Source organism: Lytechinus variegatus, chromosome 3 (genome assembly GCF_018143015.1).
Source record: "Lytechinus variegatus isolate NC3 chromosome 3, Lvar_3.0, whole genome shotgun sequence".
NCBI classification, from domain to species: Eukaryota; Metazoa; Echinodermata; class Echinoidea; order Temnopleuroida; family Toxopneustidae; genus Lytechinus; species Lytechinus variegatus.
In genome coordinates this window covers 25,435,577-25,558,783 of record NC_054742.1, presented here as the reverse complement: position 1 = coordinate 25,558,783, position 123,207 = coordinate 25,435,577, and the positions used below count along the sequence as shown (strand labels likewise).

The 123,207-nt window shown below is 35.2% G+C and overlaps 4 protein-coding genes and 1 long non-coding RNA gene across 7 annotated transcripts; 3 read left to right on the top strand and 2 right to left on the bottom strand.

Moving 5' to 3' along the window:
- Nucleotides 1-23,009: 23,009 nt before the first annotated feature.
- LOC121410605 (ras association domain-containing protein 5-like) lies at nucleotides 23,010-54,606 on the top strand. 3 transcript variants are annotated; one of them, XM_041602804.1, is made up of 9 exons: nucleotides 23,010-23,436; nucleotides 28,176-28,241; nucleotides 30,141-30,176; nucleotides 31,293-31,414; nucleotides 38,478-38,588; nucleotides 40,266-40,448; nucleotides 43,122-43,245; nucleotides 47,514-47,629; nucleotides 48,142-54,606. In XM_041602804.1, exons 1-9 carry the CDS (start codon nucleotides 23,229-23,231, stop codon nucleotides 48,331-48,333), a joined length of 1,158 nt encoding a protein of 385 aa, XP_041458738.1. In that variant the 5' UTR covers nucleotides 23,010-23,228; the 3' UTR covers nucleotides 48,334-54,606. The 3 variants fall into 3 exon arrangements, with proteins under 3 accessions (XP_041458738.1, XP_041458739.1, XP_041458740.1); XM_041602805.1 differs by lacking the exon at nucleotides 30,141-30,176; XM_041602806.1 differs by lacking the exons at nucleotides 28,176-28,241; nucleotides 30,141-30,176 and having other exon boundaries at nucleotides 23,011-23,436.
- Nucleotides 54,607-58,696: 4,090 nt separating this feature from the next.
- On the top strand, nucleotides 58,697-77,425 carry LOC121410604 (serine--tRNA ligase, cytoplasmic-like). The gene is made up of 11 exons (XM_041602803.1): nucleotides 58,697-58,931; nucleotides 62,993-63,063; nucleotides 63,934-64,026; nucleotides 64,606-64,764; nucleotides 66,161-66,301; nucleotides 68,450-68,605; nucleotides 70,423-70,644; nucleotides 71,442-71,571; nucleotides 72,089-72,246; nucleotides 72,833-72,962; nucleotides 73,310-77,425. Exons 1-11 carry the CDS (start codon nucleotides 58,796-58,798, stop codon nucleotides 73,489-73,491), a joined length of 1,578 nt encoding a protein of 525 aa, XP_041458737.1. The 5' UTR covers nucleotides 58,697-58,795; the 3' UTR covers nucleotides 73,492-77,425.
- Nucleotides 77,426-79,028: 1,603 nt separating this feature from the next.
- LOC121410602 (tubulin alpha chain, testis-specific) lies at nucleotides 79,029-90,541 on the top strand. The gene is made up of 4 exons (XM_041602800.1): nucleotides 79,029-79,354; nucleotides 82,744-82,966; nucleotides 87,733-87,881; nucleotides 89,523-90,541. Exons 1-4 carry the CDS (start codon nucleotides 79,352-79,354, stop codon nucleotides 90,501-90,503), a joined length of 1,356 nt encoding a protein of 451 aa, XP_041458734.1. The 5' UTR covers nucleotides 79,029-79,351; the 3' UTR covers nucleotides 90,504-90,541.
- A 3,400-nt stretch (nucleotides 90,542-93,941) lies between these two features.
- On the bottom strand, nucleotides 93,942-100,827 carry LOC121410603 (cystine/glutamate transporter-like). The gene is made up of 6 exons (XM_041602801.1): nucleotides 100,710-100,827; nucleotides 99,765-99,868; nucleotides 97,238-97,334; nucleotides 96,179-96,328; nucleotides 94,771-94,948; nucleotides 93,942-94,487 (listed from the first exon to the last, which is right to left on the bottom strand). The coding sequence occupies exons 1-6, from the start codon at nucleotides 100,803-100,805 to the stop codon at nucleotides 94,420-94,422; spliced, it is 693 nt and encodes a 230-aa protein (XP_041458735.1). The 5' UTR covers nucleotides 100,806-100,827; the 3' UTR covers nucleotides 93,942-94,419.
- A 4,023-nt stretch (nucleotides 100,828-104,850) lies between these two features.
- Nucleotides 104,851-108,714, bottom strand: LOC121410601. Its single transcript, XR_005969358.1, has 4 exons — nucleotides 108,312-108,714; nucleotides 106,961-107,116; nucleotides 106,093-106,162; nucleotides 104,851-105,495 (listed from the first exon to the last, which is right to left on the bottom strand). It is a non-coding gene; the product is annotated as an uncharacterized LOC121410601 (long non-coding RNA).
- Between the last annotated feature and the right edge of the window lie 14,493 nt (nucleotides 108,715-123,207).

The window sequence follows — 123,207 nt, the reverse complement described above, 5'->3', positions numbered from 1 at the left end:
CTATGAAAAGTCAATAACATTTTCCTCCGATTACATCTCCAAATCATTAAACTGAGAATCCATAGTATAATTATAAGAATTTCCCGCCGATTTTGTGATTATTTTGGTGGAAAAACTGTTTATCATGTGAGGTGTTTGCACCAATGATTTGCTTCGATCCTCCATGCCTGGCTAGTAGCCTGCCACACACAGGCAGGAGGCCAGTTCGTTTGCAATGTATTAGCAAGAAATCATCGCAGAACTTGCAAAAGTTTACAATTACTAGTCGATTTAATTGTTGTCCCTGCTTCGTCAGCTGTTGGTTATTTAATGAAAATTCGTCACTTTTAAATGTATTAACTACATTTTGTTCAATATTCTGAAATACGGGACAATCCCGGGAAATACGGGACGTCTGGTCACCCTGATTTCACTGTTTTCATCAATCATGTCTTCACGTTCCAAAGGCACAAATTGGACTGACGACGAACTCAGGGCTCTGCTTGTGCTTTGGGCTCAGCCTGAAGCACAAGCATCCCTTACCGGGATTCACAGAAATATAAGACGATCTACGAGTCCCTTTCAGCGGCGCTTGCAAGGGAGGGATTTCAACGGAGATGTGGCACCGCCTGTCGAGACAAAATTAACAGAATTCGTGCCCAGTACTACGGCTACCGAACACCATTTTTGATGAACCGACAAGATTGAATACAAGTAAACAAAAACAATACGAGGTACAATACGGAATTCTGGAAGTAAAAGATTTATTTTTCGGAAGCCGAGTTGCACTTGCACAAACGATCGCGCGTTAGCTCCGGTGGCAGGAAAAATCTAGCAGCCGACGTGAAGTTAGAAACACGCGCGAAAATGTTGACCTATACTTCCTGGGTCAAACTGCGCACTGTGATGCGCACTGGATCGGCCCGAATTCAGGGAGAAACAGCGTTAGAAAGATGGTCGTATAAACGCTGATTCTGTCGGATCGTGATTCATGTTGCTGTTTTGAATCATGATTCGAATCGTGATTCCAATCATGATGCTGGGTTGAGGTCGCATAAACGCAGCCTTAGTTACAAAATACAGTACTCGAGATTATGCAAGGTAAATTCTGAAATAGACTAGGGGAGAGCAAACAGAATATTGATTTTGTATCCTTTCAAAAATGTTCATTTCACCAGCCTTCATTTTCCTTTGAAAATTTAAAGTTCATGCTAGTTTGAAAATCTAAAGGCTGACTCAACCCCCAACAAGTGGATTAGAATAAAAGAAAAAAAAAAAAAAGATGCATGCACAGATGAAAATTCCATCAACATCAGGGTCCGAGTTGCGATTGATCCCAATCAATTGCAAGTATGGAAAGCCAGCAAAGTCAGCATGCAAAATGCATGTTTATTCTAAAAAAAATTTTAGATATAAATTCATTGATTTCGGGACAATTTGGTGTGTTCTCTTTTGTTTCTAAAGGACATTTTGCAAATTTCCTGTAGAAAAAATTATGACACTATTAAATTGATTTCCATAGAGTTATGATCGATTGGATCAATTGCAACTCTTTGTAAGACGGGGCCCAGATGTACACAAGGATATATAGCCATTGGCTATTGGTAACATGAACATCCATTATTTTTATTGTTTAAAACGTGGTACATTTTTTTATCATTAAATATATTCTTTCAAGATTTATAGAAAATGCACAAAATTATGCAATGACAAATTTAAAGTACATCATGTAGCCCTACATATACATATAAGAATGATCCAACTTGTAACAAGTCTTTTTACTCAGGACTTTCTTCAAGCTTTTGAAGTTCCATCGTTCAAGTGCATGTATTTCTGTTCCAATACTGTGTGAATAGACCTGTCTCTTCAATTTCCTAAAAAAGGAAACTAATAGTTGGTAATCAAAAGTAGACCTCCCTCTATAATGAATTTAACAGAAAGCATGGTCCATGTAGATCTATCCTTACGTGGCTGGCCGCATAGGAAAGAAACTCATCAATTGACAAACTCTTGATCCTTCATGGCCAGATCTGCATGTACATTTTCATCTACATACAGTATACATATAATATATGTCTATCATGCATACATGTATATAGGCCTATCTCCACCAGATTTACAGTTTTCAAATTTGTCTCCTTTTCTGATCTGGCAAATTATCCAGATCAGAACAATCTTATGATCATTTTGTAATAAAGATGCTGTTTAAAGGTCACGTCCACCCCAGGAAAATGCTGACTGGAATAAATAGAGAAAAATCATACTACATGTAGCATAGTACTGAAAATTTCATCAAAATCGGATGTAAAGTAAGAAAGTTATGACATTTTAAAGTTTTGCTTATTTTTCACAAAACAGTGATATGCACAACTAGGTGATTCAGTCGATGATGTCCATCGCTCACAATATCTTTTGTTTTTTATTGTTTGAATTATATAATATTTCGTTTTTTTATAGATTTGACAATAAGGACCAACTTGACCGAAACATAGAAATTATAAATGCACATGCTCAGGGAGGAATTAATCATTGTATCATTTGACAATAAAGAGAAAATCAGAATATTTCATATAATAAAATACAAAGAAAATAATGAGTGGGTGAAGTCATAGTCCCTCATTTGCATACCAGCCAGGATGTGAATATAACTGTTTTATTAAGCGAAACTTCAAAATGTCATAACTTATTTTCCATCCGATGTTGATGAAATTTTCAGTGTTATGCTTGTTGGATTTTTCAACTTTTTGTTGGGGTGGACTTGTCCCTTTGAGCTATTTATTTCTTATAGTTTTCATTCCAAAATTACAAATCATCATAAAAATCAGTTGATTTAGGACTTTTTATTAGTATTTTGGTGAATTATTCAGCTACATGTACAATTCATAAGAAGATGCAATTTGGTTTTGGCTGGAGATAATTTCATAGTGCCATACATGTACATGTGTATAGATTGTACACATACATAGTATGTACACTACCATCCACTCATCTTTCAAATTTTAGAAGGCAGAAATACTGTGACCATGTATTATTCTTCTGCATTATGCACATACACTTTAAAGCCTGTGTATAGCTTTTGTAAAGGGTCAATAATGTGATTGATAATCAAATATCATCTAATATGACAGTCTTACTGAAGCGTAGAGACCGTTAGATATTTTTCCAACTGCACTTCTCTGAGAAAATTTCAAATATTCAAATCTTGGATATATAGTGCCCTCTCTCGGCGATGCTTGTTTTACATTTAAAAAATGGGCATTCAAGCGCTTATTTTATAAATTTAGTGATTACATATCCAAAAGTTACAGACAAAGAACATATCTTGAAAGTTTCAGCCCATTCCATGATTTGGAATAGGATTTAATTGAAAGACAAAAACACACAGATATTTTAATTTGATCGGGTGACCCGATCAAGTTAAATTTCCATGTAAAATCGCAAAATTTATCCTGTAAAACACATTTTCATTTCATATCCTCCACATCATAACTGTTATAGGGCATATCCATTCATATTAGCTAGCAATGAATTGGAATAGTGATAGGTGCATTTTGGTGGATTTACCAAAACTATACACAAGCTTTAAGTATACCTGTTTGTTGTGTATCAGTGAGCTACATGAACTTGCCAAGTCATAGCATCCCCCCCTTCTTTAGTGCTGTGTTGAAGCTGTAAATTGTAGCTCTTCTGAAAACGGTTAGAAAGTGGTGGATGAAAATTGAAATACCCTGTAGCTACAAAACAGTATTTACATGTACATACATATTCATGTACATGTGCAGTGAATTTTGTTAGTTCCTCATACTGTAGCTTGGTTCACAGTGAAGGAAATTGGCAGCAGATTTATAAAATATTGCAGATACTGTAATATGGCATATTTCCAGCTCTTTACCTTTGGTTCCGCCTCATTAAATCACCATGCTGAATCCTGCTGATAACTTTAACTTGACATTGAAAGATGATAGGCATAAGTTCAAAATTATGATAAAATGAAAAAGACAACTAGATACTAAAGTACTCTATTTTTCTTTCTTCAACTACCGTAAATCTATAGATTAATAATTTTCAGCATCTACAGTAGGTTTATGTATTGCAATGGCATTATGATAAATGACTGTAATAATAGATGGTCTAGTCTTGGGCTCGCATCATCTAGGATGCAAACACTTCCAGGAGCAAGATGGATGGTGCGTAGGAGAAGACGTAAGTTGCTTCTATATAACATCATGAGTCATCAGAGATGAATAATGGATTTGGGAGGCCCTCTCTTGAAAGATGGGAGGAGAGGATGTACATGTACATGTAGTTATCCTCCTGAGCAGTGATCAGTAGACTGTAATTAATGTTGTCTGACTCTAAACCATTTCTTGAACTGTACTTGAACTTGTGACTTGAATTATTACTGAAAGAAAAGTATGTTTACATGTATGAAATAACAATTTATGAGAAAAACAAACCCTCCCAACCCCCTTTCAGTCCATGCACCCTTTTGTATACTAACTGTAGGCTATTATCATCCTCACTTCCTGTACTTTTGATATCAATGGGACCTCTTCCAAACAAAGACCATTACAGTACCTACACCAGCAAGGTAGGAATGAATACACTGCCCTCTGACCCATTGAACCCTAATGACTTTTATCCCCAGTCAATGGTGTAGTTCAGGCCTAATCCCTCTGATCTCATTTACAACAGCCAGTTATCCATAGGACATTGTCCTCAGTTTAAAGGGGTTAGTCAATCTATTGCGCTACCCAAAGAAGTTGCCTCATGTGTTGAGGGACTATATGACAGATTCAATGTGGTTTTCTGTAGGCCTGCCAGTAGTAAATGTACAGTAGATGAGACAATGGGCCTATTGAACCATGATCAATGGTTTCCTCAGGCATGAGGGATTAACAAAGTGGTAATGTTCTTTAACACTATTGGAATCAATTCATGCAGGTGTAAATGTAAGCATGTGAAAAATGAATAAACATGTAGACCTGCATGTACTGATAATATGCTAGTATTTAGGCCTAGGTACAGGCAAATGCATTTTTTAAGGTTGATATACCTATGAATTGTAGGCCTACATTGAATTCATTTATTGATCAGAGAATGAACACTTTAGATATTAAATGTAAATCAATATGTTATCCCAAGGAGTTCCTTGGTTATCCAAAGTACATGTATAGGCCTATGTGACAGAAAATATGTAAGAACATGCAAAATATGATTTTTACACAGGCCTATTCATAGTTCAGTGTCATAATTTGAATCCTGGAATATGCACATGCAGGGAAGGTATATAGATTATAATTTCTATCAGGGATTTAAACCCTCCTTGATATAAATCAGCATTTATGCCACAATATAAAAAAAAACAAAAAAACAAAAACATGTAGGCCTCTATAATACTGCAATCTGACTTGATTCATATACTCTCACAAATAAGCCTTACATTCAGTCTCAGATTGAAGCAGAGAAATAATATTTCAAATGGCTCCCACTGTTTACCATGCTGGTGGGTTTAACGTAATGACATGTGAACATTATGCCTGTGCTGGTTGAGTGCCTTTGCATCAACAGAGATGCATTTTCTCTTCCTTCACCCAGTGTTGACCCATTGATCAGGTTGCCCTTTCTCACCAGACAGGCTTTGGTTGATAGCAGTGTGAGATTAGTTTGTAAAAAATGCTCTCTACTCTAGTCTTCATTATTTTCTCAAATTTACAGAATATCTTGGCAAAATATTGAAATTAGTTGTATGTCATAAAAAAAATTATTCCCAATTTCATCTCTTTGATTGGGACCAGGTGCACCAATGAAAATTGAATGGGATGAATTAAATTTCTTTATATTCTACTGGTAAATTTTGCTTTGATGTCATAAATCTCACGAGGTTGCATTTATTTCATATGAATTAAATTTTCATGAATGAAATAACAATCTACATGGAAAGACAACATTTTCTCGCCTGTTATTATCCACCCCTCCTGTTTGGTACAGAATGCCATATTTGTTTACCAGTACGCCACTGACCATAAGCGTCATATTTATAGGGACTGAAATTGTCGGGACCATTTCTTTACAACAATAACCAATATGATTAAAAATAAAAAGCTGTGTCATTGTTTTTGGTGTAAGAATGCCCTTTAACATTTTCGCGCACCCCATCGGTGCAGCAGAAAGTTCAGAAACGCTCTTTCACAATGCCCTTACACACGCAACTAAGGGCATTTTTGCGCGCATGCTGTGATGAAAGTGTGGTGTTGGGGTGTTATTGCACAGACACAACAACATGTATATTACCCTTTTTACACAAGATTTTCTTAGCCCCGGACTATCGCTAACCCCGTACTATTTTTTTCCCTTTTCACACATGCCAAATTGTTATTGCTAACCCCGGATAAGGAATGCTTGCTTTTCACACATGAAACTCGCTAACCCCGGACTAGTGGTTTTTGTCGATCATTCGTAGTACAAGTACTTCACTCGTACACTTTTGACACCCGCTAAAATTTCCTTAACCCCGTACTATAGGTGGGGCTAAATTGGCCCCACCTATAGTACGGGGTTAAGCTTAGCCCACTTTCGTTTTACACTAGCGATCTTAACCCCGTACTATCGCTCTTAGCACCGCAATTGCTGGGATAACCCTGCTTTTTTGCAGGGCCAAATAATCCCGTACTAAAGGTGGGGTTAGCCCACTTTGCAAAAATGCTGTGTAAAAAGAAAGTGGGCTAAGCTTAACCCCGTACTATAGGTGGGGCTAAATGGCAATTTAGCCCCACCTATAGTACGGGGTTAAGGAAATTTTAGCCTGTGTAAAAAGGGTATGAGAGAATCTAATCCTATATTTCTTTAGTAGGGTAGGCCTATACCTTTTAATTGTGAAGAATTTTTAAGTGTGAAATATGTTAAGTGAAAAAATATTTGAGGTTACAAGCAGCAAGCCCTGTTTGAAATTAAAATTACAGTCATGCACACTATATTGCTCAGTGCTGAGTGTAGGGCCTACACTAACTTCAAAGTTAGCATCTGATTAAAATTCAATTCTAATCAGGCACATTTTGAATGACGCAAAAGATCAACAGTGTGGTTGCCATGGTTATTTTCAGTGGATAGATCTCCTATTACCTCTGGTTGTTTGTGCATGTGTCATTCTATGCAGAGGTTTGATTCGCTATATTTTTCAGATTTACTTTCAATGTTTTTTGCTAAAGAGTATTGCACATTTAATTTGGGAAGACAAATATAGAGGATACAGTATTAAAATTTGCATGCACTGTTCATGTATTTTCTGCCCAGAAAGATTTTTTTTTAATTTGTGAAGGAAGGTTTTAAAAAGCATTTTGCCGATAATGCCATCTTTGCCTTGCTTTTTAGAAATTCTGAACCGTACATGTATCTTTTACATTTGTGATAGGATCTACTGTTGATTTTTCTCCAAAATTAACATTATCACTCTTCTGTCTTTTGTATTATAAGAGTCTCCCTGCCACCATTTTTGTATACAGGCACCACCCCTTTTGCATGCTCTTATATAAGTTGACCGATCAAAATTTACATCCAAATTATAGCAACATAGAAACAAGTCACACTTTTGAACTAAATTTCAAGTATTATACATGTATTTTATTAATTAATAAGTCAATATAGTATACCACATCCTCTTTGAACACTATCATACAGACCTAAACTGCTCAATATAGTTCATGGATCTCTACCCATTATATAATTTTAGGGTCATGTGTGCCAACTGCCTACATATTTAATGCCCTTTAATGATTTTCCTCAAGATTGTCTCGATTGTCTAATTGCAAAATGGTTCCAGGCACTCCTGCTTTTCAATAAGGATTGAATGGCAATCATACTTTTTAAACCAAAATTCATGATTTGATATAAAAGTATGTGTGAAGACTATCAGCAATGAACACTTGTCCATGGCAGGAGTTTATTTATCTGTATAGAGTTCAGTTTTTATGGAATTTTATGTAATTTGTAAATAATGATGTGGAGGCCTGCATGTACTCTACAGTGTTTATATTATGTAGAACATACAATGTCTGCACTACCTTTATGCTTTATACGAAAACCTAATGACAATGTACTGTAAAAAAACTTGTGTAGTCCTTGTTTGATTGTTTATCAATTTGTAGACCTTGACAAGTATGTCAAAGTAATTTTTGAACAAAAAGTTGTCTTGTCAGAAAAGTGCAATTACACAAAATTATTCATACCTGAACACTTTGCTATGGAACTAACCTAAATTCACAGACAGGCCTTGACTGCGATCATATTACAAGAAAATACTGTATGTAAATATACTGTACCAACCTCAAGGGTGGTATTTTGTATTGATATAAAACTTTTAATGTACAACTAGTGACCTGTATTTAGGTGTCCAATCAGATTACAATTATTTTTAGTCCTTTAGCTTTAGTTAAAATATGTTAAAAATCACATTTTTGCTGAGTAAAATTCAAATACATATAATGCAAAATTTAATGTGTCAATTTGATTAGAATCCTAGAATGGGGGGGGGGGGGGGAGGGGGAGAATTTAGGACATATATATACAGTATAGGCTATATGTGTTATGTATCATCTTGCGTTTAAGTTCTAAGATTACATGTACCAACATAGACTTTATCATCAAAATGTTCACTGGTAATGATATGCCAGAGAGGGGGGGGCGGGAGAAATAGCAAAGCTGTATTCCTCTTCCAGATTGTTTGTTTCTGTCGTGAAGAATAAAACAATAACATTGATGCCCAGGCATCATGTACATATTGTAGGCCTACATTGTGATGAAGATTGTTTAATGATATGCAAATGGTGAAACTAGTGATGTATCTACATGTACATTTTGTACTGGTACTATCAAATGACCACAGTGATGTATGATATCAGTAATTGACATCTCAGGGCATTGTCTCATAAATGTTCAGTTTAATTATGTTACTTCATAAAAGTTGAATCTCTTGGGACTATATAAGTTTGTTTGACTTACAAGAACTTCTACTTGCATGTAGAAGTGAAAAGTTACTGCATATTCTTGCATTGAAATTCCAATTTTCAACTTACATGTATATGTACATGTATGAAAGTTGACAAGAATGTAAACAACAGACAGCTCCAGTCCAGAAGCCTTATATGCAGATATTTACTGTTGGTAAAGTGATTGGACAAGTGACCATTTCTGAGGCAATTTTGATGTCAATGTACATTTTTTTAATGCAACTCTTTAATATAAGATAGCATCTTCAAGTATTTTATAGTTATCTTCTATCAACTTAATGATATTTTGTCTCATCCAATGATTCTATTTGCTTTGCATTTCAAAGCAGAAAATATTATAAAATGGAAAGAAATGGGGCTACATTTCTCTCTAATAATAATAATAATAACAATAAAATAGGCATTTACATGTATATAGCACCATCTATCTAAAAATACTCTATTCTGAGGTGCGTTATTATTATCATTACCCCGGCTTTAGCTCGAGCTGCCTTTCAGGGCTCATGCATTCAAGGAATTAATCCTGCCGGGTACCCATTCACCTCACCTGGGTTGAGTGCAGCACAATGTGGATAAATTTCTTGCTGAAGGAAATTACGCCATGGCTGGGATTCGAACCCGCGACTCTCTGTTTCAAAGTCAGAAGACTAATCCACTAGGCCACAACTCCCCACAAAAATGATGTGTAAATTTGAATCATATTTAATGGCTAAATTTAGGTAAACAAGTTTAAGCTCTCCTGGGTATATGCTACTGTTCAATTTTTAATGCACTCATGTATTGGCTTCAATCACATGATTTGATCATTCACCAATCGGACTGCAGCTCTCTTAATAATATTCTTCATATTATGAATAAACTGTGTATAACAATGGAACTATATAAGTCCTGATGGATCCAAAAATGCAATTGGTTGCTGCTTGTTTTTTTTTAACTCCTCCTTTTTCAACTTAAGCAGTATAGCCTCAAGACTTATTAGATTATCAATCATTTTGGATGTTTTTGTGTTCAATAATTGGAAAGAAGTAAGAAACTGATTTTGAAGTTATGGAAGTGTCTATACATGTACTTGTATGTTAATAGTATTCTTCATCAGTGTAAAGTTATTAGTATGGATTTCACAGGTCAGCAACCTGGGAATGTGCATAATAAAATTAAGAAATATGCCAGAATCTTTTGTGAATATTGAATGAATTCTATTCATAAAACTTTCATGTACATGTACCAATGTGTATACTTGATTGATTTTTCTTTATTTTATTCATAAAAGTCTATTGCCATGAAAGAAGCTCACATTCATAAAACATGCTGGTAGTTCAGGACACATTATACCACAAAGCTGTATCCTGTAAAGCCTATAAGAAAGGTCTTGATGGCTAATTTTGAAATATTATCAGGGCGAGCAATAGGCAGAAGGTGAAGTCAACATGTGCTTTATTTAAACATGTATGTAAAAGAAATGTTACTCTATTGAATATTTCCCAGTTTAATACTATGTACAATTACATGTATGGAGAGTAAATACTCAAGATTTTATTGTGGCATGTTATGAAATATTATTTGAGAATCCAGAGAGCATAATCAGAACGATACTGAGTTGTCTACATGTACACTGTACACCAGGGGAGGATCTGGGATTTTTATGAGGAAAAACTTTGACGAGCAAAAATAAAAAAGGTTTTCAACTAAAAATTAAGATTTCATTTGGTTTTAATGTCCATTTGATTGAAATTAGGCCCTATTATATCCCAGGAACTTGGAGGAAGGGATTGACTTCCTTTCGGTAATCCCATTACGCTTTGTTTGCTTTTTGAAAATCACATGGCTTGGAATTGGATTCAGGTTGTAGACATCGTTTGAGATTATGTTCATATATGTTCACTATGGTGCCTCTTGTCATAAGTGAACATACATGTATATAGTTGAACATATGTAGTTTAGGGGGGCATTTCAAAACAGGCTTACAACTTCATGTATTGTAAATTTGCTGTGCTTGTTAAGTTCTATTAAAACCTTGATTGTGATTGGCTGCTGAGCCCTGGTAGTTGCCATAATGTCAAAGTTTCGATAGTTGCAAATCTTTCTAAAGTGGGTTTTATATAATTGTAAACCAATCGTAATTGCCTATACTTGTTCTTTCATACATTTAGTAGGCCTACATACTAGAGATCTTAAACAAGCTGTCACAAACTCTGTACACATGTAACATGAGACAACATTTCATAATTCTGAATTTCCTGGTATAAATATGGTCTTTGGACCTTTATGCTCATTTGGATTTATTCTTGAATATGAAATTAACTTCATATTTGTTTAGTGGAGTGGTATGAATTTGTTTAATCATTGGTTTGCAAACATGAACAAGTTGTTTTCACTTGGGTAACTGATTGAGTATCATTTCTCAATACAAAACGTTAGGTTTATATTCTTAAAATTAAATGGAATAATATGATATTCAATCATAAATCATTTTGGCCGATCATCATTCAGTGCTTACAAACAGTGAATAATAAAGTAAACATAAACAACTTTCCAATATAATTTCATACCTACAATACATGTGTTGCAATTAAAGTCCCCAGCACTGAATTCAATGTGTGTGTGTGTTTTTTTTAATCACAAATATCTTGAAAATGTCCACACGATTCCCCCCCCCTTCCTGCATGATTTTTATACAACACACATCAAATTTCCATTATTTTTTAAAAACAAGAACTTTGTGATACTAATATCTTTTAAATGACTGAAAATAGAATGCTTGTTTCATACATCTCAATACCACTTTTTCAAGATGAGCAAGATTTTGGCTGGCCAAAGTCCAGCACAAGTGTTACATCAATTGCTAAGATTTGATGGGAAAAATTATAAAATGTGATATCAGTACCTACTGATATGAATTATCAATTTTTATTCAGCTATTTAATAGCCATGCTCTTAAACAAGAATAATATCGTGGACATTTTTTGCCCATTGATTTAATCTATTGTGATCTATCTGTTTCAACAAGTTTAAATTTCAGAAGTTTATCAATTCATGACTGAAACTCTCTGACCGCACCTCAGTCATTGATTTCATGAGAAGAAATCTATGATGGGGCCAACTTGACCCTTGGTAACCCACTGAGTTCATAGAAAACTGTTGTTTGCTTTGTCACAGGACACTGTTTGCAAATGGCCGATGATGTCATTCAAGGGTCAGAAAAGTAGGAATTGTCAGTTATGCATTCTGTTGCTATGATTCATAATTCCATGAAAAAAAAATTTTAGACACAAAAATCCCTTTTCAGGATTAAAACTACATGTAAAAGTGATTGAATCATTCTTGGCCTACATAGCATGATTTGATTGCAAAAGGATATAACTTCTAAGAAATTCAATTCATGTGATTGAAAATGGAACCCCACAGATTGTTTTTGTATTATTGCATAGACAATTTTTATTTGATTGTGAAATTGTGAAAATTCATAGCAGATCTATTTGTACATGTATCTGTGTGTATGTAAGCCTTAAAAGCACTAATTATTATACATATTCCCACATGTAGGCCTACATGTAGGGGTTTGGAATCCCCCCAAAAAGTCAAAGTTTAGTGAAAGAATAAAAGACAAAAAATACCCCAAATAATTGATACCCAATACTTGTTTATATTTATTTCCATTGATTGTAAATAATTTGATACCAAAGTGATAAGTGTACCTTGATACTCTTAACCAGTAACCTATATTGCACTTTTCTATTTACAGATTCTTCTGTTATATGAATGAATAAAAACAATACAAATGTTTAAAAAATATTTTGATTTATCTGAACTTGAAAAGATGGATGTTACAATAAAATGCAAAAACATTGGTCTTGTATTTTGGAGCTTAAAAAGGATTTTTGCATGTATAACTGGATATTTTCCTGATCGGAATGGTGTAAACCCACTTTTAAAAATAATTTTCATCTCCCCCTCCACCGCCGCTCTGCCCAGTGTTGAAGGCATGGTGTTTGTGGACTGTTAGTCCTCCTTTCATCTGTCTGTAATGGTAGTAGGCCTACTAATAATGAGAGCAGGGTCTTGCTACAGCTTGAAACATTGTAGCTGTAACCTGAAATCAAATAGATTGATAAAGTTATGAGAGGGATCGGGATAGAATGGTTTGAACATGTGATAGCATTTACGAACATACTGAATTATCACAGGCGATCATGGAGATAAAACAAGATGCTGTACTCTAATGTTTTCCACAAGTTAGGGTTATCATTTCAAATGTAGTAATGGGCTCTTGCAGAAACACAAACATTAAATGGCATGTCCGGAATTTCACATGGAAGAAATGTTTCTTTATAAAGCCTGAAGCCTTGGAACTAGATGTAGGTCTAGCCTTTAGACAAGGCCTTGTGTCTGAAATGGCGAATACATGTACATCAGAAACTGAGCTCAAATCTGAGTGAATGAGCAATCTACTGATCCTGATGTGGAGTTCTTATGTTAACCATTGTTCCCGACTTGAATCCTGTATCTTTTGCATCAATGAACCCTGCATGACCCTGTACCACAGAAGGAAATGTACCCAGTCAGAATAAAGCACCGATGGTACAAGTTGGCGTATCGGCATGCTCATGAATAATTCGTTGCAAGCAGTGAAAGCTAGGTTTCCAAATGGCCTCGGTCCCGACTGAAGTCGCTTGATTTCGTGTTCACACGGGCTTTGCCAGCTCTGTTCTTTGACCGCAAGTCTCATTTAAGCCACTAGTTGACAAAGAGTATATTTCAATCATATATGTGTAGGCCTACAGTGTACATGTAGAACTACAATGTACAATGGAAGGAAGCTCACTATCAGCACAGAATCGCTAATCAAACATTTTCAAAATTTCAGATGATTTCCGTCGTAATTATTTTTATTGTAGATTTGATCTAGCTTACTTGCACCGTAGACCGTACAGTTCCACAAGTTAAACATGATGGAGAGTGCACTTCTTGCATTTAAATTTCATACTGATATGATCTAGATAATGGTCAGACATAGTAATTGGAGAGACACATGCTGATTTTAATTTGCTTTCTTTCAACCCAATGAATGACTTCTTGACTGGTACACATGCAAGGTTAAAGGTCTTTATGGATGTTATTTTGGTCACCATGGTAACAGACCTGTGGCTTACATTCCAGGCATCATTCAAATGAATAACAATTGTGATCTATGACAGCTTACCTGGGAAAGTCAGCAAAGGATTTATTCTGATACATTTCCAGTATTGAATATGAAAGGGACACAAAATTAATCCGAATGTACAGTAGGTCAATACTCAATAGTGTCCATGTTCCTTTAATGAAGTAATGCCATTTTTTTAGTATTGTAATTTTTAAAAAATATTGTATGTACATGTATGATTAGTTGGTAATTGTATAAATTGACTATACATTTTTTTCAGATAAGTTTGGAAGTCCATTATTTTCCCAAACACAAGGGTGTTGGCTGGTTTGAGCATGGGGAGGTGGAGCTAAAGATGTATGGGGTGCATATCTTGAGGTGAAACTAGAGTTTGAAAAATCAGCTGTTGAAATCAGAAGTACAAATCTAGAGTACAAATTTTGTTTTGCTTGCCAGTGTCAGAACTAAGCAGTACAGATTTTCCTATTGAGTAAAGTAGTTTCCTTGGATTTCACTTTCCAGTTAGACATAATGCCAATTTAAAAAAAAAAACATGACAATTGTGACAAGCTTGTTCAAGTGCGTATAGAGTCTTGACATACTGCATGAAAGTATTTACAGCACTTATAGTGAAATCGCAAGATAGTGTTAAATTACAAATCAATTTAAATGACCTTTAGACATGGAGAGATAGATTTTATATCATAACAATATTCTTCACAGAGCTGTCTTGTTGTTTTCCTGCCTTATGTTATGTAAAGCTGTATTTATACATCTTTGTAGCTTAGTTCAGAAACATGTTTTATGTTTGCAGTTTGTAACGTCTATTTTTCAATTGATTTCTGAATTATGGCTTTTGATTGGCACAGGTTGATCATGTAAATGTAGATCCACCATGCTTGTGTTCCACCAAAAGCTTTCTACAGAGAGAGGTTTGATGTCCTCATACATGTGGTTTAGAAATATTGGTGTGTTGAGGTGATTTCAGCAACTATTATTGGCAAAAAAAAAACATTTCTGATATGTGCTTCTCAGTGCTTATGTTTGCATTTTCAATAATGATGTGAGCACAACAGTGTTTTTTTTTTTAAATTGAATAATGATTGGGGAAATGAAACACTGCTTAATTGCGACCCTAACCAGTGTCAAGAGAATGTCATGATTCTTCCTATACTTCACTTCTCTTTCACTTTTGATTTTTTAATAATTGTTTTACTGTACCGGTACTGTACATGCACTGTGCAGCCATAGTACCAAATCTTGATGTAGACTTTAATTTGATATTTAAATGCTTTCAAATTATTGCTGCTTGTTGTATTTGTATAGATTCTTACAAGCATTGGGAAGGTTAGTGTATTGGCCTACATGGGAATGAAAACAATTTTTTAGGGTATCATTTTACATCACTTGAAAAATACATGTACTATGCCTAGCTCTACGACCCCCCTGCCAATTTAAGTAAAGATCCAAACAAGGCCCCTGTGCTGTAGTGCTTGAATACAAAGTATAGAAGCTACTTATAGTTCATTGGTAAAACAATTTTTTTTTCATTTTCGGACTCTTATGCTGTAGATAATGTATGTCTTATTCAAATGATATGAATGCCATACCATTTGAGGTGACATGGCATTATTCCCCAAAGTCAATCTCTGCAACCTACATGTATAGTGCTATGTGCATGAGCCCTACCCAAAAGTTCTCTTCAGTTCAATATCTTTGGTTTTCATTACATTTCAAAGATATCATGATTTCTGTAAAGTAGGCTTCCTTTTGGTTTATCACGGAAGTACAATTGCAAATTTCATGCTTCACTGGCAGTCATTGATGCCAGTATTCTTTCTTATGACTCACATTGAATGTCAAATTGTCAAATATTTTGCTGAGCTCATTGTTCATGTAAAAACAGCATGGAACCAGTATACAAAGAATAGCCTAGTTCTTTGGAAGCAGAGGAAGCGCAAAGTTGTTATGATGATATGATTATGATCAATTTCTATTTAGTTTAGATGTTGAAATGGTGAATTTAACCCATTCAAATCACATTTTTAATGCAATATGTGTTTTACAATATCTTCTTTCATTTTGTCTGACAAGTAACTTAAACTTTGAAAATGAGTACATGTAGTCATTCTATCAACCAGATGAACCAATACAGATTTGAATCCTGATTTCAACTTGCTAGCTCATTCTGGACTTTGAAATGTCTTATAAGGTCTACAGACCCAATATTTGCTGACTTCTGTGAGTTCGCATGGTGACTAATGTTCGTTGATGTCAACAAGAATATGTGAAGGAATGCTTGTAAAAGTCATGCTTGGGTTGGCTAGATTTCTTTGTATAGATGTGTGTCTGATTTTGAAAATACACTTGAAAGCTCAAAATTGTGATTTTACGCGTAAGCAGTGTGTCTCATACAAATACATAAAATGAACTGTAGATTATGAGCCAACTGCTTCCTCATTTCTTGGTCCACATTCTCAGTAAAAGAAATATGTTGGTCAAAACAAAATTGCACAAAAAAAATCAATGGGATTAAAAAAAAAACACATCAGTTTGTAGCCTATGCCCTATAGAGTGCACTATAATTTTGTTTCAAATTGCTCTTGAGTACTAGTAGTTGATTTTTTTAGATGTCAATATTTCACGCTGCTTTTGATGGCATTTATGTAATAAAAACAATCAACCGCAGCATTATGATACCCCATATATTTATGGGGAATATTTCAAATGTGAAATCATGCCAGGAATACTTTTCAAAGCTATGACACTTGTATGTACATTTTTTTTTCATGGAATTCTAATTAATTAAACCAGTAATATTTATTTTGAGGTAATCATTAGACTGTCTACTCGGGTTACTCTCACCATGGACCTATTCCATGCTCTCACATACAGTAGATTGGAATCATTTATCCACAGTAGATTTCTACAGGCCTATTTACAGCCTTGCCTGTTAAATTATAATGAATTGAAATTATCCCTTGGCTTCATGTGTAACAATGTATTTCCCAGGTCAGTGATGACTGCCCTGACGATGGTGATGATTATATGCCTAGGTTCTATGTTAGATGCCTTTCATACCAAGGGATTTATTCTCGCTTTTCTTACAGAGTGTGATGCAGTTAGATCAGGGAGTAAGTTTAAACATGGACCCTATGGTTTAAAGCTTTGGATTGCTGTATTTTTAAAAGCCTTCTTTAAAATTAGAGCTCATTTAGTTACAAGCAGTTGAGCCTTAAGTGCATAATTTGATTTTTTCCCATACAGATGTCTACAGCATTTCTTTGGTTATATTCCCCTATGCCCCTTGCTACATTGTAGGTTTTCAAGCAAAGTAATATAGACTTTTAACGTCTTTTAATTTTGGAAATAAAATATACTTCAGCATGTACTTGATTTTTTCAAATGGTGATAACCAGGCCACAATACTGCGCATATGTTGTAAACCATATGTTAGAATTATATTGGTGTATGAGCAAGATGAGGTAGGTGATGTACTCCTGAGAAAGGTCTTGCTATAATTTGACATCACTATCAAGAAAAAAATCATGATAATCCGATGATGAAATTGTCTAATCATGCCATCATCAGACAAGGTACTACTACATGGAGCAGATGTTGTTATTGCATTGCTATTCCTGAATTGCTTCAGGGTATGTGGTAGAAAGAGATTTTGATATTAGAGAATAGGTTCATCTTCACCAGAACAAAGTGGATGCTCTAGTCCATTGTTTGCTGATCTGATGAATAAGTGGATCAGAGAATATTACTATTAGATTTATTTTTGCACAAAAGTCATCCCAAAACTTCTTGAATTTATTTCAAGAATAGCCTGTTAAACTGCAAATAATCTTGATTTTTTTGCCAAGCAGCTTCTTCAGAGTTCAGATCAGTGCCTGATTGGGCTTGAGCTTTGTCTGACTTTGTTCTATTGCAGATGCAATGCTAATACCCTAGTCACACTACAGTGCATATCAAAAAAAGTTTACACTTAGAAGAAATCCTGTAAAATTATATATTTGTAATATCCTGAAGATTTTTCCACATTCTACCATTGGTACAGGTCCATTTATGCAAATGACGATATTACTGTCGAAAAATATTTCCGCTCTGAGTGAGCACCACATACTTTTGAAAAGTTAGTGGAAAATGATTTGCGCAGAACTTTGAAATACACTGTAGTTATGCGAATAAAAGTAGACCTTAATCATGAAGAACACATGACATTTAGGTAGTAAATTAATTTCAAGATATCTTCTACCTTTTTAAACTTGTTTCCTTGCCCAAAACACTTCGAAGAGTGCATTGCGCCCCACTCCACTCCCCCACACACCTAAGCCATCATGACGATATTTGATTTACACTGAGCTGTGATTTACATCCTCTCAAAACTTTTACTTTAATTGGATAGATGAGACCCAAACCCAAGTTAATATGTGAAAAAATTACCCACATGTTGTATATTTTTTAATTCCCAGGGCTTTTTCAAAGTGTAAACTTTTTTTTATACGCACTGTAGAGGTGGAATGAGCCGGAATGCAATTGGAATGAAAATTCTTGGCACTTTCCTTGATATTCGAAGTGCATTCTAAAAATTCTGACTGCATTCCAAATATTTGGATCCATTCTTGTGTCCGGCCCGAATGTTTTGCTCATGCTCAAAACTTTTGAGGTGCATTTGAACTGGAAAAATATCAAACGGCATTCAAATTGCAGTCCAACAGCACTCTGACTGCATTCTAAATATTCTGACAACATTTCAACAACATTCAAAACATTCCAATCGCATTCATGGGAGAATCGAATCGCATAAAAGCATGGCTAGCTGTTGCTGCAACGTCAGTCAGCACTGAGGAGTCACTGAGGAGGAATGAGGCCATCGAATGGCATTTTTACAAATTTAGATCAATTCGAAATTCCCTCCCGAATCAAATGTGGCTCAAAGTTCGAAAAATTTTCATTCTGGCTAGTTCTGCTTGTTTCCTGCTGATTCGGAATAAGTGTGACGGGGGCTTAACCAAGCTCCTTGGCTTAACTGATGCTAGTTTCAGCTGATCTATTCAGAAGGGGGCTAGAGCTAGTTTGCAGCCACAGACCATTGGTTTACACAAGTGTCAAATTTGAGTCTGTGTTTGCAGACTAGGCTATATTGACCACTTCATTCTGTTGAAGACGCACATCTTTGTGGCATTCATCCTCACCATTGTATCAAATATTAATTTTGGTCAAATTATTGATTTTCAGTTTTTTTCAGTGAATGAAAGTTCAAGTCCTACTCTAGACAGAATTAAATTACTACATGTAGGTAGCAATTTATTTTTAATTTTTGAGATGCACCCCTGTATGTTGGGATTTTTAAGGTGATGCCACACAAATTTTTGATAAAACGTGTAAATTCCTTTGGTAATGTAGTCTACATGTTGCAAAGCAAACAACAGCTGCTTGTATTTGATATGTATGCAAATATGCAGTCAGCAAGCCATGGATTTTTTAGCAGTGAAAATCTTGTATGGCTAGGCCAAAATGTGGAAATTATAAAGTCAATTTTCTCTGAAAATGGAATGGGTTTGCACTACCCTATCTGTGATATGACGGTTTAGATGGCCGCCAACGACATAATGGATCTACCGTCACCATAAGTGGTTGCACAAATAACCAGCTTTGAAGTGGATTTCATGGGTACTTGAACATTTTATGAAGGATAGGAATGTAAACAAATATATTACAATCCAATTTTATGCTAAAAAACTTCAGTGGATTTGTACAGGGGTTGTTATAGGTTTTATGTTTATAAATATTATATCTATAGTGCAATCCCCACTGTAAGAATCATCCTAAAATTGGGATAATGTACCAAAAAAAAATCATTGGTGTTTTTTGCAGTTTTGTTATTCTGAAGTCTAAACAACAACTGACATATCACATATGTATGAAGGCCATGCCCCTTTTGGACTATTTGACAAGTGTTTCACATATGAAATGAGTAGAACTTAGTGCTTCGAATCTGTGTCAGAATTGCTTAATTTTCGCTGATGTAAATGTACCCTATATGCCTACTTTCTGAATTTTTTTTAATTGATCATGATTAATTACCTTCAAGTACAACATATTGAAGATAATGGTAAAGAAATTTTGTTAGCTCTACCAAAAAGTTTTAGATACTATAAAGTTCAGACATCCCTTAGCCACCATAAATAGATTTGTAAAGCAAATTTATACTAAAGGAAGTGAAAGGAAAACAAAGAGATGTGAAGTTGAGGGAGTGATTATTATTATCATATACCTCTTGTTTTCTATTTGAGTCAGGAAATAAAGGAGAATGAGATAGATACAATATTTGTACTTCTCAGGATTTATGTCTGGTCTCATGCTGTGTGTCTTTTGGATATGACTCTTGAATGATAGTCTATCCTTCATACAATTGTATAAATTGTAAACCTTCAATCTCACCATCCTTTGGAGAAGAGTAATAGCTCCCTCTGTGGTTAAATACTTTATAGTCATTTGCTATTTTGAGAGTTGTTTTGCCCAGGGCATGCATACTTCTAACCAGCTCTGGTTCCCATGGCCTTGCTTAGATAATGATGCAATGATCTAAATTTGTCCCAGTGTATACCTGGATGAAATATCCAAAGAGAATAAAAGAATTATTTAGCCTTAGCATGGGCGGAGGAACCCCAGAAATTTGTTCAAATATTATCTTTAGAAAAGGGAACCAAGATAAAATCCTAAAATAGTACCATAACATGTTGACATGCATGCATGGTAAGTTTTAATTTATATTATTTTGTCTAAATAAAAATTAACTAAAAGGAAAGAGATCATATGATGGTAATTCAAGGTCTCACCCCAAAGCTAAAGGGAGGTGAAAATGAGAACTATTTATAAATTGAATAATACATGTATCTTCTAAAGCTTGATCAGGATATGAAGTAATGTTATTATGGATTTTTTTGTCATACAGACAGGTACTGGGCACCAATATGATCTTGCACATTCGTATAATTAAATTCAACAAGCGTAATAATTAGTTTCCTTCCCTAACTTCAAATTAGAGAAGCTTATAAAAGACAATAGTTATTGGATAATATCTATATTATAATAGTAAGTATCAATGGTGCAATATGGAAATATTGAATTAAAGAAACTAATATGGAAACAATTTTCATTATTACCCCCCCCAAAAAAAAAAAAAAAAAAATATATAGCATGCAAAGAGTTGACAAGGCATCAACCAATAATAGTTGCTCTAAAAGATGAGAGCTGCACATCATTAAATTCATATTGCCTATGTGATATTATTATTATTATTATTATTATTTATATACTGCGCTTTTCCCAGAATGGCCCAAAGCGCTTACAAGAAGAAAAGGAGATTATTACAACTATACAAATGAAAACGTACAATCCTAAAAATCTGGATTGGAAAAAAGGAAGGTTTTAAGTCCCTTTTTAAATGAAGGAACAGATGGTGATTGTCTAAGAGTAAAAGGTAAGCGATTCCAATATTTTGAAGCGGTTATGGTAAAAGTCCTATCTCCAGCCAGTTTCTTAGTGATTTTATATGTGAGACGGAATGGGTCACTGGAGGCTCGTACATTCCTGCGAGGGATGTATAGGGTCAAACAATCACGCAGATATAAAGGTGCCTGCTTATTGAGAGACTTAAAAACTAACAAAAGTAACTTAAAAACTATACGATGTCGTATGGGAAGCCAGTGTAACGATTCAAGGAGTGGTTTAGAGAAGTGAAATCTTGTTACTTGATAAATTATTCGAGCTGCCCAATTTTTAAGCCTTTGAATGCGATCTACTTGAGTAACAGGAATGTTAGAGAGAAGACCATTGCAGTAATCTAAACAGGACAGAACTAGAGAACGAATTGCATTGTTACAGGCAGATATGATTGTTAAATTTTGATTTCAAGAGATGCTTTAGGGTTACTACTGATGTACACTTGGATTAATCAAATTATATAATGAAAATGAGGAGGCCTATTGCAAAATCTTGTCAAACTGTCAAAATATAGAAGAATTAAGAAACCAAATAATTTCTTGAGAATTCACATTTTTCCATTGATTTTTTTGAGAGAGATTTTTTTTTATTTAAGAAATTTTTATTTCCTTTTTCTCTCCACATCTCAGTTAAATTGATTTGACAGCAATAAGGATCTTGATACCTGTAGTTTACTCTTATGGAATAGACTTTTTAGTGTTTTAATGATGAGACAAAATCAATGATTTATCATTTGTATCTGATGCCTGCAGTAATGTTAGTAAATGAAGATAATCTGTTCCATGACAGAGATGAAATCCACCTTTGCTTCCTCATCAGTCAAAATGAACAGGATATACCTGTTTGTTTACCAACATCAATGTATTGATCAGTCTTCTATTGTTTGAACCATATGGGTTTATACAAAGTCTATAGACACAGGTGACAAGGGAATACATAGGATGATGCAATAACTTCCATGTTGGCAATATCGAGTGATGACTCACACATCAAGAATCCTTGCTCCTTTCTTTTGTTTGCAGCTCCAATAGAGCAGCGCTGCCTGAAACGAGCATAATAAATTTATGATAATGCAATTTTAATGATATGAATTGGTCCTTACTCTCGCACTGAATTCTGGGAACAGTAGTGATGAATCATACCCCATTGTTGAATATACATGAGAGGTATATGAATAAACATACACTTGTGGAAGGAATTAACCAATGGAGATTGAGAATGCTGCAACACACCCCCAAAGCTCATCTGCATGTTGAGAATCTAGCAGCTGTGATTGGATGTTTGATGTAACACCTACTGGGCATGCTCAGTTGAACAGTAATTTTATGCTGTTGGCAATGGAAGATGGGAAGTCAACGGGAGGAGTGGACTCTGTGATGTTTTGAATGGTATTGGATATCAGTCAGATCGGAAGTGTGCGGAATGAGAGTAGGCCAGATAGTTCCATGCTGCTGTCCATGTGTTAGAATAGTAAACCAAAATCACAAGGACTTGTTCTGATTGCTATCATTATATACCACATCCCTAGAAGGTTTAATTCATTTATTTCAAAGATTTTCATTAGAATTTCATCCAAATATCTACCAAACATGATTCTGAAGCGCGTTGGATATGCCTTTGGTCTGGGCACGTTGATCTCGATGTCGAGTTGGCTTTTGAAGGCCAAAGAGGGTTTCTGGTCATCATTTGTAGACTGGCTTGGTACAGTCTATTCCTGGCCTTTGGATGGGATCTCAGGATCCAAGAACCAGTTAGAGCTCCCATTTAGATATCAGGATCCAGAAAAAGGGACCCTTGGTAAGTCTTGCAACTTTATTGAGAGAAGTTAGATGTGTTTTCTTTTGTTGCTTCTGGATTCATGGTATGGCAAAATGGTCAAACATGTGCGGAAAAGTGAGATCATTTTGCAACAAAGTATATTTGTGAATGGAGATGAATGTAAAAGAGGCATATGTTATAGGAATGAGTTGTTGCCTGGCTCCTATGCCCGATGCTAATCTACATGTATCGTCAAAAGTATAATAGCTTGAGCTCTTTGGTATTTTCTTTGAATATCATGAAAAAAAGATCCAACTCGATTAGGTTTGATGTGAAATAATTGCCTGATTTTTGTTAAATGTCTGGTCATATAAATTGTCTTCTGCACTTTTTATATGTTAATTCAGTGTTACTAAGATGTATCTTGCACGTGATTTTGATATTTTTATGTTTCTCTACATGTCCTTGAAATGAAGGGGAAAATGGGTCTTTCTTTTATTATTATTTTTTTTTACAATTTACTTCCATAGTATATGAACAATCATGCAGACATGAATGCATAATGCTGTAACAAAATCAATATTTATATAGGCTTTTATATAGCATACTTTACGTAGGGCCAAAGGCAAAGTACAATTTGATATGAAGTGAGCCTATATCAATACGAAAGGTGAAAGGCTAAAGAGTTAAGAATCAAAAGGCTGATTTGTTAAATGGTAATTATTAAACATTTCCAAAAGATATATGGGATTAATGTTCTTTGCATTGACAAACAAATTTTGTTATACAGTATTGATGTTTCTCTCTGAAATTTTCTAGAGAATTTTAATGTACAGTATATATTCAATGCATATTTCTCATTAAAATCAACAAACAACTGATTGAATTCCCTGTAAAGCAAGTGTTCATCAGGAACAAGGAAGTTATGAACAAAATAATATCTATAGGTGAACATGTATAATTTCATTAGTAAAGTTGCTCTGATTAATGACACTGGGCAGCATACATTGAACAATGAAACCAAACTGTACTGCCTTGGAAGGGAAAAGTACAATTCTTTTACTTGCTAGAGCTGCATAAAGCAATTTACATTTATTCCATGCTCGACAAATCAGCCGTTATTACAACACTTTTCAACCTGCTGTCCAAATAAACAAGTTTGATTTTTCTCTGTTGATTCAAATAAACATTTTCTTAGGTGGACTTGACCTGTAATTATGGTAATATGTTCTTGTACAGTGCCTGAAGGGCTAATATCTGCTCCACAACACTATGAACATAATTTATATAGCACCTCTTGAAAATATTTTCTAAAAAAGGATCCATCCATATAAAAACATATAAATTTCATAAACATCCATTGACGCAGATGATTAAATTACAATTTTTGAGATTTCTGTAGCCTCCTGTGTCTTCTTTCTTTCCACGAAGAAACAAGTTTTAGGCCCATTATACACCTCATAATACTTGTAAACAATGCAGATTGGGGAAAAAATAGTAAACCAACCATGACTGTTTGTACGGTGTGAAGGACTGACCTTTAAAAATAAAGCCAATTCAAACATTCTTGTACTTTTTGTCATTATTCAGGGAACTAGAATGAGTCAAAGGGGTTACCTCTTGTTAACTGTATGTATATGATGCTTTGGAACTTGAATTTGGTATTTAGGTATTTTCTTTGTCAGTGATAATTGTTTTAAGAACAATATCTCAAAATATGTAAGTGAATAAATTTGTAATCCTCCTTTTATATATTAGACTTTTAATGGTTATAGAAAATCCAAGGAAGTCTCATCTATTTAGATCACAAATCTTTTTGAAAATTAATTTGACTATTATATGTAACTCAATCATTTTGCAAAATGAATCAAATTAATCGTGCTTCAAAAAAGTACAGTACAGTACTTTTTTTTCTTCTCAAACCTTGAACTTGTGACAGCTATTCACTTAAGTTTTCAATAATGTCAAGCTTTAATAATTCCTTTCTCATTCTGGAAAAAAATTCTCATCAAATATTTCTGTCAGTCATACTAGATGCACACAGCAATGCTCTATTGCTCAGTCGTGATCAAAGACTCAATTTATCAAATTAGCAGAAGGGTTCTAGGTCTGTTGGAGCATGGACCTACTATGGTTGAAGTATATGAGCAAGTGCCCTTCTTGCCTTCTACTGATACCATCAAAGGATCCACTCATGCCATCCTGAGGAATAATTAATGCACATGTTTTTATTTTCAGTGTAAAAATAGTCGGTAAATAAATCTGTAGTATGACACTTCGGCTAGACAGCTAGTTGAGGAAAATTTCTGCGCCGTTTTTTTGTTTATGCCACTAGAGCATTTGTTATTCAAAGTTGAGCTCAAAGCCCATATTGCCCTGTAAAAAATATGATGGAATATGTCTAAGTTTTGTTTACCTTTCTGCAAATTATACAGAGTCACAATTGGAGGGATGAAAGTAAAGAAAATGAAGGTGCATATACATGTATATTGAATCACAGTGTAACAAATTTAAATCCCGATTTTAAATTGTCTTTAGGTCTATGTAGTGGAGGAGAGATTACATATTCAGAGCTGCCAAGTAGTACGGATTTTCCGTATTTAGTACTGAAAAATTAGAAGAATACTGATGGTTTGATGCAAAATACTGATTTCTCAAGTTTCAGTTTTATGTGTTGTCCTATGGTATTTCTTCGAAAATACTGATTTCCTCACCAAAATACTGATTTTCAGCTTTAAAAATACTGAAATGTTCTTGTTCAGGTTGGCAGCTCTGCATGTTCTTGCACAAGTAAATCTACCATGCAAGGAATCATAATATTGAACCTGAAAAAATTATTCAATTTGTCATTATATCATCTGTTGATATCACCAAAGATAGTGTTTAGAACAATCTTGTATACAGATCAAGAGGACAATACACATAAAATATTCACAGGTTTATTTGCAGTGAAATTTGATGACTTTTCACAGTTATATTTAAACTCCTCTTTACTTTCTCTTCTTATTCACCCCACCTGACCCCAATGAAACCAGGAGCATCTGTCTATCATCCAGCTGATCCGATCAATAATTAATTAGCCTAGTCCATCCAACCAATTTTCATTTACTTCCGTCCCACCGCTGTCCTGCAACCCCCACTTTGGCGATGCAAGGAGCCAGAGACAAAGATACTGGCAGTCATTGAAAAAATGCAGCCACCGACAGTGCCTTGACTTATAATATAATGCAACTTTTTCTGGTACTTCTTCCAGCCCAGGCAGGTCTAATGAAATGAAACTTGTGGCTTATACTAATTAGTCATGTATCTGTGGTTTGAACCAGAGGTTAGCTTATCAGGATAAAAGAGGCAGTATCACTGGATAAAGTCAATGAGTTTGTAATGCTTTAATGCACTCAGTTGATACCCAATTATTTCAGTCATTAACCACATTGATTGTTCTCTCAATACGTTTTCACTTGTTTGGAACAGCCACCGCTGTCTATGTTATTTAAAAAATTATTGGACCAGCAAGATCTGTAGACAAATTGAAACTTACGGAATCCACATTATGTAGCTTGTGGATGAGTAGGGTCTATTTTCATTTGAATTGTGGTTTATATATTATATATGAATCATTATAGGCTAATGAAATATAAAAGGGAAATATGTGATTGCTTGTTCAACCATTCAGGATTGAGTATTAATAGTAAAAACGTGGCTGACAAACATTTAACATTTTAAAGATTATCAGTGGGAAAATATCAACTGGTATACAAGAAACATTCTTTAGTTTTGGAAGACAGTGATTGGGTGTAGATCTAGAAGTGTTGATTTTAGTGATAATTGTGTGGCTTGGACTAATTCTAAACAAAAATCAATTCTCAACAAAACTAAATTAATCACTCCCACTGACATAGCAACACATTTAGAAAGCCCAAAGTGGCCCATCCATTATTAATGTAATTCAGTGAATTGGATTGTCATTGGAAGCTTGAGCTTATCTTCGAAATATTTGATATCAGATGACATTCAATCAAGAACATAAAATTAAAATTCAATGTCTATTTTTAGAAGCTGACTGAGTATTGCCAAGTATTGCAATGAAAAGAAACAACTTTTCATTGATTTTATGAAATAAGTGTGGCAATGGATGGAAAAGAAACATCTATTATTTATCTTGACTTCAAGAATCAAACTACTGCTAACATGTGATACAGATGAAGGATGAAACAATGTGACCTCTATAGTCACATGATGGTCATTGTCTCACCATGCTCACAAACAAGTTCTCTGTTAGAAGTGCAAACAGACATGATTCCTGCAAAGCATTTTCAAAAGCATATGTTAACAATTTTTCAGACTGTATGTGTTGGTATTTCAATTATGACTGCGAATATTAAAGCCTATCTGTCCTGAATATTATAAATTCCTGTACTGAATCGTGAATTTGTTAAAATGTTTTTATAGGTATATTGGCCTGGTTACAATGTCTAGTAAAAATCAGTAGAGCAATAAGGAGGTTTTAACTAAAGGGTCCATATTTGAGCAAACTGGGGTTAGTTACAATGAACCCACTTAGATGTTTTAAACATACTATCCATAATGGAGAATCACAAACAGATGTTTGTTGACCAATGCTCTATTAAGTATGATTTGAAATCAAGAGGCATTAGCTAAGAAGTAGATTAGTGATTAAAGGTTCTTATAGCAGTCATAATTGCAACATGATGAGAAGCAACAGAATGTGTTAGCAGTGAAAGATATGAATAACAGATCCTTTACCCCCCACCAACCAGGTTCAACATGTATAATGACTGAAGCGACCAAAGATGCGTGGTTGTACTGGAACCCGGTCTGGAGAGGTATTCTATACAAATTGATGATACTCGTTATTTTCATGTTGCGTTGCACGGAAACTTCATCATCGTTTATGCTTGGAATCCTAGCCTAACCTGCTTTTATCAACTCCACTCTGACAAGAAAATATGACGTTGAAATGTACATTTATGTAATTTGCCTTTGCTGTGATGGTACACCTAAAAGCGAATAAAAATCCTCATGACTTGTGATAGTTTTGGCTATTGATTTTTTTCATTTTTATTCTTTCATGTTAAGCTTTTGATGTAAGTTCAACAACAAATCTTCACACGGTCACACCAGGATGATTCTGACTTAAAAAACAAATGTCTGAAAATTATGTTTTTCAATATTTTTGTGAAACCTTGTTCAGAGAGAAAGAGAGTGTCAAAGCTCAGCAGTATGTCCCCTATAGTTCAAATAAAAACATACCCCCACATTTGTTGGTTTAAAAAGGTAAGCAAGGTGTCCGATATTGCTTGGACATCACTTGGACAAACTGATGTAAACAAAATCATTTCATTGAAATATCATTTATCAAAATTATTATGCCAGACGAGTTGCTTTGTGTGTTTATGTCTTGGTCAACAGCTTGGTCAACAGACTAAAAAAGTCCTCTGCTCTTATATAATTTTTTACCATTAAAAGGCCTTATCATGTCCCATCAACTTTGCTGAGCTTTCTCTCTTCATATTGAGCAAGCCTTATTTGTTTTACCACTAATTATTTTAGACATGCTCTTGTGTCTAAAACAAAGAAATATAAATGTATGAAGGTTTGTTGTTAATAGAACTTTTATACCTCATTTTTTTTTCCCGATCTTATTGCAGTTTTCAGAGTGTAAATTATGTTTGTTCCATTTCTCATAAAGATAATGTGTTTATATTTGTATCATAAACACCAACTTCATTTTAGAGAAAGTCTCTGCCACATATCTCTTTCTCACTCACCATTATTTTCCTATTTCAAAGTTAAAGAAAAACAGTACTAGAAAGTAGTTGTTGATATTGACATATAATTGAAATCGTCCATTGTATAGTTGATTTAATTAGCAGTGTTCTGATTTCCATTATTCTATCAAAACAACTTTATTGTGAACACCATTTTGTGTTTGCCTGATGCATGAGGAGCATGTTAAAATATTGACTCTCTTGTAATGCACATGACTGCACATGAATGTTATACAGTCTCATATGCATGGTTCATTAGTACTCATCATTAGATAGTATCTGAATGTTACAAATGGTTTGTTTGTCTCTGATGAAATTAATTTATTTGAAAATGTATTCAAGTAATGAGTCTGGAGTTGAATAATCATTTTATTTTTATATGCGCTATTGAGCATTTTCTGTGTTTGCAATACCACCCAAAGTCAATATTTTCATTTTGATAGTTGTTGATAATGATTAAAGTAAAAAAAATACATTCAGTTATTTATTTATTTTTAGACAACTCTCTTTTTGCGGGGGGAAAAGGATGGACAATCAACTTACAAATTTGTGTTACCTCCAGTCTATTGTTAGCTCTCTATCTGTCTCCCTCTCTTACCCACCCCCTCCCCTTAACCATCAGCTGTAACAAGTGAAGTAAACTTCCAGTATTTTATTTAGAACTGACATATATGAAGATAAGTGTCATTATTATTTTCTTCCTCATAACCTTGTTGGGAATGAATAAAGTTTACCATTATGACCCATAAGAATTAATTTCATATTCAACAAAATTATTTGATACTGCATTATTGAAGGCTGTTTGTTTGGGATGTGGAGATCTGTGTTTTTTGTAAGGATATTCCCCTGTGTAGTGTTCTATGAATACAAATTTGTATTTAATCAAGATTTGAATGTTGCTAGATGTAAATCTTTCTTGTTTCTTCCATTTTTCCTCAACCAATAAATGTCCAGGAAATTCCAATAATACCTCACCTACAACTTTTCCAGGTATATACAAAATGTGTTATCAAGTCACGTGTCTATTTCATATATTTTGCAGCTATGTGTATAGATAATGTGAAGTGGTGAATATGGTTGGTTGTTAGATTGCCTGTCTTTTGGAGGCAATTAGATTTTTGTTATTTGATAGATATGAACATGACCAAAGTAGGTGACATGTTTTTTTTAAATAGCAGGAAAGGGCCTGATTGCAATTTTTTTTATTTTCCCCCTCCAAACATTTGTATATTGTATTTTCTCCATAATGTATTACTGCCCTTTTCATTTAGTGATCATATTTTGTTATACTCCTGTCATGTGTTAGAAAAGCTGATTCTTTTTTCTGTAGTGTTGTACATGTACAGTTTCTCTTTAAGTTTTGTAAGGAAGGTGAATACCAAATAGAAAATATGCCACATTTAATCATCACACTCATTCGTTTGTTATAATGGATCCGTAGAACAAAAAAAAATCATACAGATGTTTGGTATTACTTTACATTTTATTTGAAAGACAGTTTCTTAATGTTTTAGATTCATTTGAATAAAGATTGTCATCAAGGAGGGTGATAAAAGTGTTGTTTTTTGGCATTACTGTACATATGAAGTCTCACGATCTGATTTGAAATATTTGGTAGGCTAGTAAACTTGGTCGTAGTGATTGATTTATCATAATGACCAATTGAAATTGACTGCGACTAAATCTGATATTACAAAGAAAGTGTTTTTGAACAGCTATATAATACATGTAGAAAAGAATGGAAATGATAAGTTTGTCGTAGTGCAAATGAATTGATATTTTCTGTACCATGAATGAACAATTAAGTTATATAAATACAGAATGCTGTATCATTTGCTTGTGTTTGTAAATATTTAAAGCATGCTCTGTCATTAATAATTGTACCCTATATTTATTCAACTTTGTATTATTGTGATTGATTTCTTTCTTTCATATTTCATCCTCTTTACAAAGACATGAAAAGCGATTTACATGTATATGTAATTTGTGCAGTGTCTTGTCAGTGTATTGTCATTTTGTTATTGATTTCTGTCTCCATCTTTGAACTTCTATCACACAAACTGAATTGTTAATAATTTTACTTGTGTTTTCTTTGTTTTGCCACAGATTGTAAATACACATGCCACTACAAGTGCTTAAATGATGTAGGTTTGGACTGTACAGAGTCACCAGAGCTTCGGAAAGACACACCAGATCACTCACCACAACACACTTTAGTCTCAGTAGAGGTAAGAAGATTGTGAAGCTTTGATGGTTTGTAAGAGCAGTTATGATTAAAGGTACAAAAATTAATAAGTTGCCTTACGAGAAACAAAGGCAAACCATATTCACAATAGATATTTAATTTTGAGAGTGCTGAATAAAGTTTGTTTGAATGCTTCCAAAAAGAGACTCAAGTAACTCATTGTGAAGAAGAACAGTGCATAAAATACAGGGATTTCTTTAAACAGGATCATATCAATTTTTGTCTACAATAGAATTCATTCATTCATTCATGAAGCAATTATGAAAAATGAGAATGAGGGAGAGGCTGTAAGATATCCAAACTTCAGGATCCATTTAGTGACTTGTAAATGTTATCGAATCATACAGCACCTTAAGTGTTTAGGTAAAATTCCTGCAATTACCTCTTATCTCTCAATGAACAATGACGTCTATTTCCTGCACAGTAATAGGGGAAACCAGTGTGCACTGTAACTGTACTTACAAAATAACCCAATTTAAAAGTTTCCTGTAATTGAAAAAGACAGTGTTATCAGTGTTCATTTCATTCTGGATTGCAATATGAACTTCCTTTTCAAATTTTCAATAAAAATGAAGTTGCCCATTCTTTGAGATGGAAGGGGGTTACAGTTCAATAATCATCGTAATTGTCCCAGGTTATCAAATGGGGATCATGCAAGATGAACACATCTTTATAATCCAGTCAATCTCTTTTGCATTCATTGTTGTTTGTAAATCTGGTTATAAACTTTCCCCGTGCATTTTCCCTGTGAGTAATTTCACAAACTGCTTTCCCTGAAAGGCATGATTTTTGAAACCTTGAAATTTGTAAAGTCATTGTACATGTAGGTCTACATATTATTTGTGTCTCAACTTCCAAATTGTAGCTTTAATTCATGTGTCATCCAAATAGGGTTGCTGGCACATTTCATCCAAAATTATGTTAGAAATTTTAAATCTATCTAATTCTGGTGTCTCAGACTGGATAGTGAATATTTCATTATAGTTGGTTGCTATAGGAACTAACATATGATGTCATAGAATATGCGTCACAGTGAAGGAGACAGTCTAAAGTTTTATGTTGAGGATACTGAATGATGTTCAAGGAAATGAAGGATTGTCAGGGTGTTGCCTTGTCAGTCCCACATTATTAACAATCTTTTGCATTATTGGTTGCAGTTTAGATGATTTTAGTTTATTGTCATGACAATCATCTTTGGAAATTGGATTAGGCATATCCTGATATACTTGCTCTCTCAATTGAGTTATTTTCCAGATAGACTTGATTTAATAACTTAGAGAACATAGTGCTAACGAGAATCACTTGAACCTCCCTCCCCTTCCCTGTCCTCCTGAGACTGCAGACAAGGTGAAGGTTAAAGAGTCAGTCCCAATCTCAATAATTATTTACTTATAAATACTTTGCAATTGCAAAGCCAGTGAATACAAATGCAAGCTATCATTTTGAGTTTGTAGGAGAGCACCAGATGAAGCCCTTTAAGTCTATAGTTTAGCTCTGTCATGCTGTTTGTAAATGAAACCATGAGATGTGAGGGACAGGACATACGCCTGTGTACAGTGAAGGTGTGACATTTCATCCTATTTTCTATCACCACACCCTTTCATCCAGGTCAACATCAGCACATCTCAGATGGAGCAAACAAACAATATCATTTGCGTAGAGGATGGGCTCATTTGTATATGATGGTTTCAGTCAGAAAATTGAATTACCCATGTCTCAAGTCTAGCTAAAAGTTCATAAATCAAAGTGGGAGATGTATATGTAAATTCAAATTGGCTCTAAAACAAGGAACATTGACAATTCTTTCAGTTTGTCTCATTAAATCAATAATAAGGAAGGGGTGGGATGGCTCATAGCTGTCTGTACTAAAGCCCTTACGTGACTTTGTAAAGTCCATACAGCATTTTTCAGGATTAGACTTGACATTTGCCATCATGGGAACCTTAACAGATGCCCTTGCTACTTATTCGTCAACACTACTGTGCACACATTCATAGTGCATGTATGTAGTACCTTTGGATCCGATCCAAAAAGGTATTATGCATGAATTAGATGATTAGGTGAATTTTATTTCCTTATCCACTTCAAGTTGAATTAGGGTATGAAATAGTTTGATTGGTTAATGTTTTCATTGAATTACAATCACCCCTGATATCCAAGCGAGAATGGCAAGTTCAGTTGGTTTTCCCATGGTTGATAGTGTTTTTCCGCCTTTATATTACTAGTTAGAGGAAAGTGTACTTACTCGGTAGATGGCAAAAGAAAAAAAGATAAATCTAAGCTAGCGCCCCTGCCCCCTCCCCAACCTCTGAAAACTGGGGAGCGTTTCATGAACGGACTTGTCAGACGTTTTATCCGACAAGTCCTGTTTTATCCGACAGTTACCATAGTAACAGTGTCTCTCAGCGAATCAAAATCAAGGAAAGATGTCAGATCTCACAACGTATCGGACAAAAATGTTGATGAAACGCTCCCCAGATCTGCAAATTCTGATTCATAGAAGAATATGAAGAAGCAGGAAGTTAGACAAACAAGAAACAAAAATATGAAATGATTACATTAGTGTAATGCCATTTTCTAGAGTCTGCCATAACAATAGTTTTCCCTAGGAGACATATTGAGTCACAAGACTATTTCAGAACTTCACCAGGGTGATGTGTCTGGGGTCCATGTGCATGAGCCCTCCTGATCAGAATTTAAATTCTTTGGTAGAGGTACTAGAAAAAACCTTTTAGGCCCATACAAGCACCAGCAGCCTGTTGCATAAAACTTTTTACCTGAGAAAACTCTGGTAAAAACTGAAAACTAAGGTTAGTCTAATTTCTGCCATTGACTTTAACACAGGGCAAAAACTCCAGATTTAGTTAAAATATTTTGTGATTGTTTCCAGAACCAACTCCTTCAATTTTGTAACAAAAAATTGTGTAAAATATTTATGTAGGACTCTATAATGGAAATTATTTTTCAATTCCCAATGACCCTTCCTTTCCTTCTAATGTTGTCCTGTGTTTCATTTGTTGACATTAGTGAATAAGTGAAACAACAACTACTGAATTACTGTATAAATCAGAGGTACTCATTTAGCAGCTCAAGAGCCACTTGTGGCGCATGCAAGCCAATACGGGGGAAAAAGTAGAATTGTGATGTTTAATTTGCAGTTCATTAATTATGTTCAATGTGGATTTTTGTACATTTTTGTCTCACCTGCATAGCAGAGTGAGACTACATGTATAGGCGCTGCTTTTCTGACGGCGACGGCGGCAGCGTCAACATCAAATCTTAACCTGAGGTTAAGTTTTTGAAATGACATCATAACTTAAAAAGTATATGAACCTAGTTCATGAAACTTGGCCATAAGGTTAATCAAGTATTACTGGACATCCTATTAGAGTTTCATGTCACATGACCAAGGTCAAAGGTTATTTAGGGTCAATGAACTTTGGCGAATTTGGGGGTATCTGTTGAATTACAATCAAAACTTTAAAAGTTTTTGGATCTCATTCATGAAACTTAAACATAATAGTAATCAAGTATCACTAAACATCCTGTGCAAGTTTCAGGTCACATGATCAAGGTCAAAGGTAATTTAGGGTCAATGAACTTTGGCCACATTGGGGGTATTTGTTGAATTACCATCCTATCTCTGTAAGTGTATTGGTCTAATTCATGAAACGTGGAAATAAGAGTAACCAAGTATCACTGAACATCTTCTGCGAGTTATAGTAGTTTTCAAAGTCAGCACTGCTGCTATGTTGAATCGCGTGATGCAGGTGAGATGGCCAGAGGCATTCCACTTGTTATATATTAAGCAGATTATTTCAGTTTTATACCAAGCCCTGGACCCGTTCCTGTGAGGTTCTGTTTGCTTCACTCACTGTACATGTTGAATAGTGGTACAGGACATATTTTTTATGATGAATGTGGCTCTTCAACAAACCTAATTGAGAACTCCTGGGCCTGATATTTATCAACAATGTTGTGAAGGTGTTCTATTTTTAACTAAACAATACAAATTTTGCTTCCACAAAAATTATACTTTTTCCCCATACACGAGTGAATGAAATTGGGGAAATAAACTTCCCCTTTTCCATCTTGAAGCAAAAGCAGATACAATCCTCACAAATTGCTATCTTAATGGTGTTTTTCATACATGTGATAGCCCACATGACATGATGTAATTTGAAAGCTTTTGGTAATCTCAGTTTGAAACTGAAAATGATTGGTTTTGCAGGGAATTGTGTGACAAAACATAATCTCAGGAAATAAATGATGTCATCTAATTGACATTGTCTAGTCTGATTTTGAGTTGCTCATTTATAATTTTTTTTAAATTACAAATTGTGCATGTGAGCACACGATCTAAAACAATCTAAAACACATGGGTGTAATGCCGAAAATTCGTTTACAAATTATAATTTCCTCCTATTAAGCCTCTTGATTTTAACAGCAGACTGCATTTGCATATTAATGAGTCAGAAAGAAGAGGATCAAGGGTATTTGAATTCCAGTTCATTGTGACTAAGCTGTGAACCAGAATAGCCTGGTGGTTTTATTCGCTGCCCAGCAAGCAGTAGATGACAGTTTCGAATCCCACTGGTTCAAATTTTTTTCTGACTTGTGATTTTCATTACAGATCAAGCGTGTGATCTTAAACACATAAGAGTAAAGTGAAAATTTGTTAACAAGTCATAATTTCCTCCTATTAAAGGGGAAGTTCACCCTGAAGAAAACTTTGTTGTAAAAATAGCAGAAAAAATAGTAAAAAATATTGGTGAAGGTTTGAGGAAAATTCGTTAAAGAGTAAGAAAGTTATTAGAGTTCAAAATTTTGGATTTGTGACGTCACAAACGAGCAGCTGCCCCGTGTGTTATGTAATATAAAATGTATGAATTTCAAATTTTGTATGGTTCCTGATGACTTAATTTTGTTTTCTTTTCATGATCGGGTGTGAAATGATTTGTCTATTGATATTCAATAGTTACAGTGAAAACCATTTTCAATTTTCTGAGAAAATGACATTTCATTGATTTTTTACCATTCGCTATGTAGGAATGCTGCTCGCATATGACGTCACAAATCAAATAATTGAAATTCTAATAACTTTTTAATTATTTGATGAATTTTTCTCAAACCTTCGGCAATATTTTTTATTATTTTTTCTGCTATTTTTACAATAAACTTTTTGTCAGGGTGAACTTCCCCTTTAAAGCCTCTTTATTTACCGGTACTGAAAAATTGTATTCCTGAAGTTGAGGATAAATTCATTTTATGTAACACTGAATAGATTACAGAATTAGCTTTTTTGTGGATCAGCATCAGAGCTTGGACCTATTAGAAATAGGTCCATGATCATAGTAAAAGAAAGGGGAAATAATGGACAGAAATGGATGTGATAATTTAATAACTGTGGTTACTAGTTCTGCCTTGCTTTGACAGATGTTAGATGACATAAGCTCTTGGAGTGATAGATTTGTTCATTTCTAAGTCGGGAAGTTTTACTTGTGTCTCCTTGCAAGTTTTCTTTCACAGAGTTATCCCGATTTAGAAGAAGATTCCTCCCTTCCTGTTGAGGTCCAGTATCCAAGAAAATACTGTCCTTTGTAAAAACTTGGTCAAGTTGGAGAAAGGAAACAATTTAGGGAATGTCTTTTAATTTGCCTCTCTTCATAACCTTTGATGTTACAACTCTTTGGAATGAAAGATTGAACCTCAAATACAGTGAGTCAATGCCTATCTTAGGGGCCCCATGTTAAGTTTGAAAGAATACCGACTTCTATCAGTATTGACTCAGGTTTTGTCACTCCTGGACAGTTTTTTTCTCATGATCCCTTATTCCTTGAGACACAGTGGTAGGTATAGGTTCCTTAATCTTGATACACTGTTAAATCGTGGGCCGGCCTAGACGACACTGTAAACAGCCGCTCAAAACACGATTTCTTGGTTCGACAGTAATTTTCAGTCAGATAAATTGATAACACACTGTCACGTTAACACTATTTACTCTCAGTGATTGATAACATCATAGAACAAACTGTTTGCATCTGAGTAGAAAAGGAATTTTTATGACTTGACTTAGTGAAGCAGAGTAATCAAGGCAATGATAAATGCAGGATCATATTGTTGTCTGCTTAAGTTCAGTTCTAACCCATGTACCACACCTTTGCACTATCAACTGGAACTGGGTCTGTCATGTTGAAGTTCAACTTATGACTTCGGAAATCTCAATAAACCGGACAATTCAGCAGCTTTACTTTCGGGGGCGCCTCACGAAGATTGAAAGGATACAGGATCTTACTAGGGGATATATTGAGTAACATTGTAGGAGTGTCTTGTGAAGGAAATTTGTAAATTTCCACAGTTTCATGAAGTTGATGAACAATACTCTTAAAATAATCCCAGCTTGTACCCTGAGTGACATTATACTTTGGGGTTTCCATCAATACATTTTGTTTTTAGCATCTTATATTGTGGTTTCTTCTGTGTCTTGGATCTTGGTGAATGTCAAGACTATTACCATTCTGGATAGTTTACTGGATGATACTGGATCTACATGTATGAAACAGCCATGAGGACTCTTCCTTTGTTATTTGGTGTATGTACATGTGTCAAGATATCTTAGAGGATATTTTTTTAATTGAGAGTACAGGTTGTTAGAATGTTATACCTCAGAGGCCAGAGTTATAGTGTAGGCCTAGATGGTGAACATGTTCCTTGGCTGAATATACCTTTACTTGTACCTTTTCACCAGGAGTACCAAAATGATTATGTTTGATTCCTTTGATATTGGTATCCATTTTGCTCCAAATACTGATGATATACAGTGTAATTAAATCATCTTCATGCAGATTAGATTATTTTTGTGACACTTTGTTAATGTTTGTTTCTTATTTAAAGCATGGCCTATAATGGGATAATGTATTCTTCATTCTATTAGTCTGATATCATATTTGATTGATAACAATTACGGCTTTTCATAATTAATATTAATGTCAAATCATTAGATATTGGTATTATTATTTGCTCATTACTTTGTATTTATTCTACAGGACATAGAGAATGAGCTAGAGAGCTTTGTGTTCCTGACAAGGGAAGAATTAGAACCAAAGATTGACAAGTTCAACACGCTCAGATCTCAAAAGAGTGAATCGCTCACACTGGTATGTATTATCCTAGTCAAGCATTTTGCCTGTATTCATATTTGTTGTATAAATTGTTTTATCTAATTTGGCTATTTCTTACTTACTGAAAAGAGGAAGTCTCTAGAATCAAATTAGAAGACAAAAAAAGTTTTCAATTAATATTCATTTAAAAACTAACTTTGAATACATTGTTCACAGATTCAAATTCATTTAGATTTAAAGAAGCAATTGTCACTAGGCGGTTTCAGACCGCCTCGAAGTTCGCCAGTTCCAGGTATTCTCTGATCGGGAAATTTACCCCGATCAGAAAATACCAGGTATTTTGGTAATGTGAAAGCAAACTACGCGTAATTTCCCCGAAAGAAAATACCCGCTAAATAGTAGGTACTTGGCGAAATTACGAGAACTTTCGTGGGGATTTTTCCAAGGTCGCAGGTATTTTGGCGATGTGAAAGCAAATTACGGGAATTTTTATCCCTGCGTGTCGTTGGGCGCGGCTGCGTGGGTGGTTGCTGGGCTAGTGATTTCGAATCTCCCGCCTTGCCTGCTTATCAGACCACACTGCGCATGCTCGTAACTTCAACTACTTATCCCGAAGGATGTGTTTCGGGGCGGTGTGAATGCAGGAATAATTAACGGGTATTTTTTAGCCTTAAAAAGTTCTCGTAATTTAACGGGGATTCTTGTGATCGAGGCGGTTTGAAACCACCTATTCTGACAAATAAGATAATTACTAAATGAAGAAGTAATTACTTGATAAAGTCAAGAATTGTTAGTCGCAATACTGTTATTTCAGTCTGGTTGAAGTACTTATGCCTGACTGAATATATGCTATTTGCACAAAGCCTTGAGCCATGCGATAAGGAATTTTGCAAGAGGAGAAAATATAATGTGTTCCCTTTTATCAGAATTGTTTTTTTTTTGTAACAAAGAATCTTATCAGTGCTGAGTTTAAAATCTATGATAATGATACACCTTGAACCTCATGATTAGGCCTCCAAGTCCAAGGTAGATGATTAGACAGGGAAACCACATGGGTTTCATATTTGAACTCCATTCATTGTACGAGATCATTTTCATCCATCATCACTACAGACAATTAAGTGGTGTAGATGCATATCACAGCTGGTATATAGATTGCAGTTATCAGAGGAGTTAAAAATATAGTCTCTTTGCATGGCGACAACTGATGATACCTGACATTGCCAATTTGTGGTGCAGAGGATTGTGTATACAGTGCACTGAAGGAGTATGATGAATTCGATATGAAGAAACTAAAATGTTGAAATAAAATATATTTGTAAATGAGTAATAAAGATTACCACTTAAGCAGTAAGATTATAATTCACTGTAATATAAATTTTGTAGAAATATAATGTTGACCATTTTTTTGATGTCATGACATTCTTAGAAAAGCAAAAATAGTATGTGGAATAACAGTGGAAAGTCAACCAAGTACTGTTAAGTATGAAAGTGACATGAATAAGAATATCCAAATTTTAGAATATTTCACTAATTTATATATTTTGTGCATAAGCATATCATGTAGCTCTGTGTCTGAAAGGATAGTGTGAATTTAAAAGATATGTTAGGGGTACAATTATAATATTTTGTAGTATTGAACTAGCTGTAATAACCGCTGCATTTCCGAACACTTAATTCATGGCCCTTTAATTTTTTTCCATGAAAATATAGAATGAGGAAGGGACTCTGTTCAGTGGCCGAGTGACCGTCCACATCAACCTGTCCCGACCAGTTAGTGTGCGGACAGGATGCCCTCTGCCAGATATCTGTGTAAGTACATTGAAGCAGTATGAGCATAGCATCGATACCAACAAGAGACGAACCACCTTCTTCATGCCAAAGGCTACCTCGCAGGTGAGATGATGTTCCATCTATCCTTGGGTTAATATTCAGGAGTTAATTGAAATTGTTGACCTGCAGTATCCCAGTATTTAACCCTAAAAATGTTGGAGGGATTAGCTCAATCAGTTCACAATATATATAATTTTGTGGGAATTTGTGTTTTTTCCACATTTATGCATCACCCGAAGCCTTAACCCTTAAATGCTCAAAGAAACAAACTGTATTCTTCTTTAAGAGATTAGTTTATGTGTAAGATGGAATTGGATTTAAGTATTGGGGCAAGACTTTAATCTTTGATTTGCTGAAAGAAAGAAATCATCTTCTTTCTGCAAATGGTTCTTTCTTAAGAAATATATTATAATGTTTGGATGTAATCTAACAAGAAAAGGAATGCAATTCTGATCCTAACTTTTACCCTACTTCTTAACCCAATCATAGCACTTGACTATTAATCTCACACAGTAAGAAGTTAGTAAAAGGTTGGATTGCTATTACAGAATAGTTGTCCATTTGGTTAATATTGAAAAGGAAGTTTGACCCAATCTGTCTTTTCTTCTTACCATCAGTAGATACCATGATGCTATAAAGGGACAGGCTTAGATATCTCCTGGGGTTTTTCTGTTTAAGTCAATCTCAAATGAGAAAATTGGATTGGAAATACAAATATATTAGGAAAAGGAAATGTGACACATACAGCTTTGATTTGTCAGTATTCTGAAAGGGAACCTGTAAGTTTTTGTGCAGTCGCAAGACCTGTCCTATTTTATTTCATAATTATTCTTTTTTGCTCACCGCTAATTTATATTTGGGTTTTTCATATTGGATGTAGAATTTTTACAAAGGTCTCAGAATGAATTAAGTTCCTGAGCTGTGCTGTTAGCGGAAAATGTGTGATTATCAAAGTCTTTTATCATTTACTGATGCTTTCAAATCAATCTTGACCAAGAAAATATGAACTTAGTAAATAAAAAAAAGGGATAGAGTATTTTCCACAGAGTAATCAAGTTTTTGATTTATTTTTGCAAGGTTTATTACATCCTTCTGCCTTTGAATTTAGATTATGATTTCCATAAATCTCCTTTAAAAAGGGTTTCCTAAATCTAGCTTTGGGGAGATCTTTATTCGCATTAATTTGAACTCGTTGAAATTCCAATGTCGTTTTAATGATCCTCCACAAATCCTATTGGATAGTGGATGCTCTTTATTGAGACTGGCATGAAGCCATTCTAAATGGAAGCATGCCAGAGATATCTAGTATGATCAAATGTCCCTAGAGGCTCAACAGAAAAAGCAGATAGATGCAAACACAGACAATATTAGAAACCATGAATTCAAGTTTGTAGACCCCTCCCCTTACCAACCAAGTCTGCATATTGCTTTGGTTACCTCACTATTCCGTGTTATGGTCTACCGCCTGTCTCTGTATAATCATATTTCATCAAGGGGATGTTTGGAGACGGGTAGTTTGTTAAACCAGACTAGTATGGTGAAGGCATATGCCACATGGATCCATACAGAAGGATCCCTGCCCCCCCCCCCCCCTGTTAGAAAAAAAGAAGAAAAATCTGCTCTGTTTAATTCATAATGGTGCTATATGATTAAACAAAGTGTGCTGAATAGTCAATATCTATAAAATATAAGTAATCTTGTCTACAGGATTTCCTGAAAATATATCCCAGCCATGTCCTACTTATGAAATAAAGGCATGTGTAGATATACATTACATGATTCCTGTAAACTAAGCATAACCCTAATAGTTCCACATACGTTACAATAAGCTTGTATAGTTCTATGACTATGAGCTTCAAGCTTTTCTCTTGCACATTTCTTCAAAATGAAGGATATTAGGGGGTATAGTTTGATAATTGCAAGTGATTTTAGAGGAAATCACTGGGCTACAGGAGAGGGTTTCATGAATGAAGCATTACTATTTACTTGTCTGTGATTTTCATTGACAAACTTGCTCTTGTCCAATCAGATGCAAGGATATGAGTAGCTTGTAACAGTTGGCTGTGAAAATCACTTCATGAAACACTCCCTTGACCTGCCAGGATGGTTTGAATGGACCAAACTGATTGGGATAAGGTATCAGGGGAACAGCTGACAAACCTTGTAGGTCAATCATGAATGTGTGACCAATTTGAGCAGACTAGAGTGATGAGCACCCTCCTACAAGCTTGAGAATCTATTCCAGAAATAGATAAATTGGACATTTTAACATTATCTTTGTACATTGATGCCAAACTTGGAGATATTACCTTCATCCTTTTTTCTTAATCAATATAGTTGGGCCTTATCACTGATGTCTACTTACAGCTGTTAAAAGATATTGAAATCTTTACATCCAATTGACTAAAAGAAAATTTGATTTTGAATTTGCTAGCAAGGTGCTTCATGGAACACTCATGGTCCCTGGTAGGAGAGAATTTCTCTCTCAGTTTATTTCTTTGTAATTACAGGGTGTTGCAGTCTCCTTTCATTTGTCTACATTTATGTTTCATCTAACTGTAATTGTTCAGAAGAAATTTTAGATATTTAGATTTAGATCCAGCCTTATGGTTGTTTAAATATTTTTTATTTATTATTTTACAAAATTCTCAACATTAATTTATTGTTAATTTTAAGGTATTTCATTTGTATTTTTCATTTCAACTACCCTCTCTCTTTGTGTCTCTTTCTTTGTAGGAGTTAAACATCACCTGTTATACGACAGCCCAGGATGTGATCAGGAATGTCCTAGCTGGGTTGCAGCTTATTGACAACCCAAGGAAGTTTGCCCTCTTTGAGAAGACAGAATACAATGGGGAAGGTGGGTGTGGCTTATCTTACCTGCCAATTATCTGGTTTAGGGAGGGGCCTGTTTAGACCCGAGTTAATGCTTGATGTATACATGAAAGATGATGTGAGAAAATAATTACATGAATGATCAGATATCCTGTTGCATTCAGTACTTGTCCCTTTATTTTAAGTTAATCACGCCATTTATTAATGTTAGTTAATGTTTAGCCAGGAAGTTTTATATGAATAAAGCATAAACCGGTAGGATGTGACATCCTGTTTATGGAAAATTAGTTTCATATCATATTGACCTTAATACCAAATGTGCCAATTTGTTGGATGACATTATGATAAAGGTCTTGGTGATAAGCTTTCATTTCCAGTCTGTTTTAATTCCCTTTTAAACTTATTGCAGATATTAATATCTCATGCACGGGCTGCTTGTATTCTCAAAATACATTATATATTTTTAACAAAGTATGTGAAATAACTTTAAAAAAGAAGCAGCATACACACACAAATGCACAGTTATTACTTAACAATTAGAAAGAGCACATTTATTATTTGTTTATTGTATTATTCTGTCTGATCTGAAATGAAAACAAACAAACCACAAATAACATACATATTTATGATAATTCATGTTATTATTATACACACCCCTTAATCCTTGTTAGATTATTTTAGAGGGGAATCAAATTATATTTATTTAATTGTTATGAAGATGCCAAACATTCTAGAGGTTTGGCTTGTAGATTTCAAAGAAACAGATTCAAACACAGGAGTCTCAAAATGGTATTGAAAATATTGCATTTTATCAATTTCTCCATCAAAGCTGGTAGGGTATTCTAAACAACATTGTCAAGCCTTCAAAGGTGTTTGACAAATGAAGTTAAGAAATAAAAAGACGATTGCAATGGCATGGAATATCAGTCAGAACAGAAGCTTAATAACATGGAATGAAGATGAGAGAAGCACTGAAGATACATGTAGGTTAAAACAAGATGAAAGAAATGGATTCATTGAACAGACAAGGACACAGTCATTAAATTTATAATTAAGAGGCAAACAGCTTCTCACTCCATTGTGGTTAATGAGTTTAATGCCTGTGGATATTGCTGAGGTCAATAGGCATTCTTCATTCCTTTTACATGAAATATTGGAACTCATCCAAGCAGGAGAATATTGGAAACAAGCATTGAAGGTGCCAGTGTTTACTTAGTAAATATGAACCTACATGGATTTGAATAAAAATGACATGTAATTTCTTTTCATTTATTTCTCCTATTTACAATTAATTAAATAATTGGAATACACGAAACATTTTATATGGAAAGGAATTTCATTATATAAAAAAAGATTAGGAAATGTCTGTGTCAAATCATTGCATTATTCAATTCAATTCATATCTATTTTTCACTCGTAATAAGCAATCAACATACATATAAACATATGCAATATTCATAAATACAAAATAAAATTTGTAGTGAACACAAGTGAGGGCAGTGACAAGAAGTGACAAACCTTATAAAAGCCAACCTAATATACTTAAAATGGTAAAAATTGAAATAACATATATAGAATTTAGAAATTACACTAAAAAACATAGTGCAGTAAACCGAATCTTCTCAACCAACATTCATTAATTTACTCTTATAATGATCAGCTTCTCTTATTGACTATTTTGGGGGAAGTGGTACATCATGAATGTATATCAGACATGTGTTTGGATAATAAGGCAATGAAGCTTCCGGTATCAAAGATACACTTGCTAGCATGCATTGACCACATGTGAAAGGCATAATGCAAATATATTCACTGTAAGAAGCTGCCTCGGATTGGATTATGAAATTGAAACAGACATATCGATACCAGAAGTAGGATCATTAGAAAATACATGTACAACTGAATGTGACATAAATAGAAATTAATACAATACTCTCAAACATATATTGGACGTGGGTGGATATAAATGACATATTGGTAATAGAATAGAGAAGAAATAGAAATAAAAAGAAGAGCTTATATACGTCACTTTCAAATAGAAGACATTGCAACATTATTCATGTCTTGCAACATGCAAAATAGAAAGTGTAGATAGGTAAGAGACAAACTGTATATAAATGAGGAAGAAATGAAATATACATTAAAGGGATCAATATTAGCTTTTGGTACTTCTATTTTTAGGTGCAGACTGAGAAATTTTACATTCTTATTTTTAATGGAAACTGTTTGGTATATTAGGAAGGATAGAACTATATTTGGTTTTACAGAAATGATTTGGAATGATAAATTTAGTAAATATACACATTTTTAGTACTGATCAATGCGACAATGCTCTGTCATTCAAAAGAAAATTCCAGTTATGTTCTAATGATGTAAATCTGTAAGAACATGCTGTTAGGTTTAGGGAAAGGTTAGCCAAAGTATTAAACTTGAATATGATAGTCTTGAAGGAAACACTGGAAGCACTGTAAACAGAATCATGTTTATCCAGGCATGTCTTTATAGATCAGTCATGCTATAACCTCTCATCACATAATGGGTTTAAAGCATCTATCTATAAATATAAGTAGACAATACAGCATGTTTACATTTTATAAACAAGAACAATACAGCTAAGGCACAATCATTAAGCAAATCGGTTTTAAGGAAGGTTGGGATGAATTTTTGCTTCATTATGAATTATATATCCTGTGAAACTGATGCTTATAGATATTTTTTGAAAAATTTACCTTGTTATTTTCTGTAGCAGTTTCATAACTTCCTTTTTGATAGGAATGATTAGAATGTATGGCATTGTCAGGTGTGATTGTCCTCTGACAAAAACAATATCTAAGACTTGCCTTTTCTCAATTTTATGATCTGATAATTAATGGCTTTGGAACCATGTTGTTTATGATACCGGAAACACCTGCCACCCTATTATAAAGTTTGATTGCCCTTTAATAGTCATCATCATTGCTGGAGTGTGATGGTCAAATCTATTAGACATCAGAATAAAGAAAAATATATAAGGACAATTAGGATACTGGTAGCCCTAATGGGAGATATCCTGTAAGAGGTTGAATTTCAGTATGATCATTTATCCAACAGTGACCCATATATCTTATATATTCCATAATTTTGATACCAAAAGCAAACATTAAAATTTCTGAAGTTGCAGTAGACATCTAGGACATCTCCTACCACTACCCCCTAAAAATTGTTAATAGATTATGTCTGTATCACTTACAGTTTGAAGTATTGACTTTTCACTTTTTTTATTACCCAAAATTGATAACAATTGTTCCTGACTTAATTTCTCTGAAGACAAGGTGGTTAGGTTTGTGCTTTAGTTTGGCTTAAAATGCAGATTTTCTGTGAGAAAAATTGCCATTGAAGCAGCTTTTAGGAATCATGACTCTTACCAAGATTTTGAAAAATATTGAGATGATGTAGAAATGAATGGATGACTTCCTTTCCAGACTGTATGTTAGCTCCCTTGGAAGACTTTTATCCAGGTTTAGAATATGATTCATTTCATCTCTTTCCTTTCCGCCATTAGAGACTAAAATCTCAAAGGGTTTTTTCTAATTCGTTTTAGAAAGCTCCCAAACAAGTTGAGCAATTGTCATACCCAGCTGGAAGATTCCTTTTCAATAATACACTATCAAAATTTGAAACAGATATCAAACAATACAAAAATATTTTAGAAGTTTCCAAAGTAATAAGTAAACAAGTGCATGCTTGAATACATTTATGTTTCATTTTCTTTCTACCATGACTTTAATACTCTTTATCCCACTGCCCTTTATCAATTGCATTTCCTACATCTGTAAAGGTCATTATATTTGTTTACATCAAATATTTGGGTGTATCCGGAATACAAAGATCCTGTCCTGGTATTTCCTCTATCAATACTCATTTCAGTGTCAGAAAGGCAGTATCCTTTCAATTGCTTTAATTTTGTATAAGTGAGAAAAGATGTTATTACTTTAAGATTCATAGTAACAAAGTGTTCTTGCTAAATAAACCTCAGTATCACTGACATTGGACTATGTTTTATTAAACTTGTTATCAATGAAAATGCTGGAATTCTATTACAGACTTGCCCTAAACCAAAATATATCCCCCAAATCAGTAACTTCCCACAGTGGCTTATAGCTTGTAACAAATCTTACAAGTTTAAAAAACATTACCCACATTCCCCTGCATCTTCCAGATACAACTGTTATCAATCAAAGAGAATCTGAAAGATGAAATGAAATTTCTTCATTGTTAATTTGACTTTTGACATTTATTTTGATTCCAATGCAGTGTTCATGAGGAAGATGGTAGATGAAGACAAACCCTTGTATATGTGCTTATCATGGGTATCATCCACTGGAAACAAGAGATTTGAGCTAAGGGAGAATGAGACTGGAGTCATTGAGGTAAAGTCATTACAACACAACACTAGCAATGTGAATACATGTGATTTAACTAACTGTATCTTGTAATGCAAAGCTTAGTGAAAGATTTTATGGTTTAATTCATGTTGGATCATCATTTATATTTATGTTACAAGACCTTATTATTTGAATGTAACTGTGCATGGAGGTCTTCCAAAAGAAATTGACAAAATCACCATCATTGACAATCGGCTTTGCAGACAAGTTTCACAGTGCATTTCTTATTTTCATGCAAACTAATAAATTTAAGACCTTGATAGGCAGGCATTTTGCAATATCTAGATATCTTGTAAGCACAAATTGGTATAAGTGAATCTTGAATAACCAGTGACATATGCAAAGCCTGGCTGTAATGTATCAATCAATAGAAGATTAGCTTTTAATTAACATTGTAAGACTTCTTGTAATAACTAAAAACTGTATAATTATTTCGAAATGTGATGAATTGTTCAATTGAGGTTTGTATTTTTTTCCATGTTTCTTCATTTCTCCAGTGGGAGGCATTCACTGTCCCAGAGCTCCAGAACTTCCTTAGGATCCTTGATAAGGAAGAGGAGGAGTACATCCAGGCCGTCCGACGCAAGTACATCAAGTACCAGAATCTCCTTCAGGAGGCCATGGACTCCACCACCACCACCAAGCAGGAGCAGGTTGCTCCAGTCCATCAGGAGCCCATCAGTGCTTGAAGGACCCCATGCATGGAGCTGAAGGGGGGTCCATGTGAAGACCCTCTTGTGACCCCTCATCATTCTGTAGAATCTTATCACTTTGGATATTAGTTTGTAGAAGTATAATATAGATCAATCTTAAGTGGGGGCAATGGGGAGATACTTTGTATTGGGCATATACTGGTGTTGGAAAAAATATTGAGGAATTAGGGGATTGGAACATTGATATACATGTAACTTCCTGTATAAAACCTTTCCTTATTCCTTAAAAAATCTTGAAGAATAGATGTTTCGAGGCCAAGAAAGAAAACTATGAATGGTGAAGTGGCACTTGTGGGGGTTTATGATAGACCTTACAATTGAATCGGGTAGGGAAAATGTAATTCATCAGAAATTGAAAAAAAAATGTAGCATTAGCATCAGATTTGTGAAAGAATTCCTTACGTGATGCAGGAGAGGGGAAACATTAAATCATAGATTATAGCAGCTCTAGGTTAAGTGATATGGTTTAGAATCCTTATCGTACTATACATAGAAACAAACTGCTAGATGAAGGTCTTTTCTAGCTCCTACTTGTGCTGCTGGGTTCATTTGGTAAAACATAAAATGGCTTTGTAGTCTTTCCTTATTGTACCACTGGATGTTCCTGTTTTATCTTGTACTCATGGAATGTGAAATGATGGCAGTGAGATAGGGGTCATCTCAGAATTTTCCAGAGCATTTATGATAAGGGATCATCTTCAATTCTGTAAGAGCTTTTCATTGAATAGACTGAGCAGAATTCGGGTAGCTCTCTCTTCATCAAACATTTATTGAATTGAATGAAGAAAAGTGCATAGGGAAAGAAAATGAAATCAAAATTGGATTGATATTCTATGAGATTTTTATATTCAGGAATTTGCTGATATTCCTTTGTCAGAATAAAAGGATTAACTGGAATACCATATAAATGAAGTAAATTTTAATTGACAATTCAAGGAAAAGTTCTCAAAGAAGATAGATATCCCTTGCTTTGTGCATGCACCCCGAATGCTCACTTATGTGACCTTGTACATAAAATGTGTTTATTGCAAGATGTTCATACTCTACCACAAAACATCACCGAGACCAAAGTAGAATATGGTTATGTGTACATAATGATCATCTTGTGCAGGACACAGATAATAGGCCATCAAAAAATAAATCAGTTTGCCCAAAGTTATCATAGACATTCCTCTTCAAGAAACATCCATGGTAGCCTTTTTCTCTATATATTGAAAAGGAATGTGGAAAGAATGTGGCAAAGTCAATAAAAAGGAAGGAATTGTAAGCCTATCATGGGAATAATATTAGTAGATTACATTTGCTGTGTTAGATTGCATTCTATTGTATCAGTATTTTGTTTATTACTGCTAAGATTTGTCAAGTAGACTGGATGTTGCTGATAAAGATATGAAGGTTAAGTTAGAGTGACCATGATGGTTTCATCCAAATCAAAATACAGATGTATAACAGACTTACTTTTATAATGTCAGAATCATTTACTTATTTACATTATGTGCTGAAGAGTTTCAATTGTGAATGATGAAAACATAAAACAAATTCTTAAAAATGAAAAAAAAATACAACATAAACAGTCAGGAGGCATTTAGAATATTTGAAACCATATCTTTAAAGCTATTGTTTTGTGAAAGAAATCACTTTATCACAAGAATACAACACTCTCACATGACCTTCATTCTTAAAGCATCTATCAAATTTGTTCATCTTTTTTGCATGCCTTGTCTTTGAATGTTTGTGTGAAGAAATCAAAATCTGTTTGATTATCTGTGTGTGCAAGGCTCGTTAGGGCTCCAATGACATAGTATATAATTGCAATCGTTTATTGAATCTCTTGATTACTATGTGTGTTTAGGACATTTTGTAAGGTTTTATTTTTTTATATTTTGTCAGGAAAGTGCATTATTTCTGTAAGAATTTAAGGATTTTGTTTTATTTTTTAAGGTGTTAGGATCTACGGTTTATTGACTAGAGACCAACTAGGATTTTGATAGAATGCCAAGCTTCAACAGCAAACTCTTGATAGGAGTTTCATTGCAGTCTGTCATTATTTTACTTCACCATATAATATCAAATTGGATGAAGATATCATGCTGTTGGTGCTAAGAAGGATTAAAAACTCAGATGGATAGGACCAAGGCGTTATATATATTCAGGGATATAAAATGTGTTCAAATATAAGAAATTTATAGGGATATGTGCTTCAAGGTCTTTTCTACTAATATATCTTTCTGAGTGCTGCAGAACTTTAAGACCTAGCTATTAATGTCTGTAAGATTATGTATTTAATTTGCTCTCTCTATGCCTGTTCAGCTGTAGTGTAATTTCTCGACTTCCATAAAGCAGTGGGATCAGCTCTATGTGCTGCAGTTAAGTCCTACTCTTTGTCCTTGAAATTGGGTTTTGATTCATTTTATTTATGGGAGAATGATAATTTATTACTTAATCATCTTGCCAGATGCAAATCTTTCTTATTTCCTTTATGAATTATGTTTTAGTGACTTAAGTTATTAAGGATTTATGCTAGGGTATTGATGTATCAAAACAGCATTGTAAATGGTTTTAAGGTTTCTCTCGTTTTTTAGTAATAGTTTGTTTTCAATATATTTGATCTGAAGCACTTTTGTGTAATTCTACGCAGATATCAAGAAAAAATGTGGGAACAAGACATGTTATGGATTTAGCTGGCTATGTGACAGTTCATGCAAAACAGCTTGATGCAAAAACTTCATGTTTTTAATCAAAAATGGAAGATGAGGAATGGCTATTTGTACAAACATAGAATTGAATGCCTTACCTATTTACATTGCTTTTTGATATCATCAGTTGTGTTGTTTTTATGGTGCTTAATGATACTTACAGATAAAAGAAAATAACTTATGACCTTGATTTTGAAAAGACATCTCAAATGAATATTTAGACTTGATTTTTTTTAATTGACTGATTGATAGGTGACTATTTTCTCCACTTTGTTATTTATGTATGATTGGCTGTATAAGAATATAGTTCAGTTCCAAATAATGTGAGTACATTCCTTACGTTGCGCGAACCCATTTATCTATTTTCATGGGGAAAAGAAATGCCAAAACTTTCAAACATTACCAGTATTGTTTATTCTGTAATAGCCCTTGAGGCATTTAGGATCTTATGCATGCAGTTATGACCAGGTTAATAAAATTCATCCACCATGGAATGTTTCACTTTAGATATTGCAAGGAAAATAAAAGACAGAATTCACCCCCAAATATTATACATCCATGTCACACAACTCTGATAGATGAAATGATAAAGAAAACAAAAAGAAACGTACCGTACATTTGTGTATCATGAATGCTTTTGTATTAAAGATAAAGGGAAAATTGTTATGCTGCCTGAAATATGACAATGTAATGTAGTAAAAAAAAATGTATAATCTTACTTTTTTTAATGATATAATTTTCTTACAAAACTCAAATGTGTACAGCTCGAAAAAGAGTTTGATTGATATTGTGATATTATCTGGTCATATCTGCATGCTAAGATTATAATTGATCTTTATTAATTGGCTACTTTATAACCCCCATATGCTATCCACTATTCTTCTGTCCATGTATATATATAAAGGTTTGTATTCAAGTGACTTGAAATGTATAATTTTGCTTTATTTTCAAACCATGAAACCTTGTATAATCCTTTTATAAGATAATATGCTAAGACCCCCTGCATGTCCTTCTATGAGCATGCTATTGGTAGGTCCACTGTCTTACTGGTTCGGGTGTGAGAAATATTGTATATCATCTTTTAAATCAGTATTAAGGAAATTTGTTATTCCAAAGGACTTGTGAATATAATGGGTAGGGTGGTATGTAAAATAGGCTGTATATTTTGTAAGTACTAGAGTTTATATTATATCTATGCATGAATTTGCTTTGGTGACCATTATGGGATGTTTGATGCCTTATTTTGACAATTTGAGACTGAACACAAGTCAGTAAATAATCTACATGGATTTGACTTGGAGCAAATGAAGATTAAAAAAACCCTATTATTTGCATAAGGCAGATACCTCTTTGTTTAAAATTGGTTTATATCTGTACTCAATCATCGATCCAGTGCTTTTGAGATGTAGAAAATGTGTTTTTTGTCAGTCATTTCTTTCATTCATTTTGCTGCTTTATCTTATATGACAGTCCAGCATGTCCAATGACTTGAAATAATTCAGATATTTCTCAGAAGTAGACAATACAAACCTTAAAAAAAAATGTGTTGATAGTAGCCATTGCAACCATCAGTATTTTTTTTTTCATGTATTATTTCTTGTGAAGAATGTCTTAATTTTCTGTACAGTTGGTCAAGTCATTTTACTGAATTTAATTCTCTCTCAAGAATGCCTCAACGTTGGTGCTGTCCTTGAGTATTATACAATCTCTTTAGTACCAGAATGGTATGGATTCACATCTTTATTATTAAGACTGACATCATTTTCTAGATTGTATGATGGTATCAAATATTCCATTGTGACACTATAGTGAATCTTGCAAACCGAGGTGTGAAAGTGACTATTAATCAAGAGTTTTCTGTACTCATCACACATAATATGGATTTTCACTTTAAGCGTATCACAAATGAAGTGCGTGTGAAGAGTTTGAATTCAAATTAAGTCAATGAATTGAATAGAGTATCAGGAAAATGTCAATTAGTTTGTTATTAATGTTCATTGAGAACAGGATTGCAGTCTTGGAGATTCTGCTGCATTAGTATTAGACATTTGGTTATTAACACAGCAATTTCTGCTGATAGAGTCATAAATTTCAAGTATTCTTTGGTTAACTTGATTGAAAAAAGTACCCATTACTTCACTTTTAAATTTCATTTTGAGAGATGTGGCTATTAGTGCTGTGGTGATGCAAATTAATTCAACAACACTCTTTTTGTGCTAACATTTGCTGGAGATGCTTATTGTTAAAATCTTATGATGCTATGTTGTGTTGAGGTACAGATTGATTCTTGTATTTTGTTAATCCTTGTTTGGACCTGGACTAACTCATTAACTTCTATGCATTCTGTATAGGTACATTATTGTTTTAAGGACATTTTCTTGTATGTGATAACTGTAAGTTAAGTATTAATGTGTAAATAAGGTATAAATAAGAAACCAGATCTTTACAGGTATTGTACAGGTGTAAGATACAAGTTGTAATATAGGCAAAAACATGTTTATATATCTGTAACTTTAAGGTGAGAATTGATGGTTCAATTCCTACCAATTTATCTTTTTGTGAGCAAGATTATTTTGAGTACTTCCAAAGAATTTAGCACAGATGAAGGTATGTTCCCAATGTGCTCCATATCTTTCAAGAAGTGCATGGTATATAGTATGAAAATTTAGTTGTTAAGTGTACATTGTCTTGAATTCAAATGATCTGTATGTTCTCATACAAGATGCTGTATTTTTTTATTAGAAAAGTCTTTACAAAGAGAGGAAAGTGAAAGGTATTGGAACTGAATTGATGCAGATTTTTGTTCAGTGTTCATAAATTTGTTTTAAAAAGGGACTTTGATAGCCTATACAGTTGGCTGTTTGGTTTTATGTTTGATAGAATATAGGGCCCAGGTGCTCTCTTTATCGGACTATCATTGACATGTTTTAGTCTTTAAAAGAATGAACCCAGACACATAAAGAAGAGTTTCTCATACGTATGGATTCATTCTCAGAATCTCAGTGCTGGCAGGATTCACAAGTTTTTAATGTAATCTTTCTTGTGATCTACGTCTTAGTATTAATTGCAATTCGACGGTCTTTAGGCTTAGGAAAATTTTTTTTTTTAAATCTGAAGACCTTATTTAGAAAATTATCTTTGGCTTTCACAAAATACAAATGTTAACATCTTGTTGCTACCGATGACATTGTCTAGTCGGTGAGAAGATTTTCCACAGAAAATGATTGCATGAATGTTCTTTGTAAATCTAAATTAATCTGCCAAGAACTGATTGGAAGTGAGGAATATCACCGAGAAAATGGGATCTGTTCTCTCCTCTATTGGAAATACGATCAATGTTACAATTGATTGAAGATAATTGTAATATTAATACATCTCTTTATGTGACAGGCTACTTGCTATTTGTTTGCTTTCATTGGACATTGCATTTTTGGGGTGAAATTATGGGTTGATTTTTTTTTAAAGACTTTGATATTGTATTACTTGCAATGAAGCTATTCTTGTTGTGTATTAACTGAGGCAGTCTTCTGTAACACACCCAACAAGACTGTAATTTGAAGAGGAAAAAAAAATCTTGCAATGCTTGAGAAGATGAGAATATACATATTTGTTTAGAGGCAGAAAGGCATTAATTCATAATATTAGATAGCCAAGACAGATAGCCAAGCGCGATTGGTCCATAGCGCGTCACGTGATATGATCGAAATCAATGTATTTTCCCAGCCGGTCCACCTTCGATGAATATATTGACCAGCCGGTCCGTGAATATATTTTTTACGTGTAAGGCGCCCTCTTGTAGATTAGATGTTACCATGTATTATCAGCCTGCCTTCGGTCCTGGACCTGAACCGGGTTCGAACTTAGATTCAGATCAAATGATTTGAATAGAAAAGGGTCATTCACTGCGTAAGACTAACGTTACTTAGATATCTATAAATCAAGATCTCACGTTAGATCTATACCAGTTTAATCAATCACTGTGAATATCATAAACATGCTGCACGCATCGTTGGGCCTAACTTTATCTTCATCATTAGAGGCTATCTAATATAACAGATATTGACTGATGGGATGTGTGAAAAAAATTCTTTGGACCACCTTAAGGATTAATATTTTCCCTCGTGATCATATTTTCCCTCAGTGCTGCGCGCTTCGGGAAAATATAACCCCTCGGGAAAATACAAATCGGGCGGTCCAAAGAATGTTTATATTACACACCCCATTAGTCAATATCTGTATAATGATGCTTAAGCACATGACTAATGCCTTCCCTACTCTGAACATCATGCATTTGAATTGGAAAGATACCTTTTTAATGAACAACCGAAATGTATTGTTATGTATGACTTATATTACTTGTAATGAAAAGGGAGGGGCACAAAAGATTAAGTTTGAATGTAGGGATGATAATAGTAGGGCTTAATTTATAGATTTAAAGGTCTCATGAATATGAAATCTAATTCATCGTTAAGAATTAGGATGATTTATGAAGGTTTGCAATTGTTACTGTATGTTGTCCTGTATAAAAAAAATGCAGGCACTCGATGTCATTATTTTTCCTTGATATTGGGAACAAAGAGCCTTTGTTATGTGTGCTTGACCATGTTGATATGGATGGTAATGATGATGATGATGGTGGTGATGATGATATTACTGAAAATGTAAAATTAAAAAGCATGTCAACAACAGCATGTTTTATGTCTCATAATGAGCAATGAAGGCATTGACTGTTGATTAAAATAAAAATATATATCTGTGTAATAACTCAATGCAGTCTCGTTTGTAATATTTATCTTGTGTTATCAAGACCCAACTTTATACACTTTTAACTTTGCAGTCAATGGCAAGTGCTATATGGCAGCCAATGAATATCAAGCATTACAGCGAAGTTATCATATTTAAGTCATTTTTTTTGCAATAAGCCATTTTGTAGTTCCATTCTGTGCATGATCAGAAGATTCTGCACATGATAAGGTCATTGGCACCAAAGTGTCATGGTGGTTTGATATTTAATGAGATAAGCACCAACTTTGATGTCTTGATTATTCATTTATTCTTTTGAATTTTGCTTTTAATTAGATCCACAAAAAACAATGTCCACGAGCGACTGGTATTTCACAGTTGGCCAAGTACATTGTTATAAGAAGAATGAGAGAAAGTTGAGTAAGAGAAAGAGTGAAATTGTATGGAATATTAGAATGGAGTTTTTGTCTCACCTGCATAGCAGAGTGAGACTATAGGCGCCGCTTTTCTGACGGCGACGGCGTCAACATCAAATCTTAACCTGAGGTTAAATTTTTGAAATGACATCATAACTTAGAAAGTATATGGACCTAGTTCATGAAACTTGGACATAAGGTTAATCAAGTATCACTGAACATCCTGCATGAGTTTTATGTCACATGACCAAGGTCAAAGTTCATTTAGGGTCAATGAACTTTGGCCGAATTGGGGGTATCTGTTGAATTACCATCATAACTTTGAAAGTTTATGGATCTTATTCATGAAACTTGGACATTAGAGTAATCAAGTATCACTGAACATCCTGTGTGCATTTCAGGTCACATGACCAAGATCAAAGGTCAATGAACATTGGCCGAATTGGGTGTATCTGTTGAATTACCATCATAACTTTGAAAGTTTATGGATCTGATTCATGAAACTTTGACATAAGAGTAATCAAGTATCACTGAACATCCTGTGCGAGTTTCAGGTCACATGATCTAGGTCAAAGGTCATGTAAGGTCAATGAACTTTTGTTGGGTTTTTTGTTGAATAACCATCATATCTCTGTAAGTTTATTGGTCTAGTTCATAAAAAGTGGACATAATAGTAACCATGTATCACTGAACATCTTGTGCGAGTTAGAGTAGTTTTCAAAGTCAGCACTGCTGCTATATTGAACTGCGTGATGCAGGTGAGACGGCCAGAGGCATTCCACTTGTTTTTATATATATAACGCCAAATTCAAATCAAAAGAAGGCATCTCTAGTACCCTTATCAACTTGAATTGAATTGCTGTGATAAAAAAAATTGTTTTCAAAAGAAATTACGTGCTTGAAGATTTGAAATAAGAATAAAAAATTTGAAAGAATTACTCTTATCTTTATTACCGGTACTCTTATTTTGGAAGAAAACAAATTGTGTAATTTCGCACATAAGCGCTTCAGTTTGTTTAAGAAACTTCAGTGATATTAAAATTTTTAAATCAATTGTAAGGATTGAATTTTGCCTTATTTAATATAATTGTTTATTTCACACTTTGCTTTCCTACTTCTCTTCACTACCATTTCCATGCCTCTGTCACACACCTGTTTCTCTCATTCCTTAGTTTCTTCATCACATCATTCCATTGCCATTCCAACTCTATACAGCTTCACATGTTTCTATTGTCATTTTCTCATTTACATTCAGAACATTCTTCTTCATTAATATCATCCTATCTCATCCTCATTGGTTCACCTTTCACCCTTGGTTCTTCCACTTTTCTGGGTTCTTCCATTCTCTGTTTCTCTTGGTTGAATTTATCATGTGACATTATTTTTGAATATATTTGAATGTATTATTTGTGAAGGCAATGCCTAGTAAGGTCTGCACTGCAGACCAATAAATCGGAACACCACTGGACTTCATTTTGGTCAACATCTTTATTTCTGAGTTAAGTTCAATATGAGTTTGCTTTCTTTATTTTGTGAGGTAGACATGTTAGAAAACTCGGCCACATTACGCAATGGCACAAAACAAGACAGGAGATGGATGTGCACCGATAAAGAATAAAGTTTCATATTGTTCATACTTATGCATATAGCACGGCACAAATTTAATGCCTCCCCCTTTGAGCAGATATACTTTGCCAAAAATTACTTGCTGAAAAGCGAAAAAAAAATCATTTTGGGAGTCAGGAAGTGACAGTAATGTTTACCCGCTCTGAACAGGAGAGCCCACATTTTGCATCAATGCTATTAAAAAATAAAAAACTTTTCATACTCTTTACACCCTTGCATGTATAATTTGTAATTACCGACAAGAATATACAATGCCCACAGCAGCCGTGAAGGGGAAAAACGGAGTAGAAAAAAGGTGTTGGAAACAAAAGGGAAAGGCCATTTTGATATTTGCGGAAGCAAAATTTTGTATGAAGAGATCAACGTTTCGTTTAGGTTTTTTTTTCTTTTGACAAGAAAAGGGGGAAAAAATAAAGCTATACCTTTTTTCCCTTTTCTCCTTTCGCTTTTTCTTTTTCTCCTTTTCCTCTTGTTTCTAAAAAATTCTAAACATGAATTAAGCCGCCTATAAATTTCAAGAAAAGATAGACGTATCAGTGAATTGCATTATCAGTTTTTTTTTCTCTGAAAGCAGTAATTTCAGTTCATATATTCCGATTCATAACGGGGATTCGAACATGATGCAATCTTCTGCAAATCAAGAAGTGTGACAAGTGATAGTCTTTAAAAAAGGCTACAAAGACTATTGAAAGGGGGTTCAAATATTAACAAACGCTAAAATGAAAAAAACAAACAAATTTGTTGATTCGCAATAAGTTTTGAATTCAATTTATTTGGGAAAATGTACGTCTAATTACGAAAAAAAATGATGTTTTACTAAATGTTTGCAAATAAACATCGTAAATTTTTGTCATCAAGACTAAATTACAGTAAGTGTAAAACGTGTACACTGTATGTGCTGGATTTGGCCCTGCCCTGCCCATCTTCTGTGATCAAAATTAAGTCTAAAATCTCAAAATGGTCTTGGATCTGGAACTTTTCCGTGCAGACAAAGGTGGGAATCCTGAGAAGATCAAGGAAAGCCAGGCAAAACGATTTAAAGATGCGACACTGGTCGATAAAGTTGTGGAAGCTGACACAGAATGGCGAAAATGTGAGTAACTGCCACCGACAACTTCTGATGCCGTTTCCATTACCGGCACGTACAATTTCTTATGTGTGTATGTAAACTGGTAATAACACGTGTCCTTGATATGTGTATTAGAATATCACATGAGCCAAATCTCCAGCTTTAGTACGTTGGTTGTGTACAGGTGTTGTATGATGAGGACCAAAAGCTACTCGCTTTGTTTTCAAACATCAAAAACTAGTAATGAGTCATGACAATTTTAATATTTGAACAGATTGACTAGTTACTCTGGATCTAGACCAAAAGCTTCAGTCTCTGTATTTTGGTTGTTCCGCTGAACTGCGTTGGCTCACTCACCAATACATAGACTGAAAAGCTTGGAGGCCCGTACGTACAGACAACGTATTTTAGCAGTAACGTTAGATCGAACAGCGGGAACCCGATTTTCCGATCGTTTTTTTGTACATAAAATGTCATATTATGAAAAAGAAATCACATCCATATTTACGAAAAAATGTTTAAAATTCAGAAATATCGTACCTTAGACCTCAGTTACCGCTAATTCTTTTGAAATGATGATCGAAACATCGTCATCTTCGATCCTTTCGTTGGTCAAGGTAAGTTGCCATCTTGGATGACGTCATCATCATTACAGACGTATTTACCAGTCGCTACCTATCGCGATTTGTGCCGCTGCTTTGCGCTGCGCTTGGACATATTGATGTGCGTGCGTTCGGAACTTGTCGCTCGCATTGATTGGCCAAGATATCGAAAATTTAATCGGAAAGCCTTGATAAAAGCACAACTCGTTGACGGTTGCCATATTTTCCTCTCCGGCAGAAAGTCAAAAAATAAGGAATAACCCGGGGAATAACTCATCGGTAACGTATATTTTCAAAATATTATAAAATGTTTATAATATCAATAGAAAGATTAGAGTCTAACGAAAATAGTGGACCTTCGTCCAAGATAATATAATGTCATTTAGAATCTAAAAGAAGTAACAAATCTGGACAAAACCCGTCCGCCGAATTGTCGGACCAGATTACACATGAAGGCTCGTACTGACACATTGCCGTCGGTAAATGGGGATTGTAGTAAAATGTCAGAAATTGTTGAATAAATCCCCAGAAACGACGGTTATTCCTGTCTACTCTGGATCTAGACACTTGTTCACTGCAACCAGCTGCCTGTGTGGGGCCGGGAATCTACAGGTAAACTCACTAGCCAGGCGGCTTCTAGAGAGTAAAAATCATTTACTAACGTAAGGTTACTCTCATAATTCGAAGCCAGGTCTTCCCTCTCATTGACCCACACGACGGAAACCAAAACCTGAAACTTTCACCCCCGAGAATTCTACTTTCCTTCTAAAAGATCTAGCCCTTTAATTCCTAAATCATGTACATGAGATAGAACTTCATTTCCGACATTTCTACGCTCTCGTTGTTATTTTTCAACAAGAATTCATAAAAAATGGACAGTTGTTATTTGTGCCAAGATAGATCTGACTAGTGCAATGTATGCTGTGCGCTTGCAGTTCTCTGGGCAGAAACTTAGGTTCCTTCTGAGTAAAGCAAGGACAGAGTTTGCATTCCTCACAGCTTTGTTAATCTGGGGTGACCACTTCAGATTGTCGGCTAGTGTTACTCCAAGATATGAATGTTGAGATACATGTTTAAGTATACAGTCATTTATGGTGTAAAAGTATGAGGTTTTGGCATTTATACTCATAACTCATTTTATATACTCTACTATGCATGATATGTGTCACTCACACATATGGCAAGGTTAGTAATACTATACTAACCTAGCGCTACAAATGTGTTAACGCTACGGATTTTAGAGTTGTCGGTTAACATCGCTTCATAACTCGAATAATGTTAGCCGAAACTCATTCCGCTACTCACCAGGGTTTTTTCTGGTGAAAAGCGTTATTCAATTTTACAGATATTTTTTTATGTAAAAAGCATATATAAAAAAAGAGCAAAATTGCTAACCTCGGCCTGGAAAATTGCTTCCATGTCTCTTCCATGGAAATAAATGGAAGGGCGTTGGTGGCGCTAATACAATTCAATGGTTGTAAAAGTATGAGGTTTTGGCATTTATACTCATAACTCATACTCTACTATGCATGATATGTGTCACTCACACATATTGCAAGGTTAGTAATATTACTATACTACCCTCGCGCTACAAACATGTTTACGCTACGGATTTTAGAGTTGTCGGTTAACATTGCTTTAAAACGCGAGTAATGTTAGCCGAAACTGATTCCGCTACTCACCAGGGCTTTTTCTGGTGAAAAGCATTATTCAATTTTACAGATATTTTTTTATGTAAAAAGCATATAAAAAAAGAGCAAAATCGCTAACCTTGGCCTGGAAAATTGCTTCCATGGAAATAAATGGAAGGGCGTTGGTGGTGCTAATACAATTCACAACCATAATTCAGCTTGTCGATATTTTTTAAACTAGATTCTTGATTCATTGTATGTGCAATTGCAATGATTGTTTGATGAAATAGAGACACCAATAAATGCAATAACTTAAAAAACATACTTTATATATTTTTTTTGCTGACGATAATACTATTTGGAAATTATTCAAAGCGATGACAAAATAAACAAAAAATATAGAAAATTCTATGTACCTTGAACGAAGCCCCGCAATTGCTACAGTTCGTTTGTCAATTAACGCTCACCAAAGTCTTAACAGTAAAAAAATTGGACACTTTGCCAACTTCACATAACGCTTTGCATCAATATACGTGTGAAATTGTTTTCGTGCCTAGTCTTTCCCTTGTAGTGTTTTTGATATGAAGATAAATCGCACTGAGTTTTTCAATCAGGCTCTTGTCTGACTAGATTTTTTTTTGTTGGATTTTGAAGGGGGCCCTAAAGTTTAGCCTATAAAGCTACTCACTCAGTTTCTCATGCAAAGAAATTGTATTTTGTGTGCCTCAGGCTCAATTTCTAAAATATGTTCATATTGTAGGAAGTAAATATAACTCAAAAAACTGAAAAAAGAGTTTAGACTCTTTAGGGAAGGAACTGTTCTTCACACAGCAGCCACAGTTCCTGTAGAAAGTGTGCATTTTGCCATTGAAATAGCATTTGCAACGAGTTGTGCGTAGCTGTAGGACCTGCATAGCTTTAGGACCCCCTACCAGACCAGATTCATCATTGAAATTAAGCTCAGAATCCATCCTATCTAATGCAACCTGTCTGTCTAATGCAAGTTAGGTAGACAGGCTTGATGCTGATTTTTTTTTCATTAAAAACAATCTTTGATTCATGAATTTTTGTGATGGGTCATGTCCAGCAATAAACTCTACAAATACAATATGCATACTTTATGTATTTTGTTATTTTGTATGAATTTTACAATAATTATGTTTTATTCAGGAATCCTTTAATTTGATTCTTGGTGTATTTTGTCTTGTTTTGTAGGGATGCAAAAATAAATTATGAATTTGAATATTTGAAAATGCAAAACTAGCAGTAAAATTGCACCACCAGTCTTCAACCACCTTATTTCTGTTGAGCCTGTGCAACATATAACACACTGTAAAATGTAATCTTTTATGAATAATAATTGTAACAAGAAAAAAAGATATATTGTGAGGCCTCAAATTGATGGTAAGTCAAAAGTGAAGAGCAGTGGGAGTACAAACTTTTTTAAAATTAGAATGGGAAAAAAAACAAGCATGTAACCTCTAGATCAAGAGAAATGAAACGAATAGTCCAAACATTGCTAACTTATTTCAGCACATAGTTTAGGGGTTACTAAACTGTGATAACAAGGTTTTATCATCATCTTGTACATTGGATGAGTGGCATGCACTTACAGTTCTTTCAGCACAATAAACAATTCTTTCAGCCTACAGCACATAATTCAAAATTGTATTTTCATATAAAAGTACAAGTAGGATCTATTTTCCTGGCCACTCAACTATATTGGTGTACACAGCTTTAAAAAAAAGGCAGTTATTGTAGAATCTTTTTTGAAGGAATATGAAAGGGACAGGGTGGAAATGGTGCAATAATTTTACTCTTTCTATCCTCCATTTTCTTTGTTATACCACAGTACGCTATCAAGCAGACAATCTGAACAAGTTGAAAAACCTGTGCAGCAAAATGATTGGAGAAAAAATGAAGGTAAGGAGGAGAGAAATAATGTTTCATCAAAATAAGTTTCCTCATTCCCATCTTATATTTAGCAGTTGTATTTTTACTAATATCTCTTTCTAGAATTATCACCAATTAGCCAGAGTCAGTAGGATGATTCAAAGTTATGAAGTTTTAAAGATAGTTGAAAAAAAAATAGATAAGGGTAGTGCACACTGGTTTACTTCCAATTGTCTAATGCCAATTCGTCCAATTGCCAACTCTTCTACTATCAGTTCGTCCACTCACCACATGGATTACTTTCATTTAGTCTAATGCCATTCCGTCTAATTACCAGTTGGTCCAATGGCCATTTAGTCCATATACCATTTGGTCTAATTGGACTAAGTGTTAAATTGTGCAAAATGGATGAAAATGAAATGGATATTAGACCATCTGGTTATGAGACGAAATGATCATAAATGAAATGATGATTGGACCAAATGGTTGTTAGACGATATGTTGATGGACGGAATGGCATTAGACTAAATGAATGTAGACCATTTGGTGAGTGGAAATGTACACTTAAATCTTCTTTCTTGTTTGCTTTCATGTTTTATTCTTTATTCTTTTTTCTCTCATTACTTAAAAAGTCATTGTTGCAGGATGCTCTCATTGTTGTTAGCTGCATGACATAAATGGAAAATATCTACAAGTTTTCTTTGGAGAAAGGAAAATAAGAAAATAATCCTTGAATAATCTGAAGTAGATATTGATGCTGCTTAAAAAAAGATTACGCTTATTGTATTGGCTGTCACTTTTTTTAAAGAACAAGTGTAGCTTCTGAACAATATATGTCAAGAATATTTAGTGTGATATTTGAAAATATTTAACATCATCAATATGTGTAAACTTTTACAGAAAAAGGAGCCAGTGGGAGATGAGAGTCAACCAGTACCTGAGGCAATTTCTGCCCAACTAGATGACCTCACTCGGGAGATATTAGAATCACATGTTAGTATTCAAAGTAGATTTTAAGCTAGGGATCTGAGAAAATGATATGAAAGCTCATTGAATTTGATTCAGGTACATATCTTACCATGTGAATTGTATTTTTCACTTGACATTTTTTCAATTATGCACTTTTGACATATGACTGGCATTGTGTCTGCCATATTATCATGTTAATGAATTTTATTTGAACAATATGAATTGGAAGCATTATCCCTTCAAGAAAAATCATTAAAGGTTTGATATGTATTTCAGATTTCAAAAGCAATGTTACAATATAATCTCATGAAAATTAACAAAAGTCCTTCAAAGTCTCTGTGCAGAATGTAGACTTGGCAGAATATCATTTTTATATTGAATTTATCAGTTGGTTAAAATGTTCATGTACATATACAAATTTATCAGAGTACATTTTTTGAGAAGTAAACTTTAAATCTGTTACTGTAGCACATTTGAAGAAAGCTAAGATGATGATGATGATGTTGTCATATCTTACATGTATGTCAACTTACAGAGAAATGTGATGCTTAGAGGAAGTCTGTGTCAATAATCTGTATGTTAATTTATTTTTCTTTGAATCAGTCACTTTCTGTAGCACAGCTGAAGAAGGTTAGACAGCTTGTTGATGATGGTATTGTCAAGAATGACAATGAGAGGAGCGAATGTGAAGCTAAGAGGAAAGCCAGTCTGTGGGACATCGGCAATATGCTTCATGAATCTGTGCGTGTCAGCAATGATGAGGTATTCATCGTTTTCTCTCACTTATTGATGCCTCTGCATGTTTCAGATATGTTTTTTTTAACAGTCACACCACACCAGTGCTCTGTTTCATAATTCTTGTTATTAACAAAAGCATAATTTCTGTGGCATATTTACACTCAACCTTTGAATTGATAAAAAGTCTCATAAGAGTCTTAAAACTAGGTTGTAATCTGTCATTATTTAAAGAATTGTAAAACAAATCTGTTTGAACATTAAAGATATTACCTGATATACTTTGAAATGTTGTTCATAGTTCATGCTTACTTAGTAAATGATAAAAAAATTCCAGTGGGGTGAGAAAATGATAAGGGCAAAAGCCAGCCAAATGAATCAAATGGGGAAAGTGAATTAACATAATATATCAGCAATGAATTAATAGTGAGACTTATTTTTAATTGCCCATCATAACCATTGTACTTTTTTATGTCAATAGTAATACATGCAATTATTGCATGGATATTAGGGCTGTTATCAATAACGTCTTTATCACTAATCCTGTCGATAATCGCTTGTTTATTACTACTTAGCGATATCGATGACCTTCCTCACATTGTTGATAATACCGCTATTATGCAGGGACACTGATTTTCTGCGATTTCATAGAATTCACGGAAACAGCCCTTTGAAAGTGGCTTTTTAAACAGAAAATCACGGAAAACATATTTTTCCTCAAACTGCGCAGAACAGCAACAGAAATTACTCCAAAATCTCAACAAAATATGATTACAAAATACCAGCCACAAAACACAATCTTACCCCTCTTTGCTATTAATATAGCGAAGTGGGGGTGAGATTGTGACAATCCAACATCGTCACTGCATTCGACTCCATTCAATCGAATCGAAAACATCACAAGCGCAAGCTCAATTTGAGCAAAGTACCAACTAACGAAGAAGGCAGCTAGCACACAGCCTAGCTGTGTGTTGCTGCCCTCTACATTCGAAGATGTACAGCACGATATCAAAATGGCAGATAGGCAAAAGACATTGACTGCTTAGAACGATTTCCAAAAAGCCCCAAATATTATTGATAAAACTTCATCCAACCCTAAAATAATGCTAATCGTGTGAAAGGTGAAGATGTATTTATGCTAAATATGTTTGTTAAAAGATGTTATGTAGTCCTTTACATCAGATGATTGCAGATTTTAAAGCGTTCTTGGTACAGTGCCAGATACAAATTTTGACCAACGCGAGTATGTGACATCGCAATAATTTTCTCAACGATAACAGCCCTAATGGATACAAGATATATGTTGCACTATATACACACACATCATTACAAATATCATTTGTCTAGTATTCATCAGATACTGTATACGTAGATAAATGTTTATTAGAATGATAAGGAATTTCCATGTTATTGTTTGTTTCAGGATGAGAATACTATTGAGAGGACGTTTGGCGACTGTTCACTTCGCAAGCAATACTCCCATGTTGATCTTATTCACATGATTGATGGCATAGAAGCAGAGAGGGGGACAGTGGTTGCTGGTAACAGGGGGTACTTCCTCAAGGTAAAAACAATATCTTTTCTGTAAATTATCGATGATAATGATAGTGTGCTGTGTTTGTATAGTGCTTACCGTAAGTAACGGTGTATTAACCGCACCTTTTTCTCGGCGGGATAGAAGCAAAAGTCGGGGGTGCGGTTTATACACGGTGACGGGTCTGAGCCGGCCCGCCGTAACCCTTCCCGTACATGTACGATGTCTGCCAGTTCACAACACATCGAGTGGCCGGGCGTAGCCGCCCAGGCAATGTCGTTTAGAGGGGTATGAGCCGCGGGTAATGGGAAGCGATTATTACGATCTTAATTAAATGTTGTCCATAACAAACGCACCCACCTTCATGACACTAATTTTGACTTTATTCTCGATTCAAAGTAGTGAAGTTCCCTGGCTAATTTAAAAGAGACACCAAGCATACTCGGTAATATTTTGTCACCAATGAGCGAGAGTTGAGTGAGCTTAGAGATTGCGTTGTAATGTGGTTGTAGTGCGACTTAAGCTGGCGCTATTCAAAGTCCCGTTTCGCGCCAGCTTTTTTTTCCTTCCTGTTTGCTTTTCATAAGATACCATATAAACCACGCACGAGGGAGACGGCATGAAGCCGTAAAAAACAACTGGAAAAAATGTCAATTTCTTTGTTTCTTGAACCTTCCTGTATTCCCATATCCAAAATTCATGCTAAGACATTAAATTTCTGAAAATGGTAGTGAGGTTGTGATGCAAGAAATGTGAATGTTTCTTCCTCCTACGCTGGGAAAGACACATCATAATTTGATGTACTGGCATGACTGGTACTGTATCGTAGTTTGCAATGTAATAGCAGTGCTGTGTGTGTGCGTGTACACTGTGACTGTGAGGTGAGTGAGTGTGTAAGTTGCCAATATTGTCGGGATTGTTCTTTCTTTCTAACATTTGTAGATGAATTGATAAAGAACAGCAGATTTCCGCATACCGGTAATCTCTTTGGATACTTTGAAATCTTAAAATCTTAGATTTTGTTTCTTCGTACCTCAAATATGCATGTAAATGTAAGATTTTTTTTTTTTTTTTTAGTCCAAAGTTGGGGGTGCGGTTAATACACGGGTGCGGTTAATACACCGTTACTTACGGTAATACAAAGCGGTGGCAATATAATGAATTGTTACACTCTGTTTTATTCAGTTACATTGTGTTTATGACCCCTTGAAATTTCTTGGACAGAGTTTTTGATAATTATTCTAAAAAGGCTCGTTTGGACATCTGGTGACAATGCTCAGTGCACATTGTTTTATTTCCAAAATCACTTGGCATTGCAGAAGTCTTTGTGGGCAAATGGAATAACTACAGATAATATGTTTCAGCAACCAGCCAAAATGCCCATCTTAAGGAAATGATTTAGCTCTGTGCCCAGAATTAATATCCAATGTCTAATTACATGTAGTCAATCATCTGAATTTCAGCCATATCTGGCATCGGAACAAGTGTGTTTTGACCGCCATCATGACGTCATCATTCAAAGTCTCAGTCTTACCGTCTTTGGGGAAGACAAAGTCTGATTGAGAGTAAAAACAAAGTTTTGTAGATTGAAGCCAAAATACAGCTATTCCTTATTGCTAGATATGGTCAAAACTCAGGTGATCAATCAAATGAATATTGGGGAGTAAATCTGGGCAAAGGCAGAGGTAAAAATAGCTTGATATATACATATTATTGGTAAAAAAATTTGATATTTGTGATGGTAACAAAAGTCTTGCTACCAAGTTTTTATTGCATTACATGCATGATGTTATCTTAACTCAAGTGGGCGATGCCACTTTCAAGAGAGACAAAGATTGGTTCTTTTTTATATTTCAGCCATCCCTGGATCAATTTTGCTGAAATAAACTGCAAATGTATCTTAAGTGATTTAAGATCGTATTTTGAACTTGATTTCATTCCAGCTGACAAAGTAGTTAAAGTACCATCTCTCGTAGTGCAAGACTTCCTCTTTAAATGAAGTTCACATGATCAGAACCAAATATTCCCTCTCCAAGTTGTCTTGTAGACCCTCATGCCTTTCAAAATTTAAAGTCCATACCTGTTATGCACTATTGAAAGTTATTGGTCCAGCAATTTATATTCTGTTCACCCATCAGGTTTTCTTTTTATTCTGTTGTGTTCACCATTATGTTGCAGGGAGCAGCTGTGTTCTTGTCATTAGCTGTTCAACAACACGCACTTCGTATCCTAACTTCCAGAGGATATACTCCCCTCTATACACCATACTTCATGCGCAAAGAAGTCATGCAAGAGGTTGCCCAACTTAGCCAATTTGATGATGAATTGTATAAGGTACTTATACCTCAGCTAAATCTGTCAGGCTTATTGAAAAATTGTATTTCACCTAAGTATTGCATTTTCTGAAACTATTTTTAAAAAACAACATCCGTTAAAGGGGAAGTTCAAGCTGGAGAAAAGATTGTTGTAAAAATAACAGAGCAAAATAATGAATAATATTGGTGAAGGTTTGAGGGAAATCCATGAAAGATTAAGAAAGTTATTAGAATAAAAAATTGTGTATATATGACGTCATAAACGAGCAGCTGCCCCATATGTTATGTAATATAAAATGCATAAGTTCCCATTTTTTGTCTCACCTGCATTGCAGAGTGAGACTATAGGCGCCGCTTTTGCGACTGCGGCGGCATCAACATCAAATCTTAACCTAAGGTTAAGTTTTGAAATGACATCATAACTTAAAAAGTATATGGACCTAGTTCATGAAACTTGGCCATAAGGTTAATCAAGTATTACTGAACATCCTATTAGAGTTTCATGTCACGTGACCAAGGTCAAAGGTCATTTTGGGTCAATGAACTTAGAACATGTTGGGGGAATCAACATCAAAATCTTAACTTGAGGTTAAGTTTTTTAAATGTCATCATAACTTAGAGAATATATGGACCTAGTTCATTAAACTTGGACATAAGGTTAATCAAGTATCACCAAACATCCTGCATGAGTTTCACATCACATGATGAAGGTCAAAGGTCATTTAGGGTCAATGAACTTTGGTCAATTTGTTGAATTTCAAACAAAACTTTAAAAGTTTTTGGATCTGATTCATGAAACTTGCACATAATAGTAATCAAATATCACTGAACATCCTGTGCAAGTTTCAGGTCACACAATCAAGGTCAAAGGTCATTTAGGGTCAATGAACTTTGGCCGAATTGGTTGTATTTGTTGAATTACCATCATAACTTTAAAAGTATGTTGGTCTAGTTCATAAAACTTGGACTGAAAATCCTGTGTGCATTTTAGGTCATATGATTAAGGTCAAAGGTCAATGAACTTTGGCAATAACAGGGGTATCTGTTGAATTACCATCATAACTTTGCAAGTTTATTGATCTGACTTTTGAAACTTGGACTTAAGAGTAACCAAGTATCACTGAACATCTTGTGGGAGTTATAGTAGTTTTCAAAGTCAGCACTGCTGCTATGTTGAATCATGTGATGCAGGTGAGACGGCCAGATGCATTCCACTTGTTATGGTTAGTGATGACTTATTTTTGTTTGTGTTTAAGAAATGGGTGTGAAATAATTTGTCTATTGATTTACTGAAGGTACAGTGAAAACCATTTTCAATTTTCCGAGAAAATTACATTTCATTCATTTTTTTTACCACAGGAGATGTAGGAAAGCTGCTCGCATATGACGTCACAAATCAATAATCAAAATTCTAATTACTGTTTATTCTTTGATGTATTTGTCTCAAACCTTTGTCAATATTTTTTATTATTATTGTCTGCTATTTTACAATAAACTTTTTGTCAGGGTGAACTTCCTTGTTAATGAGGAGATATGGCCAAGTTGAGAAATGTTAAATGGTATGTAACACCTGAAATATCATTGAATTAACATAGTAATGGATGATTACAAAAAATCTGTCACTTACCCACCCCCTCCCCATAAAAAATGAGAATTAAATGAAAACATATGTAATGAAGCATACAGCCACAAATGATGAAGTATCACTCATTAATGTTGTTAAATACAACCTACCATAACACTTCTAGGAAATTTATTTTTAGGTGTATTCAATAAAACTTTGTTCAATTAGCATCTTTTTCATTAGAATTCATTTATTTTATTCCTGAATTACAGGTGTTGGGAAAGGGCAGTGAGAAGGCAGAGGAGAACACAATTGAAGAGAAATATTTAATAGCCACTTCAGAGCAGCCTATTGCAGCATTCCATAGAAATGAATGGATGTCACCGTCAGACCTTCCTAAGAAGTATGCAGGGTTTTCAACTTGTTTCAGGCAGGAGGTCGGGTCACATGGCCGAGACACAAGAGGCATCTTTAGAGTTCATCAGTTTGAAAAGGTTTGTGATCATTTGTTGTTTATCCTTATGTTTATTATGTTAGTGTTGGCAATCTCAAGCTCGCAAATAGGCGGCAAACATGATGAAGCATCTCATTAAAATTAACTTTTACAGCTAAGATCAGTACAAATCATTTGAGCCTTATATATTTTGATGAACAATAATGCCTACTCTCTTGAATTCTTGAATAAATTAAAGCATTGGTATTCTGAACGATGAGAATTTAATGCATTTCTCTCCAATTTCACGTTCGTCATTCAGAATTTCTCATGTAAATTTGAGATGATTTAGCAGCACAGAGCAGAGGCGTGACGTCATGAGCTATTGATAACACAATTGGTATCATTCTTCTGAACCCAGCTCAGTGTTGGAGCTCAGTTCGGCGGCCTTTTTACGCTATCAACACCAAAAGCGAACTTGAAATTACCCAATCTACAAGACATGTTATTTCCAGCTATAGCATAACATCAGCTAGTTAACATAAAAATTCTAAAGTCAGAATTGCGTGTTTGGTTGTTTGCGTACTGTAATAGTAACTTGGATAGAATTATTTATCTAAAATGCAGTAAGGTTTTTGAAATTTATTCAACTACTTCAAACAAAAGAGAAGAAATTAAAACAAACCTCTTCCACTATTACCTACTTGTTTACATCTTTTTCATTATTATGCATAAAGTTATGTTTTGTACCTTTATTTTTGAAGAAAAGTTAAAATAGATATCATATAATGTAATGATCAATTTCAGGTACATTTCCATTCATTCATTTGTTCATATCATCTTGATTTCTTGATACAGATTGAACAGTTCTGCTTTGCCTCACCGAAAGATAACATCTCTTGGGAGCTGTTTGATGAGATGATGCGTAATGCAGAAGACTTCTGTCAATCTCTTGGTATTCCATACAGGATAGTAGGAATAGTTTCAGGTTAGTCTTAACTAGTTGGTGTAATTATAATAAACTTATTTACACCAAAAAATAACACAAAATTAGATGTGTTTTTATATTTAGAGCTACTCCTCAAATAGTTGCTTGAGGAGTAACCTCAAGCAACTATTTTGAATTCAGCTCAAAACAAAGGATTTGTCTGATATGATGTATTCAAAATATACATTTTTTTGTAAAAACAGTATTGTTGAATTCCTCGTTGATAACATTAAATACTGTTCAACTCTAATTTTACTTAATTTGTTGTCCAATCCTTCTGATCTTGTGGTAAATGTCACATAAATCAGTTACATTCTGATATTCTCTGTAACTTTATTTTCTTATTTTTGACGGTTAAATATGTTATTTGTTGTAGTTTAAAAAAATTGCCATTCAATTTTTATAGTGTGAATATTTAAAAATGCTGAATAACCAATTTTCATTTTTTGTGTCATATAATGTATTATCAAAGTTACAAATCAAATAGATGTGAATTTGAACATTATTTAATTGACAGGAGCCCTGAACAATGCGGCAGCGAAGAAACTTGATTTAGAGGCATGGTTTGCAGGATCAGGTGCATTCAGAGAGCTTGTATCATGTTCAAACTGTACTGATTACCAAGCTAGGAGGTTACTTGTACGATATGGACAGACAAAGAAAATGAACACCAGTGTGAGTTGGACAATTACATTCCTGTTTTCAACACATATAATACTCTGTGCAGTCTTGAGGAGTGTTAAAGTAGAAAAATTCTTTGATCCAATATGATACCTCTCTTTTAATTGCACGTTGTGGTTTTTAAGCAGACCTCTAGATGTTTAAACAAAATTAATATAAATTTCCCCTTTTCCTTATGTTGCAAAACTTGAGAGTATACTGTCCTTTGCACCTATGGGACCTTTTTCAGGAAAATTATTTTGACAAGCTAGAAAAAAAGATGGCATGGACCAATCAAATGACTCACTTTCCGTAGCTTATAACAGCTGCTTTTGAATTGTCATTGAAAGAAAGAAACAGGTCTTTGAGCCTTCAGGCAAATTGAAATAAAGTGCTGTTATGACTGCCAGTAACAGTGTGGAAAAGGGAACTTCTTTCTCATTTGTCATTCAAGCTAACCTCAAAACAAGAGGAATTTATTGATGTTAAACTACCTACATCTTTGAATATTATTTGGTTTTCCCAGGTTGAGTGATCTGTTGGTTTTTGCTAGATGATTGAATTAAGTATTTAATCTGTCTTCAATTTGTATTATTCACAGGCAGAGTATGTACACATGTTGAATGCTACTATGTGTGCTAGTACACGAGTGGTGTGTGCTATCTTAGAGAACAACCAAACTGAGTCTGGTATCGTGGTTCCAGAAGCTATCCGAGAATTCATGCCTCCAGGTTAGTGGTCAGAAGATACTTGTTTGATCCTATAAGACCTTGCTATTTTAATGTTTTGAAAAGAATGAAGGGTGGTTGGAGGAGAGGGAAGGGGGGGAGCAAATGATGTCACACACTCATTTTTCATTTTGTATTTTATAAATTAGAATTTCATATCATTGAGACATTGGTGAAACCCTATTCTATAAGGAAGTTAGTTGGCACTGTTTCAGAAATTCCACTATCTCTGAACATACTTAAATAGCTTAGAAATATTTCTTTTGCTATTTTCTTCCTAAAATATGTATAGTAATAATAATAATATAAATATTACTAAAAAAATTCACATGAACTATGTTTTTCTTCAGAGTTCAAAGAATTCATCAAGTTTACCAAACCATCACCAATCGATGAGCAACAAACTAAGAAAGAGAAGAAACAGAAAGAAGGAGGAAAGAAGAAGGGTAAATCACAGGAGAGTGGAGATGCAGCAGCAAAAACACAAGATGGTATTGCAAAAGGAATTGAAAAAATGGCCGTAGATAAATGATGTCTGCAGATGGATTGCTAATGGATCCAAACATTGTTAATCTATTCTCTTTGTGATGCAATGGGAATGTCAAGCTTAGGATGAATATGTTATCAGAACATATTTCTTGCAAACTCATCATTTTCTGCCTAAAATAGCCTTATATGAACTTTTCTTCTTTGTTGTAAAATTGTTTATTTTATGATTTTTTTTCAATGTATTATCATGTAAAGAATGTGTTGCATTAGATTGCTTTTTTTCTTTGCTATTTTCTCCTCTTTTATACACTCCAATGTTTCACTTCCCAGTTCCATCTTTCTTATGGGCTCTCTCATTTTCCCTCTATTCTCATTCATTACTGTAGATCAAATCTTGATTGGTAGACTTTCTCTTTATTTTATTTATGTTCAGTAATTCATAAACAAACCATTGCAGCAAAGACAAAGCCGTTGAATGTTTAAGTATGCTGACAGTTCACACATTCAAGTGGGCTGTAATGAATTTGGAGAACAAGAATTAGATGAAACACTTAAAGGGAAACTATTTTTCAGGTACTTCCTTGTCATTTTTAAAGGTATAAATATCAATTAGCAACATATTAAAAACCTGATTGAAGCTTGTAGAGTTACGAGAATGTACCCTATTGACCGGATACATAGACTATCATAGCCATTTTCTTGCAACATTCACATCAGAAAAATAAAACTGTCAAGACTTCTCCTCACTAGTTAAAACAGTTGAATTCAAATATCAGCTAGACAAATGTCCACACTGGAATGTGTGTCTCATGTATACTGTTAACTTATACTGTCCTAAGACATGCTGCACTCAAACACAACAGACTTTTTTTGTATATGACGGTACAGCTGTTAGAGTTCAGCTTGTTGATGAATAAATACTTATCAAATTAAAAAGGAATGTACTAATTTTATGCCTTTTTTGGGGGTGAGAGCTTAGTACTTGATAATACTCTTGATACACTTCTTGGTTTGGGTTACATTAGATTTTAGGCATGCATAAGGTTTAGACATAGCTAGCATTATAGTCTTTTCAATAAGATTTGTTGTGGAGGCTGCTTACATACAAAAGGAAAACAACTAGGTATGTTTATCCCTTCTTTTCTTGAATTTATCTGGAATTCATGGCCTGAAGTAGAGCTCTACTGCTCTGCAGTGGTCATCAGAAAGATTTCAGACCTTTATCACTGCAATTGACCTTCCATGTCTTATTTCTTTGTATTCATGTTATCTTTATTTCCTTCTTGATGACATCTATAAATTTGCAATCACTTTTAAAGAAAGTCAAATCATTCATTGAATCCATCTCTTTCTCCCATATCTCTCTTACTATATTCTACAGTGTTTTTTTTCTGAATAGGTTTTATAACTACATATTTCTTGACTTTTTCTTTTGTTTTCGTTCTTGGAAAGGGCGCTTATTATTTTTTTCAGCAAAATTGCTAGTCAATTCTTATGATTGTAGTTAGAATCTCTCCATGTTGCCATAGAAGGAAATACATCATAATATTGAGGAAACTTTGATGATGTTATATCTATTGTTAATGGCTTTGAGTCAAAGATATTTTTTGTAATTATAGCTGTCCTGTTTGACATGGCAAGAAGTTTATATATAATTGTAAGTAAGGAAATCATAGACAGGATGTATTGAAAGATGTATGGAAATTCATGGGCTTCTTTTGATGCTGAAGACAATTTTATAGCTTACAGTTACCATGCATGGTAATGATTCCCTGGAATCACTATATTTTTTGGGGGGGGCGGAGGGATAGTTGTCTTTAATTTTTTTCTCCTTGTGACTTGACTTAACAACATTGTAAATCAGATATAACTATCAAAATAACATCATCTTTAACTACCAATACCCTGTTTATAGTGCAGAGTCGGGCGGTACTTGGCCTCCCTATTTGGTGCGTTTACATTGCAAGCTTGTCTCAAGATACATTGGAACCTTTCAATATTTTGTTATAGTGGCACTCTACATGTAAACAAAAAAATTATTTGGTGGAGTGTCGGGGTCAAATTGCAGTGCCAGGTGGAGTTGCATTTGGGTCTGCACCCTTTTTGAGGGAAAAATGGCCAGCTGAGCACTAGCAAAAACAATGTCCAGAGCTTGGCCAAATATGCAGCTGCTTTTGAATCTGCATTTGGCCTTTTGAACATTAACAGCTGCCTATTTTCACTGTACATTTTAGCCATACTGTGCAATTAAGTAAATGTTCTCTAGAAATTATGTAATATAGTCCAGTTGCATGATGAAAGCAGGCTGATCACCCAGTGTGTAGAAAAGATTTTACATTACACATATCAATGTCAAGTTCAGTGTTGGTGTTAAGGTGATACAGCAGCAACAACACCTTACTTGAAATAAAGCTTGTGCCTGGATTGATATCATGTTGTGTGGCTATCAATGATGTAATTGGTATCATTTTTGTAATCCCACATCTGATGGAGATTAGGCAGAATATGGACCTATAAGAGATGTACACTCATTGAATAGTTAATGAATTCACTAGCATGTGACCGTCATTGTGCTTTAAGTAACATTGATATTGCACAAACTGTACGCGCAGAAGAGGATAAATCACTTAAATCCTGAAAAATTGATGTGGTTTTGGTTCTGGTTTACCTTTGGCAATCTTCGTTCCATGTGTTTTATTTGGAAAATGTATGCATATTTCAAAAAAGAGGCAAAAAAGTGATAGTCTATTGTTTCTCCTCCTAATATTCCAGAGATACATGGCTGTACAGAGTGTTTATCCCTTAATGTTATTGAGGTTATTATGTGCATGCAGAAGTGTGCGGATCAAATAATAACATATTTCATGTCACAAAATCATCTGCTTCTTAATTTTACTGCTTCAAATCTAAGCATGTTGATTGAAAAACATTTTCTAACACAGGGCATCAGCCAACAAAACCAAAACCTGGAGAGCTGTGCCTTTGTAAATGATAAGATACGCCATGGTAGTTGCTGTTGTCAAAACACCTGAATGTTCTCATTAAGATGCACGTAATCATTAGGCTGCGGATCCCGTTCGATCAAAGAAATTATAGCGTTATATGTCAATATCTAATACGTCCATGGGCTAACTAATTCAACCCTGAACACCAACACCTATAGTGTTCTTAAAATTGCCGTAGTCTGTGAGATTCAATTGTTTAAGTTTCTTTATAAAAAGGATAGTGGAAAGACACCTTTTCAAAGGGTTTTTAGAACAATTATACCATTGAGCTGTAGGCCTATATTTAGGAATGTAAAGAATAATATGTGTAAGTCTGAGGAAATTTTCATTTGGAAGGTTGTGATGCTTTGCCCAAGATTGTTTAGTCACTGATTCCAAACGATTACTTATATATTTTTGTCTGTATGTCCATGGGCCATGCAGATAGGGATGCCTTAGCAATATGAGCTAGCTATACCAGTAGACCCTATGACAATACTGTTAATTGTATATTCTCCTTCAAATATCAAAGACTCATTTTACAGGGATGAAATAGATTAAGTAACAATGGTAATGATAAATGTCCTTAGTTTGAATCAATGCAGTTTCTGTTGATGTCTACATGTACTTATTTTTTCAAAAACAAACGCGACATTCTTCTTAAACTTGTAACTATGATTGTCAATTTGAACTAAAAATCATTAGCATAGAATGTGAAAGTAGTATAGAAGAAAAGTCTTGCTTAATCTTTGATATGACTTTTGACCCTAGGTCAGATGCACTGGGTGAGATATGATTATCTGAGAAAGTCTGAAGTATACCCATGTTTGAAAAGAAAAATAAGATTTTTAATAAAATGTCAACATTGCTCCTGTAAACTATTTTTCAATAGTTAATTTCCAACATATGAAGAATTTCATGATATGTTATATTTCTGTTATGTCTGCCTATGTCTCTTTATGCGAGATGTATGTATTATATTAAATTAATCATCCTTCAATTTATTTGTTTCAGTTACTCTGTCAGGGAGAATATTTATTCTACTTCTGCCTACTGTAGATGGTTGCTTGAGGCATTATGTTATCAGGTTGTCTATCCATCCCTCTCCTATTTTCTTTCTCTTTCTGTAACAATTTGACCGATCAACTGGAAACTTAATTCATTTACCCCAGTCTGTAGGAGGGATAATGGTCAGGTCAAAGTTTGGGGTCATGAGGTCACAGGTCATAGAGGTCATTATATACCTGAAAATATCTTCTTTTTTGTGCAATAATTGAATAACTGTTCAAGGGGTCAACTTCAACTTGTTTCATGTATGCATATTAGAGGGACATGATCTGTATTAGATCTTGGGGTCATGAGGTCAAAGGTCAGAGACATTGAATTATCAATATATCTCAGTGGATATTATTCGTATGATTTTATTAGATATAATTCAACAGTAGCATAATGGGCCAAACATTGCATACAATTTAAACTTCCCAGAATTTTTTTAGCAAGCAAAACGAGCTAGCATAAAATGTGACCATTTTTTTTTTAATAAGAAAGGGTTATTTTGTGATAGAATTTGACAATATATTTTGTAAATTAAATAGTTTTTCAACTTTTTCCCTCTCCTTTTCTTTAATTTTCTCCTTTGAATTTCTTGGTCATGGAAGGGGGGGGGGCATTGCCCACATCTGTTTTGTATTTTTTTTTGTAGAAGTGAAATGAATATGAATTTGAAATTATAACTTATTCACAACATAACTAAAAAAACATTTTAGAAATAAAAAGATTATTGTACTGTGACCTCATTAGATTTGAGAGTCATAAGATCAAAGGTCACAGTGGTCATTATTTGAACATATCAGAAGTTAGGTGTGTAATAATAATTCTTGAGCAAGCAATGACTGAGGAATACATTTTGACTGTATGCAGTCGGGGAGAAGTCGTGGTTGGATAGACAGTTTTTGGGAGACGATAAAGTGAGGGGGGGGTGGCAGGGATGAGTTGTGTTTGATTTTTGTATGAATTATGAACTTCATAATTACAAATTTTATGGAGTATGTTCATACTATTTTGCAGAAGTCAAACCGACTTCTTGTAGTAGAAAGAATTAAATGTGAATCTATATCAGGGGCGGATCCAGCTTTCGCCAATATTTTCGACCGCTCAAAGTTGATATTTGTTTGTTTCTTTGAAGAAGTACTCCGAACAGTCACTTCTTGGTTTATTTCTTACATAACATAAATAAATATATCATATAAGCCCTATTCGAACAGTGCAAACGCAAAGCTCAAGCTAAGTTGAAATTGCCCTAATTCTGTTGAATGACACATCAAATTGTTTTTGTTATACTGAACAAAAAAGTTGGCCCTATATTTCATTGTGTGTGTGTGTGTTTAGGAGAATTATTACTTATGGAAGACTGAAAAACATTCGGAAAATTCCACAATAATTAAAAAAGGACACCTTTTGGGGGGTTGCCAAGAATATGGGGCTCGCCCCCCCCCCCCCCCCTGGATCCGCGCCTGATGGCGCTATTGTGACGCAATAAAAGGACAGTAAAAAGTGAAAGTGCACTGAACTATGGAAAATGCGTGCTTAGCAACGCGTGTTCTTGTTAATCGCGCCAAGGCTTTGCGCAAATTAAAGCCGAATGCGCGCGCGACCTGCTGCATTCTAAACTGTAATTGGTTTACTTTCCCAGTGACGTAACTACTGAATCTTAAGTGATTGGTTAACGTCTTTTAATTATTCGGTTTCCTAGTAACAAGCTAAAGCGCGCTCAAAGTACTTTCGAAAAATTTGATATCACTTCATTCTGTTGTTGGCAAGCGTTGCGTCAAGTTTCTCGCCGACGTTACTCTGATCCCAGAATATCTCCAAAATACTTATTCAGACTTAGGGCCTACCACCACCGAAAAATCATCCAAAATGGTGAGTGAAAACTAGACTAGATTTAGGCCTTTCTAGAATTGACTTTGAAATGAAGAGCTGAGGTTGAATCGAACTGATTCAAATTTCAAGAGAAAGATGTGTCATTGTGTGGCTGTGGCGTGTGGACTGTGTGTGCCGTGGCTGTGTGGGGTCAAGTCATGTGTGAGGCTGTGTGCGGAGTGAATCTGAAAAGTGAAATGTGATGAATTCTGCCAGTGGCAGTGCCAGTGGAACAAGACGTAGATCTAGGCCTAACGTTAGATCTAGGGCCTAGGCCTAGTAGTAGGCCCTACTAGTAGTAAATTTCTAGCTAGGCCTAATAAATGTTAGACCTAGGCCTAAGCCTAGATAGAATCTAGGCTTAGGCCTAGATCTAACCTTGTGTAGGCTTAGATCTAACGTTAGCCTGTGTAACTAACGACAAACGTTATCATTAATATGCGTACTTGAGATGGGGTTCAATTAAAATCAAGAATGTATCGGCCTGGGGCTCAGTCTGACTTAAATTAGATCTAAAGGCTAGATCTAACGTTAGACCTTAGGCTTAGCCTTGGTCTAACTTTCATTAGACCCTGGGCCTGGCCTGTGAGTGACTGTGCAGGTGTAGCCTAACTGTGTAAGGCTGTTTGTGAGGCTGAGGTGAGGTGAGAATAAAGAGCAACTTGAAGTATGAACGACTGATCTGTTATTCCTGAGACTGGGTTAATCTGAGATCTAGGGCCAGGCTTCGGCTCGGAGTGAAAATGGCAAAGGTAGGCCCTACTAAAATTAAAAAATGGCAGAGGTAAAAATGGCACTTGGCAGAGGTATGATGGTGGTCCCCAAGTCTGCGCACCTAACGATTTGAGTTAAGATTAAACATTAATTTTTTTTCATTTCACAAAATCTTTCACTTAATAAATAATGTTATGTGTAAGTGTACCAAATATCTCATACAAATTTGAAAAAATATAGGATTTTTTATTTTTCTTGGAAAAAACCTCGGGCAGTCATTTTCAGATTGAAAAAAAAGATTATTATTATTATTTGTTTGGCGTCACCTGTGCCTGGGAGGCGAAAAGCGAACTGAATCACTATGACCCGCAGGTCTCTCCCGATATAACTGACGGGGGGGATGCAGGTGGACCACTACACCTGGGTCTCCCCCTACTCTTATACGAATAGTGCAGTGGGTTCTTAACGTGCAAAGGTGGTGACTCTCCTCTACACGGGGCCTCCATTTAACGTCCTATCCGAGGGACGGAGTGTTTTCCATTGTAACATAGCCTGCATCTATGAAACATGGGAGAGACGTTTACACACAACGCACAGTCATCCGCCCGGGGTGGACTCGAACCCACGATCTTTGGTTCGACGGGCAGACGCGTTACCGACTGAGCCAACACCGCTCTCTAGGCCTACCCTATGTCTGCGCACTCCTCCACTTTGCACACGATTTAGGTATTTTGATGAGAAAGGCTGCATTTTGAGGCCGTCACATGAAATACCCAAAATTAATTATTTTTCCACCATTTTGAGTCAGATTTTTCAATGAATATCTGTCCATGTGTTGCGTGTGTAAAGTTCTTCATTTCCTAGAATCGCGCAGACTAAGAGGACCACGCAGACTTGGGGGAACTGGCCATACTAAAAATGGCAGAGGTAAAAATGGCAGAGATAAAAATGACAGTGGTAAAAATGGCAGAGGTAAAAATGGCAAAGGTAATAATGGCAGAGGTAAAAATGGCAAAAGTAAAAATGGCAAAGGTAAAAATGGCAGAGATAAAAAAGGCAGAGGTAAAAATGGCCATTTATGTCTGCCATTATTACGTCTGCCATTTTTTCCTTTGCCATTTTTACCTGGCACTGGGTCTTCTTAGGGACTAAATCATTTGCGCACAAAAGTGGTCGCTAACTTCAATATAGGGGTTCTCTGCAGACTTAGACTTTTTATGCCTCAGACTATTTTGACTTCTTTATATAACAGTATTATTCTTCCACACTTAAACTACTGCAATATTGTCTGGGGTCACACATTCAAAACCCACTTAGATAAGTTATGCATTCTACAAAAGAAAGCAATCCGAATTATATCTAATGCTGCATTTAATAGTCATTCCAAACCGCTATTTACCCAATTAAACATTTTACCATTGAATGGATTAATATCATTGAATTCTCTTGTTTTCATGTATAAGTTCCACACTAAAATTTTACCTCCTACCTTGAGAGATATTTTTGTTCCAAATTCATCAATTCATGCTTACAATACTCGTCAATGTAATCTCATTCGTCTCCCTCAAGTTCGAACTTCTGTTGTTTCTAATTCATTTAAAATGACTTTCCCTAAATTATGGAACAAACTTCCCAATGACATTAAAAACAGCTCCACTATTACCAGATTTAAAAAGTTGTGCAGGGCAATGTTAACCTCTTAACCTTCTGAAATAATTACCAATGTATTTTTTTTTTTTTTTTTGCTGCATGAGTGTGTTATTACGATTGTGTTTTTTTTTTTTTTTTTTATTTATTGATATATGTTATCCGGTGGCCCCTTCTATAAGCTTTGCTTCTTCGGGGTCACCTTGCCATCATTGTAATTTCTGATTCATGGTTGTTGATTTGTTTGTATTGTTTTTGTATTTGATGGTTTAACAATAAATTGAAATTGAAAAATTGAAATTGTCTTCAACCAACTCGTCACAGCTAAGTCGGAAAAAAAAGAATGATGTTTGAAATTTGAGCTGACATAAAATGATGAATTGCCAATTGGTAGGCGTGGGGGTGTTTCACAAAGATTTGAAGTGTCTATGACTTAGACTAGAGTCGCACTTAAATGCTGACACGTACATGATACGCAACAAGGCCCTCTTGACATGTCTCTTGGTTGTATTGATAAAATCATGATAGGCTCAATATAATGTCATTTTTCTGTGTAACATTGGACCCTTTTTATATAGACGTATTATAATACATGCCAGCATAACTGGTGCAATTTATCTCTCTATATCTGAACTCTGGAAAATACTTCTGAACAGTGTTGCATATATGCATTAAATAACTAAGACTTTTTATTTTAGAACAAGGCTAAGTTCCTGAATGATGGGATCAACTTAAATTTCTTCACTCTTTAATCTTTCGTAATGGCCCCCTCCCCCTCCCTCCAAGAAAAAAAGTGGCCAAACAAAGTTTGAAGGAGGTACAATACATGTAGGGATTAGCGTGTACCGTAATCTGTCCTTCAATTGAAAGTCATGAAATTAAACCACTACCTATTCCAATGCTTACAATACTTGGTACACACTTTTAGCTTTTTAACTTTTAGGAATTTTAATCACCTTTTAATACTTCTTCTCCCATTTCTTTATAAAGTGTGATTTCTTCATATTATATTCCTTTTTTTTAAACAGCGTGAATGTATCTCTATCCACGTCGGCCAAGCCGGAGTCCAAATTGGTAATGCCTGCTGGGAATTGTATTGCCTTGAGCATGGAATCCAGCCTGATGGTCAGATGCCCTCAGACAAGACCATCGGAGGTGGCGATGATTCCTTCAACACTTTCTTCAGTGAGACCGGAGCTGGCAAGCATGTTCCACGTGCAGTCTTTGTTGACTTGGAGCCTACTGTTGTTGGTAATTAAAACTTTATTTCAGTCCAAAGCATTGAATTAATAATGTTAACTTGTTATTAACATTAATAAATGTAACAACAGTGATTGACATACATTGTTTCAATTGAATTCAGAAATGTTAATCTCCATGTGTTCGTACGGTTTTAAGCTCTGAATTTTTTCTCAAATTTGATTAGCAGTTTCATGATATATGTTAACATGTATTCTTGATTTGGCCTGGTGGGTGTTTCTTAAGGCTGTTAAGAAGATTTACACATGATGTTATTTAGACTGGAAAATGTTCTGAGGTGTCAGTTACGTGATGATATATCATTTAGCACAAGAAGGGTCACTAGCCATGTATAAAGTTATAACGTTTGGACAATTTTATAAACACCCATCCCTAATGCTGCCTCTTTGTCCTGAGTGACACTACTACAAATTGCTGTAGCTCACAATATGCAATGGTCCCATGACAATGTGGGCACATCAGCTTTCCAGAAAATGTGTAAAGAACCTATTAGATCATGAAATCACAAGATTACAATTCAACTATTTTAATCGTGACCAAAACTCATGAATATTCTTAATCCCTAGTCCATGTCATGTGTACACACCATGCTGAAGTATTTATATTGCAAACTATATGATTGAGTTTATGAAGTCTTTAGCCAGTTTAGGGGCAGGAGCTGGTAAATTGTTGTTAAAAAAAGAGACAATGCACATTATATTGTATGGTGTGAAAATCTCTGGATGAAAGCAATTACGTTTACATTTAGAACAACAGGTAAAGGTAAAATACTGAAATAAATCCCTTCTGACTACTATGATATTCAACTTTTTGAATTGGGTAAAAAAAAATTGAAAAGTTTGTGGGAAGACTTGTCACAGCAATAAAAAAATATTACCTACCATAAATATATATTTTTTTAATTACATGTAAATCACATTTACAATCTGTACATAAATATCCATTCAAGAAATATTCTAAAAAATATTTCCCATTATCACCCGTATCAGACATCTGAGCTGGTCATTTACAAAACCGTATTGCCCTACATTTTCTGAATATCGGGAAGGGTAGGTATATTGTTTGTATTTTCCTCGGTCTCAATGCGCGTATTTACTTTGCATGCAGAGACGAAGCAAAATATACCTTTGTATTTTCCCTGGTCTCACATCCGGGCATTTGTGGATGCGTATAAAGAGATACGCTTCATTAGGATCCGCCCACCAACAATATACGTCATAATAAAGACAACGCTGAATCCGAGCGCTTGCAAGTACGTCATAATGGTTAAGTGCAGAGACTAGACCGATATTAACATGACACAATAGAACTCTATTTTTCAAAGAAATATCCCCATTATCATGATTTTTGCTCTAGATATCTGATTTGGATGATAATAAAAATATTGACTGGCTCTTCTTTCGGGGAACATCAAATATATTGCCCTTAAATGACCCATATTGCCCTCGTCTAAAGACTCGGGCCAATATGATTCATTTGCTGGCAATATATGTGATGTTCCCCTCAAGGCCAGTCAATATTATATAAGTAGTTACTGATTTTGTCAGAAATTGCATGTTGGTATATACTGGGCAGTAAAAGTACTTCTATTGGAACCCTGACTGGATATGAATAGTGTTAACATCTAATCTTAATGTAAACACATGTTAACATCTACTCTGAATATGAACACATGTTAACATCTACTCTGGATGTGATCACATACGTTAACATCTACTCTGGATGTGCTTGTTAACATGTTTTACAAGATGTGAATGCAAACGCATTTAAAATTGTCTGTTACCATAATCACAGATGTACGGTTGTCTTGCTATCCTTATTATGAAACACAAATTTTGTTTACCATACATACGTTTAAATTAACAAGACTGGATGTGAACAAAAGATCTGAACACAATGTTTTACAATCATCAAGTCTGGATGTCAGGGTTGGCGGATTTAAATCACGTTGATTTAAATCGTGATTTAAATCGCGATTTAAATCACCATGATTTTTTTAAAAAAATCATTGATTTAAATCACTTCCATTGAAAAATGTACAAATCATGGACAAAGTATTTGTTCAATGCAGTTTTAATTCTTCAAGTCAACTGAAAAACTTTGAATTAACTTTATATCAATAAAAGATCAACAAAGTCTTCATATCTACTTAAAACAAATTAAAATCAAATTAATAAAATCAGGTAATTCCTTAAAAACTACAGATGTATGTTGTCAATAGGTACTCATTTTTTGTAAATTATGTCGAGTTTTTCTTCTGAAATTTTACATTCTTTGTCAGTTATTATTACTGGTAGTCAATTTCTTTATTAACATAAAGTTTTCACATAATCCAAAGACTTTTCAGAGAGCAGTTTGTAAAAAAATATATAATATATAAAAGTCAATGAGAAAAGGTTTGTTGGCAGTTTTCCAGTTTTGATCCTTCGCCTACACATAACTACTTCTGTCATGTAAAATAAAAAAATGATACCTGCATGTAATCAACATATTTAACATGCCTCTTATTTCGTATTGTTACATTTATCATACATTTGATGTTTTGAATAACATAATTATAAAAATCACATTAACATAATGTAGTACAGTCATAATTTGACTGTTGAGAAGCCTTCTCTTATAAACCTTTTAAGTCACTGCAGCCCATTTTATGTTCAGTGCTACAAATAATGGAAGTTTTGTATCTGCATGTAATAATGGAAAGAGCTCTATAACAACAATTTGCAAAACTCAGAATAAACATTTAACACTGCATTTTAATGTTAAGATGCAGGTACTTCAGTTACAATCATTGGCAGTTGTAAGCTGTGTCTCATTTAAAATAAAATACTTCTTTTTGTAATACATATGTTGTAATTTAAGCAGTTTTGCAGTTTTTATCCTTTAAGTTAAAAGTAAGTAGATTTTTTTTCATACTTCATGGATCAAACAGATTTTTTTGTAGAGAATATGGGAATAAAAATTGTAGATTAATGTAAAAAAAATCACAGTAACAGAATGTAGTATAGTCACCCTTTGACTAAGCTATCCTATATTGTTCTCCAAAACTGAGAGTTTTGCATCTATATCTGTAGCAAGAGAAGAGCTTTTTATCAAAAAGATCCTAAACATATACAGTTGTAGTCTCTCTTTGACTATTGTAAAGCTGTGACTAATTGAAAAAATCATTGATTTGAATTATTTCTCTTACAATATACATGAATACTAGTAATTGGCAAAGGGTTTGTTGGCAGTTTTGATAAGGGATTTTTTTCTCTTGGATTTTTTAAATATTTGAATGAAAAATCCCAGAGGGGAATTTTCTCTACTCACTGGGAATTCCCTATGGAATATTCCTTCATAGGCCTATGTATGATAGAATTAAGTTCAGATACATGATTCCTCAAATTTATTTTTAATTGTCCATTTTTACTGGATTTTAATTACAAAATATGTGGTTAAGAACAATATTAGGGGTGAAATGTATAACATCAATATTGATGTCATTGTAAGAGTAAGGGGGGGGGGATAATTACCCTTTTTTCGAAGGAAGTTCTTTAAAAAATCAAAAAAACAAAAAAAATCTGATTTAAATAAAAAAATCTGATTTAAATCAAATAAATCCGATTTTTTTGATTTTTTTTTAAAAAATCAAAAAAATCGCCAACCCTGCTGGATGTGAAAAAATATTTTAACATTTCTGCTCTGGAAGATAACACAGACATCTACATCTACTCTGGATATGAACACATACATTTACATCAACAAGTCTGGATGTGAACAAATATGTTAACATCTACTCTGGATGTGCTTGTTAACATGTTTTACAAGGTGTGAATGTAAACAAATTTAAAATCGTCTGTTACCGTAATCACAGATGTGCAGTTGTTGTCTTTCTATCCTTATGAAACACAAATTTTGTTTGCATACATTTAAATCAACACGTCTGGATGTGAAAAAATATGTTAACATCTACTCTGGATGTGAACACAAACATGTATATCTACTCTGGATATGAACACAAACATGTACATCTACTCTGGATATAAACACATACATGTACATCATCAAGTCTGGATGTGAAGAAAAATCTTAATATCTACATGTATTCTGGATGTGCTTGTTAACATGTTTTACAAGGTGTGAATGTAAACACATTTAAAATTGTTTGTTAATCAGAGATGTAGTTGTCTTGCTATCCTTATTATAAAACACAAATTTTGTTTACATACGTTTACATAAAGTCTGGATGTGAACAAATATATTAACATCTACTCTGGATGTGCTTATAGACATGTATTAAGGTGTGAATGTAAACACATTTAAAATCGTCTATTAATCAAAGATGTAGTTGTTTTGTTATCCTTATTATGAAACACAAATTTTGTTTACATACGTTTTCATCATCAAGTCTGGATGTGAACAAATATGTTAACATCTACTCTGGATGTGCTTAAGTTGTTAACATGTATTAAGGTGTGAATGTAAACACATTTAAAATCGTCTATTAATCACAGATGTAGTTGTCTTGTTATCCTTATTATGAAACACAAATTTTGTTTACATACATTTTCATCATCAAGTCTGGATGTGAACAAATATGTTAACATCTACTCTGGATGTTTACAATCAATTATTAACATCTACTCTGGTTGTTAACACATGTTTACATCTTTTACAAGGTGTGAATGTATGTAAACACATTTAAAACCATCTGTTACTCAGATGTATTATGAAATACTTACAAATTTTGTAATTTGTAACTTATTTTTCATTAGATGAGGTTCGTACTGGAACTTACAGACAGCTTTTCCATCCTGAGCAGCTCATCACTGGCAAAGAAGATGCAGCCAACAACTATGCTCGAGGTCACTACACCATCGGCAAGGAGATAGTTGACCTCGTCTTGGACAGGATCAGGAAACTGGTAAGTTTTTTATATATAAAACTGTCCTAATAAGGATATTTAGATTCAGACAAAATTTTTAAACGTACAAGTATTATGGGGTGTCGCAAAATATTCACATTTTATACAGAACCAATTCAAATAAAAGCTGCCAAATGGACAGCAAGATCTTTAACTTTAAAATCATTGATGAAAGGTGTAAAGTAGGTTAAGGGGTTTCATCGGTATCACGATCTCAAAATTCTATTCCAATCAATGAATGTGCGCTATGCTGGGAAACTGATCTTAAAAAAGTGTGATCTAACTTCATGGACAATAGTTTGGAGATGTCAGTAACACCTTTTACTCACATTTTTCATGATATCTGCTTGCATGATTCTTGTTGAGATATTGTATATTTTCTACACTGACACTAACAGTTACAAATTTGCTGATCTTTTGTCAATATTTTCATGAATACTGAACTCATCCTAAAGAAACTTACAAGAGGGTGTTTTCAGTCACTTTTCATGTTGATGATGACAGATTTTAAAGCTAAATGATAGTAGTTGCAGTAAAATACTAATTTTGTGAGAAAGTATGTAAAAAACCAAGGTTAAGTATGACTATATCATTGTGGATATAGATCTGGTACAGTTACATAAACTAAACTTTTTGAAATCATAAAATCTAAGCTGAAATACGATCACACTGAAGATCGCCAACACAGGCACACGTGGGACAGTGTATTATTGCTGGAATAAAGACCCGACGGAAGTGACCGAATCCACGCTTATTTTGCTTATTTCTCAGCAATTACACAATTTCTTCCAGAATCCTTTGGCACATTATATGTTTTATTCATACAAACAGACACTTGAATGGTCATTATATTAGATTCTGTAAAAAGTCATTTTGAGATCGTTACCAGAACTGGAATTTATTTTTAAAGATATTGAATAGATTTTGAGATGATGACCGTGCGCGAAATATGGACACTAGAAGTTCAGACTCACTGCCATACAGTATTTCAATGGGCAAAACCTGAAAGAGGGCAACATGGCAAATGATACTTTGCTCTCAGATAAAAAGTGGTGTGTGAAATATGGCTTTTTATTTAGCTAGTAAAATGCCTTGTATAGGTAATAATTGTTGAAAAGTGAATGCGGGTATTGCTATACATTTATTGATAATGCATACCTGCCAACCCATATGATTAAATCATATTTTGGGGGCATTTGTTAGGATTTTTAGTACTAAAAAGTGGGATAATTTAACAATATTGGAAGGGAAAAATCAATACTTTTAGAATTAAATCTTGCCTCTTCATCTACATTGCACTGCGTAAGGACACTTTCGAGTGCAGCATGAAAATCGTATGCTGGGCTCCCCAGTTTTACAGTCTACATTTCATCACCCATTGGCAAATTTTGCTTATTTACATGGATTCAAGCCTGAAGAATTCTATCAGTGACCTTTCTTAAAATCATTGAACTTACAAATTCAAACTTAATTTTTTCAAATGTTTGCCGTATGTGCACAATTGCAGCAAAATGGAAACAACAATGTATAGAAATTAAAAATACTTTTTAAAAAAATTGGCAATTTTGCATGATGCAATCTTTTTACCAATTACAATGATGTGGAATATGAATCTAATTTACTCCTTTTTCTTCATTTCAGGCAGACCAATGTACCGGTCTTCAGGGGTTCCTTATCTTCCATAGCTTTGGAGGTGGTACTGGTTCTGGTTTTGCCTCTCTCCTCATGGAACGGTTGTCTGTTGACTATGGTAAGAAGTCCAAGCTTGAATTTGCTATCTACCCAGCACCCCAAGTCTCCACTGCTGTTGTTGAACCCTACAACTCCATCCTCACCACCCACACAACTCTGGAGCATTCTGACTGTGCCTTTATGGTTGATAATGAGGCTATCTATGACATCTGCAGACGCAATCTTGACATTGAGCGACCAACCTACACCAACCTCAACCGTCTGATTGGTCAGATTGTATCGTCGATCACTGCTTCTCTTCGATTTGATGGTGCGCTCAATGTTGATCTTACAGAGTTTCAGACCAACCTGGTGCCATATCCCCGCATTCACTTCCCCTTGGTTACCTATGCACCTGTCATTTCTGCAGAGAAGGCTTACCATGAGCAGCTGAGCGTGGCAGAAATCACCAATGCTTGCTTTGAGCCAGCCAACCAAATGGTCAAGTGTGACCCACGCCATGGCAAATACATGGCATGTTGCATGCTTTACCGCGGAGATGTCGTCCCCAAGGATGTCAACGCCGCCATTGCAACGATCAAGACCAAGCGCACCATCCAGTTTGTCGACTGGTGTCCAACAGGCTTCAAAGTAGGTATCAACTACCAGCCACCCACAGTCGTTCCTGGTGGTGATCTTGCCAAGGTTCAGCGTGCCGTCTGCATGTTGAGCAACACCACTGCCATTGCAGAGGCTTGGGCTCGTCTTGATCACAAGTTTGATCTGATGTATGCCAAGCGAGCCTTTGTCCACTGGTATGTTGGTGAGGGTATGGAGGAAGGAGAGTTCTCCGAGGCTCGTGAGGATCTGGCAGCTCTGGAAAAAGATTATGAAGAAGTAGGTGTTGACTCTGTAGAGGGAGAGGCAGAGGAGGAAGGAGAGGAATACTAGATGGCTCCAATCAAAAACACACCTTGAACTTAATTTAGCTGGATAAAAAAAGACGAAGTATGTAGTACAATTGCATAAATGGACTGATTTTACTTGAAAAATGATTTTTCAGTGGCAAGTTACGTAACCATTTTGGTCGGTTTTCTTGAAAAGTAACAAATTGGAGGTTTTTCTCTTTATCTCATGATCTTTAATTTCGCTCCTAATTAATTAATGAAAAAAAATGAACAAAAATCTGGAACCTGATGATTTTAGAAATAATTAAAGAAGGATATTATCCTTTCTGAATCAATCTGAATAGTTTCTTTGTGCATTGTGTCTTTTTTAATTGGTTAAAGAATATCAATTCATGAATTTCATAATACATGTGCCACCAACGTTCATTATTAAAAAGGCTTTTCAACTTTTTCTTAGATAACATTTTTCCCAAGTGAGAAGCGAAATACTAAGAAATATAAAGCTGAATGTGAATCCTGAGTGCAGGGAAGATTAATGATAGATTGCTATAATAACTACATCATGATTAATACAGTAACTCCACAATAAGGGTGCGACTTGTGTGCATGTATTATGAAATGTAAAAATTAGTTTTTTTATTATTTTTTTCTGTCTAATGCTGGCCTGAGAATGATTAAATGTTCTGTTGGGACAATAGAACCCCTCAAATTAAAATATATAATTAAATGCTTGTAAGGAGATTATAGTGAAATGAAAGATATCAACAAGTCTTGCTGCCTTGTCATTCCAATGACTGACCCATAACCAGCAATACAATTAATTGATATCCAATGAACTGACAATGGACATGGTAGACACAGTAGCCCATATACTGAAGTCAGATTTAACTTTCGCCATGGTCCAACTATATGCTTAAATTATGGGAAACCAAATTTTTTCTGTCTTGAGTTTCATTTTACGTTTCCAATCCTCACATAGTTCCTTTTTTTTTCTTCAAGTTTTAATGAAGAGAGCTATTTCAGTAATCATTCCCAGTCAATCGGGAAAGATTTGCATGCAAAGTGAGCTGACATATTGAACTGATGCTGTTAGAGATACCTGCCACAATTGGCTATCCATATTTAAACCACAAGTTTAGTCCAAAGTTTAAATTAAACCCAAATTCAGAATCTGGACCAGCGTTATTTTTTTTTACCCAATATAATGAACACCCATTATTTACTTTTCATACTTTTGTTTACATGCAAATGTGTGGGGGTATTTTTGTCTGTCTGTTTGAATGCCATGTCTGCATAAAATATACATCTTTTGATAACTAAAGAACTAAGGTAACTCAAACTTCAATATTTCAATACACACAATTTTATTCATGACAAATTTCAAATTTTATTTCATTTCCATTTTCCAACTAAAGAAAAAGTATCATGATCACATTGGATATGAATTATATAAAAAAGAAAACAATATAAATTGAGATCAATTGTTTTTGTTGGTAAACATAATGAATTAATACAAGAGCATATTATCATACATGATCAATATTTATGGAAATGATTGTAGTTTGTGAACCCCTAATTCAGATTAGTGACCCAACTATCTTGTGCTAAACAAGGTATCACATTTCCCCTATAGGAGTGCATTCCCTAATTATGCTTGTAAACAATGAAAATTTTAATCTACATTGATTGGATTCCACCTGTAGCTAATGGAAATCAAAATGCTTTTGAATCTGAATTAGCACCCAAGAAAACATCAACAGTTGTTCAGTACAACTTTCTTAGGTGCCAGGGAAACACCTCCACCTCCCTTGTCCATGTATACAATCAGGAATGATGGCGACCAGGGGCCATTTCATAAAGCTGTTATGCCAATGACTGGTGATCCTTTCTTGTATGCAAATCGCTGCAATTATCCAGCTCAATTTCATTGCAATCTTTTTAGATTAACTCTTGTACATGTATATATAATCCTCTGAATCCAAAGTTTATGTTTTATCAGAATTTGACGTTTTGATAGGAAATTCACTTCTAAATAGCATGGGGTTCCTATTTAGCACAAGAATAAGGCGTGTTTCCTAAGATTAAAGTGTGCCTACAAATGTTTTTGGTCACATGCAGCATAAGACGCATCACCGCACTGGTCATGGTCCCATTTTATATAGATTTGTTATATAACAAGTATCAGACAATCAAACTGAGTGATATCAGTAGCTTTAAACTGCTATTCCAAATTTGTTGTTATAACAAGTTTAATGAACTGGGCCCCAGTTGGGGTCATGATTTTTTTTCAATACTGTTGCAGTAAAATCTTATCCTCTTCTCTCATAAAACAAATTATAATCAATATGCAGATATTTACAATCAATTATTATTTCATACCTTTTGGTGGGTGTTTCATAAAGCTGTTCGTAAGTTAAGAGCAACTTGAAGAATGACTGATGATCCTTTCTTGTAAATGGTACACACCAAAATGTTAATTGATGTTGGTTTAGTTCGTAAGAAAGGTTCACCAGTTCTTGAAGTTGCTTTTAACTTATCAATAGCTTTATGAAACCGCCCCCAGCTCCACTAACAAATGGGTGAGCTGGAGGTGGTAGCCCCACCCCCCCAAAAAAAAAATCACAACCATAATTCACTAAAGATGTTTAAACTATGAGGTTGTACAAAACCATGGACTGTGCAGATTTCATGTATAATTAAAAAAAATGTTGACTGTCCTTGAGGGGAACATCAAATATATTGCTCACAATAGGATCATATTGTCCCTCGTATTTTAGACAGGGTCAATGTGGTTCATCAAAAGGCAATATATTTGATGATCCCTGAAAATACTGTCAATCATTGTTAAAATCCAAATCAGACATCCAGCTAAACCAAAAAATGAAGATGCTTATAGAAATATTTTTCCCTTTAGTTGATTACTTTGTTTACTTTGTTCTCTCTCACAAGTAAAAAAAGATGTATCTTACTAAAAACTCGACCATCTAATACATTTTTTGACTCATGCCACTTGATACAGGGGCCGCGGAACTGTTTTCAAAGTGGGGAGGGGGCTGACCGTACAAAAAATCACAATCATAATAATTTTTACGGTTTTGTACACGGTTTTGAAAAAAAAGTGGGCGGCTGAAGCCCCCCACCCCCCCCCCCCCCCGCTTCCGCGGCCCCTGTGATACAATTACGTAGCAAACTAAAGAAAAGTGATAATACTTGCCTATATGATAATTGGTCATTGTCGGAGAAAAATATATACATGTACTTGCAGTGTAGGAACGGTCTCAGGCGCCTGACCAGATACATGAAAGTCCGACGTTCGATCAAGGGCCATGGTACCGATTCCCTTGAGCATCAGGGGCCACGGAACGGTTTTCAAATGGGGGAGGGGGGCCTGACCATGCCAAAAATCACAATCATATTGTCATTTTTACGTTTTGTACACGGTTTTATAAAAAAAAAAGTGGTGGGGGGAGGGCTGCGGCCCCAGAGCATGGAATGCATTTAATCAATAGTGCTCTTTTGTCCAATGAAAATGATACAAGTATTTCCCGGGAAGCATTCTTTGTAACTCTATGTGCACTTGTTAACTTTCTGAGTATTTTCATAGGCTTATGTTAAAAAGAAAACCCACTGAAAACCTGATTTTATTCGTTTCGGCTGAGGGCCGTAAAGGGATTTCGGAGTGATGTTCTGTTCATGTCGTAGACAAAGTAGACTTCTTAGCGGATTGAAGGTTATGAAAAAATCACATTTAATAATCTCAAACCACATTCTGTCATTAACCTTGGGAGAAAATGCCTATGCTATGAACCTTTTTTTTACGAGAAATGGATTTTCGTCATCGCCAGTGAGAACGCCGTCTTGAACAATTGTGTTCAGCAGCGTTTTGGTACACGGATTCATTCACCTTCGTACTCATTTCGGCAATAACATCGACTTTTTTATCCTTGATTTATGATATATCATTCAACTTGCTCGGATTGCTGTGGAACAACGAGTAAGACCTGCTGCAAGAATACTGTCAATTTATCTGCAAAACATAATTATGTATCAACTGTTAAGATAAAAAAAATGTAAATCAGGATCGAATATAGAGAGCGCTACCGTTAAGATTGACTTAAATAACAATTATGATGGAAATAATTATGTAAATGCAAGATTTGTCGTGTTCTTCATTATTTTCATATATTCAAAATTGAATACTTATACTTTATTACCAATATCAACGCAGTTGTTAACTAATTATTGATTACATATTTTGTCACCAATTGAATTGTCGAATATTTTGTAAATGGCATAATGTGAATACCTACCCATTCCATTGATGAACCATTTAGGTTTATTTTTCCAAGCCACGCCCACATAGTAGACTGGTATCCCGAGAAGAGTAATGGCTAAACCTATTCCACAATCTACAGGACTGCTGTAGATTGACATACCAACCAGGAACAATGCACAGCATACGAAGATGATTGGTATCACCAGAGGAACCTGATTTTGATTTAAAAATGATTATTTTGTACTTACAATAGTGTAGTAGGTTTCACGGTACTTGGAAAGTGGTCCTTTTAGACCAACACTTGTCCAAGAAAGATAAATGGTGTATTGTGAAACTCATTATTCTATTCTTCTTCGCCATGGAGACTTTCAGAAGTTACATCATTCTACTTACAATTTGTTCATGGCAGATCAATATTGAAATATAATCACGTTACTCTGATCTTCGAATGCTCAATTTAGGTACACGTATAGCCTATGCACTCACGTTTAGCAAATCAGATTACAGCTCCTTGTTTTATGGAGTAGATTAGCAATCAATCGCAAATTTGCAATTAATTGCACGGCATATGCTTGATTTCGGGAACGAAAATAGACTTGCAATTGATCGCAAGTTTCTTGCAACGCTCCATTAGATACATTATCAATAAATTATTCAAGTTCAAATTCGTATCTGTACAGGATGCAATTAAACAGGATTACTGTAAAAATTGAAGATCCCCCCCCCCCAGTTTGTAATTATCATCGTTATTACTATGTTTACAGTAGGCCCATATTTTACAGTGATAATATTGCATAACATCAAAGGAATCCCATAGAAATTCAGACTGTGTGGTAAATGTTACGGTGGAAAGTCCCATTTTTGTCATGTATATTAATGCTTAATTTCTTTGGGGATGTTATCTGAACTTTTGGCCCCAAAATGGCTTTACGAAGAAAAAAAAAGATAACTGACTGTATTTTTATGTACAAAGAGAGCATCGAGGTACCAACAATGAATATAACTTTTTTTCCGGAACCCGTTTTCACTTCACCCCCCAAAAAATTGATAATCAACATATCAGCATTAGACGGACAATTCATTTGATTTACTCATTTACCTGGTCAATATACCATAAAATATCATTTTCACACATTTTCGTTCATTTCGACTCAAAGTTTGTTTCTAATCCTACTACATTTTATTGTTTTCATATATATTAATTTCATCATTGCTCAGTATAAAATTTATATGTAGTTTTATTCTCATGGATGTTACTTTCCAGGTCGTGCACTTTTTTACCCTGGCGACCTGCTGTTAACACCCTTTTTCTTTCTTTCTATTGTATTATAACATCTTAATTGCTTTGTAAAATGTTTTTTGTTGTTGTTCTTGTTGAAATTACGAATAATGATAATAATGATAATAATAATAATAACAATGACAATGATAATATTAGGTACCTTAAACGGACGCTCAAGTTCTGGATATTTCCACCGGTAATACGGGATAATTGCACAGGTTAAAGCAATGAATAGCCAGGCGGTAAAACCAACAAAGTTAACAAGATTACTGACATCGCCGCTGATCATCATTATTAAACTCATTGGAATCTACAAGAGAAGATAATGAAGATTAATCAAGGTTATTTCGGAAGGTCCAAATAAAAATGCATGGGTAAAGGGTTAAACTATCAGGGATTTTTGGTAATAGTATATCCATGGTGTGATTGTGATATATGCACCAGTGTTGCTTGCAAATTAAAAAAATATATATAAATATATATTTCATAATACTCTAGTTTTCATTAAAATCAGGAAAAGATCCAGAATGTATATAGAGAGCATATACCCCCTCTTCGGCTGATAACCTATAGTGAGAAGCCCCCCCTGGAAGGATGGATTTTGTTTTCTTTGCCTAGCCCCCAATGGTAAATACTGTTCCGCTATAGTCCTGTATCCGCCCAAGAGATATAGGCCCGAATTCACAAAGGTGGTTTCGTTTGAAACCATGGTTTTTAGAAACCGTGGGTTTTAGAAACCATGGTTTTTGAAAAAACCATGGTTTCTAAAATTTGGTATTCACAAACGATGGTTTCTAAAACCCACGGTTTCAACAGTGGTCTCAAATGAAACCATGGTTTCAACAGTGGACTCAAATGAAACCATGGTTACAACAGTGGACTCAAATGAAACCATGGTTTCAACAGTGGTCTCAAATGAAACCATGGTTTCAACAGTGATCTCAAATGAAACCATGGTTTCAACAGTGGACTCAAATGAAACCATGGTTTCTGCAGAAACCACCTTTGTGAATTCGGGCCATATAGTTTGCAATCAAACACTGAATTTATGTACATAAAGGAAAGCTTCTTTTTGATAACAAAACTATGCAGCATACAAGTAACATTAGAAACCAAATAAAATCACTAAACATGTCAAAGTGTTTTTTTAAAGCAAATTTCAAAATGTACAAATGCAAAATCATGACCGTTATGTTATGATCATCATTATAACTATTACCAGAGCGATGATGGCCGGAACGGGAGTTTTCCGATCAATGTGAACCATTGAAACAATCTCGGGGATGTGTCCCTCTCGTGATGCCACCAAAAACTCTCTATCAATTTAAAAATAAATCGGAAATTAGTTAAAACCTCCCCTGAACTTGAGTGGTAGCAAGAGCAGAAAAAGGAAGAAGAAGCAGTAGTAGGTCAATAGTAGTAGTAGTGGTAGTGGTAGTGGTAGTAGTAGTAGTAGTAGTAGTAGTAGTAGTAGTAGTAGCAGTAGTAGCAGTAGTAGCAGTAGTAGTAGTAGAAGTAGTAGTAGTAGTAGTAGTAGTAGTAGTAGTAGTAGTATAGTAGTAGTAGTAGTAGTAGTAGTAGTAGTAGTAGTAGTAGTAGTAGTAGTAGTAGTAGTAGTAGTAGTAGTAGTAGTAGTAGTAGTAGTAGTAGTAGTAGTAGTAGTAGTAGTAGTAGTAGTAGTAGTAGTAGTAGTAGTAGTAGCAATAGTAGTAGTAGTAGTAGTAGTAGTAGTAGTAGTAGTAGTGTGTTGGTGGTGGTAGTGGTAGTATTAGTATTAGAAGTAGGTTTTCTACGTTAAGCCCCCATCACACTTATTCCGAATCAAGCAGAATTGGTCGGAATGAAAGGACTATTGTTTGACCACCAGTTGGTCATTTAAATCTACTTCGAACACCGTTCGAAATTACCCCTCGAATGTTTTGAACATGACCAAAACCTTCGGGACGGCCAAAAGAAATGACAAAAATATTTCGAATGCACTCAGAATGCAGTCAGAATATTTAGAATGCGCAGAGAATGTCCAAGAATGTAGCACGGAATTATCAATCTGACTCCATTGCGGTTCATTTTGACTAGTGTATGATGATTCTCGTGGTCAATTTACTGAATTTCAACTCCAGTTTGGTGAATAAATAAGTTCCTCTCAAAAATTTATAGATTTTTTGAAAATTTGTTTCGTTCCAGCTTCTGCTTGATTCCTGCTGATTCCGAATAAGTGTGATGGGGGCTTAACCCCTTAATAGTAGTCAAAGAAAAAGAAAAATAAGGGAAAGGCAAGGTAAAGGAGAGATTTTTTTATTGAAAGGTCATCATTATTAGACGAGTCGGTTCCAGTATCATGACAGTAACAGCCATGTGATTTCTGGATGAGTTGGGAATGGTCGTGTAATTAAATTAAAGTCCTGAATTCACCGGAGGATTCGCTTCTACCATTGTACCCTAGCAGGGGCGGATCCAGTCTTCGCCAATAGGGGGGTCGGCCATATTTTCCCCGATCGGCAGCTCGAAGTTGATTTATTGTTTATTTGAAGGGGCAGTCCTAATAGTCATTTCTTCGCTTTCATTTGATGTATTTTGTCCTAAAATTTCAACATGGTGGGCAATGTTTCTGATCCTCAACAAGATGTGTATGCAACAAAATAATTACTGCGAGCGCGAAGCGCGAGCAAAAATTGTTAATATATATTGAACTGATTGAACTGAAATATATTTTTAACTGATCGAAAAGGTAACCGTTAACATGATTAAGGACTGCTTGCAGTTAGCCATGATGACGACACATATTTCAACAATCAAAATAATGCGAGCGCGAACTGATTTTTTTGTTACATTTCTACCTAAAGAATGGACATTCTGAGCACTTTTTGTAATCGTGAACAGGCTAGTTATAAAACTAAACAATTGATGCGAACCGCGAGCGGAAAAATTCGAAATTTAGACCTAAAAATGAGACACTATTCATAATTTGTAAATCATGAAAAGGATGAGTAATTGGGGATCTTCCCATTGGCGGCGGAAGCCAAAAAAGTTAGGGGGGTCTACCTGAAATTTTGTGATGGACACGTAAAAAATTTGACAAGCCAAAAAAAAAAGGTCATCAACCTAAATTTTAGGGGGGACAAGAGACATTTTAAGGGGGGTTCACCAGAATTTAGGGGGGGGGGGCGCAGGAAACAAAATTGACAAGCAAAAAAAGGGGGATCGTCCCCCACCTCAAATTTGGGGGGATCTGTCCCCCACCCCCCATCCCCCCGCTTCCAAGTTTTGATATTCTGATCTGAAACTGGAAAATGATTTAGATAGAAAACAAAATGTTAATATTCAGACCATAAACTGACATAATTTACTTACAGAGCACTTTAAAAATCAATTTGTAACTCAAGCAAAATAATGAAAGTTCGATTTCTGAGCTGAAATAAGTTTTGTATAATATGGACTTCCAAACTTGATATTTTTAGCTCCATATTGAATAAAATATGTGAATCACCTATAACAGACAATGAAAGATTTTCGGTTTATTTTCCAAGTCTTCCCCTCATCTTGTTTATTTACTCTTCTTCCTCCCCTTTTTTCTCTCTTCTCTTTTCCTTCCTTTTTTTTCTTTTCCCTTCTCCCCTTTTTTGCTCCACCAATAGGGGGGGGGGGGCGAGGGATCGGCCTATGCCATAACCCTATGGTATACAAGTGAATCCTCCTTTGTGAATTTTTGCAATAAATTTAGATTCATTTTTTTTTAATTAATTCACCTTGTAAAAGTGATTGTTGATCCATTTAGTGCTCCTGCTATCGAGATGGCTACAATTGCATTTAGAATCAAAGACCAGTCTCCAATCACACGTTGACCAAGATCCTGTTGTATCAAATAGCAATCACGGGGGCTAATGAAGAATGAGCATAAGTCATCAGGCGGGGGTCCGTTGCAGAAAGAGCTGCCTTTAAATATAGAGTTCCGATTGATTGCAACTTTTTCTGCAACGGGTCCCAGATAAAACATGGTGCACTTGCTTTATTCCACAGGGTTCCCAGCTTTTCAAGAAAACAAAATTCACTGATTTTTCCCTGACGAAGATTAAAAAATCCCTAATGATAATTTAAATCCATTCCCAGTTTCGCATGTTTTCTAAGTTGTTACAATGAATTACATGTATTTTCAGCGTAAAAAAAATAATATAAAACTAATTTGTACCACCATAACCAGTCATTCAATGGATGTTATTTTGATATGCAATATAATATAACAGAGTCTGATTGACTACCGTGCTTTCCAAATTTGGGCTGATCAAAATTCCCTGATTTATCCCTCGCTCGAGGCAATTTCCTTGATTTGAGGTATTTCTTAAAATCAAATTCCCTGATTTTCCCTGACTGGAAAAAAAATTCCCTGATGGACTGGGAACCCTGATTCCAGGATGACTGAAAAAAAATCTTTATATCAGTAAATTCTTTTAAAGTATAAATTAATTACATTTGAATTTGCTTTTTTTTTATAATCTTTTCATACTTTTTAATTAAGATTGGAGAAAAAATAGAGAATTTTTGTTTAGGCCTACACAAAAAAAAAAGGAAATCTAAATGTTTATCACCAGGAGCTGGACATAGAGGAACAGCAGATCCTGCGTCCAGAACTGAACCTTATGTAACCTTATGTAAAATTTTTAATACCGAATGTATAATATTCATTTGTATCTTACTAAAGCAACTGCGTTGGAAACTAATACTTCATCACTGTTGAGCACGGTGAAGTAAGCAATGTTGGCAAGCACGTACAAGACTGTGACACAAGTCATGGAAATTATAATCGCAAGGGGAATTGTCCTAAAATGAAGGTGAATAAAAATACAATATTAACTGGAAGTTTTTAATTCTACAAATGGGTACAAATCAGCATTTTAACTTTGCACTACAACGTTTTAATATGTGGAAAGTGCACACGAGCGTGGCATTTGAATAGGGGTTGTCTGAAGGTGACTGATTTTCTTTTGTTCCGTGAAAACAATTAAGTGGAATGCCTCTGGCTGTCTCGCCTGCATGACGCGATTCAATATACAGTAGCAGCAGTGCTGACTTTGAATGATTATTCACAAAAAGCACCATTCATATATTATTTATTTAAAATACTGTTCATTGGCCCTTGATAACCTCTGACATTGATTATGTGACCTAATTAAGACCCGTGCGAAACGATCAGTGATTCTTGATTAACCTACATGCAGTGGCGTACCGTGGGTCACGGCATTGTGGGGGGGGGGGGCACCAGCAAAAATTTTGAGCCACTAAGTGAAGCGCGCTCAGTTGCCAGATACACTGACCTAATAGAGACATTTGAAGGACAGTGCCATTAAACTGATCAAATAATGCGAGCGCGAAGCGCGAGCTGAATATTTTTGGTATTCAGACCTAAAAAGGGACATTATAATCAAATTTTTGTAATCATTATACGTACCTGTCTCACTAAACAATGCGAGCGCGAAGCGCGATCTGAAATTTTTGTATATATTGACCTCAAACAGGGATATTTTAAGGACTATATATTAGGAATCCATTAAGAGTATACAAATCTCACCATAGTCATATAATGCGAGTTCCAAGCTCTTACTGATTTTGTTAGAATTGCATCTAAATGCATTGAGCACTTGTAGTAATTGTAATCATCATTATACACTGAAAAGATAACTTTGTCAATTGACAAATATAAATTCGTCATTACTGTGGTTTAATTTAACAAATTAATAAATTTGTCATGCCAAAGATTTGTCATGCACCATAACATGACGAATTTTAATTTGTCATGAAAAGTGGTCTAATTTGACAAACCTTTTTCAAAGTTTGTCATTGCAACATTTTAATTCCTCATTCTCATTTTTTAATTTGTTTTTTTCATTCATCAATTTGTAATGCATTTTGACGTTAATTTGTCATGTAATAGTCAGAAAACACACCTGTGATAAACAAACAAATACAGATATAGTTAATATTTTTGTAAGTTTTAATAGAACCTCGAAATTCCTGAGGAAACAAATTCAAAATACATCAAATCCAGTCAACACTTGCCAGCAAGTAACATTTTATAAAATATTTACTAAAATTCACTGCAAAGTCAAAATACTCTGCATTAAGGATGTTAATCTCCTTTGCAGTCTGACTGATAATTCTGCTATCACAGTATGAGTGTCAAGCAGACTGCGAAGGAGATTAGCTATAACTCCTATAAGAGCAACAATCTTCATCCTGACAAAAATTCGTTATAACCATTGCAACAAATTCGGTTACAAACCTAGCCTACATCAAATTCACTACAATGTCAATATACTCTGCATTAGGGATATAGAGAAGTTTTGGCTTTTCTCCTTAGCAGCCTGATTGAGATTTCTGCCGTCACAGTATGATTTTCAAGCAGGCTGCCAAGGAGATAAACCAAAACTCCTATATATCCTTAAGAGCAACAAACAATCTTCATTCCAACAACAAATTATTTTTATTAGTTACTATTACTGTATAACAATCGCAACAAATTCAGTTACAACAATTAGGGCCTACATTAAATTCTCTAGCAATGTCAAAATACTCTGCATTTAATAAAGATAGAGTTTTAGCAAATCTCCTTCGCAGTCTCATACTGAGACTACTGCTGTCACAGTAAGCAGGCTGCGAAGGAGATTAGCTGGAACTCCTTGATATATTCTTAAGAGCAACAAGCAATCTTCGTCCTGACAACAAATTCTTTTCAGTTACCACTACTGTATAACAATTGCAACAAATTCAGTTAGAACAATTAGGGCCTACATTAAACTCACTAAAAATGTCAAAATACTTTGCATTAACCTGGGGCATATGCATTGCAGGGGGTGCGGGTTTGCGTTCGCAAAATGCGAAAGGTCTACTTTTGTGCATCTGCGTTTAATAAATCGCCCTTTTTTACGTTTGAAAAAGAAAATTGGGTTGTCAAATTGCCGCCCCCCTTAGCTTTTTTTGGTCGATGATTAAAAATAAATGTATATTTCAGGAAAATTTAGCAAAAGTCCACTTTCCAAAACTTCTCCACCCCCTCCCCCCCAAAAAAAATCCTGCATATGCCCCTGGCATTAACTTCCTGACATCAAATGCAGTTACCAGTACCATGCAACAATTGCATCAAATTCAATAATATCAAAATATCAAATTTGTTGTTTTTGCTTGACAAAACCATTTGATTTTTGTCAAACAAAAACAACAAATTTGATGATTTATTACAAACCTGACGAATCAAAATACTTTCCATTAAGAGTTGAAAATCATTCCAAAAGAACAATAAAATGTTGGACAACTTTAAAAAAAAAAAAATCCCTGATCCAAAGCCATTAAAGAATGAAAATTCCTCTTTAGTGTTTCAGTCTTTTTGGAACTGTATTTACTGTTTTTGTTCTTTGAAAGAGGGTTCTCACTTTTTTCCATGATTTACTCAAGAAATTGAGAGCACACTTGCCACTTCCCATTTCACATTCAGAGAGCAAAACATTTTAGCTATACACAATGCCAGTCCAAAACTGCCAACATTGATAGTATAAAATCACCAAATTGAAAAGATGGGTGATTTTTTCCAATTAATTTATATATAAAATCTTTGAACTTTAAGATTGAATTAACCATCATGAAGAATTTCAAAAATCTGAACTATCCAGAATTTTTAGTTTGAAAGCTCAAAAATCTGAATAGTTGGCAGGTATGTACAACTACTGCACAATTGCACATTGTAGAAAACACATTTACGTCGAGACCAAAACTAATGTCCAATCAAGTTTTAAAATATTGTCCTTTTGTTTGACTTGTTCACAATACTATTTTTTCTTTTCTTTTTTTACAAGCATATTTTCAAAAACAATTTTGCATTCAGCTGTTGCAATAACATAAACAAGGCAGTTCTTGAACCGATACAGGTTGATATGAGAGAATCCTTATGCAGTTGGTGAGGCTACCTCACAATATATTCAAAAGCTCGCAAGCTACACTTTGGCATCGTCCATCAGGCCAACCTCAGCAATTGTACAAGGATTCTCTGTACAGGAGATTTGAGAGTCAACATTGATTATGTGTACAGAAGTTCCCACATATTCTAAAGAAGATACAAGACCTTGCACTATGTTTTCTCAGGAATGGAGCTCTTGAGATATTCAGATTTTCCTGTGAGTAGATGAAGTGTGAATATTATGGAAGCTTAAAAGTGGCACCGAGATGTTGAGATAATTATCTTGGGAAGTCGACATCATGATAGCAAAAGATCAGATGACGAGATCCCTGATCTCATCATGTCGACATCTTTTAGAAGAGATGATCAGATGACAAGATCCAGGTTCTCATCATGTTGACATGTAGATATGACGAGTTACGAGATCATGACACCTAATCATCTCTTCCACTGGATGTAGACATGACGAGATAGAAGATCTCGTCATGTCAACATCTTGTAGAAGAGATGATCAGATAACAAGGTCCCGGATCTCGTCATGTCGACATCTTGTAGGAGAGATGATCAGATGACAAGATCCTGGATCTCGTCATGTCGACATCCTTTAGAAGAGATGATCAGATGACAAGATCTTCGATTCATGATCATGTCATCTGATCATCTCTTCTAAAAGATGTAGATATGACGAGTTACGAGATCATGACACCAAATCATCTCTTCCACTGGATGTAGACATGACGAGATAGAAGATCTTGTCATCTGATCATCTCTTCTACAAGATGTCGACATGATGAGATCCGGGATCTTGTCATCTGATCATCTCTTCTACAAGATGTCGACATGACGAGATCTGGGATCTTGTCTTCTCTTCTAAAAGATGTCGACATGATGAGATCCGGGATCTTGTCTGCTGATCATCTCTTCTGAAAGATGTGGACATGATGAGATCCAGGATCTCGTCATTTGATCTTTTGCTACCATGATGTCGACTTCTCAACATCTCGGTGGCACTTTTGAGCTTCCATAGAATATGCTTCATCAAGTGTGTGAGCCATCTCCATCTACTGTGCTCTGAATGTGACTTTAAACTTTCTTTTTCAAATCTCTTTCAAAAAATCACAATTTATCAATACAACTGTACATACATGTACTTACAATCTTTAAACTTGTAACAATTTTAACCTAAAGGACATGCTGTGTGACTTAAAAACAGCTGTTCCATGACTTCAGCCGGACTTCAGTTACTTCCCTTGTTTGGAGGGCACTTTCTTCTTCAACATGTTCAGAAGGTTGATAACAGATTTATCAACAGGACATGCATCTTTCACCTGAATAATTCCAAGTTGGCAAAACTCACGAATTCTTGACTGATGGCTCATAGCCATAGGCTGAATGAAAAAATAAAAACCAGCTACTTAACAAGCCAATGCATGCACTTTATCCTGGACTTGACAGACTCTTTGCTCCTCCAGAACAAGCTCATATGATTCCTCTTGATTGCAGGATACACGTATGTACATGGGCTTCGTATCAACCTGTCAATGAAAAACAATAACAAGGGTTTCTTATTCAATGCATGTGGTTTAGCTTCTCAACAAGAAATATGTTTGTTTTTTGAAGAAACTTGGCCCACCATTATGGGACAATGGATGGGCAGGCGGAGTCAAAAACAATAAGATTTCTTAGCAAGCAACACACAATATTTTTCACCCTACTTGGATTGAAATATTTCTCTTTCAATTATTATTCAAATAACATTAATAAGATATAAAAATATTTTTGGCAAATAAATCACTCTGATAGAATGCAAAACTAACAAAATTCCACCACTCAGAATGTATTCAACTTTGTTTGGTGCTGTAATTTGCAACTGCATGCTAGTGGGCTGACTGGAATGTTGTGTTATCACACAACACACATAGCATGCATGTAAATCTTAAGTACCTGATCACATAATACCAGTGTACTTTGTCATAAACACAACCCACCAGTTGACTCAGCAGTCTAAAGTTGTAGAGCGGAGTGCAAAAGAATGCTAAAATATGATTCTTAGGTTTTGGCTTTATGAAACTTATAATCTAGTCTATGTCAATGTTGTAAAATTACTTCTAACTGGTTATGCGGTACCATACCTTGTCACTTGAGATGAATATATCACCAGGTCTTCCTTGAAAAAGGTTGGTAGAATCTGTATGGCAATTTCTGGAATCAGATTAAGAAATGTCAATAATTTAAAAAATGCACCATGTTTTTAAATCAAAACAGAAGCTTGTATTCTGCAAGTTGGAATCCAACATTGATTATACCACCACGTTACCACCGCAATCTTTAGATCATGAATGAATTGAAGGGACTGAAGTTCTGAGCTGTAATTTTGCTCAAAACTAATGAGTAGCTTCCTGCCTTCATTCTCATGATACCAGCTTGAAAGAATCAAGTTTGATTCACACATAAAGTTGTCTACAAGAACCTTGTTTTATCAGCGAATCAATTCGCACCAAATTCTGGCCCTGCCAACGATTCTAAATTTAAATACCAACATGCTTCATAACTAACAGCTGTCTATTAATGCTCAAATTATTGAAAGATAGAAAAGAAAAAAACCAAATTCAATGAAGAATTATCTCAGAATGTCAGCTTCAAAAATGACCACAAATGGACAGGAGTTAAACACTTTTAGGCAGGCATAAGAGACAAACTCATGAATTGTTGGACATTGATATTACACATCCATTTTACATCAAGTGACTAGGCCAAGTGCGAGTGTAAAATGGTTGCATGCCTTTGTCAGCATAAAGTTGGTTGCCTGAAGGGGTTCGAACTTCAATTCTTAAAGTGTATTTACAGTTTCCTTTTGTCATGTGTGGCACCCTGGAATGAAGAGATAATTATCCATTGTATAATAAGAGAATAATGTTACAAATTATTTTTCCATTGTATAACATTTTGGGTTTTTAATGTGTGATGTTACAAATTAAAAAAATCCGAATAACAGAATACCTTCTTAGCTTCCGGGAAGTAAACTGTCACATCTTTCTTGGCTCATTTGCATCTATCTTTGTGAAGTCCAGAAAGGGGTTCTGCCAGTCTTTGTAGTCCTTGGTTGAACAGTGTGATTAGGTCCTCACCATGAATCCTGCGAAACTCTGCAAGAAACTGAAAATATGAAAAACATCATGACCCCTGTTCACTAGATTAATGCTGGTGTTGTTGAACATGTTAACTTATTGGTGTTTATAGTGACAGGCTGATTGGATTTATAATTTTACTGACAAGAAAGATACAGCTTCAGCCTGTAAATCAGCTAGCTTATCATAACCACAAACACACTCCTGTACAGATCTTGTTTAGACTACTTCAGGCATTAATTTTATAAAATTGTAATCATAAACCCTACCATCTTTGGTAGGGTTCATGTGGCTTGCGACAGTGAACATCGCAAATCGAAATCTAAGCGAACTATGCTAGTTTATGTGTAAATTGCCCCCGTAATGACGTCGGTGGGGCATAGGAATGTGCAGTCGGATTAATTTGTAGATACATGTAGGCCAAGGCCATGTCAAAAGGCCTGGCAATCATATGGTAGTCAGTAAGTAAGTTAGGCCTGGGCCAACACTATTGACTGTCATGAGACATGAGTGTAGCAAACAGTCTGCAGTCCAGACAGGTCTCTCCTTATTGCTACTTATTGAATTTGAGTACAAATATTGACTGATAACAAGTAGGGCCTAGCCTATGATATTACATTTACTTAGGCCTAGTCCCATAATAGGCCTACTTTTTTCGAAACATAACGATTGTCTAAGTTTAACATAAAACATGTAAGTTAGGCCCTAAAAAGGCCTAGGCCTACCTCGTATTACTAGACTGGTGAAACTAGCCTAGATAGTCTACACGTACGTGAGTACAGGACACTCGGTCAAGACCAGGCAAGACACACATGACACACACAGTACGGTATACATTGTACACGCATTCGACATTGTTGGAGTCAATCGCATTTTATAAGCTTAGGCCTACATTGTATTGTCATTGTGCATGGGATGCTCGTGTGCTACCTCGAGCGAAGTTCGTGCAGGTTTCACTCCACTTCACTACCGGTACACTACACTCCACGTACCGGTACTTTCGGGTAGGTGGAGACGGGAGTGTAGTACCGGTAGTGAAGTCTGCACGAACTTCGCTCGAGGTAGCCGTGAGCATGCAGGTATGCATACTCAATTTACTAATATTTCGGTGAAAAAAACCTCACTATTATAGAATTTCATACAATAGTTATCTCCACAGTAATATACTACAATCGAATGCATTAATCAATCATTTAATTTATTTTTTTAGTATAAAAGTTTACCTTTTACGATCTACCCAAGCCTTGCTTCGCAGCAAAATCACGGCGACCGGCGAGTGATTCGAAGACGCTGATTATGTGCGGGGTGTCCCGAACTGTCTTCAGGAGCTAAATTTGTCATGCATTTTGCCTCAACAAATTGATTTGTTTTTCAGCAAATAATTTGTAATATAATTCGTTACGGCCGACTTAAACTCGTCATTTCTACATTGACCGCGAAGAGGATTTGTCAAATACGGTTGTGAAGAGTCGTCACGCAAATAAATCAGTCATGCGCAAGTTTGTTTTTGTCAACACCAGTTGAAACTTTGTAATAGTGCTCGATCAATTTGTTATGTTACTACCATGAGTTTGTCATTTCACAGTTATATCGCAAAACAAATTATTTTACCCCGATTGACGAATTAATCGGGCCTTGTGACAAAGTTATCTTTTCAGTGTACGCATCTCACTAATCAAATATTGCGAGCGTAAGCTAAAAATTTAAGAATTCAAATACGAAGAGGGGCATTCTAAGGCTTGTTTTTTGTAGGAATTTACTAAGAACATACGTATTTCACTAGCCAAAATGATTTGAGCGCGAAGCGCGAGCCTGAAAATCTTTTGTATTCAGATCAGAAAAATTGACATTTCAAGGACTGATTCTAGGAATTCATGGAGAGCAGACATATATCACCAATCCACTAATGCGAACGTGAAAATCTTTTATATTCAGATCAGAAAAGGGACATTTTAAGGACTGATTCTAGGAATTCATGGAGAGCAGATATCACCAATCCACAATGCGAACGTAAACACGGACAGGAAATGTTTTATGTTAAGACCTTAAAATGGGGGAAATCACTCTAAGTAGTCATGAAAAAGAAGCATAGTATTGAACATAAAACAATATCTCGAAGTGCGAGGAAATATTTTTGGTGTATGTCGACTTGAAAACGGGTGGTTTTAGTATATTAGGATTACATATGATATATCTCGTTAAACAGAAAATGCGAGCACCAGGAACAATGAAGACGTAGGCCCTGAGTGAATTACGTTTCATAAAGTTATGAAAAAAATATTTCTTATGTAATATACCACAACATAATTATAATTTGATATAACATATTATAATGAATAATACTTTCTTTTTCCCCAGTACGTTTCTCTTCCTTTCTCCCTCTTTTTCTCCTTTTCCCGTTTTTTTTTTTTTTTTTTTTTTGGGGGGGGGGTCAGCCGATGGGGGGGGGGCACATGCCCCCCTCCCGTAGTTACGCCACTGCCTACATGTATATGTCCACGTTTCATGAACTAGATCCATAAAATTTCAGTGCTATGACGGCAATTAAACACAATAGCCTTTGACCGTGGTCATGTGACCTGATACTCGTACAGGATGTTCAGTGATACTTGATTGCTGTGATGTCCAAGTTGCATGTTCTAGATCCACAAGCCTTCAAAGTTATGAGGGCAATTCAACGAATACCCCTAACATGGCCAAAGGTCATTGACCCTGTGACATTTCACCTTGGCCATGTGACCTAAACTTGCACAGGATGTTCAGTTATGTTTGATTACCCTTATGTCCAAGTTAAATTGAAAATAGGTACATACAGGGGCGGATCCAGGATTTTCCAAAAGGGGGTTGGGCAAATTTTTCGGAGGAAAATTTTGACAAGCCAAAAAAAAAGGTTTTTAACCACAAATTAAGGATATTTCGTACCCCCCCCCCAAAAAAAAAGGAGGGGGCACACCTCGGTTTCAATAACAATTTTACATTACAAATTTTATTTTTGCTTCTCAAAGGGGGTGGGGCACGTGCCCCCTCCTGTGCCCCCCCCCCGATCCGCGCCTGGGTACATATTTGTAAGCTATAATTTCCCCAACATGGTCCAAGTTCACTGATCATAAATGACCTTTGACCTTGGTCGTGTGACCTCAAACTGACTCAGGATGTCCAGTAATACTTGATTGCTCTAATATGTCCAAGGTGCATGACCCTGGTCTGCCTAAACGACCTTTGATCTTGGTCATGTGACCTCAAACTCGGGCAGAATTTTTAGTAATACTTGGTTACGCTTATGTTCCAAGTTTCATGAACTAGTTCTATACATACTTTCTAAGTTATGATATTTCAAAAACTTAACCTTAGGTTAAGATTTGTCGTTGATGACGCCGCGGCGTCGGAAAAGCGGCGCCTATAGTTTCGCTCTGCTATGCAGGCGAGATGAAAAGAGAGGTAATTTTAAAGTTACATGTCACATCAACAACTTATCAAAACTCTCCATTATTTTCCCTTATTTTTCATCTCTTAAAAATAACCGGTGCAATCGCCCGATTATCCCTGCCTTTTCCTCTTATAACGTGGCTCCCATGTTGATGAGTTGACAATTAAGCTTGGAAAAAATCATCATCAAATATAGTTACGACTAATATACAACTTCAATTTTGCATTGCTTTAAAAGATCAGTTCCCTGATCATTGCTGCTTTTGTTTTGTTTCGTTTTTGACGATTGTTCGATCCATGTTTTGTTATGTAATTTATGATATCTATGTCATACGATTTGTTCTTGAAAATCCATTATACATTTTGGAAATTAAAACAACGCGGAAATGGGTATAAAAAAATAATCAGATTGAAACAAATATTGAACTAATAACCCGTTTTTGAAACGTTTCTCTAGCATAACATTTCAAAATATTTAGTACAATACTCTTTTTTTCGCTTACCTGGTCGGATTGATGATTTCCTCAGAAATCGCAGGAAGGAATTGCCTGTGATTTAAGATAATGACAAACAATATTGGCAGAGGTGATATTTCTGCTTTGTATATAAGTTATACCTTCACCACCGCCGCCGCCACCACCACCACCACCAACAACAACAACAAAAACATTCTACTACTACTGCTGCTACTACTATACTACTACTACTATACTAGAATCTACTACTTCTAGAGTAGAAAACCATAATGTACATGATGTAAGTCAGATAATGATCCAAATTATCCTGTCCCTTAATTCTTTGCATACTGCCGTACTGTGATTAGAGAAAAGGTGTATGCAATTTAAATACAATTTTAGCCCTCTCTCTCTCAAAAAAGAAAACAATGAAAAGGTTTTCCCTCACAATCTCTCACAGATTGATTGCCCCATAGAGGAAGACAAACCACCAACCATCCAGTGTAGGCGTATAGTCCAGAGTAGAATGCAAGAGGCAAAGTCTTCCATCGTATAGACCCTTCGACAAATGCAGTTTCAATGTTCGATGTATCCCCTACAATCAGTCGAAGAACAAAAGGTCAAAAAAGGAAAATATCTCAAAATCATATACCAAGTATTATGATAGTGATCCTTTTAATTAGCACTATAGCATTTGATCAGAAAGAAGATAATGATTATAGTCACTAAACACAGGCGATTCAATCTCCAATGGCCTATACAGATTCCATTGACCAAATTAAATTTATGATAAACCTAATTGTTAAAATGAAAAAAAAAATATTTTCCAAAGGCCTAACTTACCTTTCACAAGTTGGTATATACCAATGACGATGACGACACCAAGACCTAGTACTTTCAAGACTGATGTTACTACTTGTATCTTGCGGGCTAATGGAACGCTCACCGAGTTGATTAAAACTATGAAAACTATTATTAAAAAAAAATAGATTAAAATTTTAATAATTACCTTATATTTATTTTTGTCCAATGCAGTGTTAATTTAAAAAAAATTATAAGAAAATAAGATATCATACACGCACACCGGACGCAATTCTGGATGGGAAACAAACATATCCGAGGTGGTCCATCTTAAGGGGAGCAAAGGAGGGTGTGCTCATGTAACAAATTTTCAAATACAACTAGGGGCCGAACGGATGAGTTTTCAAGGGGCGCATTATAGTTTTAGAAGAATCCTGAAAAAGATAAAACAAACAACCACGGGCATGATGAGCTCATCATGAGGGAACTTGCATTTGTAATATTGAGAAAGAGGGATTTAGTGCACGATATCGGTAAAATTTGATAACATTTTCAGCAAAAAGTGTAAGTTTTTCAACTAATGTTCAATATGCATCCATCTTGATGCGTTGTGTCCTATTACCCGAAGAGCGCACATGACCCGAAACTTATGAATAGCAACAACATAAAATATAAATGATCCCAACATCAGCTGTTTGACTTCCGTTCTTATTCAGGGGCGGATCCAGCTTTTGCCAATAAGGGGGGGGGGGGGTATTTTGCACCCACATTTTCTCCGATCGGCTCACTTTTGTCGGGGTTTTTTAGGGGGGAAGTCAAAACTACAAACTGAAGTTTAAAGTACGTCTTAACTTTATTCTTGAAAACAAGATAAAGCCTATAAATGATGCGCGAAGCGCAAGCTCATTTTTTTAAATTCCATGACTGTCTTCAAATATGAGAATTGAACATTGATTCTATTTTAATCAAGATGCATAATTCAATGATAATTTCGAGCTCGAAGAACTGACCTGAAAAGGGACCTGTTTATAGTACTGTTTTGCAGTGACTCATGAAGAGGAAACTTATCTCACCAGTAGATATTCAGACCTGAAAACTTGACATTAAGTACTTTTTAACCATGAACAGGATGGGTATCTGTCTAAACAAAATTATTTATGCGAGCGCGAAGCGGGTGCTGACAATTTTGGATATTCCGAAAAACTTTGACAATTTGAGCACTTTTAAGAATAAAGAATGATAGATTTAAGGAAATTCCAAATGTATAAGAAAAAGTTGGTTTGGATATGAAATTGATAATGAGATGATAATAGTTGCGTAATTAACGCCCTAAATTGCCATTTTGTCTCATTTTCCCTATTACAAGTAAATAAACAATTTTTCATTGACTTTATGGTAGGCCTAAATAATTTGAGAAATTGGGCAGTATTCACCTCCCTTTCACATCGACATTACGACCACAATGATTCAGAACAACGCCGCAACATCAGAAAAAGTTAAGTTGCCGAAAATTGACGAGCCGTGTAAATGGGACAATAAGTGAAGGTATCATTATGAAAGAAACTGACGAAAACGTGAAAAATAAGGCTACTATATAGGCCCCAAAAGGGATAAGTTTACTTACTCAAGATAGCTGCTCCAATGAGTCTGGTGATTACAAAAGGGACTTCACATCCCATATAGAAAGGCATTAGGACGTAATATGAGATAGAAACTGAGCTGATTGCCCATCCACCTGTTCTACCAACTACAATCTTTTTCCAGATCTGTAGAAAAGCAGGTATTGGTCCGTATGCATCAAGAAGATAGGAATAATCTCCTCCAGATACTTTAAATGTTGTCCCAAGCTCAGCATAGCAGAGAGCTCCAAACATAGAGAATACTCCACATAGCACCCATACCACCAACGCCCATCCAGTACTACCAGTATTGGCCAATACACCTGATAAAAGAAAAATAGGCTACTCTAGTAAATAGAAATAGGTTCGAATCAGTATTTGAATACCACTCTCTTCTAGAGTTTCTGGTAATTAAACGAGAAACAAATTAAACACTCCAAGATCACATTTATATTCAATTAGCAAAAAAAAGGAGGTAAATTAGGGTGTTAGATTTGTTACCCTTTGGGAATATGAAGATACCAGATCCGATGACTGTACCGATGACTATGGAAATACAGTCAATTAAAGTTATCTGCCGAACCAGTCTTACACCATCTTTACCACTGCTACGGTTGAGAAAAGATGATGATGATGATGATATCAAAGAACGGCTTCTCCGGACTCGAGACATTTTAAGTTTTCATTTGACGCAATATTTTACTTGGTGCTTGCGTGGTGTTTTTACTTTCAAATGCGGATCCCCTGGTTTTAATTTTATAAATGCATGGTACGTCAGTTTCCACTTATCGTATATAGGCACAATGAAAAGAAGGGCAAATAAAATGAGAGATGTACGGCAAGTGGGTGGGATCCGGACGGTACGCGCATCCGGGGTGGGAGGGGGGGGGGGATCGTAATAATAATGGTGCAAAATAAGATATCCATTTGTCATGTCCATTAATAAGCGGGTAATTTGTACGCTTTTAAATGTTCTCTCATAATTCCTTGCGAAGGATTCTATATTTTTTTCATTTCCTACAAAATTTAAGGGTGCATTGCACCCCTTCCCATATACCAAACTGATGACTAAAGAAAAAAAACGCCAAAGTTCTGGACAAATATTAGTTATTTGCTTTTCATTCTGCAATACATATATCGTTATTTACAGACACGCACTTTGATTTTGATTTTACTATAAAGTCATAAAAAAATCTTCTCAGGATCAAACATCCAATAATTATAACCATAAGCTTTACAATCCATCATTTTCCACGGGTCCAAAGGGAGACAAGTACAAAATAAACAAAACAATGACAACAATAATCAAATAATGTATATAGTTTTATTAAAGACATGTTGAAAGTGAGATAGTGGCCCATAATGCTAAACAAACATACTGAAAAAAACGAGATGAAAGGGAATAAAAAGGAAAATAATCAGGATTTGTCTATTTAATTTAAAGTAAACAGTACCCATGGCTCTGGAAAGCGGGAGTGCTGAAGCACCCCAAAGATAGCTCCATGGTTAAAGGGTGCTGCGTGTATTATTCTCAGTCGGCACCACCTCCTGGGAAAAAAATCGTTCCTAAGGCCCCGACAAAATAATAAAACGAGTCAAAGTTGCTTTGATAATAATCGGAAGCACAAATTGCAGATGTGGGGTAGAGGCCTGCTTGTCTCTTGGATTACTGATGAGATATATGCTAATTTTCTCTTTCAATAATTATCAAAAACAGTATTAAGAACTGTCACAAAAAAAATCTTCTAAAATCTAAAAACTAAAGACTAATAACTAAAGCCAGGGGACCGTTTCATCAACATTTTTGTCCGACAAGTTGTCAGATCTGACATCTTTCCTTGATTCTGATTGGCTGAGAGGCACTGTTACTATAGTAACTGTCGGATAAAACGTCCGACAAGTCCTTTCATGAAACGCTCCCCAGGCTGACACTTGCACGACTTTTGGCCACGATTTTTTCGTGGCAAGTCGTGCCATTTTGGGGCACGAACTGAGAGGCTCCCGCACTGTTTTACGACTTGTTCACGCATAGTTCACGACAAGTTTACGATGAGTTCACGAATAGTTCACGAATGCGTACACGTCAGTGTCCACATAGACACGAACTGGCACGACGAGTTCACGCATAGTTTGCGCATAGTTTACGCACTACCCGTATTGGCACGACGGGTTTGCGCAATTCGGACGGTGTCGTGCTGAACTATTCGTGAACACGACGTGAGCTGTTCTTGAACCATTCGTGACAGTCGTGGCATGGCGCGCACTGCCACGCACTGGCACGCACCCTCCCGCATTGTCCCGACGAGTTCACGACGAGTTCACGAACAGTTTGCGCATAGTTCACGACCCGGTGGCTAAATTTTGTCGTGACCAAAATTTTGAACATTTCAAAATTCTCGTCCCGACATGGCACCTAGTCACGACATATGTCACGACGTGTTTACGCACACTTCACGCCAGTTCACGACTAGTTTGCGCACTGGCACGACTTGAGTCGTGCCAGTGCGTGACACAAAATCGTGCAAGTGTCAGGCTGGCTTCAGGCTGGCATAACTCTTGGCTCTTTATATGCACCTTGAGCACTCTACAGAGTGGATTTGGCGCTTTATAAGTCACATTACTATTATCATTATCTTATAATGTAAGGATTTACGATTTTTAGCGTTCAAAGATCGTTACGCGTTAATCGTTCGGAAGTCCGCAGCTTGGTTGATGGTCTTCCCCATGATTTTGTTTATGTTTATGTCATACCAAACCCTGTCTTCGTAAGGTCGTACGAGTGTCGGAATAAGAACCACACAAGATTTTGTATGGTCGAGAGACAATTACAGAATTTTCTTCGATGGTCGTACGAACGCCTTAATTTGTAGAGCCAGTGTATGCTTACGAACAGGAATTAGAACGGTACAAATGGCTCTTACGTTTGAAAGTCATTTGTAAAGCCCATGCGATTCCGATAGTTTCATGTATTTTCTATATTTGTAATTTCCTTTTTTTCCGTTTTTTAGGTTTGGATTTAGCCCATGTAATATTAGGCTATCTGAGAAGTACACCAAAGACAATAAGTGAAAACCTCTTCATCGAAATGTGTTTGTCATTGACGTAACGTGGTCTATGTTTTTTGCAAATAAATTCTAAGAGCGCCCCCAGTATCTATGCGAAGGTAAAAAAATGCAGCAATTATATTGACATTCCGTTTTATAAAGACTCTAAAACGAGTATGACACCTTTATTATTATTGTGCCTCCCAAGGAAACATTGATTGGCGCTGGCGGTTGAGGTATTTTACCATGGTATATGCCATAATGGCAATGTTGCATTTATAATTATCACTCCTTATTAAATGGGTCCCTGCTAGTACGACCAGGGGGGCTGTTTCATAAAGCTGTTCGTAAAGTAAAGAACCTTTCTTACGCGCTAATGAACATTTTTGTGTATACCATTTACCACAAGAAAGCATCACAGTCGTTCTTAAAGTCGCTCTTAACTTACGAACAGCTTTATGAAACACCACCTAGGATCCGTTCTAAGAGACGGGAATCGTAAGTCGAATAGGGTTTTGGTTCCTATACGGGCTTCTACATGTCAATTGTAGAGTATTTTCTCCTCAATCTATTCCACGATATCAATACAAACAAAAGTAATCTTTTAAGAGTTCTAAATACAAAATATTTTTGAATACATTAAACCAAAAGGAGAAAGGGTATCCTATAGGCATGCTCCTGTTGGGTTATAGCCTTCACTGTGCTAGAGCATTATTACAAACTGCAGAACAATAATAATAATAATAATAATAATAATAACAACAACAACAATAATATTAATAATGATGATAATAATAATATAGATAAATATGAAATATAGATATAACAGTTGCTTTATTATACCAAAAATGCAATTTCCCTTGCCGGTGGCTTTAAAACGCGATATTTTTTTTTTTATTTAGTGTCGAAATACAGAGAGGGGACGGGGTAAATTAGGAGGGCTCCCGTGGACGTAGGCTTAAATAATAAAAAAACTATCTTCAGGAAACATGTTAACTGATGTCTCATACATCTCTCTTTTCCAAGTCGATAATACAAGTCAAACAGGTTTTGTAAAGTAGCGGGAATGCCGCGGGGGAATGTAGTTTTGCCACTTCGTGGTCTCCAAAAGATATATATTTTAACAAAGTTAAAATATGGATTGAGGTGGGGGTACATTTGTCGTGATTTATGTGCCAGGGCTTCATTAAAGCAGTAATCTGCAAAGCAATGTCTCCTGTAAATTTTCCAAGAGAAACAAATTAGAAACAAATAAAACAAAATTGATAGTGTTTTACCGATACCGAAATGCATTTTGCCCGTATATCCCATAGATTACGGTGTGGCAGATACACCAACAAAAGCGATACGAGAAGCAGATGGAAGCTATTGTGTAGAGATTGTGTTATCTCGAATAACATACCATTGATCGCTTTATTGTCCGATTCGTGAGTGTGACTGTGACATAGAGGTTGTTTTGGGCTCGTTTTAGCGCAATATCACGTCATATATTTTGACATATTTGCCCTCTTTCTATATAAGCAAATTAAGACACTAATACTGTCATGAAGCTTATCGATGTTTTCGCTAATATATTCTCTTTCATGTAGAGTGTTGACATTGTGTATTAATTGCTGTTATTTATAAAACAGTTAAGGATTCATGAAAAAAATACTCTGTTTTGAATTATAATTTGCATAATTTATGTAAATTAGGTAATAATAAACAAGTATATCTCAACCATTTTATGTCAATTTTCTTCCCTTTCTTACCCTCAGTCTTTATTTCCAATTTTAGGGCAATTCTGGTTGAATATATATTCTTAAATACTTGTTTTCACTATATCGACCTAATATGCAAATTTATGCAAATTACTTGCTTATTTGCATAGATACAGCGTGTCTCTTTGGATGAATCCTTTTCTTTTGACTCAAGGAACATTTGTGCCAAGTGGGACATTTGTACTAAAAAATGCAGCGTTCACCCCTTTTTTTGCAGTTAACAAGTCTACTAAAACGTATATACGTCAAGACATTGAGAGCTAATACCACCCCCCCCCCCCTCCATCCAAATAACACACCTGTCCGTTATCCCGGTCCGTTATACATACCTCTTTTACGTATGGATAGGTCCATGGTTGACGGTTCTCTCACTCTTTGGTTATTCTTCTTATAAAAGTCCAGTCCACCGACTGGTGTATTGTCGTGATATAAAGCCCAAAAGTCTATATTTCCCGCTGGAACCTGAATAAAGCCGGGGTAATAGTAAGCAACGATATTGTATTGAGCGCCGTTGATGTTGCATGTTGTTATTATTGTCGTTATTATGATTATTATTGTTACTTGTTAAGGTGAATGAAGACTAAAATCAACTTGAATGTAAACAATCACAGCAGATAGAAAGAGATAAATGGATGGGGAGCCGATGGAGGGAGGGAGAGAGAGGGGGGGGGGGGCGGGACGTGTTCATGCAGAAAATAGATCCGTCCTCTAAACGGAGAGTGTAGCCTTTATTCCAAGAAGTGACTGCAGCCATTTTTTTCTTTGCTTTTACGATTATGACACTTTTACGCGAAACATACATTGTGCGTCTGATTTGTGGCTAGTCTGTGGCAAATTGACTGGCTGCCAAACAAGAAGACCACCCCCCCTCGAGCAGCCAACCTCGTGTCGTCTAACATCACATCTCTTACATTAAAGGATAATGAAACCTTTGGATCAAGTTAAGGCTTGTGTGAAAACAGAAAAATCAAAGAAATAGAACAACGAAAGCTTGAGAAAAATCGGACAAATAATGAGAAAGTTATGAGCATTTGAATATTGCGATCACTAATGCTATGGAGATCCTCACATTGGCAATGCGACAAAGATGAGTGATGTCACTTGTGAACAACTCTCCCCATTACCTTATTTATTTCACTTAAGCTGCCTTTTTTATCACATCTATATTAGTAGATCATGTGTTCTTTCTATAGGAGGGCATGTAATATAGATTTTTAAAGAATATATCATGAATACAGAGTTTGTATTACCACAAGAAAAAGCAAAAAGAGACATTTTGGGGGTATTTTATTGTCCATCAAAGGGAGAGTTGTTCACATGCGACATCACACATCCTTGTCGCATTGCCAGTGGGAGGATCTCCCGTTTTAGTGATCGCTACAATAACTTTCTCATTTTCTGCCTGATTTTTCTCAAACTTTCTTTTTTCTTATTCTTTGATTTTTCTGTTTCGACACAAGCCTACTTGTTCCAAAGTTTTCATTCCCCTTTAAGCGTGGCAGAGAAGATGTAGCTGCATGGATCATTGCCTAGATTTGTAGGGTACAGTGAGTACTCTGAGTCGCTTGTGGTTAGGGCTATTCTTGGTGATCATACTCGATTTGACAATTAGCACAATTCCAGAATGGAATGTACATATTAATATATCCCGCCAGAACAATTTTTTCTGAAAGTCGAAAATGTTTGACCATATCGGATCTGCATTCATTATCATCAGATACGATAGCTCGCTTATGCGAGACATGCGTGTGTGTGAGTGAGTGTGGGTGAGGGGCTCTGTGTGTGTGTGTTTGCCTACTGAACATTTTTTTCCTTCATTTTTTTAATTTTCAGGGGTGGGGGCGAAATAGGAAAATATTGTGAACAGTGCCATCCTTCTGTGTGCCCCCCCCCCCGCTCATTCTATGAAATCCTACATACGTCACAGGCCGACATGTATGTATAAGCCTAATTCGGTCATACGTGATATTGGACTACAACCGGGACTACAATCATGTTGATGCATCATAAAGAAAAGCATTATATTCTTCTTGACCATTATTTACACCCCCCCATACGTGCGTTAGTGTTTATGCCAAGATCAGTGGCAAGTGTCAAAATAAATCTACTCCCTACTACGAGAAATCACTTACAAATAAATACTTTTAGCTGGCAGATTGCCAGTGATTATTCTAGCCTTTTGACAAGGAGCCTTGATTGAAGTTATACCGGGAAGTTAGACTAGAGTGAGCTGACGCCTTACTCTCGAAGTCTTGCAAAAAGTCTATCACATAAGTTCCATCACAACTGGGCGTTGTGGCGTGCGCCTGTAAACCAGGCTATGTGGGGAGGTTATGAATTTATGCAGAGGTTCGAGGTTCGAGCCCCGGTCACGTATTTCGGATGGTGACGTTAAAGGTCGGTCCCACAAACACACACGCGCAACCTCATCCGCAGTTACACAGTTGAATCAGAGGTTCGGGGTTCGAAAAAAAAAGGATTTAACTTAAAAAAAGGGGGGGGGGTCACTACAAAATGAAGGTCATACTGGTCCCGAGAAATTTGACAAGCAAAGAAAAAGGGTTTCACTATAAAATGTAGGTCATTTTGGTTATTTTTCTCCATTTTGTCACACATACCTGGGGAGCGTTTCATGAAAGGACTTGTCGGACGATTTATCCGACAAGTCCTGTTTTATCCGACAGTTACCATAGTGACAATGCTTCTCAGCCAATCAAAATCAAGGAAAGTTGTCAGGTCTGACAACTTGTCGGACAGAAATGTTGATGAAACGCTCCCCAGAATTCCAGGGGGTGCTGCCTCTGCAGAATAACACACGCCAGGAAAATCTTGGGGTGTTTCAGCACCCCAGCACCTCCGCTTCCCAGGGGACACACATAAGTTATAATGAATATTCCCGATTGCCATGTTAAATACTTATATTGAATAATAATACACGGAGCAACAAATGTCTGGATCAATATGAATTTACAGATTAAAAAAAAAATCTTTTGTTACTCAGACGAAAAACCTCGGTGCTATATGCTTCGAATAAAAAGTGTGAACCACTAGACTATATCAGAGTAATAGTATCAACAACTTCTTCCGTCTGAAAATATTTTGCTCATGGGCTGTTTGTCAGATCATAGTGAACTTCAACTAGACTGGCAGAGAAAGAACATATTATGTACAAGATGGGGCCTTATAAATCTTTTGTAATGGGGCATAGGGGTCTGTATTTTTTAGCTGATGGAGCTTTAGCCCCAATACCCCTCCCGCCCCCAAAACTGGTATTTGTTGGTCAAATCATGGTTCCTTCCGATTTTCTTCGGAATATCTCGCGGGGTTTATTATTTTCATTTGCCCCAAAAATATATTGAAGGAATATGAAAATAAAATATATTTTAGGCTTGCATGCTTCGATCTCTCAAATCTGAAATACGCAACCAATCCAAAACTCAATCATCTGAAAACGTTTTTCATTACACCATTTTGTGTATCGAAATTAAATGTAAGTTATACATCATACATTTTCCCTACCCACCCTAGAATGGCTTTTAATGATGATGATTTTCTTATCATACACTTGACAGTAAAACATGAATTGCTTTTATCGACGTTCTCGATATCTTAGCCCTAATGACTGACTCTAAAAGCCATTGCATTGGACTGATAACATTTATATTTGTAGTATTTCCCGAAAAAATCCTATACAAAACTTTTTTTCGTGTTCCAGAAGGGTCAAGCCACTCCAGACCTTTCCAGTCCTTTAAATTCCATGCATTTCAATAAATAGACTGTGTCCCCTATTATTGGGCGAGAAGTTATTTAAAAAAAAAATCCTCTGTCCCCTCCACTCTTTTCTTCTCCACCCACATCCCTCTCTACCCTTCTCTCCCTTTCTCTCCTTCACTCTCTCTTGTCGCCCCTCTTCGTTTCGTTCCCAGGTCACGCCGTGAATCATTTCCTAAATTAACTTCAGGGAAGTTCATAATAAAGTTCTTATGCTGGGTTACTGATAAAACTGTCATCATCCATTATCATTCGCTATGCAAAGAGAAGACATTACCCATTGGATTATCGCCATCGTACCCTTAACTTGCAGCTGTCATCTTATACATAACATAATTGACTTAATTCATTTTTATTTCTGACATACTTATGGAAAAAGCAAAACAAAATGAACTTGAAAATGTTATAGCTATACATGTTTCGTTAGTGACCCCCTGCGGCCCTGCGTGTCGGCCGATATACTTGGTATTTATTTATTTGTTTATTTATTTATCTATTTATTTATTTATTCATTTATTTATCCATTCATTTATTTGTTTATTTATTTATTCATTTATTTATTCATTTATTTATTTATTTATTTATTTATTTATGTATGTATGGGTGTATGTATGTATGTATGTATGGGTGTATGTATGTATGTATGTATGTATGTATGTATGTATGTATGTATGTATGTATGTATGTATGTATGTATGTATGTATGTATGTATGTATGTATGTATGTATGTATGGGTGTATGTATGTATGTATGTATGTATGTATGTATGTATGTATGTATGTATGTATGTATGTATGTATGTATGTATGTATGTATGTATGTATGTATGTATGTATGTATGTATGTATGTATGTATGTATGTATGTATGTATGTATGTATGTATGTATGTATGTATGTATGTATGTATGTGTTTATTTATTTATCTATTTATTTATTATTTATCCATTTTGCCACAGATCTTTGATTTCTACCCAGAAAGGGTTATTATTAGGCCTATCTAAAACCATATTATCTGTGAGTTCTAAAACATTTTTAAAATGTACTTTGTTTGGTTTGGGGGTGCAGTGGCTTCTCGCTCGTGTTGCCTTTGATGGAAGGGGGGGATTGATCGTTGAGCGGGAACAGAGGGCATTTCAGCTACGGTACACCACCACTATTGTCAAACTATACAGAGGAGAATTATGCATTCTATAGACAATGGATACATTGTTGTTTTTCGTATAGATATGAAATAGTATATG

Excerpts from the sequence above, each read along its gene's own strand:
- LOC121410605 (XM_041602804.1), top strand. The coding sequence starts at position 23,229 with ATGATTCTGAAGCGCGTTGGATATGCCTTTGGTCTGGGCACGTTGATC. Across the intron at positions 31,415-38,477 it reads ACACTTTAGTCTCAGTAGAG|GACATAGAGAATGAGCTAGA; the intron begins GTAAGAAGATTG and ends TTTATTCTACAG. Across the intron at positions 43,246-47,513 it reads GACAGAATACAATGGGGAAG|TGTTCATGAGGAAGATGGTA; the intron begins GTGGGTGTGGCT and ends ATTCCAATGCAG.
- LOC121410604 (XM_041602803.1), top strand. The coding sequence starts at position 58,796 with ATGGTCTTGGATCTGGAACTTTTCCGTGCAGACAAAGGTGGGAATCCT. Across the intron at positions 72,247-72,832 it reads CAAAGAAAATGAACACCAGT|GCAGAGTATGTACACATGTT; the intron begins GTGAGTTGGACA and ends TATTATTCACAG. Across the intron at positions 72,963-73,309 it reads CCGAGAATTCATGCCTCCAG|AGTTCAAAGAATTCATCAAG; the intron begins GTTAGTGGTCAG and ends GTTTTTCTTCAG.
- LOC121410602 (XM_041602800.1), top strand. Across the intron at positions 82,967-87,732 it reads CTTGGAGCCTACTGTTGTTG|ATGAGGTTCGTACTGGAACT; the intron begins GTAATTAAAACT and ends ATTTTTCATTAG. Across the intron at positions 87,882-89,522 it reads TGGACAGGATCAGGAAACTG|GCAGACCAATGTACCGGTCT; the intron begins GTAAGTTTTTTA and ends TCTTCATTTCAG.
- LOC121410603 (XM_041602801.1), bottom strand. The coding sequence starts at position 100,805 with ATGACTTGTGTCACAGTCTTGTACGTGCTTGCCAACATTGCTTACTTC. Across the intron at positions 97,335-99,764 it reads TCAACAATCACTTTTACAAG|AGAGTTTTTGGTGGCATCAC; the intron begins GTGAATTAATTA and ends TTAAATTGATAG. Across the intron at positions 96,329-97,237 it reads TTCCGGCCATCATCGCTCTG|ATTCCAATGAGTTTAATAAT; the intron begins GTAATAGTTATA and ends CTTCTCTTGTAG.